Genomic DNA, 140,146 nt, shown 5'->3' with positions numbered 1-140,146 from the left:
TCTGCAGGAAAACCTACACGGGGTCTTAAAAGCCCCATAAAAGTTTGTAGAGGCCCAGCAAGATGAAACGTACCTCTCTCTGATTGAAGGGAAATTAGTCAAGATGTTTCTGTAGGCTCTGGCTTGAGACCCTGGGAGAATAGCAGACTCTGTGGTAAAGGCAGTGGGACTATTTGACAACTTCAGACCTGCCTCCCAGCACATAGGTCTGAAACGCTGGGCGTTCTGATCTGAATTTGTAGATCTCTTTCAGAGGAAAGGGGAGACAGAGTCAGTAGCCTCTGTTGGACAGTTTCCAGTTGGTCTTCCTGTGTCTTCCAGCCCCAGCACAAGCACACTGAGCAGCAGCTCTTTAACAAGTTCAATTGCTGAGGTTTTCTCAGGAAACTAAAGTCTGAAAGGAACTGCCAGTTAGTCTATTACTGTTACTATTTGTAAAGAGAGAAAACCGTATAAATTATATTGCTATGTTGATCACTCCTAAGGCATATGGCCTTAAGGGACCATGAACTTAAATAAAAAGGGTAGTGATTTCATACTTAAAGTATTAAAGAATTAACATACGTGAAATTTAAGAAACAAAACAGAGGAGCATAGGGGAAGGGAGGGAAAAATAAAACAAGATGAAATCAGAGAGGGAGACAAACTGTAAGAGACTCTTAACTAGGAAACAAACAGCATTGCTAGAGGGGAAGGGAGAAGGGGAATGGGATAACTGGGGGCTGGACGTTAAGGAGGGCAGGTGATGTAATGAACATTGGGTGTTATATAAGACTGACGAATCAGTGACCCTTACCTCTGAAACGAATAATACATTCTATGTTAATTAATTGAATTTAAGTAAAAAAAAGAAAAAAGATCCAACATAAAAATAAAAATAAAGAATTAAATTATTTTGAGCAGAGGATTTTCCAATTAGGTAGTTCTCTTAACTTTATTTTATTATATGAATTGTTTTTACCATTTATTTTTGGAGAGCTGCATCATAAACACTGGAATGCTGACTACAAACGAAATTACCCAGTATATTCATAGTTACGTTCAGGGAACCATGGCAAAAGTGGTAGTTTAAAGAGAGACAAGACTTTATTTGCTAGCACCCCAGGGAACTGGTCTGTTTTAATGTATCAATATTAAATTAAAGTTGTACATGAATTTTTTTATATAGAATTAGAAAAATTAGTAGACATCGGTGTTATCAGCAGTAAATGGATCAGCTACAGATTCTGAGGAGCATGACCCACTCTGCTCCCTTACCCTGCATTTTAGGAGACAGTCTGAACTGTGTGCCTGTCCCATAGATCAAGGTTAGTCTTGGCACTCTGCAACAGCCTGATATCCTTCCCTTCCCCCTCTGTGTTCCCATGCCCACTTTTACAGAACTTCATTTTAACTTGTTTCTACGACTTCTTCTTCAAGCGTTCCTTCCTTCGTTCAGCCTTTGACAAATACAGTGTTTCTGCTCTGTGCCAGGTAACCGGGGTTGCTTCCGTGAGCAAAATTAGACCCGGCCGTGGCTCTCGTAGAGCTTCCCATCGAATAGGAGACACAGACATGACGCACAAAGTCAGTGTGTGCATCACCCGAGAGAAGGGAGAGAACATGTCACTTCAGCCCAGAGAGCCAGGAAAGCCTTCCCTGAGAGGGTAACACCTGAGCTGAGATATGAAGTGTGAGCAGGATTGAAATAGCTGAAAGGATGCGGCAGGTGGAGAACATTCAGGAAGAGGAAGCAGCTTGTATAAGGGGGTTAAAGGGAATGTGGCCCACATCTCAAAGGCAACCACCAGCTGGAGGCACAGGGCATGTGGGAGGAGTAGTGTGTGATAGGGGGGAGAGAGAAGACGGAGCAGGGTGGCGGGTGTCACACTCATCAGGGCCATTATGAGACATGGCAGGAACACTTTGGGGACTTTGGTAATTTGAGCTTGAGATACTGTTTTACAAATAAATCTACATTCCGTGACAGGTATAGCAAACATCTTAACTTTTAATATGTATTGGATGGATTTTATTCTTTTTTTTTAAAAGATTTTATTTATTTATTTGTCAGAGTGAGCACAGACAAACAGAGTGGCAGGCAGAGGCAGACGGAGAAGCAGGTTCCCACTGCGCAAGGAGCCTGATGTGGGACTCGATCCCAGGACACTGGGATCATGACCTGAGCCAAAGGCAGCGGCTTAACCAACTGAGCCACCCAGGCGTCCCAGACAGATTTTATTCTTAAAGGAAAACTAGAGAGAAAAATTTTGCCTATTTCTTGAACCCCTTACAGTCTGAAACCATACCACCAAGAATATAGTTAACTCATAACTATATTTTTTTACAGAGAGAGCCGGGCAGCACAAGTTGTGGGGGGGATAGCAGAGGGAGAGAGAGAAGCAGACCCCCCACTGAGCAGAGAGCCCAATGTGGGGCTCACTCCCAGGACCTTGAGGTCATGACCTGAGAAGAAAGCAACCTCTTAACCGACTGAACCACCCATGCTCCCCTCTTTCGTTCTCTTATACTATCTTCCTAATAACCAAGGAAATAACACTGAATAAACTCTTTACCAAACGAATTTTCTTTTCCCATGAACAGGGCTTCCAGTTTCCAAGCGTGATGTCATCCCTCAGTTGGAGGAGCTAGAAAGAGAAGTATCAAAAGCGTCAGGTAAGTGGTAACATAAAACTCAGATGGCCAGTGGGATCAAACGGGTCAAAGCATCTTGGAAGTGCTTGTGGAGGAGCCTCTCCAGATATCACTAGACCTGTGGAAATGTCGCAGTGAAGTCCCTTTCTCCGGCGCTGCACTCCAGCTCTGTGGATGATCATCTTTTATAAATGCATACTTTTTACTTTTTTTTTTTAATTTTTAGAAAATAAATATTTTCCACCCTTTCAAACCAGTTCTTTTTCCCAAATAAGGTAAAATGAAGTCAACGTTTCAGTATTTGTTAATAATATGCTTGGTTGGGACGCCTGGGTGGCTCAGTGGGTTGGGCCTCTGCCTTCAGCTCGGGTCACGGTCCCAGGGTCCTGGGATTGAACCCTGCGTCGGGCTCTCTGCTTTGTGGGGAGCCTGCTTCCTCCTCTCTCTCTCTGCCTGCTTCTCTGCCTACCTGTGATCTCTATCTGTCAAATAAATAAAATCTTTAAAAATAATAATAATAATAGGGGCGCCTGGGTGGCTCAGTGGGTTAAAGCCTCTACCTTCAGCTCAAGTCACGATCCCAGGGTCCTGGGATTGAGCCCCACATCAGGCTCTCTGCTCAGCGGGGAGCCTGCTTCCTCCTCTCTTTCTCTGCCTTCCTCTCTGCCTACTTGTGATCTCTGTCTGTCAAATAAATAAATAAAATATTAAAAAAAAATAATATGCTTGTCTGTTAGGCTCTAAACCAGGCTTTTCATATATGTTATTTTATCTCAAGAGTGTGACTTTTTGTCTCAGATCAATGACTAAAAATCGATCTCTTGACTTTCCCCTTGCCTTCTTCTTTATGTAAGTAGAGGAAGCATAGAATAGTGGTTGAGTGCAAACCTTGGAACCAGTCTAAATGTGTTCAAAGCCAATCTCAACTACTTACGAGCTCTGTGACCTTTAACAAGTGAATTATCCTCTCTGTGACTCAAAGTCCCCAATTATAAAATAGGGATAATGATAGCACTTAAGTCATAGGGTTGCTGTGAAGATCAAATGAAATAATCCAAGAGAAATGCTTAGAATAGTATCTGGCCAAATGCTAAGCAAGTAAGAACTATTGATTAAGTCCTGGCAACTTATTTTGAAAGATATCATGAATTTGACTTGATCATTTCTATCAAAATGGATACTGTCATGGACTGCCTGCTAATTATACTTTCCCTAGTCTTATCCTTGTCTAACTGAAGCAGCATCCCACTGTTAGATTCCCCACTCTGCCAGTTTTGTATTCCTCTGCCTGCTTTCAAGGCTTTTGTTACTTACCTGCCTAACCTTTTCATCTTCTTCATCCTTCAGCTTGAACCCTTAACACCAGACAGGCAGTCTCTTACTTCCCTCCACTTCCTGTGTGTTCTCCATGGACATTTGGGGATTTAATTCCTCCATTCCCCATAGCTGAAAGTCCTGAAAGTCCATTTGCCTTAAACCTGTTTCTACCCATTTGCCCTTTAAAATCCCAGGTACTTCCCTGATTATGGCATGTAGTTGAGAACATTGTATTGCATTGTTTTATTTATGGATATTAAGGAGCATTTAAGCCTGGAAATATTTAAACATTTTTAGCTTTTCTTCCAAAACTCTTACTAGGAAACCTAGGATTTGGGGCAGGTGCCCTGACAGATTGGGAACAAGTCTGAGCATATAGGGATTTGCCCTTCTCCCTACATGCCGCTCTTTTTTTCTGAACTTCGTTCTGTTTAAGTCTTTGAGGTTTGTTAAGTGTGCGGCAGTCAGAGGTGATAAGTTGCTTCTTTTTTTTTTTTTAAGATTATGGGTGCCTGGGCGGCTCAGTCGTCAAGAGTCTGCCTTAGGCTCGGGTCATGATCCCAGGGTTCTGAGATCGAGGTCCACACTGGGTTCCCTGCTTTGTGGGAAGCCTGCTTCTCCTTCTCCCACTCCCCCTGCTTGTGCTCCCTCTCTGTGTGTGTGTGTGTCTGTGTGTGTGTGTCTGTCAAATAAATAAATAAATCTTTAAAAAAAGAAAAAGAAAAGGGATTTATTATTTTTTAAGGATTTATTTATTTATTTATTTGAGAGAGATCACTAGCGGAAGGGGCGGAAGGAGGAGAGAGAATCCCAAGCAGGCTCCATGCTGAGCGCAGAGCCTGACATGGAACTCAGTCTCATGACCCTGAGACTGTGACCTGAGCTGAAATCAAGAAGAGTTGGACACTTAACCAACTGAACCACCCAGACATTCCATTTGCTTCTTAATCACTAAGCTTTGTGATGATGTGAAGTTGCTGATCTGGACCACTTTGTTTCTTTGGTTTTTTTTTTAATTTTTTTTGAAGATTTTATTTATTTATTTTAGAGAGTGCACGCAGCTCGTGTGAGTACACACAAGCAGGGGGAGGAGCAGAGGGGAAGGGGGAAGCAGACTCCCAGCTGAGCAAGGAACCTGATGCGGGACTTAATCCCAGGACCCTGGGATCATGACCTGAGTCGAAGGCAGATGCTCAACCAACTGAGCCACCCAGGTGCCCTGATCTGGACCACTTTAAATGCTAGCTTAGAGAATCCGTGTCTCATCTTGAGACAATGGAACCAACAGAGACTTTTTTTTAAGGTTTTGAAGGTTAGTCTATTAGCAGTGATTGGGAAATCCTGGGATGGGGAAAGACTGGTAGCAACGAGCTCAACTAACATTGATTATTTCAAGGCATGAGGTGTGGCGGCTCCAGTGAGGGGGTAAGAGTGGGCAATCCCCACAAGACTGTCTTTCCCTGTCTCCACTTCACCCGTTTTTAAATCTCATCTGCCATTTCCCCACATGACCTCTTCCTAGTCTTACTCTCACTTATTCTTTCTCATCTCCTCCCCTCCTGGATAGAATAGAATATATTGAGTGCCTGCTCACTCTTTCCCTTTTGGGCAGTTGCACCTCTTTGCCCACTCATCTTTCTTTTCTCAAGTTCTTTCAAAATAGTGAAGCGATTTTTGAGAGCTTTCAAGTTCCTCTGTTCTGTGTAAATGTTTTTCATTTGTTTGTTTTTCATTATTTTCCTACCACAGCAGTTATTTTTCTTTCCTGTGTAGGAAATGATCCATGTGTATTTTTGGGTTTTTTTTGTTTTTTTTTTTTTTCAGACTGAGAGAAAAGACCAGAAGGCAAGGAGCTTACTACAGAACAGAATATTTCTGAGGAAGAATCAGCCCCTGGTGTGTTACTAGAAAGATTTCCAAAGGAAAGTTCCTGTGAATGTGAGGATTCTTTAGAGAGTCAGCAGGAAAACCATGGGAAACATTTAATACAGGAGGCTGTCACTCAGAAGAAATCTTCTGGGGAGAGACGTTACCAGTGTGATGAATTTGGGAAAAGTTTTAGTCAGAGGTCATCTCTTACTCAACAGCAAGGAGGGAGACTACGTAACTGTGATTCATTTAAAAAGAACTTAAAATTCAGATCTAATGAGGCACGAGAAGATTTGTGCCGAGAAGAAACCTTGGAAGTGTAATGATTGTGAGAAAGCCTTTAGTTACTACTCAGCTTTTGTCTTGCATCAGAGAATTCACACAGGAGAAAAGCCCTATGAATGTAACGAATGTGGTAAAGCTTTTAGCCAGAGCATACACCTTACTCTACACCAGAGAATTCATACTGGAGAGAAACCCTACGAATGTCATGAATGTGGGAAAGCCTTCAGTCACCGCTCTGCTCTCATTCGCCACCATATCATCCATACTGGAGAGAAGCCCTATGAGTGCAGTGAATGTGGGAAGGCCTTTAATCAGAGCTCATACCTCACTCAACATCAGCGAATTCATACTGGAGAAAAACCTTACGAGTGTAATGAGTGTGGGAAGGCCTTTAGCCAGAGCACATTCCTTACCCAGCATCAGGTCATTCACACTGGAGAGAAACCCTATAAGTGTAATGAATGTGGGAAGGCCTTTAGTGATCGATCAGGCCTTATTCAGCACCAGAGAACTCATACTGGGGAGAGGCCTTATGAGTGTAATGAGTGTGGGAAAGCCTTTGGCTACTGTTCAGCCCTGACTCAACACCAGAGAACTCACACTGGGGAGAAACCCTATAAATGCAATGATTGTGCCAAAGCCTTCAGCGACCGCTCAGCCCTTATTCGTCATCAGAGAACACACACTGGAGAGAAACCTTACAAGTGTAAGGACTGTGGAAAAGCTTTCAGCCAGAGCTCATCTCTTACAAAGCATCAGAAAACTCACACTGGAGAAAAGCCCTATAAGTGTAAGGAATGTGGAAAAGCCTTCAGCCAGAGTTCATCCCTTTCTCAACATCAGAAAACTCATGCTGGAGGGAAAACCAAAGAATACGGAAAAGCCTTTAGTGAGCATTCAGCCTTTGGCCAGCAAAAGAGAATTCATACTGGATAGAGACCATGTCGATGTGGTACCTTTAGAACATATTTAGCAGACAATTACTAAACGTCATGTGAGGGCTATAAATGAAGTTCAGAGTGTGTCACGCAAAAATATTGAGAAGTCATTGCTAATACATAACGTACTTAGGATGTGAAGGAGGGGTTTGACATTTTTCCAGTGCAGCAGAGGACTTTAAATTTCCTCGGGGAAAGAGAATGATTATTTCCAACACCCTAAGGTGTATGTAAGCTTCCAAATCCTTGGGAGAGAAACAGGGTGTGTGGTGATGCAAAGAAGGCATCTTGTCTGGGCTGGATAGTCTCTTAATGCTAAGGAGACGAAGCTTTAAAGAGATGAGGGCTTCTTTAGGGAAATTGCAGAGGCAGAAATAAGAGATTAAGAATTCACAACAAGTTGGTCCAGGGTTGGGAGTGGCGGTGGAAGGGAAGTGGTCCTCAGGCTTAAGTACAGGGTCACTTAGGAGATAGATGAGAAAGATCGAGAAAAAGAACTGGGGGAATGAACTCAAGAAATGTTGGTTGCGATAACTACCCAAATGAGTGCTCCCAACCAGGGAAAGTATTAGACGCGTTAGTTGGCCAGGTGCAGAGTTTCCACCCCGACACCAAGGAACGTCGGCGTGCCAGTCTGCTGCCGCACTCTTTGTCTCGGAGACCTTGCTTACTGATTCACAGCCCTCTAAGAATCGTACTAACTCCAGAGGTCAAGACTGACAGTCTAGAAAGAGAAGGTACAGAAGGGACCTTTGATGTTTTCAGTCTATTTTAAGCTACCTATTTTAAGCTAAGTTACCTGAGGATGTGCTTATTTATAAAGATTTTACCTCAATCGTATGTAGTTTGTACTTTAGACTCATTCATACCATAGTCACATTAAGTTGTAGACCTGAGCTGACACTGCGTATTGGATTGTGAAATTTGGTAAGACTTTGAAATACCTTTCACCATTTTATTCTCGGGTAGAGGCACAGGACAGCCATATATATATATATTTTTTTTTCATTGAAACTTTGAAGGTTATTGCACATATTTTGAGTATTGTGTTTTTAGTTTTCACAAGTTTGATGATGTGTCTTGATGTGGATTTCTTTGAGTTTATCCTGTTTTCTGAACTTCAGTCTGTAGGTGTATGTGTTTCACGACATTTGGGGCATTTTTTTTTTTTTTTTTTGACATTTGGGGCATTTTTACCCATCATTTCTTTGAACACATTTTCCAGCCCTCACTCCTTCTCTCCTTCCAGGACCCTGATGACACACATGTTAGATCTTTGATTGTAGTCCCACAGGTTCCCAAGGCTCTGTTCTTCTTCTGTTTGTTTTTTTTTTCTTCCCCCCCCCCACCAGAGTACATTTTTACCTCTATGTCCTCAGGCTACCATAACAAAATAATCTAGAATGGGGAGCTCAAACAACAGAAATGAATTTCTCACAGTTTTGGAGGCTGGGAAGTCCAAGATCAAGCTGTCAGCTTTGGCCCCTAGTGAGGGCTCTCTTCCTGGATTGCAAAGGGCCACCTTCTTGCTGTGTCCTCACGAGGCCTTTTTTTGGTGCTTTCATGGGAAAAGAGAGCTCTCTCTCTTCTATTTCCTATAAAGCTGCCAGTCCTATCTGGTTAGGACCCCAGCCTTATGACCTCATTTAACCTTAGTTACCTCTGAGAACCCCTGTGTCCAAATACAATTCACACTGAGAGTTAACACTTCAACATATGAATTTGGGGGGCACACAATTCAGTCCATAGCATTCTGCCCCTGGCTCCCCCAAATTCATGTTCATGCAAAATACATTTCCTCCATCCTAACAACCCCTCAAATCTTAACTCATTCCAACATCAAGTCTGAAATCTTACCTAAATGTCACATAAATCAGATATGGGTGAGGCTTAAGGTATAATTTATCCTGAGGCAAAATTCTTGTTCAGTTGTGAACCTGTGAAACCAGATAAGTTATACGCTTCCAAAATAGGATTGTGGGACAGGCATGTGATAGATATTCTCATTCCAAAAGGGGGAAATAGGAAAGGAGGAAGGAGTAAGAGGTCCCCAGCAAGTCCAAAACCCAGCAAGACAAACTCCATAAAATCTTAGGTCTTGAGAACAATCCTTATTTGGCTTGATGCCCCACCTTCCAGATCCACTGAGACAGTGATCCCACCTTCTGGACCCACTGGCAGCAGTCTCAGCACCAAGTCTCTGCTGGGTAGCCCTGCCTCCAGAACTTTGTTGGCATCTGTGGCAGCTGGCCTGTTGAAACTAAGGTGATGTCCCCACCCTTTGACACAGGAGGCAGCGATGATCCTGAAGTTGACTTGAGTCATTCTTTTTTTTTTTTGAAACATAGAGCATGTTTGTGGCTGAGTAGCTTTATTGTCCAGTCCTGTAGGATCTGAGAGTCTTCCTCCATTTGTCTAGTTTTTCTGTCCCTTGAGTCCCAGCTGGCATGTTTCTGCTGGTACCATCCCGGCTTCTGTGGAGATGGCTGTACGTAATCACACGCATGAGTCACACCCTTGTTCTCTTTTCCAAATGGTTGTTCAGCCACACCCTTAGTGTTCTCTATAGAACAGGCTTTCTCATATTTTGCAATATGGGCGGACAGAATTTTCCAAATCTCTAAGTTCTAGGGTTTGGGGGTTTTGTTTTTGTTTTTGCTTAACAAGTCCTTGGATGTACCTCTCACCTCTTGCATTTTGTTATAAGCAGTAAGGAGGGCCCAAGCTACACCTCCAACACTTTGCTTGGAAATCTGTGTTGAATGTCTACAGTTTCTTTGCTTATAAGTTCTACCTTCCACAAAACACTGGATCTTTACAACAAGGATTGCCTTCCAGTTTCCGGTAACGTGTTCCTCATTTCTGTCTGAGATTTCATCAGAACGGCCTTTAACATCCATATTTAGAGCGTGCACCTCAAAACTCTGCCAACCTCTACCCATTACCCAGTTCCAAAGGTGCTTTCACATCTTTAGGCATCTGTTAGAGCAGCACCCCTTTTGAAGGTGCCAAAATCTGTTAATCTGCTTGGGGGTGCCAAAACAAAATACCATAGACTGGGGGGCTCATATAACAGAAGTTCATTTCTCACCATTCTAGAGGCTGGGAAGGCCAAGATCAAGGTATGCACTGATTGGGTTTCTGGTAAGAGGGTTCTCTTCCTAGCTTGTAGACAGCCACCTCCTTGCTTGTCCTCACGGCTCTTCCTGCCTGCCTGCACATGCGGAGAGAATTCTATCTTACAAGGCTACCAATCCTATCAGCTTAAGACCCCATACTTGCGACCTCATTTAACCTTAATTACCTTCTGCAAACCCTGTCTCTAAATACAGTCACATTGGTTAGGGCTTCAACATGAATTGGTGGTTGGGGGATGGTTGACGCACAATTCCATCCACAGTAATTTCTTTTCTGTTGTTCAGGTTGCGTATTTTCTATTGTTCTATCTTCAACTTCACTAATTCTTTCCTCTGCCCCTTCCCTTCTGATGTTGACTCCATCATTGGGTTTTATTTCATTTCTATTTTTCAGTTCCATTTGATTGTATTCTACTTCTTTACTGAAACTCTTTTCTAAAATCGCGTCAAGCATGTTTGTCCTTGCTCATTGAGGCATTTTATGACGGCTATTTTAAAATCTTTTATCGGGTAATTCTAACATCTGTGTCATTTCAGTGTTGGCATCTGTGGGCTGTCTTATTTGAGTTGAGATTTTCCTTCTGTGTGCGCCGGCAATTTTTAGTTGAAATATGGCCATTTTGAGTTTTATGTTATGAGACTCTGTTTCCTATTTAAAGCTTCTATTTGGGCAGGCCTCTTTGGAGAAAGGGTTGAGGGGTTACTGCTTATTACTGTAAGTTGGTGTTGGAAGTGCAGGCTCATCATTGGCCTCTACTGATACCAGGATAGGCGTCCTCACTACTGCTAGGTAGGGGTGGGAGTTAAAACTCCCTACCAGGCCTCTACTGAGCCCACACCAGCGAGGTAGGGGAGAGACGTCTTGTCTCTGGGTAGCATTGGAAGCCTTCTCCCCCATGGTCTCCATGGGCACTGCCAGGGTGGGATGGGGAAAGAGTTGGTTTGGAAAATTCTGTCCTTACTTGACCTTCTCTGATACCACTGTGATGCAGAGGTGGAGCACTGAGGAACCTTGTTACAGACTGGGGAAGTAGAAGTGTAGGCTCCCCATTTGGTCTCAGCTCTTTGGCTGGAGTAGGATGGGTATTGTCTACAAGTTTTCTGTCTTGCTAGTCCACTTCTTTCCTCATCCTTTATTAAGAAAGAACAGATTTTCTTTTTTTTTTTTTTAAAGATTTTATTTATTTATTTATTTATTTGACAGACAGAGATCACAAGTAGGCAGAGAGGCAGGCAGAGAGAGAGGAGGAAGCAGGCTCCCTGCTGAGCAGAGAGCCCAATGTGGGGCTCGATCCCAGGACCCTGGGATCATGACCTGAGCCGAAGGCAGAGGCTTTAACCCACTGAGCCACCCAGGCGCCCCAAGAACAGATTTTCTTGAGCCATTTTTGTTTGTTTTGGTTTGGTTTGGTTTTTGTCTGTGCCCCTTGGCATTTCTTGGTTGCCAGCTTCTTCAGAATCCAGTCTGGGATAGATGAGGGCAAAGGAAAACCCAAGGGACTCAGTCTGTGTTGTTCTTCAGGTCCTGAGGTCCCCAGCCAGTTTGTATTCTCCCCACCTTTCAGAATCTTAACATCGTTTTATATAGAATGTCCATGGTTTTTAGCTATACTTTGAGAAATAGGGAAAAGCACTCCTACATATTTCCCACGACATCCTTTCATTTGACACCAAAATAGCAGGTCAAGTTGTCAAAGGCTTGTGGCATACAGAGGTATATGCAACTAGTTAGGATTAAGTACCAAGAGGAGTGCTCACTTGTCCCTCCAATATAAGTTGCCAAGTTGGTAGGTAGAAACTACCAGGCTGCAAGCTTCATCTAGCTTTCAAGGAACTATAGTGTTTAAGTTGAGGAAACAACCAGTATTTAATTGTAGATTACAAATTTCAGAAGGAAAGGTAGGTTTGATTAAGTACGTAAACATATGAACTATTGTGTTAGTTTTTTTTATTTATAGCTTTGTTCCAAGAGCACGTAAAAACCACTGGAGAATTGAATTCAGAATTTTGGGGTTTTTTTCCTATTATATATTACATGTATATAGATATCTGTTCATTTAAATTTGATATACAACACAGGATATCCTAGAGAACCAACTAATAAATGAAAATAACTGGGATTTGGGACAAATCACTTCATCCTTTTCAATCTGTTTCCTCATTTATATATTTTTTAAAAATGTAATACCTCCTTCAGAGTGGCTAGATTATGTAGATAATGGATGGAAAGTGATTTGCAAGCTATCAAGTGCTATGTGACTCTTAGGTATCGTTGATATAGTCACTTATGACCTGTTCATCATGTATGTTTTATGATGGTGTAGTCTAATAAAAATGATGAGTATAATGGAATCCTTTTATATTTTTTTTAAAATAAGTTTTCTTGGACAGAAGTAAAATGTGCATCTTTTGAGATGATGGTAAATTATAATGATAGTTGTTTTTTTTTTTAATGATAGATTTTCTAATGTCAAAGAATACTTGCATTCTTGGGATTATCCAGCTTAATGATTTTTCCCACTTCTGGAAGAGTTTGTTAGGGTTTTCCAGAAACACACAACCAATAATATTTTATATATATTATATATATAATAATATTTTATATTTATATATGCATATATATTTATATATATCACTACTTATCACTACTTATTATATATACATATATATATTCTATTGGATAAGTAGTGATATATATTATAAGAAATTGACTCATGCACTTACGTGACCTGTTGTCTACAAGCTGGGGACCCAGGAAAGCTGGAAGTGTCATTCCAACCCAAGTCCAAAGCCAGAGAACCAAAAGCACTGAGGGCGGAAGACCCAACATCTCAGCTCAACAGTCAGGCAGGGAGAGCTAATTCAACCCTGGCCTTTTTGTTCTGTTTAAGCCCATAACATATTGGACATTGCCCACTCACACTGGGGAGGCACTCTGATTTTCTCAGCCCCCAATTCAAATGCTAATCTTTTCTGGGAACACCTTCACGGACACACCCAGAAATAATGTTTAACCAGATATTTGGGCATCCCTGCCGGTCAAACTGATACATAAAATTAACCATCACACTAATGTGTTTTTACCAGTTAGTCTTGTTGTTCTTCTTCTTTTTTTTAAATATTTTATTTATTTGACCGACAGAGATCACAGATAGGCAGAGATGGAGGCAGAGAGAGGGGGGGAAGTGGGTTCCCCACTGAGCAGAGAGCCCAATGCGGGGCTCGATCCCAGGACCCTGGGATCATGACGTGACCCGAAGGCAGAGGCAGAGGCTTAACCCACTGAGCCACCGGGCGCCCCTAGTCTTGTTCTTCTATTTGCCTTTCCCCTCTTCTTTTTTGTTTTCTTTCAGATTGATTAGGTTTTATTTTTTACTTTATAGGTTTGAGATGTATATACTCTGTTTCTATTTAATGGTTATTGTTAACATTTTTAACAAGCTAAATTATATTAAAGCATGTTTAACTGAAACTCTAAAATTAATATCATTGTTCCTACAAAAACATTAAGGACCTTAGAACGTTTTAACTTCACTACTGTATCAGTTATTGCTGTGTAGCAAACCAGGCTAAAAATTTAGTGTTGTTGTTCTTTTTATTTTTTTTTATTTTTTTTTAATTTTTTTTTTTTAAGATTTTATTTATTTGACAGACAGAGATCACAAGTAGGCAGAGAGGCAGGCAGAGAGAGAGGAGGAAGCAGGCTCCCCGCTGAGCAGAGAGTCCCATGCGGGGCTCGATCCTGTTGTTCTTTTTAAAATTTTATTTATTTGAGAGAGAGAGAGGGCATGCAAGTGAGGGGGGAGGGGCAGAGGGAGAGGGAGAAGAAGACACCCTCCATGTGGGGCTCAGGACCCCAGGACCTTGACATCACGACCTGAGCCCAAGTCAGACACTTAATCGTCTGAGGCACCCCTAAAACTGAGTGGTTTTAAACAACAGCTATGTATGATTCCTCATGAACCTACAGGTCAGCTGGATGGTGCTGCTGATGTGATCTCAGCTGGAATGGGTCCTGTGTCTCTTGTCGGGGTGGGTCGCCTGAGGTAGGCTGGCAGAGGACGGCCTTGGATGGAATGGCTCTGTTCTCCTCTCTGCTATTCCAGTGGGCTAGCTCAGACATGCTTCCCTGGCGGCAGTGGCCCAAGAGAATAGAAAAAAGCATCCAAGGCCATTTGAAGCCTCAGCTCTAATCTAGCACACCCAAACTTTCATCACATTCCATTGGCCAACGCAAGTCACAAGGCCAGACTGGATTCACGAGGTGGGAAAGAGACTCCACCTCAGTACTAAAGGAGCTATACAATCACAGCACAGAGGGTGTGGACTCAGGGAGGGGAGAAGAACTGGGTCAGTGTTTCCAACAGATAGACCGCTGCTCCTCCTCCCACCATCTTAAATAGTGTAAGCACTAACATTGTCATCGTTGCGATTCACCCACACGACTGTCCCTTCTTGCTTTGCAGAAGAACTTCCTTCTGGAGACCTATCCTTTCTTTCTGAATGAGATCTTTAAGAAGTTACTCTGGTGAGAATCTGCTGATAGTAAAATGTCAGTGTTTGTTGACTGATGTCTCTATTTTTTATTTATTTTTTTTAAGATTTTACTTATTTATTTGACAGAGATCACAAATAGGCAGAGAGGTAGGTAGAGAGAGAGGCAGAGAGCCTCATGCGGGGCTCGATCCCAGGACCCTGGGATCATGACCCGAGCTGAAGGCAGAGGCTTTAACCCCTCTGAGCCACCCAGGTGCCCCTGATGTCTTTATTTTTGATGTCTATTTTCACCAGGTAAAGAATCCTAGACTGGCTCTTATTTTTCTCTCAGAACTTTAAAGATACTGTTCTACTTTAATCTGGCCTGGTTTCTACTCTAATCTGGCTTGGTGTCTTGTGGTTTCATAATCACGAGTTATGAGTTATAAGCTTAAATGTTATTGACCTTCCTCTGTGGGAATACTGAAAAATGTCTGGTGGGGTGTTTCTCCAGAGAATTGAATAAATCCATTTTGTCGACTGAGATTTCCTGGACCATGAAGAAAATATTAGCTCAAATGCCAAGCCCTCCTGGTATAGGTCTGTGATTATGATTTCCGAGAGGAAGATCACCCAACCCCAACTTCCATTACCAAGTTTGGGGGTTGCTCATGTAAATGTCCCTGTGAACTCCCCTTTTTGGTGGTTGGATTTATTTTCTGCCTCCTTTACACAAAGTGTCTCAGTCACATGTGGTGTCCTAGATCTAACTCACCACCAGGCTCTGGGCCAAGTCCTTGCTTCCCAGCCTCCAGTGGGTCTTGAATCCCCAAATTCCAGGTGGTTAGGATTAGCATGCAAGGCAGAAAATTTCTGGTCTTTTGTCCTTAAAAATGGCTGTATTTTAGGGGTGCTTGGTGTCTCAGTCAAGCGTCCAACTCTTGGTTTCAGTTCAGGTCCTGATCTCAGGGTGGTGAGATCGGACCCCACACTCAGCCCAGAGTCGGCCTGAGGATTCTCTCCCTCTCTTTCTGCACCTCTCACTCTCTCTCAAATTAAATAAATAAATAAATAAATAAATAAATAAATAAATGTGAAAAGAAAAGAAATGGCAGGATTTTATTAACCTAATGAATTTTACAATGAAACAACAGCAGGAAGGAAGCTGAAGATCCTCCCTCCTTTCCTCCCTTTCTTCTCCTCCTTTTTCTTTTCCTTCTACCACATTTGCTTTGTCTGTGTATGTTTTTCCTCTCTGAACTATTTGAAACTAAATTGCCTACACTGTGGCATTTCGTCCTGACTTCATATGTTTTGTAAGAATATGTGTCAGTTTGCATTTTGTATGAGCAAGTACATTCTCCCAAACAGAAGCACAAAGCCATCATTCAACTCAAGAAGTGTAATGTTTATTCAATAATATTATCTAACAGAGAGCCAGTTACTTATCCCAAAATGTCATTTACAGCCCCACTGCCCAGTTTCCAATCAATGACAGCACATTACAATGTTTGTCCTGCCTCTTTAGTCTTCTTCAGTCTAGAATGGTCTTTCGACCTCTCTAGTCTTTCATGCCATTAACATTTCGAGAAGTCCGGGCCAGTTGCTTTGTGAAATGTCCCGCAGTCCGTATTTTTGGATTACTTTCTCACGATTAGATTCAGATTAAGCATTTTTGGCAAGAAATCTACGTAGATGTTGTGTATCCTCAAGTCACAAGACTCAAGATGCCTGTTCCTCCTGTTATTCTTAATGCTATATTTGATTACATTTTTAGGTGTGGTCCAAATTCCTTCATTGTAATTAATAATCTCTCCTTTGGGACTTAATAAGTAAGTCCCTATGGATACTTTGTTTCCCAGCAACAACCTTCCCCCAGTGTTTTTGGACTCACTGACGATCCCTCCCTGAATCAATGATTAGTGCTTAGAGAATCGTATTTTTCTAACTCTATCATTCCTTCTACATTGAGTAGTTGGCATCCTTACAAAAAGAACAGCTTTCCATCACCACGTCCCACACTGTTTTTGTAATATCACTGTGGGTTCATTAATTTCTTTTTCAAATTTTATTTTAATTGAGGGTAAACATTCCTAACGTGTATAAATCTTCAGTATACAGCTTGATGAACTTTTACATAAGCATCAACCCACGTAATCACCAACAAATTTTAGGTCAGGATACAGAACATTTCCATTATTCCTGAAGGCTCCCCCTTGCCTCTTTCCAGTCAATCTACCCCACCCCACCTCATCTTCCCAGCCTCTCACCTTCCTGTCCCCCAAAGTAATTACTGTTTTGGGTTCTACTATCCTGGACTAGTTTTATCTATTTTTGATCACCATTAAAAAATCATATAGTATTAGGCCACCTTGGTGGTTCAGTTGGTTAAGTGTCTGACTCTTGGTTTTGGCTCAGGTCTGATCTCAAGGTCATGAGATCAAGCCCCATGTTGGGTCTCGTGCTCAGCGTGGAGTCTGCTTGAGTGTCCCTCTCCCTCTTCCTCTGCCCTTTCCCGCCTTTGCGTATGCTCGCTCTTGCTCTCTCTCTCACTGAAATAAATACATAAATCTTTTTTAAAAATCATATAGTATGTACTTTTTTGGTATCTGGCTTCCTCACTCCACATTTTGTGTAATTCAACCATCTTGCATGTGTTTTGTTCTTTTTCACTGATGGTGTAGTATTCCGTTGTATGACTATGTGGCCGTTTGTTTATCCATCCTACTGTTGGTGGATATTTGAGTTGTTTCCAGTTTGGGGCTATTACGAGTATAACTGTTACACACATTCCTGGTAGACATATGTTTTTCTCTTGGATATATATGTTTAGGAGTAGAATTCCTGGGTCATGCAACCTGGAAATGTTTAATTTTAGAAGATAATGTCAAACGGTTTCCAAAGGATTTTAGCAATTAACAATACCCCTATCAGCAAAGTATGAGAGTTCCAGTTTTTCAACACTTTGTAACTTTAGATTTTAACTGCCTGGTTAGTAATCTCTCACAGTGGTTTTAATTTTCATTTTTCTAATAACTAATGATATTGATCACTCTTTTGAATGCTAAAAGGACATTTAGATATCTAATTTTTTAAAAAGATTTTATTTATTTATTTGACAGAGAGATCACAAGTAGGCAGAGAGGCAGGCAGAGAGAGAGGGGGAAGCAGGCTCCCTGCTGAGCAGAGAGCCCAATGCGGGGGCTCCATCCCAGGATCCTGAGATCATGACCAGAGCTGAAGGCCAAGGCTTAACACACTGAGCCACCCAGGTGCCCCGATATCTACTTTTTTAAAATGGCTAGGCAAGTCTTTTGTCCATTTAAAAGAATTTTTTGATTCATTTGTGGGAATTTTTGATATGTTCTTGACACGAGTCCTTTGTTAGATATCTATATTGAGAGTCTTATCTCCCATTATTTTGTTAGAACAAAATGGAGAAAGTGGGAGTCCTTCATGCTGGCCCCTCTATCCTTTGAGTATACACCCCATCTTTTTTTTTTTTTTAAGAGAAAGAGAGAGCACTTGTACACACGTGACGGGAGGGAGGGGCAGAAGAACAGGGAGACAGAGAATCCTAAGCAGTCTGGGCGCTGAGCCAGACAAGGGCCTCCAACCCACAGCCCCGAGGCCATGACATGAGCTGAAATCAAGAGTTGCACGCTTGATGGACCGAGCCTCCCAGCTGCCCCTGGCTCACCTAATGCTGACATAATAGTTCATATGAAGGCTTCTTCTCCTTGTTTTGCCACTCAGGTAGAATTGGACTTCTCCAAACTTTAGAAATAAAAGGAATACTGCAGGCAGGAAGGCAAAAATTCTACCACCATATTGGAAAACGATTTGGCAGTTTCTTATAAAGGTAAACATACACCTACCCATTGACCCAGAAACCTGACTCTTGAATATCTGCCCAAGAGGTAACTTTGTTTATGAAAAAAGTCACACAGAATGTTCCTAGTACATAGTACTACTCTTGGACACAGCCCAGATGTCCCTCAGCAGCTTAGCAGAAAGACAAATTATGGCATATTCACACAATGGACTATCCCTCCGCAATAAACAAAATGAGCTCCTGATACACGGATGAATTTCAAAAACCACACGTGGAGTGAAAGAAGTCAGAACACTACAGTACACACTACATGATTCTGTTTACATGAAACTCTAAAAAAGATAAAACTGGTCTCAAGTGACAGAAATTAGAAGAGTCACTGCCTGGGGAGGGACACAGGGATATGTTCTAGGGTGACGACAATGCTCCTTATGGTACAGATTACACAAGTGTTATCTGTCTGTTAAAATGGTATGGTTAAGACATATGTGTGCAACGCATATAAAATTGTCTCAAATGTGTGACTCATGTCTCTTGGATTTAAAAAGAAAAAGGAATGGAAGGAAATACTAACTGCCTGGCAAAGACTTAGAGTTAGCTGAGCAGATCGCATTAATTAAACTTCAGAGGAACACTCTGTGAAAGGAGGGAGCAGGAAAGCTGGGCTGAGTTGTGAGAGCTGTCCAGGAGCTCCGCCTTCTGCTCATTGCTTTGAGAGATTTATTGGTCTTTTAAGAACTGCCCTGCAGAGTGCCTGGGTGGCTCAGTTGGTTAAGCGACTGCCTTCGGCTCAGGTCATGATCCTGGAGTCCCGTATCAGGCTCCCAGCTCCATGGGGAGTCTACTCCGTCTGATCTTCTCCCCTCTCATGGTATCTCTCATTCTCTCAAATAAATAAATGAAATCTTAAAAAAAAAAAAAAAAAGAAAGAAAGAAAAAAGAAAAAAGAGGAAGAAAAAGAACTGCCCTGCAGTTCTCTTAGGCTTCACCAGGTGGCAGTGTTGCACCATCCTCCAGGTGCCTAAGAGGAGTCTGATCGCTAGAGACACCCCCGCTCTCTCCCCAGCTACTAAAGAGAACCCATTTCCTTATGTTATCATCATAATCCACTTTTAAACAGATGATATTACTCATCTCGATTACCTATTTAATTCACCAGGCTCGGCTGAAAACGAGTTTTATCTTTTTCCAAAAACTAGCGTCTAGAGCGCAAATGTGATCCCACCGAAGGTATTGGAGAGAACATACTTAAGGCCTGCTCAAAGGGGGGTGAAGAGGAGCTCCCCGCCCCATACTGGCTGACTTGTGACGTAGTCCCCTTGGAGGAGTCCGGAAAGTCTGCATGATTTCCCTCCAAAGCTTCCTCCTTCGTGGGGCCCTGCCACCATGATTCTCAATGTATGAATGAGCCCCAGGTTCCACTGGTAATTACCATTTGTTGGTAACGGTAATTACCATTTGTTGAGCCTTTGCCATGTGGCAGTAACTATCCTAAGTGCTGAATATTTATCATATCATTTCCTCTGTGGGAAGTAGGGACTATTAACACACCGATTTCCTAGTGAAGAAACAGATTAAAAGGTATTCTTAGGTCACCTCGGTGGCTCGGTTGGTTGGGTGTCTGCCTTCGGCTCTGGTCATGATCTCAGGGTCTTAGGATCAAGGCCCACGGCAGGCTCCCTGCTCAGCAGGGAGTCTGCTGCTCCCTCTCCCTCTGCCTGCTGCTCCGCCTGCTTGTGCTTTCTCTCTCTGTGTGTCACATAAATGAATAAAATCTTAAAAAAAAAAAAACGGATAAAAAGGTGTTCTCTGATGTCCCAGGGCTAGTGCAAATGGCGCTGGGCATGACTCTGGTAGGGGATGCCAGGGCGTTAACTGGATTCAGACTCATCTGGTCTAGTGGCTGAGTAAAACCATAGGAGATAGGTTTTGGCTGACATTTCCAGGATGGTATTTTCCAGGATGGTATTTTGCTTTTCTTCTCTTCAAAACTCCGGAATGACTTCACTCTGGGAGCATTTGGACTCCGTGTTCCCTGCCTGGTCCCCAGTTTGGTCTAGGTCCTTGCTTCCAGCTTCTTCCCTTAGCCTTGTGGGTCTCGGTACATCCCATGGATTTGCTGACATTTGGCCCAGAAACTTCGACAGGTCTGCTTCAAAAGAGAGGCTGGTCTCATTAGAAGCCTTGTCTATGGAGAAACAACAAGAAAAAGGATTTTATTTTCTTGTCATCGCTTAGCACATCTTTGTACCCTGGTCCTTTCAATAGCTCCTACTGATTTAGGCTTGCTCCTTTTTAAGCAAAGAGTCGGAGAAATAGTCTTCTATTCACCCGTGGTTCCAACACAGTAGTGGCTACATCATGGGCTCTCCGGGAAGGTTTGCAGATTGAATGGTCTTTTGAATTCTTGGCAAAATTCACCTGAAATTATTTTTACCTCTAATTTCAGTTTGCCTCATTAGGCGGGATGTCCTGTTCTCTGCTGGACTAATTGTTTTGGAAAGATGCACTTTGCCCAAGGACAACTTCAAGTCGCATTCAGATCCTTTCTGTTTCCGGAAGTACTCCTTTGTCCAGGGTTTCTAATAAGGACTCCAAATTATAAATCTTTGTTTCAGCTTTACACACACACACACACACACACACACCCCCATATACACAGGGTTTTAATATTTCCTTTCCCTTTCAATAAACACATTTCCTCAGTTCCAACAGGCTGCTGTAGCCGACACCTGGACAGGATGGGGAGCCCACACACTGGCTTGTCTCCCAGTCTTTCCAGACCTAGAAAGCTGTGGCCACAGAAATGGCCAGAGGCCTCAGGATGGGGAAGCAGATCATGATCTTCGGTGGGGAGATGGCTCTGACCTTGGCTTATCAGATGGGAAGAAGGTGCCCTGGGGAAGGTGTCGACGGAGTCTTTGGTACCCCCAAAAAAGAGCCTGCCCTGAACTCTTCCAGGGATGTAGTCCTACTTCTCAGAAACCCAAGTCTAGCCGAGAAGCGAACAGAAACAGTTACACTCCCAGAGGAGAGGTGTGGCTGTGGAGACAGCTCCTCAGGCCTCTGACCCCCGCCTGGCCTGAGGGCTCTCAGGAAGGCCCCCCTGGGTGACGCAGGGGGAGGCTTACCTGCAGAGAGCCACAGGAGGACACTGGGGTCCAGACATAGCACGTTCAGTGGCAGAGAGATAGAAGCACTACAGACTGGCCTGTTGGGGCAGAGCGGCCTTCGCGGTGGCTGTGCTTGGGGATGGAGGGGTGTGGCAGATGTCGCTGGTGAGAACAGGTGGCTGTGGGAGGGTTGGCCCCACGCGAAGATGCTGGAAGGGGCCTGGTCCACATGGTGGCTGTATTTAGATAGGAGGGTTTAAGCTAGGTTTCAGGAACTGAGTAACTACAGATCTCAGGGCCTAATCCAACAAGGAGTTATTTTTCCCTCAGGTCCATGTGCGGTGCTGGCCGGGGTTTGCGTGTATGTGGGGTGGGGAGGAGGAGGGGTGCTGGGTTTGGCAGCTCTGCTGACACCCAGGGATCCAGGCTGAGGGAGGCATCACCATCCTGTAAGGTCCCCACCCCGCTGTGCAGCTTCAGCTGCCCCACGCCGGGAAGAGAGTCCTGGGACCCCACACCGGCTTTTGCTCTGCTTTACTGGGGGGACCTTGGGGAGCATCCCACTTTCCCTCCACTGACAGCCTGTTCAGCAGGATTCTCCCAACCCCACTGCAAGGGATGCCAGGAAGACAGTCTTCCTCAGGCTGGGATGAACATCAAACACTGCCTTTGCCCTCGCAGGCAGCCCACGCTGGGGACAGGACTTCGTTAGGGGGCAGGGATAGCCCTGATGTATTTTAAGTAGGGGAGTGTGATGACCGGGGGGCTCGCCTGGGGGCCACCACGTTCACAGGGGACCGGCAGTCCACTGCCTTCGGCTGCTGTGGAGCTGCGGGCAGGCCCGGGGCTGCTGCGGGATCTCAAGCATTTTTTGCCAGAGAGAGTCAGAAGAGGGGATTCCGGCTATGCCAGACCCGGAGCAGAAACCACTACCCTCTGCAAGTTTCCAGGGTGCTCTGGGCTGCCTGACATCTGGACAACAAGAGCTATTTGAGCCTTCTTGTCAGAACTTCAGTCTGGAGAAATGTGGAGTCCTGGAGTCTGGACCCTGGAAGGCTGGGATCCTGCTGCTTCAGCTTCTGGAGTTCCTCCTTCCCGCCCTTGAAGGCTTGCCTGCCCAGACTTGCTTGCATTCACCTGCCTCGGGCCTCGGTATCTGCACTCACCTGGGTCTCCCCTGTGACTCTCATTCCTGCTGCGCCCAGCCCAAGGCCGCCCCTTGCTGAACTGCACCCGCCCGCTTGCCACCTCACTGCCTCCTGCTAACTTCGAAGTAAGTCTGTACCCGGACTCCGCACTCCCTGCCTGGTCGCCGATTTGGTCTAGGCCCTTGGTTCCAGCTTCTTCCCTTCGCCTTCCCCTCCTGCTCCTCCTGCTGACGCCCATAGCCCCCCAGTGCAGGCATGCTTCCTTCTGAAGGGACCAGCCTGCATTTGAACCTGGTGGCTTCCTCACCCTGGTGTACGCCTGGCCTGGCCTGGCCAATGAGGGGACTCTGCTTTCTAGATGGCAGGAATTTATCCTACGGGGTCTCCCCGCTGGGCAATGGGATGCACCCTCGTTGCCCCCCTCCATCCTAGCCTTGATGTTTTCAGTCTCTTCGGTTTCATCCTCTGACCCTCTGTGGATAATTTCTTCAGTCCTCTATAATTTGGTCTTAGAATACTTCCGCTCCTTTGGGGCTAGGAGAGTAGAACACACATGTATGGGGCTGTGACAGGTAACACATTTTCCTGCAGGTTAAAGGTAAAGAGCCGTCCCTCCTGACCTGTGCTCTGAGAAAAAAGGAATCTGTAGTCAAATGCGCTTGGGATAGCCAAGGGGGGCAGTGACAGCTGGATCCATCCAATGTCCCACTCCCATTCTTTCTAAGCCACAAAACACTGGCCTTATTTCAGGCAGCAGAGCCCCCTGCCCCCTGCTTCCCCAGAAAGCATGCTTCCCAGCCTCCCTGGAGTTCGGTGCGGCCTTATGATCAATCTCTGGGCAATGAAATGTACATTCAAGGTCTGGGAGTGACTTCTGGGAAGGCTGCTTAGAGGAAGGTGCCCCAGCCGGAAGGATTATCAACCCTTCCTGGCCATCTCCAGCCTGGAATGTGAACGTGATGGCTGGATCTCCAGCTGCCATCTGTTCCATGAAGCGATCCCAAGGTTAGAAACAGAGAAGGAGACTGTGTTATTGTTGCTTCATGGATCTGCCAGGTTAGCGCCGAACGGCCAGCCTCCAGTCTCATTTCATGAGAGAACGCCCACGGTTAGGTTGGATTTTCTGACCTACTCAGCTGAACCTAATCCTAACAGATACACCTGACATAGAAAAAAAAATTAACTAGCAAATTAAAGACAGTGGGAAGTTCTACTGAAAAGATAGCTCTTACAGGCAGAATTCCCAGGATGTCCCCTGAAGATTCTTAATCCTTGGCTGTGAGTCAGACGGTATTCTAGGAGTTGCTGTGATGGGACTTTGCATTTGTAATTAAGGTTATTCATCATCTGGCTTTCAGATAGAGAGTCAATCCAGGAACCTCCAGGTGGGCCCGCTGTGAGTCCCTAATCACAGGCTAAGGAGCAGAAGAGGCCCCGAAAGAGCGGAGAGTCGAGGTGGAAGAGACCAGAGGAAAGCAACACAGAGGGGCATCAGAGGGATTCCAAGTGTGAAAAGGACTGGATGCACAGTTGCTGGCTGAAGGGTGGAGGATCCCATTCCAGGGAGCTGAGAGCCACTTCTAAGAGCCGAGGGCGGCCCCCAGCTAGCTGACAGCCAACAAGGAAACGAGAACCTAGATAGCACTGCTCCCTATCTGCTCTGGTTAGAAGTCCATGTTCCCCTGTCATTTGCAATGAAAAGGCACAGCTGCGGACGTTCAGTCTTTCGAAGGCACCGTTCCATTGTCAGCCGTTTTAGATATCACTGCTCTGACGTGCTGTGCACCCGGAAGCCGTCTCCCTCTCGCCGCTGCACTGAGCCACCCTGGGACGCCGCTGGAGGCAACGCTCCTCTACCCAATATTTGCACATCACTGCGGCTCTCTCCTTGCTTCCCTGGAATTCCTCCTCCCCTTGCCAGTGCATTTCGAAGGCACAGCTGCAATGTCCTCTCTGTTTGGTGGCATGGCTCTACTCCCTCTGCATTTCAGTGGCACAACTCTGCCTCCATCACCTTCTTGATTTCGAAGTCCTTCCTTCACTGCTGCCTTGGAAGAACAGAAGCAAGGTGGGAACCTTACTGTTCTGGTCATTGACTTCCTCTGTTTTCCTGCCAACTCGTTAGCCCGTCCCTGAGTGCTTGTTGTGGCCTCATTAGGGACCCACAGATCCCCAGAGGCTGCCCAGACCCAGTCAGGGAGTTTTCAACATCTTCAAACATTCTGGAAACAGGCGTGAGTCCCCCAAGCCCAGCTACTCACAACTAACCGAAGGCTTCCCAAAAGGTGCCTCTGGGGCTTTTCTGGGACCCCGCTCTCTCCCTGTGACCCACTCCTTCCTGTCCCTTATACCCCGAGAACAGCCGAGGGACCCAGCTCTCTTTCTATACCTCCTTCTCATGCACAGCAGCCCCCAGACCTGTATTGGTCTGGTCCCCCAAAGCCTGGAACAGAGGCACCTGCCTATTGTGGGTAGGAAAGGAAGGGGTGGGGATGGCCACAGGCAGGAAGGGAATCCTGACGCCCTATTCCAGGCCCCTGCAGGAAACCTGAGGAGTGTGTGAGGTGGGGGTGCCCCTCCCCTTTGGGATAATGTCTGCTTTCCTGGAGGGGGGCCGGGTCTACCCATGGCATTGGCTCTCGGTCCACCTGGCCCATCAGAGCTCGAAAAACCTGCCAATACCAGAAACCTGCCCTAGAGAGTCACACTGAGTGGGGAGCAGACCGGGCATCTGTGGGTGGTTGTGTGGGCAGCTGAATTAGGACTCCCCCAACTGCCAGTGGTGTGGGAGGCCGTCATCTCTGCTCTTGCCCTGTTGTCCATACTGGCTGAGCAGCAAATTTTGTCTCAAACGACAGTTCCCTTACAGTCCCCGAAAGACCTATTCTCCAGACTGAAGGTTTAACAGAAGAGATGGTCTCCTGTGGGAACGAGTAGTTTTGCCATGGTCCCCATTCCTCGAAAGCTGACTTTTCTTTGGGTCAGGATATGTCCTTCAGAAGCCCCTCCCACAGTTTTATGATGCTTCCCTGTGTCTTAGGGACAGAGAATGGTGTGTAACTCACCCCTGGGGACGTCCCGCCTAGGGGAGCATGTCTACATTTAATGTTTTGGCCTACCTGTGTTTTGATAGCAGTATTTGTGTGTTGGATAAATGCACTATGTGACATGAGATTCAACCTTCTCTAATGAGATGGGGGTAAGGTGGCTTCCTTATTACAGGTCATCCAGAGAGCAGAGACCTTCCCTTCTAAAGAAGCCCAGAAAAGCAACTGTCCAGTTCCTTCCTGTGTCTGGTGTCCTGCCTCCTGGGGAGATGCCACTGGGGGATTACTGAGGGGCCTGCTGTGGGGTGCAGGGGTGCCTATGACATCCTGAGTGTCAGGTGTTCCTATGTCTCTCCTGACCTAGGGGGACCCCCGACACATTCAGTCCCACCCTCATTCTACCAGCTATGAGAGAAAGGGAAACAGAGACCCTCTGTTGGGAGCAGAGCCCCGAGAAGGCTGATCTGGGCTCATCTTGTCCTTCAGTGACCGTGACCCAGTCTTGGCGGCCAGGTCTGTGGAGGTTCAGGGAATGTGGGGAGGGGTGGGGGGAAGTGGTGGGAGGAGAAAGGCAGTCCAGGTCCCTTGGCAGCTTTTAGTATGAAAGACCAGAAGATGATGGGGGCTTTTTCCTGCCGTTCCTGTCCCACTTCTTGACCCTTGGTGGTCCTGTCCTGGACTCAGGCAGGTTCTCGGGGCTCGGTGTTCTGGCCCTGCCTCACCTGGTCGTGGCTGTCCAGGGAGGTCGTGGCTGTCCTTCAAGTTCCACAGCAGGGCCAAGCAGCCTAGGACAATATCACTGGGCCTCTGCAGGGGTATCTCTGACCTCTCAGGCTGCCTAGCATTACAAAGGTAGCTTAGGCATCTGGCCTCATTATTGACTCCTGCTAACTTGTGGTCAGCTGCTCTCTGATGGTCTTTTTGTCTCCACAAACTGTTATGAATCTAGGAATCTGTTTGTGAATTGGACATAACATTTCTCCTGCTTCCATTTCATGCTGCAAGCTTAAAGTCACCATTCCAGTGGCTCAAGATTCTTTCGAATCCTCATTCCATCATTGGGATCGTGCACCTTGCCTCCTGGTTTTGCATAGTCGACGTTGAGCAAGAGGAACAAGTTGTGACTGAGAGCAGCCAACACACCACCTGAAACCCCTCCCGGAGACTTGACTTTGTGTATTGACCCTCTGTGATCCCACGCACCTCAGTCTCCCGGTTGTGGGTGGGTGGGCTTGTCTTTCCGGCCTAGTTCCCCTCTTCCAGACTCGCAGTCGTGAGGACCCTCTGCTGCCCTGTCTTGTGTCCTTCCAGAGCTATCTTAAGGGGTCTATGGGTAGAGCCACTTTTTCCAAGCTGTAGTGTAACTCTCTCTACTTCAGGCCTTTGCCATCGAGCTCCTAGGCCTTGGCGCAGGACGTGCCCATGAGGAGACTCAGGGCCCAGACAGAGCTCCTGAGAGTCGGGCCGATGGTGCTGTCATAAGCACCCAGGAGGAGGAAATGGACACATGGCTCCTCCAAAGAGGGAACATCAGTAACCTCCCCTCACAGCGAATGTGGTGACGGGAAGAGCCGGAGCCACAGAAGATCTTATAATAGCGCCAGCAGCTCATCCCCAACATGTGTCTGTTGCTTTCTAAGTCGGGCTCTACAGGGGGCATGGCCTGCTCCTCTGATGCTCCTGGACCATACGAGGCCCCACTTTGCCCCAAAGTTCTGCAAACCAGACTCTGTCTTCTCAAAGGGCCATGACTATGAGTGTCCCCATGTAGAGGAGGGAACAGATGTCCTTGTCACATGTGGCCTAGGCTTTGACCTTGGAGAGCAGGGGTAGCCCAGGAGGCTGTGGGTAATGAGGAAGAGGATGCCAGGGAGCCTTGAGGAGGTCTGGCTCAAGCCAGAAGATGCTGTCCTCCTAACTGACACAGAGACAAAGAAGTTGGGGGAACAGGATGACCCTCTGGTCTCAAGGGGATGGACCTGGCCATGAGTGTACAGCCTACTCAGGGGGCCTGGCCTGGAAAGACTGAAACCTTCAACTGACCCGAATCCTTCCTACAGCAAATCCTTCTGGATGATCTATCCACTATTGGGTTGCTTCCTTTAGCAGACCAGAGCGCAGCCATGTTCATGTGCCTGGGCCCCTGTCTTCCTGACTATGACTACTCCCGACAAGGTTGCCTGTCCCAGCATACCTGCTGCCCCTGGGCTGAGCCCAAGCAGCTATGTTGGAAGCTACCCCTGGCCTGCGGCAGTTACCATAGAGATGTTAGAGCACTTTGCTGAAGCCCCCACATGCTTCCTGTGGCCTCTCTTTGGGCTGTACCCCATCCTTAATGCTTGGCAAAGCTCATGAAGAAGTTCCCAGGGACATGCCACTCACCAAACAGCCTCCTCCCTTTCCCATACCACCCCACCCCTCTTTGCCTGCTTCACTCACCACCTCATGCACAGAATTTCAGCTTGGGGAACTCTCCCATCTCTCCCTCCCTCCCTCCCTCCCTCCCTCCCTTCCTTCCTTCCTTTCTTTTTTAATTTTTATTTTGTGTCAGCTCCATGCCCAAAGTGGGGCTCGAACTGACGACCCTGAGATCAAGAGTCACACGCTCTACCAGCTGAGCTGGCCAGATGCCCCATCTAGCATCTATTCTTGAAGCACATTCCCTCAAAGACTCTGGCTGAGAGAGAATGTTTTTTCTTTAAATGTTTTGAAATCTGCTTTCTAGTCTAGGGAAATTTTTATGGAGAATGCTTTATGTGCCAGGTTCTGTGCTTGGGGCTGGAGAGATGGGAGGGTGAATAAAATACTCTATGTGAGGAGGACTCATGACCAAGAAATATGGACCAGCCTCAAGGGACTGCCACCTGAGCCTGGGGGAGGGATCTGGGAGCTTCCCAGAGAGGATGCCCATTGAGCCAAGTCTTGAAGGATGAACAGAAATGGGGTGAAAGCAAAGGGTGGGGTACAGCAGGGGACCATGTGGACAGGGGCAGGATGGAGTGGGTACAAGATGAGAGCAGAACCCTGTGGGAACTGCCAGGCGAGTTGAGGGCTCTGGTGGTGCTTGGGAAGACAAATTAAGGAATTCACTCTCATCCTGAGACTGGAGGAGTCTCTGGAGGGTTTGAAGCTGAAGAGTCACATGGCCCTGTCTGCATTTTCAATGGTCTATTCTGGAGAAATGCTCAGGAGGTAGCCTTGGAAGGATACAGTTGAGTGGCTGGATTCAAGAACAAGGGACGAAGAGTCAGGGGTGGTTTTATGGTGGGGTACGTGGTGGTGGAAATTCTCCAGAATATTTCCATGAAGTTACACCTCCTTCCATTCTTGTGGAATTCTTACCAAAAGCTTTTCAGAATGATACACACTAGGAGGCATACCTGTTTGGTGGTTTCTTGGAATGAGGTTCTGCTCCCAAGACTATGGCTGCCATCTTCTGGATATTGCCTCCCGCTCAGAAGTCCTCACACAGCCACCAGCCTGTCACCATACCATGTAAGTCTGTCCCTGTGGGCTTGACCAGGGTGGCCTGGGGGATACTGCCTCACGCTGGCGCCATGAGTCTCTTTGTGCCACGATTCAAAATGTGGCTCACAGTGCTGTGGGCTCTGGGGACAGTAGACCTGGGAGAACAGGTAGACTCAGATTGGCAGGACATCCCTCTTTGTCCTGTTGGATGTAGACAAGGTCTGCAGAGGGTCCTGGACAGCGCACAGTAGGGAGAAGCCTCAGCCCTGACAGACCGTCTGAGACAGAGCAGCGGGCACTCGATGGGCTTCCTGTTCCAGGCTCTGAGCTCTCGTAATGCCCAGCCCCATCTTTCAGGCGTGGAGTCCTCAAATGTCTTGTTTCTCTATAATAAATTCTCACTTTTCAGATCCTTTAGCAACTTAACAGTGTCTCTGATTCTTGTCATCAAAATCATGTTGACTAAGCAAATGTTGTACTCCATCTTCAATCGTCTGTCCCCTTGGGTTGGTTTATAACCCATTCCTGGGACATAGCATGGACACCTGAGGCCAGAAAGAACAGGGCATACCAGCTGTTTCCTTGAGAATGTTGAGACATGCCCTTCCCTCTATTTCCAGCAGGTGGCGCCTAAGGCAGCTGGCAGGCCACACCTGGTGTCCTTCCGACCTGTTTCCTGAAGGGCAGAGCCCCTCTCCTTACCCTGGTCTCCTCCTCCACACTCCCCACACTGACCTCAGGACTGTGGGGTTTGGGGACCATCAAACTTCTGAAAACTGTGAGTCGGGAATGAGAAAGTGGCCCCAGGAAGTATACCCAAGGTAACAAGAGACAGCTGCTTCCAGATCAACCAAAGAATTTCCACATAGGGCAGAGAGTACCAGGGGGTTGCAGTAAGAAGGGACAGGCAGGTGTGCCAGAAAGGTGTGACTAAAAGGAGGGAGTGGGACAGGACCATGCTTGAACCCCTTTCCATCCTTCTAGAAGCCCAGCAGCCCCATGTCCTTGGAGGCTGAGGCAGGGGCATCCCTGATGCCAAAGGGGCCTAGCCCACCCAGACCCAACACAGCCCGTTGTTCTGTTCTCCTCAATCCCAGCCCAAAGAAATTCAATTACAGCAGCAGGTTCATGGCCCCGGCCTGGTGCCCGGGCTGGCCAGGTGGGGCTGGGGTAAGGGGACAAGCCTGAGGCTGACCAGCCAGTCTGATGATAGATTGTTCCATCAGGATCCTGCTCAGGAGAAGATTCCTGGCCTCTTCACTGACTCAGGAAATTCCCTTCTTCAGAGCCTCACTTTGTCCACCTGTCAAACTGGCAAATTCAGTATCTTTATCGACCCCTCCTGCCCCTTAGGCTAAAAAAAGAGCTGGGATGTTTTGTTTCTTCTTGGGGAAATCTTACCTTCAAAGTACAGTGCTTTTATCATAGACACTTATGAAAACAATAGCAGGAGCAACTCACGGCTTAATGACAATAGTTGGGAAGAGACAAAGGGTGGGAGGCTGCACAGGGTGGGGGCAGAGCTGGACGTTTCCCACAGACCTAAGCACTTCCCATCTCCTGGGAAACTGAGGCCTTCGCTCCCCCACCACTTCTCTGAGTCGGGGAATACCAAAAAACCCCTAAACGGCGGACTTCACTGCCCCACAGGGATTATAGCCAGCTAGGAAAGGCCGATTTCTGGAGGCAGTGCTCACGTTGTGGGGAGGAGGAGAGGAGAGAGCAGACCAGCCCTTCCCCTTGGCAGGCTCCAGGGGCCCATGGTTCCCCAGCGCAGGTGCTGGGCTCAGGTGAACAGGATGGGGGTGGGGGGACACAGCCCGCCTTTAGCTGTCCCGCACAGTCTCAGGGCAGAGTGGTCAGGAGCCCCCCTCCACTGACTGGAGTTGGGCCTCCCAGGGCAGTGCTGGTCCTGGACCCTCCCTGGACCCCAGGAGCCAGCACCCCCGGCCCCTCCATTGCAGCCCCGATCCTCATCTCTGAGTCACCCTTTGATGAGGTTCTGTTTCCTGTCTGCACCCCGTTATTAACTGGACTATTCCTTCTCTGACTGTACTCCTGTCCCGGCACAGAGGATACAGTGGGGGCAGCCATAGGAGGGATCGGGCTGCAGGCTCAGCCCTGACTCAAATTTAAGTTACTTCTTTAGGGCTCACCCCACCCCCCAGGAGCAGCTGGGAATCTCCATGCCCCTCCCCCACCCCTGCCAAGCGGGCAGAGCCTAAGGGTCACAGACCTAGGGGTCACTCCCTCCAGGGATCCCTGTGGAAAATGTGGCTGCTGTGGAAACCGACAAACTTCTGATCCTTCTGTGAACACAAGTAACACATTTTATTGCACAGAGATTAGCAAGTAGAGAGGAGCAGGTTAGAATATAAAAAGGCCATGATTCTACCCAAGACGGTCAGTATTTTATGCCTCCAGTCCACGTGCTGTGCCATAAGCAGCTGTTTGCCCTTAAAGTATTGAGTATCTTTCAAGTCAAGAGAGCAATTGCCACATCATTTTCTCTACAGACTGCCCTGGGTATCTGGCGGGATGCTCATTTCACCATTTCCTTAGTGGTGGTGGCAGCCATTGGGATAGTTTCCGTATCAGGAATAATGCTGCCAGAAACATCCCCCAACCATTTAGCAATACTTCCTCACAACCCGCTCAGCCCGGGGCACCCTCTGGGTGTCGGGCAAACAGCCACTGACAAAGCAGAGACCTGTGGAGACAGATCTCCCGTCCTATCCTTGATGAGTTCCTTCAGTTGATGACGGGATGGGGCACTGCTGGGCCAGAACGCACACCTTTGCCGGGATTCACCCTCCGGAGGGTTGTACCTGTCCCAGTGGCTCCTCTGAGAGCCCCCTTGGGTGAAGCCTGGTGGCCTCTCTGCTCCAGATTGGATCCCGACAGGTGCAGGCATGACCCGAGGGACAGAGCCGGCCCCAGAGGAAGCTGGGGGAGGAGCCCGGTTCCTGGGTCTGGGCTGCCTGCCACCCCTTGGGCCAGGGCTGCACTGGGTGGCTGTTTTCCCAGCCCCAGATTGGGCTGTTGGGTCTGGGTATGGAATATAATATTTGCACCTGGGCCACTCTAAGCAATCCAGAGCTACTGAGGTGTCTTCCCTACCCAGCTCGGAGGCGCCCCTGCCAGGAGGATCTGCGGAGGGGAGAGGGAGCCCGGGCTCCCACCCCAGGCCGCGGAAGGCGGGTCCAGGCCAGGCCCTGCCCCCCTACCCCAGGCCTCCGCCCCTGCCCTTCCAGCGCAGCGGGCTGGCGCCCAGGTAGCTCAGGAGCCCAAACCTGTCGGGCCGGTTTTGAGAGCCGCGGGGACGCAGGCTGGTGAAGGATGCACGGCCTTCCCCGCGCTCTGTCCGCACGCCCGGCCGCCTGAGCCCTGTCCTGCCTGCCCCGCAGCCCCCCGGACGACCCCATGACGCGCGCGCCCGGCCTCCTGGCGACCCTGCTGGGGCTGGGGCTGGGGCTGGGGCTGGGGCTGGGGCTGGGGCTGAGCCCGCTGGGGGCGGGGGCCGCGGAATGCGGGTCCCTCAGCAGCGCACAGCGCCTGGCGTTCGCCCCGGCGGCCAGGGTCCACTGGCTGGCCCCTCGCGTCCGCCCGCCGGGGGCCCTGAACCCCCTGTACGGCACGGTGCGCCGCTTCCTGTCCGTGGTGCAGCTCAACCCTTTCCCCGCCGGTGAGTGCGCCCCTCCCTCGGGTGGGCCTCCCAGCTAGTGGTCCCCACTCCACGGCGGGCTCCCCACCCCACGGCGGGGCTGCCTGCCCTGTCAGCAGGCACCTGGAGCGCAGGGTCCCTGGCCTTCCCCAACCCCCGGCGTCCTTCCCAGAAGACCCCGGGGCCCAGGGGCATCCCATGGAGACCTTCCTGCGTGACCTTGGGCAAGCCCTTTTCCCTCTCTGAGCGTCAGTTTGTCTGCCTTCAAGTGGAAAAACTTGCATTAGAAGTTCTCACAGACCTGGCTGAGATTTTCCCTGGGTCTGGTGGTGCTGAGGGGTGGGAGGGCCAGGAGTGGTTACAGCCCTGTCCCTCCCAGCCTGTCCCCTGCCTCTTGAGGGAAAGGACCACTAGGCCCTCTGCTTTTCACCAGACTGGCAGCTTCTCCACTGCAGGGCTTAGCTGTGGGGTCCCGGAGGAGGTGTCCACCATGCCTCCCCTCAGCCACTCCCTCCCCTGGCAGCACTGAGGCCTGGGCGGGATGGCCCAGGGCTTCTCCTAGAGTGTCATGGTGGTGGGAGGAGCCCTTCCAGAGACCCCCAACTCTCCCTGGCAGTGGGCGTGGGCACAAGGGTGGGCAGGGGCTGTCCTCAAAAACCCCCTCCCCAGCTTGACTCTTTCCTTAGAGTTGGTAAAGACCTTGCTGAATGAGCCAGCCTCGGTGAAGGTGGATGAGGTGAGCCCTGGGGGCGGGGCGGGGGGGGGGGAAGTTCAGGGGTGAGCATGAGGGGTTTCCTCAGCTCAGCCCATGTTGCTGGGTGTCCCCCAGGGTGGGATCCCAGGCATCTCTTCCCCCTTCTTTTAGCACTGCACTTGGCAGACCTAATTTCAAACCACAGCTCTCTGCACTTAACGGGCCCTGGGTTTTTCAGGGAACAAACACAGATTTTGGTTTCCTGGTTTAGAGCTGGTAAATCACAAGGACACTGTGCACCTTGCATGGGTTCTAGGAGATGTGTGCAAAGTACCCACTGTGTGTTCATCCCCTCCCCTTCTGGGGATGTTCTGTGGCATTGGGCAAAAGGGGTCAGGACAGCCCCTCATGCCTGCCGCCTGGCCCAGGTGGTGCGGTATGAGGTGGGCTATGTGGTGTGTGCGGTGATCGCCGGCCTCTACCTGCTGGCGGTGCCCATTGCTGGCCTGTGTTTCTGCTGCTGCCGCCGGCGCTGTGGGGGCCGAGTGAAGACGGAGCACAAGGCCACGGCCTGCGAGCGAGGCACCCTCATGGCCTTCCTGCTGCTGACCACCCTCGTGCTACTGTGAGAGGCGCTCGGGCCAGGCGGGAGGTGTGGGCTGAGGCCCAGGGTGCCTGCGGGCATCCAGCAAGCCCCTGTGTCCTCCCCCATCCCTGCAGGACTGGTGTGGTCTGTGCCTTTGTCACCAACCAGCACATGCATGAGCAGATGGGCCCAAGTGTGGAGGCTGTGCCTGAGATTCTGCTCAGCCTCCGGGGCCTGGTCTCCGATGTCCCTCGGGTAAGTACTGAGTGACCCCTCGCCCCGGCAAGCCCGCATGAGCACCAGCCCCAGGCAAGACAGAATAGAGCGGGGACCTGCGGATTAGAAAGGACTCCCCATTCAATGAGCCCCCTGACTGCCCCCTGCTGGAGAGTGGCTGTAATACATGAACGCACCCTGGGCATCTTCAGGATGACCACACTGCTGTGTGGTGCATCCCTGGAGAGAGCTGGGGAAGGGACGAGAGTGGGGGGGATGTCAGGTGACAAGGGGAGAGTGGTCTCATGACCCTGTGTTTGCCTAGGAGCTGCAGGCTGTGGCACAGCAGTTCTCCCTTCCCCAGAAGCAAGTCTTGGAGGAACTGGATGGTGAGGGATACAGCCGGCTGACAGATGGGCCAGCCCGTGGATCCCCCTGCTGTGGCTTGTCTTGGGGGTGCCCTCTCATCTCCTCATCCTGGGCTCCACCTGGCCACACCCTCGAAGAGGCAGGGATGGGGCCCAGTTAGGGAGTACAGTCATCGCTGTGCAGGACCTAGAAGCCAGCGACTCTGCAGAGCCCAGTGTGGGGCCTGGGGAGGCTGGACTGATGGGTGAAGAGGGTTCCTAGGCTCCTGGGGGCCAGGCCTGCAGACCATGCTGTGCTCTCCAGGGGTCGGCATGAACATTGGGAGCACTATCCACACCCAGCTCAAGAGCACTGTGTATGAAATGCTGGCCTCAGTGAGCAGCCTGGGCCAGGGTGAGTGGGACCAGAGGCGGGGGTGGGGGTGGCATCGCTTGAGGGCAGGCCCCACCTTCACCCAGGCCAGGATCCCATTTGCCTCCGCAGCAGGCCCCTCCCGTGACTTCCTCATGGCTTTATCTAGGATCCTTAGCCTGGCTTCCCGTGCCCTTAGGGCCGTCTCCCTTCTAACCACAGAGGTTCCTGACCCACCTTCCTGGGGATGGGGAAAGGGGAAGGGGTTCTATCTCCCACAAGGCCTTCTGAGGTCGTGGGGTCCAGAAGGGGGTCCCTCAGCCCTGCAGGTCTCTGTGGATCACCTCCAAGCCCTGAACAGCACGTTGGTGGAGCTGTGGAAGGGACAGCAGGGCCTGGAGCCCTCCGTCCAGGAATGCCGCAAGCGCCTCCTCGGCCTGCTGGAGGAGCCCAGCTGCCAGGGCTGCACCGAGGCCCAGAACCGAGCCCGTGCCCTGCAGCTGGGAGCTGACTTCCACCAGGTGAGGGCCTCCTGAACGGAAGAGAGCTGCTCTGCCTGCTACCCTGGGAATCCCTGGGTGTTTCCTGAGGCAGACTCCGGATCCCCTTCCTCAGGCAGCTCCTTCCCTCCCCACACAGCAAGGGTTCATGATTTGGTCATCCCGGCAGTGGGGCGAGAGAGTTTTCCTGGGCCATGTGCTGTGCGCAGGCTTCCTGTATTTTAGCTCCCTGAGTTCTCCTTGCCCCCTAGTGAGATGGTCCCTGTTTTGCATGTGAGGACATTGAGGGTTCCTCTCATCCTCCCTCTGGGTTCCCCCTTAGGCCTCTCCATGGACTTTGTCATACCACCCCTTCTCCCCATTTCAGGTGTCCCCCATGGACGATGTCCTGCATCGGCTGAAGGGCGTCCCAGAGGCCAACTTCTCCAGCATGGTCCAGGGGGTGAGTGCCTGTCCATTCTACCCGACTTCCCCATCACCTAGTAGCTCACAATTGAGGGGGCCTCATTTTCCCCCTTTGGGGTGGGAACTCAGGTGAATCTAAGACTTGGGTCAAACCAGGGCCTTCCCTACCACAGGGCTCCCTGGGCTAGGGGCTCATGATGAGGATTCTTGAGTGTGTGCAGTCTGGTGGGGGAGGCAGCCCCGGAAGCCAGAAGGAAGAGGTGGGCTCCTTGAGATGGTGGGGACTGGGGTGGCCAGGGAGCAAGGATGCGAGCAAAGCCCTGGAGGTGCAGCCTCGGTGCAGATAGGCTGTGGGGGAGGGTGCGGCATGAGTCAGCACCTGTGACCCGGGGCCTGGAAAATGCCAGAGTTGGGGAAATGGTGAGTCACCTGTGCTGGGTGGCTGGAGCTAAAGGTCCGGGAGGAAGGGATTGGGGGAGCTGAGAAGGAGGGGTAGGTTGGAGCCGGACTTCAGGGAGCGAGGCCTGGCATCATGTGCAGGATGGGTGAAGGAGAAGACAATAGCGGGGAGAGACAGGAGGGGTCCCCCAGGAGCAGTGTTTTGGGGAGCTGAGTCAGGCAGGGCTGAGGAAGCAGAGAAGAAGCCATCTACCAAGAGAACAAAGGGCCTGTTTCCTGATTCCCTGAGCTGAGTGCTGAAAGGGGTTCCCTCCCCCGGGCCTGGTGCTATCAGGGGTCCCTCAAGCTGGGACTGTGGGTGGACAGCAGGAGGCACAGCCACCTTTTGTCCCGGCAGGAGAACAGCACATTCAATGCCCTCCCGCTCCTGGCGGCCTTGCAGATGGCCGATGTGGTCAAAGGTGAGGACTTGTCCGGGGCCTGCTGCTTCCACCAGAGGGGCCTATGGAGAGGAGGTGGGGTGGGGTGAGGGGGGCAGGGGTGGAGGGATAAGGCTGTCCTCCATCTGGGCCTGGGCAGAGAGTGGGCCCTCTCTGGGGGTCTCAGATGTTCTTCCGGCCCATCCGTCTCCTCCCTGGGCTCCTGGGTGCCTTCCCCCTCCCATAAGTCTCTGCTGCTTGGGGCAGAGCTGAAGAAGGTGGTGGCCCAGAAGCCTGAAGGGCTGAAGACACTGGCCGAAGAGTTCCCAGGGTGGGAGGCAGCTGCTCGCTGGAGCCAGGCATTGGAGGAGGTGGAACAGAGAAGCCGCCCCTACCTGCAGGAAGTGCAGAGATACGAGAAACACAGGTGCCCAGGAACCCATGGGCTTCGGGGTGGGACAGGCAGCCTAGCGTCACAGCCACACTGGGCCCGATTTCCAGCCCTCATCAACCAACCCCAGGCTATACTGAGCATCTGCCCCCATTTCAGCCAAGACTCCTTACTCCTTGGGCTTCTGTCTCCACCTTGGCTATGGGCCCTTGGGACGTGAGCCTGGGGACCCCACAGGGGCTGTGGGCATCCCCCCAGCCACTAGATCCTATGCCACCCCATCCTGGTGCCTCCCTTCTCAGTGACACCCCATCCTCTCTGTGGCAGGTGGATTTGGGGCTATGTGTTGTGCTCCGGAGTCCTGTTTGTGGTGGTCTGTAACCTGTTGGGCCTCAACCTGGGCATCTGGGGGCTGTCTGCCAGGGAGGACCCCAGCCACTCGGAAGCCAAGGGCGAGGCTGGAGCCCGCCTCCTCCTGATGTAAGATGGGCTGGGGGCAGGGTAAGAGTCTCTTCCACTGGGCCAGCCGGACTCCTCTCATGCCCATGGACAGCTTCTGGTGTGACTACAGGAGAACGTCCTGGGAGTCGAGATGCTGAGCTCTACTTCCGGCTCTGGCACCAACTCACTGGGTGACTCTGGGCCAATTACTAACCCGTCTGGGCCCCCACGTCCTCATCTGTGTGAAAGGGTTAGACTAGAGCAGGAGTGGCAGATAAGAAGCACCTCCCCCTTTCATGCCATTGACAATTATCGTAATCAGTGGGTACTCTTTCCCACTGAGCCAGACGGGGCCTCAGAATCCTTCTTAACCCAGCATCTAGATAGCACTTCCAGTAGGAGGCAGCAGCAGAGCTAGACTCTTTTTGCCCTCTCTGCACTAGATGGTTAAATCTGGGGCTGCCTCATTCAGTTGTGCAGGCTGGCCACTGCATCATGGTGCCTGCCCCAAGGGGTGAGTGGAGGCTGAAATCTAGCCCTTGTTCTATTCTCCGAGCCTCAGACCCTGGCTTGGGGCTGTGCCTGTCCCACAGAGAAGCCCTACAGATCAGCAGCACTGGTCCCATTCAGCCCCCTACGTTGTGGCCCCTACTGTGCCAGGTGACTCTGTTGAGGGCTGAGCTCTGGAGCCGGTCACCTGCATGTGCCCGAGGCTCAGAGGCCGGCCATCCTTTCTCGTCGAGCAAAGCAGCTAGGCTGCCAGGGCCAGCCAGGGTGTCAGTGAGAGGTGGGAATGGGGGGCAGGGGAGGGGGGACAACCAGCAGTTCTGACTTCTCCCCTCTGGCCCTAGGAAGCAGAGTCCTCAAAGGGCTCTGTCCTGGGGCCAACAGACCCCAGGCCACCCCCGCCATGTGATGGGACAGAGGGTGTGTGGTCGAGGGTAGCCGGCCTCCTCTTTCCCACCTCAGCCCCATCCCTCTGCCTTCCCCAGAGGTGTGGGTTTCAGCTTCCTCATCGCTGCTCCCCTCATCCTCCTTGTCTTTGCCACCTTCCTGGTGGGTGGCAACGTGCAGACGCTGGTGTGTCAGAGCTGGGAGAGCAAGGAGCTCTACAAGGTGACCCTGCCTGTCCTGTTCTGGGGCCCTGAGGGAGGTGGAGGGGACTGGGCTCTAGGGAAGCTGGGGTGGCCTTGCCCTCAGCCTGCTCAGGGCCCTTTTCTCTTTGCCTCGTTTCCAGTTTGCAGACACCCCAGGGAACTTGCCCCCGTCCATGAACTTGTCTCAGCTTCTTGGCCTGAAGAAGAACATCAGTATCCTCCTGGCCTATCAGTGAGTGGGAAGCCTTGGCTGGGGACAGGGTGTGGGAAGCAGCTGAGGTAGGGGATGTCGGTCCCCTCCCTGCTGTCCTTTTCTCCCATCTTCGGTGTCCGTTATTTCTCCCCAGTCACTGCAAGGAAGGGGCTGCGCTCTGGAGTGTCCTGCAGCTCAATGACTCCTATGACCTGGAGAAACACCTGAATATCAGCCAGGTGAGGGAACCTTCTAGAAGGCTGTGGGGATCCCTCCTGCAGAATCCTCCCTCCTCTGGCCTTGCCTCCTTGGTGGGACGATCTTACTGAACCTGAGAAGTCTGCAAGAGTGTTGGAGACACCTTGGGGCAGAGGCCCCAGGGCCGAGCTCAGGGCCTGGCCCAGGGCGAGAGCCCAGGATGGTTTCTAGGGTGTGTGGGAAGGTGGGTGAGTGCCTGGAGGCACAGCTCCAAGCGCTGCTCCAGAAAGAACTGAACACACCTGAGGTTGTAGCAGGAAGGGCTGGTGACAGTGAGTGACGGGGCTGAGGTGTGCGTGTCCTGACTGAGGATAGGCATTGGTTAGGATGCTGCCATGGTAGTAGGGTAGTTGGGGCTGGGGGGGTGACAGTGAAAATGATGGTGATCAAGTTGTGAGTCCCTAGGGGAGATCTCACCAGAGGCCCTCTGCTGAGCTCCCACAGCCATAAACGTGGGCCAGGGAAAGCTGTTTTATAGTGGTGGCCTGGGAAAGTCTGCATGCTGTCCGCTAGCCAGATATGTGCGGGCAGAGAGCCAGGTCTTGGTGGGGGTGGGTTGGAGTGGAGGCAGGTGAGAAGCAGAGGCCTCCTGGGAAACTGTCTAGGGCTGGAAATATCCAAGATGGGGGCCCTGGATAACCAGGGGGAGAACCCTGAGGGCCTGGTGACTCTGACCCCCGGAGAGCAGCTCTGGGGTCCTGGCTCAGCAACTGGCCATGCCCTCACGCTGTCCTCCCCCACCCCTCTCAGTACACTGCCAAGCTGCAGCAGGAGTTGCAGAACCTCAAAGTAGACATGAAGAATCTGGACCTGCTGAGCCCAGCCGCCCACCGGGACCTGGAAGCCCTGCAGAGCAGTGGGCTCGAGAAAATCCACTATTCCAGCTTCCTTGTTCAGGTCAGCAGGGAGCCCCTCAGGCCAGACCCTGGCAGACAGAGGGGCTCGCCGAGGAGCTGGGCTGACAGGTGGTGTCTTGTGTCATCACAGCCCTCTACATTCCCTCCACTTTTCTACATGTCCCTAGGGGCTGGAGGGTCTCTTCCTGTGGGGGGTTATCTGCACACTGTGTGCCTCCAGCCTGTCTGGGTGCCCTGGTCTGGGCTAGGCAGGAATGAACTGGCTCCCACCCTACAGCATGTGTCGCTGTTCCTGGTCCTGAACCCACTGCTGTGGTGAATGCTGATGGGAAGTGGCCTCTTCATTGGGTTATACCAGAGGGCGCCTCATTGGTTTGTTTTGTTTTGTTTTTTTCTATCCTAACAGAAAATTCCTGATATATTTCACAGTTTCAGGTCAAACCCACGGTGACCCCTGTGTCACAATAGATTTAGCTGGTAAGGGGTACTTCTGAATAGACTGGGAATTTTTTTTTTAAATTAATTAATTAATTAATTAATTTGACAGACAGAGATCACATGTAGGCAGAGAGGCAGGCAGAGAGAGAGAGAGGAAGCAGGCTCCCTGCGGAGCAGAGAGCCTGATGCGGGGCTCGATCCCAGGACCCTGGGATCATGACCTGAGCCGAAGGCAGAGGCTTTAACCCACTAAGCCACCCAGGCACCCCTAGACTGAGAATTTGAGGGCTGGGGGAGCCACAGTGCATTCCCTCTTGGCCTCTCCTGTCTGTCTCCAGATCCAGAAGCCCGTGGTGAACACCAACATGGAGATGCTGGCGCAGGAGCTGGAGGAACTGGCCCGGACCCAAGTGAGAAGGGACCAGGGGCCCCACTGGGCAGGCAGGGGTCAGAGAGAAGCCTGGGAGGTGGGAGAGGTTGGGTGGCTTGGACTGGGGAGGGGCATGAAGGCAAAGGCAGGGGATGGGGGTGTGGTTCCCATCAGGAAGCACTGAGGCCCTGGGTCCCCTGGACGGGCTTAAGAGTTTTGGAGTATCAGTTCTGACTCAAGCTCTACCTCCAGTGGACTGTGTGGCCAAGGGTCATTCAGCGTCTTCAGGCCTCAGTTTCTTCATCTGTAAAGTGGACATTCCTCTACCTCAGACCAGATGAAGTAACTGTCTAATGTCACAAAGTGGAGCAGGGGTTTCTAAGTGCACACTGCTTAGGGAGCCTGCTGGGACAGGCATGAGGACAGTGCTATGGACTAGGTGTTGTGATAGTTATCCTGGAGAAGCTTAAACTCCACTAGAAAAAAATATAACATTTTGCATTTATAAATATTTAGAGCTTAAATTGACTCCACACCAAGCACACATGATGGGTAGAGTGAGGAGTATTTCCTGTTTTAGGAGATGCCATCTCTGTGTGTGTGTGGCCACCTCCGTGTGGTGGGCTTAGAGGCACCTAGTAAGCTAGCAGTGGACCTAGAACTCGGGATTAGTGCCTCCAAACCTGGATTGGGGCCAGGAGCTTAAAGAGGCCTTGGTTTTCTGCCCTGAGCCCAGCACCTTTCACATCTTCTCAGTATGTCTGACTGAACAGCTGAGTAAAGAATATGTTGGCAGAAGCTGGCGTGTCCCATGCCATTCTCATCTCTGTCTCCCCTCAGGGCAGTTCCATGCTAGGACAGCAGCTGCAGCAGGAGGCCCAACAGCTCCAAAATCTCTATCGGGAGAAGGTCCTCCCCCAGGAGAGCCTCGTGGTAAGTTTGGAGGCGCAGGGAGCCTGGAACCTGGGGAAGAGGAGAGGCGGGGAGGGGTAAAAGAGGAGGGAGGGGCAGAAACCTTTCTTCTCTATGCATCCCTTCCCTTAACCAGCCCTGCCCTCTCCCCCATAGGCCAAGCTCAACATCACGGTCAGGGCCCTGGCATCTGAAGCCCCAAATCTCCAGGTGGCTGTTGGGGATGGGAAGGGTGGGGTGGAGCCGGTGGGCTGCAGAGGGGCCCTGCTGGTTTGGGATCTCATCTACTCCGCCGAGTCCCCATGGAGGTTGATGATAGGGAGTGGGAAGAAATGGGGGGGGATAGATAGATCCTTAAAGACCACCATCTTTGGCCTCTGTGTCTTAGGCCCTAACACCCCCATCCCAAGGTGAGTATGTGTGAGACGTTGAATTAATGAATGGGTGAATGAACGCTTGGCTGCTCCGTGACTGAGCAGGCGCTGAGCCAAGCCCTCTCCTTCCCCCAGATGGAGACCTCTGGGGTCTTGGACAAGGTCACTTACCTAAAAGGAGAGCTGCCTACCTGGGCCACCAGTATCTTGAGGAATGTGAGTGGGACATGGCACAGGGGCCGGGGGCGGCCACATAGTCAGAGATGGACTGAGCTACTAATGCACATGGAGCTTCTGCCCAGGCTTCTTCTCTCCCCTGTCCCCTCACCATGGCTCCCAGGAAAGCCAGCTCAGCCTGTCCTGCTGGTGCTGGGCATGGGTGGTGGTGGCGGCTGGCTCCTGGGACCCCTCCCAGCCATGGGCTCCTCTCTCTCCTGCAGGAAAGTGAGTGTTTCCTGACCCGGGAAGTGGATTATTTCTCCCAGTACGTGGCCTGGGTAAGAGAGGAGGTGAGTCGGGGGCCAGGCCCTCCTGGCCTCAAGCAGGCTCCCGGTGCCACCAGCTCTTCACACTGTTGCATCCTTCCTCTGTCCCCTAGAGCCCCTGGGGTGCCCTAGGCCTTCAGCATTGAACCCAAACTCTGCACCAGGCTTCCGCACTCCTGCTTCCTGGTGGGGCTCTGCTTACTCAACCTCGGCCACAGCCCTTCTCTGGGGCCTGAGTGTGAGCTGGGCCGGCCGTGGCTCTCTAGAACCTTGCCCCCATGCCCTTCCTCACGTGGACCCCTGGCCCAGCTCTCCAATCGGCCCGCCTCCTGCCATGGCCTCTGTAAACCGTCCAGGACCCACACGGGGCGGGTGCGGTCGTGCTGAGCCCCGAGTGTGCATGTGTATCGGCATATGTGGGTGGTGCGTGGGTGTGGGCATGCACACCACAAGCGGGGCCTCTCCAGTGAGGGTGTGAACCTAAAGAAAAGTCCTGGGCACACAGTAGGGGCTTAATACAGGCTGGTGAATGGGATGGAAAAAGCAGGAGCAGAGCGATGACCCCAGCATGTCCTCCTCTCTGTGTCCCTGCATCCATGTGTCTGTGCACAGCTGTGAGCAGGCTCCCTGCTGGTTCCCTGGACTTATCTCTGTCCGGTCACCCTCTTCTCTGACTGTGGGGTGTATGCCCGGGCGTCTGAGTGTCTCTCCATGTGCCTGCTTCCTGTTGACACCACAGGTGACTCAGCGCATTGCCACATGCCAGCCTCTCTCTGGAGCCCTGGACAATAGCCGTGTGATCCTGTGTGACATGATGGCCGACCCCTGGGTGAGCGCCTTCAGCTCCTCAGGTCTAATGGATGCGGAGACCCCCAAGACAGCATGAGCAGGGCCTGAGGGGAAGCAGGAGCCCTGCCTCCAGGCCTGCCCACCGGACCTTCCGCTCAGCTCTGAGAATGCGTCCCTGTGCCCCTCACTGAGTCAGCAGGAGGCTTCGGGGTGGGAAGAAGTTGCTGCCTTGCCGCAGAGAGCTGACCACACATCCTCTGTTCTAGAATGCCTTCTGGTTCTGCCTGGCATGGTGCACCTTCTTCTTGATCCCCAGCATCATCTTTGCCGTCAAGACCTCCAAACACTTCCATCCCATTTGGAAATGCCTCAGGTGAGGAGGTGGCCAGGACTGAGGGGGACAGCAGGGGTCCGGGAAGGAGTCCTTCTAGTCGCTGGGTACTGACCCCCTCCCACACCCCCTCCTGAGACTTCCCTTGTAGAGGAGGCCCAGGCCTAGCTCGAAGGAGTCACACACTCTGAGCAACTCTGGGGCCAGAAAGTTCTTTTGTATGTCTGTCCCATAGCCTTCTTGTTGCAACACATCCTGCCATGCACAGCTTTTTGGAACTCTTCCTACCCCTGGAGAGTTTCTGCACTGGGAAGATCAGGGCTCTGGGCTTGTCCCTGTGTCGGGGCCGAGGGTCCAGGCCTGGGAGGTCACTGGCTTTCTTTTTGCGACGTTCCAGCTCCACCAGCTCGGAGGAGACTCAGCTCTTCCACATCCCCCGGGTCACCTCCCTGAAGCTGTAGGACCCCAGTGGGTGAGTGTCCCCACCCACTTCGTTCCTCGGCACCGGGAGTGGAAAGTAGGAAGGGAAGGAAGGGCTTGGGATCTGGGGTCTGTAGGGCCCAAGAGGGCAGGAGCGTTCTGGGACTTGGTGGGTCTGGCCCGGTGGTGGATCTGGCCCACCTGGCCTGAGCCCTGCCTTCCCCGCCTTCCCCTCACCCGCCCCGTTCTTCCTCCAGAACAGGGGTATTTGCTGGCTGCTAGGTGATGCCTGGGGCTGCCTGCCTTCCTCCTCCTTTGACTTGCCCTGGACCCGAGGACTTCCGTTGCTTTTGCCTAGAGCCCAGACGGGCATCAGGCCTGGATTAGCCTTCAGCTCCAGTTCCCTGACCCCATGTTGTCTCTTTTCCACCCTCTTCTGCTGATGAACCCCTTTTTTCATTCTCAAAAGCACGTTTGACTTTGGTTGAGCTACAAGAGCCGATGGGTTCTTGCAGGTATCGATCCCTTATCCTCCTTGCTGAAACTCATTAGCTCCAGGAGGAGCCTGTTTTCTACCTGTTGGAACCCCTTCCTCGTGGGTGGATGAGACAGAGGCCCTGCCCAACCCCATTCTGTCACTATCTGCCTATCACCCCCCACTCCTCCAAGCTCCTGTCCCATTTCATCCTCTGACCTGCCCACCTGTCCCAGCTTCACTCTGCCCCAGCCCTTATGTCCCCCCCCAGGGAAACTATTTTCCCTGCTTTGACCCCTTTCTACCTTATCCGACTACCTTGCTGGTACCCAGGGACTTGTCCTGCCCAACTAAGCCAATCAGGTAAAACCACCAAGCAGGCCAGGGGCCACTAGGGCTCTGCCTCATGGCCCTCGAGCCCTCCACTGCCCAGGTACCTGGACCCTCCACAGGCCCTGGCCTGGATTTCTGGCCACCTTGTGGGGTGAGGGAGGCCTGTCTGAAGGCTGAGCCCCTTGCCCGCATCCTGGGTTGGAAATAGTGCTTTGTCCTACAGCTCTTCTCTGAGCACTGGCTCCCTAGGAAGGGACCTGGGACAAAGGCCAGAGTGGGGGTGGTCACCCCTGGTTCCCCGGAAGGTAGCCTCTTTGACAACCCCCACCCAGCTTTTCCAGGAGAGATCTGGTGGCCACAACTGGATTCTGTACCGTGCCCCTTCCTCTTTCTATCCTGCGCATGAGGCCTAGTCCATCCTGTGCCCTCTCTGAATGCTGGATGCTGAGTTCCAGAAACAGGGAAAAGGTGGAGGAGAGAGAAGAGATGGACAAAACCTTAGATCCATTAAAGTGTTCTCACTTCCTAAGCCTCGGCCTTGGATCTCTGACATGAGCTCAGGCTAGGGCCCTATATGCAGTTGGTGTTTAATGAGTTTTTTTTTGGTGAGGAGAATCCAAGGCTTCCTCTGGCCATGGACATCCAGGATTAACCCAGCAATCAGCAGATGGAGAGTGGGACCCACTCTGAGAGCAGGCAGGCCTGGCTACACATTCTGGCTTTAATGCTTGAAAGCTAGGACACCTTGGACATGTTCTGTGTGTTTCCTAGACCTTAGTCTCTCCATTGGAGAGAATAGTTATGACTGTCTTCTAGGGCTATGAAAAATGTGACATTGCATGGAAAGCCCTTGGCAGGAGCCTGGCACAAAACAAATCCTCAGATGCTGCTATTTTTTTTTTTTTTTTCTGCCACAACTACTCTGGGCCACGGGCTGGGCTGGGTCTTGACAGGTACAGGCTCTTGACAGAGGAGGGAGATGGGTCCCTGTTCAAAGGTGTGAAGCCCTTTAAGATTAGAGTCTGCTGAGTTTCAGGGGGTGTCTATGTTGCATTGCATTTTACAAGCCAGCAACAGATTTGCTACTAGAAATTAGGATGGTGTGTACGCAACCTACTGTCACTGTTCCAAGCACGCTCCAACCAGGCATCCTTGAATGAAGCACAACTGTTTTTTGTTTTTTGTTTTTTGTTTTTTTGCTTTTCCCAAAGCTTTTTTGGCTTGTTTCTCATCTGTTGCCCTATGCAGGGGAACTGTGGCGCCTGCATGTTAAGAATGAAATTGATGGGATAAAAGTTGAGAAAACAATTACAAAATAATTTCCAGTTCTCCACCTTATCCTTTCTCTATGTGAACATAGCACACATGGTTACTTTAAAATTTAATGACCTCCTAATATGGAACCTCTTTGAGTCTATTTCTTGTGTCTGTTGTTTATCTTGGTTTTTGTTGTTTTTGCCTTGTCTCCTCACGTACTTGGTGTGATTTTTGATTGAATGCCACATATTCCATCTGAAAACCTATAGAAATAATCTGAGGCTTGGGATGAAGGTATCTACCATCTCGAGGGTATGTTTACATCTGGTGGATGGCTTGGGATCCAGAAAACTGGGATTGTTTTTTTGTTTTTTGTTTTTTTTTTTTAAGATTTTATTTATTTATTTGACAGAGATCACAAGTAGGCAGAGAGGCAGGCAGAGGGAGAGAGGGAAGCAGGCTTCCTGCTGAGCAGAGAGCCCAATGCGGGGCTCAATCCCAGTACCCTCGGATCATGACCTGAGGTGAAGGCAGGGGCTTTAACCCACTGAGCCACCCAGGTGCCCCAAACTGGGATTGTTTTAATCTAGTTTCAGGACTGAGATGATCGGCAGTCCCTTGCAATGCTGGTCTGTTTCCAGTTCATTTGTATTCTGGGGGTGAATTCCTCTGCTGTCCCAACCCAAAGCATGAAAGATGCCCCTCCTCTTGGTGGGCCCCATTTTTACCTCTAACAGCTCTCTGCTCAGCACCTTTGTAATGTCTTCTGGCATCAGCGGACCTCCCAGGGAGAAAGTAGCCCCAAATATCACGCACATATCCCTGAGTTTCCTTCTTTTCCCAGATCTTGGCCCTTTGATTCCTTACTCCCTTGTTTACTCTCTGATACCTCCAATCAAACTTAAAAATATATATTTTGAGTAGCTTTTAAGTTGTCCTTAGTTGGGAATTTAGGTCAAATTACCTAGTTCACTGTGATCAGAAGTAGCTGTTCTGCAAAAATAACTGATTCCACCCCTCCACCCACCCATGACTTGGGTGGGAAAGGCTGTCATTGAATCTAAGATCCAAGACCTTCACCCAGCCAAAGGAACACTGACTGTTGAAAGGAGCTTGGTTTGGAGAGTATCACTGTAGGCCCTGGTATCTGGGGATGCGGGTGGCATTCCGCAGGTGAGAGAGAGAGAAAAATAGCCACAGAGAAAAATATATTACATATTTTCCCAGTTTTAAAATGCTGGAATCCTAAAATGCTCATCTTATTTAATGTGTGAAACAAAGCCCCTTTGTGGTCACATTCTCATGTGTTCTCATGACATTCCCTGAAGGCGGTGGGGCTTTTCATGCTTGTTTGACTCTTGAGCAAATGAAGCTTTTGGGGGTAGAGTCAAGGTCTCCCAAGCTGAAGCCCAGCCAGGCTTTGGATTCAGGTCCCCTGGTCCTGGTGACTCCGGAGGTTTCCTTCTGGGCACGCTGCCAGTTTCCATTCCCCAGGGCTGTGTGGGAGGGAGGCCCTGTCTCCAAGGAGATTTGATCCAAGTGTCCTTGTTGTCCCTGTGGCAGCAGGGATGACAGATTGAAGGCCCTGGGACATGCCAGATGCTCCAGCCTGGCCATCCCGAGCAAAGGCCCCGTGGGCCATGATTGCCAGATTCTGCCAAAGAAACGCCACATGGGCTGGGCTGTCTGAGGTCCCAGGTGGGTGGCCAGGGCAGTTCCAGCTGGCTTCAGTGTGCAGAGGAAGGGCTGCATGGGAAGGGGCCCACTCAGGCCACCCGAGGGGACAAAGACAGTTAACATTTGTTGGTTCTGGGAATGAACCAGGAAGTGTGCTAAGCACTTCCCGTGAATTGTCTCAGATGCAAGCACTGTTCCCCTATCTATAGTTGAGAAAACTAAGGCCCAGAGATGGGATACGAGCTGAGTAGAAGGGGAGCTGAGTAGAAGGGGCACAGTGTACCCAGAACCATTAACCGATGATGGTTGCATTTCCGGTGGTATCTCTGGGGTCAGCCTGTGGTTCCAGCTCTGGGTGTCATGGACAGTGTCCCTCTTTTCCAGCCTCCTAGAGTCAGGATCTCCACTTTGCTCTCCCAGTGCCCTATCTCCCCAGGCCTAAACCCCGGGGTTTGAACTGGGAGTTGTGGCCAGCCTGGTTCATATCCCCCCATGTCCTGTTGGATCGAAGCCTCTTCCCCAGGGGCCCCCAGTCCTTCCTTGCCCTTCCTGGATGGGCCACTCCTGGAACAGTGAGCACTCCCCCATCTTACAAATGCTGCCCAGATACTGCAGCACCCCGGGGAAGGAAGGGGGGCCGTGTGCTGAGAGCTGACCTCTGCCCACGAGTGATGCAGGATTTAGGTGGCTTGAACCCTTACCACACTGAGGATACACACAGAGGCAGGTGTTGAAGTTAGAGGAGGGAGATTCTGAGGTGAGCAGAACCCAAGGGGAGAGCTGGGACGCCCATCCTTGCAGCCCCGAAGGAAGGAGGCTTCAGAGAGCTTCATGGTGTCCCCTGCAGTTTGAGAAATGGGGTGGACTCATGTCTCACCTCTATCTGCACACTCGAGAGAGAGTGCACACTTGAGAGGTTGGCTGCTGTGTGGCAGAGCCAAGGAAGGGGCTGCTGGCCCACACAAGGGAGCGTGTGAGGGGATCAGGTGGGCTCTCAGGCTGGGTCCCAGGAGGCTGCCTGAAGCATGAACAGACCCACAGTGAGAGGCTGGAGCTGCCACACGGAGTCCAGGCTCCTTGGTGCCCTGAGGCCCCTGTGAAACAGCCCAGTCAGAGGGGGTGGCCAGGCAGGCCCTGGAGACCCGTGGAGGGGCCTGTGGGAGCGAGAGGTGTAGCTTGAAGCCTCCCACACCAGAGCGAAGGTGCAGGGCAGCTCCGGTCCAAGGGTCCTACAGGCTGCACCCCACCAGGCACCCTGTGTTCAAGGTGAAGGGGTGGAGAACCGTCGTGTGCCCTCACCAAGAAGCTCCCCAGGCCTGTCCAGTGTCTGTCCCTCCACCTGAAGGCAGGCAGAAGAGATTCAAGCATCAGTAGGTGACACAACATGATAGTGACTTTCCAATCCCATAGCTGTGCTGCTCCAGCATCATGGTGACATCCCCGAGGGCTGTGGCAAGCAGAGGAAGGCTGTTTGGGGCCCACAGGTTTCTTGAGCTCTTGTGAGGAGGGGACCCCACATGACCTCTCCACCCAGAGGGGACTCCCTCACAGGCAGAGGCTCTTGGGGCAAGGACCCAAACCCGGAAATCGTATTGAGGATCTCTCTCCCCGCACCGCTCCCCGCCCTGCACCACTTGGACAGGGGCAAGCAGAGCTAGGGCCCCAAAAAAAGACCCAGGAAAAAAAGAGACTGGGGGCTCCATGGAGCCAGGTTTGGAGTACCTGAGGATGAGGAATTTGAACTTGGGCCTGGAGTGGAGAGGATAGTGAGCAACAATGGCAGAAGGTCCAGAAGACCCAAGACTCGTGAGTGGGGGTGGCGTGCACCCCTCACCAAGGAGGGATGAGAGGACAGCCCCCAGGCAGCTGAACGCGCTCACCACTGCCTCCTCTCAGATGTTGTTCATACAAGGAAACAGCCTTCTTTCAGGCTTGAAAGGATCCCTTCCTCTCCCCCTTCCAAACTCCCCCAACCTGGGGCTCTCCCTCCTGTCCCCCAGTGTGAGGAAAACCGCAGCTGAAACCCATCAGGCTGAAGCGTGTGTAGCCCACAAGGTGAGGTTATTTTGCAGCCTTTCCTAACTTTTTTGGGTCTGATACACTGCCAAAGAGTATCTGGAAACTCCCAGACTCCCTCTCGGGGAAAGTTTGCTGATGCCCACAGGCCCACACCATTGTCAGGGCCTCTCAGCCCCACTGAGGCCCATGTCGGGAGTCCTGCTCCTGGTCTCCTCTCCCTCCCCTCCCTCCTGCCCTTTCTCCTTCCAGAATCCCCTAAGGGCCCAGTGAGAGGGCCAGACTGGGAGTGACTGGGGCTCTGGAAAAGCCCTGAGGGTATGGGGTCTAGAAAGTGGTAGGAAGGAGTCTGTAGTGGGGCAAGGATCACAGCAGGGGAATAATACTCCAAAGGAGGGTCATATGAGGGACATCTCATTGGTGGCACCTCCGGTGGCTGGTCTCCAAGGCCCATGGGACGTGGGACCTGGCAGGGAAGGGCAGCTGGCCTATTTTGTCACAGCTCAAAGCTCCTCCCCTCGGAAGAAAGCATCCTGAGTACTGCAAATTCAGGGGGTGTCCCAAGTATCAGGGGGGCGATTCTGCAGAGGGTGGCGCTGGTCTGGGGAGTCGCTTCTTTGGGATGCAGCCTCCTCACACCACACCCGGAGTCAGGACATCCTGGAGGTGTGGTGGGCGTTTCCTAGCTGACTACTGAACTTGTGAGGTAGGGTGGGATCTTATCCACATGGTCCCTACGGGATTAAAGGGCCAGGCTTTACTTTCGTTACTTTCTGGACCATGACGCTGGGCAAATCCTTTAAACTTTTTGGGTTTCACTTTCATCATCTGCAAAGTGAGATCATGACCCTTTCCTCCCAGGGCTGCTGTGAAGACAGAATGCTCTGCAAGACCCTGCTTGTGGGAGCTTGCTAAGAGCAAAGGTGGCCAGTGTGCAAGGACTTGGCCCCAGAAGCTTGGCCTCTGACCAACAGCTTCTCACCCTTCTTCCAGAGCTCCCAGGGTGAGGTCCAGCCTGTCCAGAAGGATAGGACCCTCCCGGGCTGTCTCCTGCCCTGGAAACAGTTCTCCTTGCCTCAGTGGGTGCACAACTCCGGACTATTTTCTTCCCCTGAGGATCTGAAAATTGGAGCTCATTGGCTGGCTCAAAAAAAAAAGAAAGGGAGGGGGTGCAAATTCTCTCGTGCATGATGCAAAGGAGGGGGGTGTCTCAGGCTCTGTTTCCATGGAAACCACTGGCACAGGCTGGCTCCTCGGGGTGCAGAAAAGGGAAACTTGGCGGAGGCTTTGGGCACCTGGCTCCTGGGTGGTTTCCCAGGGCTGAGCAAATGGTTAGGAGTCTGGCCTCCCAAGGGGCAGGAAGGATCTCCCTCCCAAACTCAGGGGCCCTCACCCCTTTCCTCCAGCACCACCATCCACCAGGAGATCTGGCAAGGTCCCTCAGCCTCCCTAATGTGATCCCAACCTCAGACCCAAGTGGGGACAGATAACAGGCCTTGGAGGGCCTGGGTGCCTTAGGGGTGTACGGAGCACAGGAGGGTTCCCCCCTGTAAGGCCCCATGTCAAAGGAAGGCAGTTGAGGGTGGGGGGACAGATGAAGCAGTTGGAAGGACCCCTGTGTGTGACCCAAGTAATGTGGCAGCTTCACCTTTCCTGCAGTGAGCTCCCATCAGTGAGGCCATTTCCCACCCAGAGACCCAGAATGATGTCCCCAGAAAGGCTGCCCAGCACCAGCGGTGGCCAGAAGATGTGTGCAGGGCAGCCGGAAGGACACCAGGAAGACCCCAGGCTTAGGAGGATCCCAGATCCTTCTTTGCAGCCCATCATGACTGAGCCAGCCTGAGGTTGTCTGTGGGGGCAGCAGGGAGGGGAGGGGCTGGCCTGTTCTGGAACTGCCTCAGGGGAGGCTCTCCAGGCTCCCCCGCCCCACCCACCCCTCTGAATTCCTCATTGATCAGAGCTCTCCTCCCCGCAGTGGAAGCTCTCTGCACCCACCACTCCACCCTCCTGTGACCGAGGTAGGAGAGCAGAGAGTGTGCATGTTAGAGGAAGAGACAGACAGCGGGGGAGGCAGAGAGAGCCGCCAGCTCAGCAGCGGGAGCAGAGGGCAGAGCCAAGAGCCGGGCAAAGGGGCTTCAACAGGCTCAGAGGGAAGGATTAGGAACCCTTAATACCCAGAGTGGGACAGAGAGCCTGCGAAGGGGACCGAGAATCCGCTGGAGAGGCGTGGGGAGGGAGAGAGGGAGGGAGGGGGCGGGAGAGAGGGAAAGAGACAGGGAGGGAGGGAGAGGGCTTGAAAGAGGCAGGAGGCAGAGCAGAAGGGGTGGAGCGGGTAGAAGCAGGCGGGGCGGGAGGGGTGGGCAGGGGGCGGGCGAGGAGCCGCCCGTGTAACAATTACGTGTGGGTCCAAGCAAACATGAGGCAGCTGCCAGCCGGCCGGGCAGTCCTGTTCTCAGCTGCAAGGAGGGGAGGCCGGCAACAGTTTCCTTCAGCGCCCAGGATGCATCGGGCGAAGGTAGGGGCCGGCGGGGCTGGGGGCTTGCCCAGGGGTGGGGAGCCAGGGCTTCTGAGGGTGGCCCCGGACCAGGGAGCCCTGTTGTGCTTCCTCCTTTGATCTCAAGCGCTGTCATCCCCTGTAGGGTCACTTTTGAAAAAGTAAGTGTTGGGGTGTCCTGTCTGGGAGGCTGGACGTCTGGGGGCCCTCTCTGGACCTGTTAGGTGTTAGGTGTTTGTGGGATAGAAGGTGGTCGGAGGAGGAGTTTAGAGTCAGGCATGTGGCTGGTGCAGTTCTGTCCGGTCTCTGGGGCAAGTGCCAGAGTAACTGACCCTGACCCTGACCCTGACCCTGACCCTGAGACCGGGCCCACAGCCCGTAGAGGTGTGGGAAGGCTGAGTGCTGGGAGTGGGTGCCTTAGGCTTGAAAGCTGGGCAATGAGTGTTTCTTTTAATCATTCAGGAGATTAACACACCACTTCCCAAAGGGCTCTGAACCCCTGAACAAGGATGCATACTCCTAGTTCCCACTCCGCTGGGTGGCTGGGAGGTTGGAGAGAGAGAAGGCAAAGGAAAATGCCTGGGACAGAGTTCATGAAATAGTAACAGGCTGTTGGGAAGGCTGAAGACTAAGTGAAGAACGAGGGAGAGGAAAGAAAATAAGCCGGTTCCCAGACTACAGCTCACAGGGAATCCGTCCTGATGCCTTGCAAGCCTCTCACGTGTTTGGGATAGTCTTGTTTGGGAAGGAAGAAGCAGCATCAGGTTAGATCTGGTGGCTCATAACAGAACTCCCCAGCTAACAGTGGTTTGAAGGAGTTGGTTGTGTTTCTGTCTCATGCAGAGGTCTGGAGGGAAGACACAGAAGGCTGGCACGGGGTCCCCTTGGTCAGCAGGGGCTCAGGCTCCATCTGTCTCATTGGCTCCCATTCTTGAGGTTACCTTAAAGTCCAGCATGGCTGCTGGAGCTCCAGCCAGCACATGTAGGCAGCAGGAAGTTGAAAGAGGAATGGGCAAAAACCAAAAACAAACCTCAGATAAAATCAAGGTCTCGTGAGTAAGGAAGAATAGATATAGGGCTGTCATCCTTCAGTCTCCCCCTACCTTCAACCCCCCTCCCGCCCCACCAAAGGTGGATTCCTGCTTCTCTCTCACGCTCAAGGACAAGCAGCCCAGAGTCAGCTTGCTTCCAGAGTCTGGTGGTTCCAGGCCACACTTCAGCAGAGCCTGGGTGACCCCTGCCCTGTCTGGTCCATCTCCCAGGGGTGCCTGGAGGATTAGTAGAGGGGATGGCATGAAACACTTTCAGCCTGGTGATGGGGCCCACTGAAAGGTGCGTTCTCTCCTGCCACCTCCAGTCTCCCCAGCAACCTCCAGGGCAGAAAAAGAGAAACCGTGTGCTTGGTTCCAGGCGTCCGTGCATGTGCTCGCTTCACACGCCCACCCCAGCCAGCATGGATCCTGGGCACCCGCTCACACGCGTGTGAGCAGGCCCTTCATGAGCATGCCCGGTGACTGTGCCCACAGCTGACAGCACACACACAGAGGTAGGCGCTTCCAAACCCGGGCTGCGCATGGCTGCACACAGCCCTATCTATAGACCCACCAGGAGACAAGGCTCCTTCCTCTGCTCCGCTGACCCTAACTGCCAGGAGGTCACTCCCTGCCCCCACCTGGTGAGCGGAGTGTGTGGCTTGAGTCCCGCAGGTGTATCTGGCTCTTTCCTTGGCCACTGTGATCCCATACATGCCCTCTGTACCCCTGCGACTTTCTCCTGGGCCCCAGTGGATCTCACTGTGCCTTAAGCCTGCTGGTGGCCTTCTTGGGGCTGGCCCGGCCAGAGACTGGAGCAAGTCCCACACCTTCTGGTGCTGGGCCAGGTAGGGACGGTGGTCCTAAGGAAGCTGCCACTGGGTCCCTCACCAAGGTCAGCAGGGGGATTGGGGGAAAAAATCCTCTCTAGGGGCAGTAAGGACTGCAGTTGAGAAAACAGGATGGCCCAGCTCGTGTGTCCTCAGCTGCCTGTCGGTCATGGTCAGCAGCTGCCCCCAGTGACACCCCATGGGTGTTCAGTCCCTCGGCCTCTCCGTGCACTACCCAGTCCTTTATGGATCCTTGGGACATCCCAGGAGGGTGGGCATACCACCTCCCCTTCTACAGACACTGAGGCTCAGAGAAGGAAGCAGCGTAACTTAGCTTGAACTCGGGGAGCTCCTAGGGAAGAGAAACAAACAGAATCACGGGTCTCCTGGGGGCAGACACAAGCTACCATCCTAGGTCTTTGGGGAGTGATGTCTTCATGGTCCAGCGCATGAACTGGGAACCTCTGTACCTGCATTACCACCCTGGACCCCCAGGGCAGCCCCTGAGATACCTTTGGTACTATATCCCACTCTACAGATGAGGAAACGGAGGTCTGCCTTAAATTGCAAGCTACGAAGTAGTACAGATAGAATCTGAACCTTGTTCCATTTACTCCAAAGCCCAGTTCCCTAGGGCTTGGTGGGGGGCTGGGGAGCTCCTGGGAGAGAGTGGCTTGCTTATCACCCGGCAGCTGGGAAAGTGCCCTATCCCAGCTGGAGGCTAGCTTCAGGGTTTTGTGGCCCCGTTGTTCCTCCTGAAACCTTTAGTGAGAGCATAGTAACCAGACCCCATCCCTGGCCATGTCCCCTGGTTTAGCCATATCACCTCGAGCCAGCCACACATCCCTTTCCGGGTAGTAGATCCAGGGCCGCAAAGGAAAGGACCCCCATCTTTTGAATTCAGGATCCCTTTTCTTATCAAAATCCTTCCCGAGAGTGGGAGGTGCTCTGCCGGATTCCAGCTGGCTCTCTCCGCCCCACTCCGAGGCATCTCTCGTGACGCCCAGGAGCAGCTGCGGAGCCCTGAATGTGGCCTCTGTGAGGGAGAAGGGCAACCTTGGTTTCCAAGGCAAAGAGAGAAGAGGAGAGAGAACTTGGCAAGTCTTCCTTAGCTGGTCTTCCAGATGAGGGGGTGGGGGGAGCAGGAAGGAAACGGGACAGGAAGGAGGGCACAGTGGGCAATCAGTCCCTGTGCGCTGTGCCCTCACCCCAGCTCCCTGTTCCCAGCTGACTGATGTTTCCCTTGAACAGGTGCATCTGTCAGCTGTGATCAGCCTACGTCCTAGAATGCCACAGAACAGCCACGTGACAGGGACAGAACCAAGGGGACTCACAGGCACCAGAGTGGGAGAGGGGGAGCTAAGCTGAACTTTGGCAGGACAGCCCAGAGGGGGCCTGTCCTACCTCCCAGTTGGCCCAGCCTCGTGCCTCTCGTCTCTGTCCCGCCTCCCACCTCAGGTCTCTGTCCTGAGCCCCACAGCCACAGGTCTATGCGGTGCTCAGCTAGGCAAAGCAGGCGACGGCCTTCACAGGCCGCATCTCCAGTTCTGTGCCCACAGCCACCCAGCCCCATCTCTGACACGCGTCTCCAGGCCAAGCAAGAGGTAAACCCGAAGCCACCTGCTGCGAGTGCCATGCCCCTATGCCCAGCCTACCCTGTCTCTGGTTCAAGATCCCCTCTCAAGATGGACTTTCTGAGCAGTGACCCCCAGAGAGCCAGCTTCTACCCCCAGCTCCACCCAGCTGACCCTGCGAGCTTGGGCAGGTCCATCCCTTCTCTGAGCTTCAGTCTCCCCACGTGGGCCTTAGATACGCTCATAACCTTGGTTGGGCCCTCACCCGAGGCCTGTGCCTTGTGCTGGCTGGCGGGGGCCAGGAGTAGAGGCAGGGGACACTGTCGAAAGTGCCAGGAGGCAGATCCGTGGGCATATATATGCCCACTGGCTTGTCACGGAGCCCCATCTGCACATCTGATATCGGAGGGCTCCAGCCACGAGAGGGTAGTGGCCTGGGGTTGGGGGTAACACGGCTGTATCTTGTCAGCTGTTAGCCTGGCTATGCATCAGGAGGACCTAGGCTCAGTCCCACCTCCTTCATGCATTAGCTGTGTGTCCTTGGGCAGGTTACTTAGCTCCTCTGTGCCACTGTCTCCTCATTTTCCTGGGGGAAATATCATCCTCCTCCTAGATAAATGAGGTCCCATATCAGCCTACTCAGTCCAGCCAGGGCATAGAGCAAGAGCTCCATAAATGGTTGGAGGGTCAATGTCACTATTTTCTGATTACTGAGTAGAGCCTGGGAAGGGCATGCCGACAGGAGAATGTTCTCTACGCGCATGCTGAGCACCCCTCCCCCAGGTTAATGAGACACCTGCATTGCCTGGGCAGCAAGGGCCAGGTGGGGAGCTTGTGTCCTAGCCCAGGTGGCAGCCGTCAGAGGCAGGGCAGCAATGACCCAGTCCTCCCCTCCCCTGCTCCAACGCGTGCGTGCTCGTGCAAGTGTTGGCAGGAACTTAGGCCCAGCTCCCGCCTCAGTAGGCGAGCTGCCCGGCCTGCATCTGTAGGTGCCCAGGGGTGGGTGGAAAATCGAGGCTCCCCCAAGCCTCCCCACCCCAAATCCTCGGGGCCTGCACGACACGACGCCCACCGCCACTTCCTGCCATCTGTCCCAAGTGATGGAAATAGAGCGAGCAAGGAGGAGTGGTTGCTCAGGGAGCCAGCCTGAACTGCCAGTCTCCAGGACAGGGCTGGGGCTGGGGGGCAGGCGGCCCCACATCTGAGCGGCTCTGGCTCTTCCTGTTCCCAGCTGGTCCAGACTCTGGCCCTGAGGCAGCCCTCCTAGGAGGGGCCGGGGAGGGGAGGGAGACTGAGAACCCGAGACCCCTTCCTCCCACAGATAAGGCCTAGAACTTCCCACTGGTTGGCATGAGCCCTCCAAACCTTAGTGGCACTTTCAGATCTACCGACAGCTTAACAAAAATAGAGCAGAGCGGGCCCCACCGAATCAGATAATGAGGCCCTGCAGGCAGCCAGATGTGGGGGAAGCTCCCAGGTGATTCTGATACCCAACAGCCCAGCAGAGCGAGTTGGCTGGCTGTCTCTCTGGAAATCACAGGACAGTCGATTGGCCCCGCCACTTGCGTTGGTTAGGCAGAATTTGCTCTCCACCAGAAGGATGGGGATTAGGGATAATCGGGCTCCTACTGGGGTTTTGTATGCCACGGCACTTAACCTTTCCCAGGGTCCTATAAAGGAATATTAGTCTCCCTCTTTTACAGATGAAGACTAAGGGTGGTCTAGTACTTTGTCCAGGGCTGTCCAGCCAAGGTGATGGTCTGGCTGACTGCAGACCTCTTACCACTGTACCTGGTAGAGGGAAATAACATTAACCTGCCTGAAATCCCCCCTTACTGGCTAAGTGTGTCTCATGAGCCGCACCTGGTGGGTCCTGATGGTGGTCCTTATGCAACCATTCACGATATTTCTCATCCATAAATATAAATATTTGGGAAAAATTAGCTCTAACTTTTGCATATGCATTTACTCAAGTGACATTACTCTGAGGAAGGGAGCCTAGGTGTTGAACCTGGGTTTGCCAGGACCCTCCATGGCCTCCAGCCATGCACCCCAACCCCCAATAGGCTGCCACAGGCCCACAGGTAACCTCTGCCAAGCCTTCTTTGGGCTTCGATGTGGGGGTTCTCTGGAGGCCAGAGGATGAGAACCACAGAGACAGAAGTGGCTGACCGAAGGTCTCGCCTCAGGGCACCCCTACGGCTTGACATGATGGGTCCTCACCAGGTGATGCTTTGCCCACTGAGCATGGGCAGTGAGCAGGGCAGCAGCTGGCCTTTCAAGGGGCTTCAGGGGGTGGGGACTCACGAGGTGGGGTGTCCGGGTCCAGGTCCTGGGAGTTTGTTTGAGATAATTGGGCTGACGGTGTTCCTGGTGGAGAGTCCAGACCTTGCCCTGGGGCAGCTGGAAGGCATGAGGGGTTGTCCTGCTCCCTCCGTCTCTGTGGTGACAGGTGTCACAGTTACTGGGGAGTCCCCTCGATCCCCCCCACTACTACCCACATCCACAGCAGATCCCCCCCCACACTAATATCTCCACCATCCTTCCCACTGCCTGGGCCTCTCTCAGCACCCCCACTTCCTTCCCTGGATTTGCTCAGCCCCCCCAAGTCTGTCTCCTGCCTCCTTGTCCTCCACCCTTCCTCTGCAACCCACTGGGCCACCTTTCTGAAACGAGTCTGACCGACCCTAGCTGGGACTTGAGAAGGACAGAGAAGGTGGGGTCAATGTATGCCCTGGCAGGAGGAGACTGCCCCAAACCATCCACCCGGCTGGTCTGAGAACCATCTAGAACAGTGTTAGCCAATAGAAGTGTAGTGTGAGCCACAGGTGTCATGTTAAATGATAGGGAGTCACGTTAAATAAAGTTTTCTTTTTTTAAAGTGAGGGTTTTTTTGGATCATATATTTTATTTAACCCAGTGTTAAGTATTATCGTTTCAATACGTAAGCAATATAGTTATTAATAAGCTATTTTCCATTCTTCCAAGTAAGGCTTTGAATCCATGTCTGTTTGCACTGATGGCACATCTCAGTTTGGACTAGCCCCATTTCAAGTGCTCAATAGTCACCTGCAGCCAGGGGCCCCTGTCTGGGACAGCGCAGACCCAAGGGCTCAGTGCAGCTGCATTGAGCAGGCCCCTAGGTCTGTTGGTCCTCTGCCTCTGACTTTGCTTCATCTGGCACAATCTGTATGATTTTTATTTTTTTTATTATTTTTTATTTTTTTATTTTTATTTTTTCTTTAAACTTACTCGCATTTTAAATTTTTTTAATTAACATATAATGTATTATTTGTCCCGGGGGTACAGGTCTGTGAATCAACAGGCTGACACATTTCACAGCACTCACCATAGCACATACCCTCCGCAACGCCCATAACCCAGCCACCCTCTCCCTACCCATTCCCACCCCCCCACCAGCGAACCTCAGTTTGTTTCCTGAGATTAAGAGTCTCTTATGGTTTGTCTCCCTCCCGATCCCATCTTGATTCATTTTTTCCTTCCCTACCCCTCACAGCACCCCCTCCCTGCCTCTCAAATTGTTCATATCAGAGAGATCATACGATAATTGTTTTTCTCTGATTGACTTATTTCACTCAGCATAATACCCTCCAGGTCCATCCATATCGTTGCAAATGGCAAGATTTCATTTCTTTTGATGGCTGCATAGTATTCCACTATATAGATATACCACATCTTCTTTATCCATTTCATATTTTAAATTTTAATAAATGCACTGAAAGAGGAGTCTTTAAATCATTATTGTAAATGGAAAGAGGGGAGCCATTGATGAAGGGGATGGTTAACAGTATGGATGCCTTGCAAGCAGAAACCACCAGGACACACCTAAAGGTAGACTCTTCCTTGACCCCGAGTGCTAGAGAACACACAGCATGGGGAACTGAGCAAGCTTGGTCAGAGGGTGTGAGGAAGAATCTCTTCCGGGACTCGGGCTTCAGCTGGCTGATTTGGAGGAGGTTCTGAGGAAACTTAGTAGGTCGTTGTGAACATCAAATAGGACAGCATCTCCACATGCCTCACCTGGTGCCTGGCCCATAACAGGTGGGTCTCTAGCTTGGTGTCCTCTCTGTCCCTCCCCTGCTCCTCACAGACTTGGACTTGGAAGTGAGCTAAGATTCACCCCACCCCACTCCCCCCACAACCCATCTGGCCAGACAGGAGCTCTGGGTTATCAGGGAACGACCCTGCCCACCCACAGCCCCTGCTCTTCGGGGAACCTGTGAGCCTCAGAGAAGGCTATAGGTCCCCAGTGCCAGCCAAGGGCCATTGCCGGGACATGGCCCAAAAGGGCCACTTGTGCCAGATGTGCCAAAGGGGACTCTGTCACCCAACTCTGGCCACCCCTTGAGGCCCACAGAGGATGGAGGGAGGGCTCCAGCTGCTGTGGAAATGATGCCAGGATAAAGCAGGAGTGGGAGGAGAGAAATTCTCAACTGAATTATGAAGAGCATCAGGGGACTTTCATCTAGTCATCTGTGAATATTTCTTGAGGTTTATGAGTGTGCGTGTATATCTAATAGCCTTTTTTGTTTGTGCGACAGTATTTTTATTTGAGACTTTACTGAGATCATTGTGGAATCACGTGTGGCTGTGAGAATTAATATAGAGAGACCATGGAGGGAAGCTGCAGGTGGTAGTGGTTGGGGGGGGCAGCGGAGAGAAGGTTCGAGAACCCGCCTGGAATGTGTGAGGAGCAGCAAGGTGAGCTCTGGGCGCAGGCCAACCGGGGGTGGGGAAGGGGTGGGCAGTGCTGCCTGTCCGGCAGGGCTCCACTGACTGGGACTTTGTAGGCAGGACAAAGGCACTGGGGTTTTACTTGGACTGTGGTGGAAGGCACGGGGTGCTTAGCCGGGAAGGGGGTGGCTTTCATTCGAGCTGGAGTTTCCTCACAGATGCAGCTCTCCTCAATTTTGTCCTCTTAAAAAAGAGACATTTTGGGGTGAGGGGGCTGGTCACCTCTCAGGGCTCCCTCCCTCCCATGCCTGAGAGCTTCCAAATCAGGAGCAGGGTGCCCCGAGTGGGCCACTAACATTTTCTGACAGCCCAGGCAGACCCTCTCCTAGACAGACCAGTGTCAACCATTCCTGAGGATGACCTGCGGTCACTCATCCCTCCTGACTCCCCTCCTGGCCGTTGTGTGGCCGTACCCTGTCTCAGCCACTATGGGTCCCTCCTCTCCTCCGTAAGGACCCCTCACCCACCTCACAGGGGGTCACTGTCCTAGGCCCTACCTGCGGGGCTCCTGGGGCTCCTGCCCCTCGTACCCCCAACTCCCTGTGTCAGGGAGAACACACACACTGGGTCTCGTCAGCCCAGGAGAATAGGAGGACATGGTTTGGGGCTAACTCTGACGTGGCTGGGGGCTCAGGAACCCCTCCCCAACTTCTGAGGCCTCTCCGAGGTCCTGGCCCCAGGAAGGCCGAACAGCACAGCCTGTGACCAGCACCTCCTGAACCCTGGAACCAGGAGACCACAAGGACAGAGAGGCCCTGGCATGCCCCCCCCCCCAGACTTCTCCTGGACTTAGTTTCCTCCTCTTTAAAATGGGGGTGGTGTTGCGGACCCTGTGGGATTGTCTTGAGAGTGAGACCTCCTTGAGGCCCAGGGTAAAAGGCACACACAGAGCTCTCCACCCTGCCTGTGGGTCTTGCCAGCCCTCCCTGGAGAACAGAACCCTGGCTCCCTGGCCGGGTCTCTCACGCTTTAGTCCAGTCTGCAAGACAGAATCCCCATGACTAGCCTTGGGCTCCACAAGAGGACAGTCCCTGCCAGCCAACACCAGCACCATCCTGGGATAGGCAGGGACCCAACAGATGGCTCCTGAGGCCCACGGCAGTTTTTCCTTCTGGCATTCTCCACTAACCCCAGCTTCAGGGCCTACAGCAAAGAATCATGAAGTGATGAAGCCCCAGTTGTCCATCAACCCCCTCCCCGTCCCCCCTCGCTTCCTGGACTGAAATAAAGACCTTACTCATTGAGGCCACTTCTGTCCTGAATAAGATCATTAATAGTGGAGAAGGTGCCTCTCTAATTAAGCAGGGGTAGGACCTGTGTGTACGTGTGCGTGTGCAAGTACGTGTGTGTCTGTGCATACGGGGGCCCTCCCTCAGCCTTCCTGGTACCCCGAGACCCCTGGGCACCCCTGCTCACCCCTTCTTTATGCCCCACCAGGATGGGGGGGTGCTCGCTCTTGCTGCAGCTCTGGGCACCGCTGACCTGCCTCGTTGCCAGGGTGAGCCTTCGAGGAGGGAAGGAATGTGGGGGTGGTGTTGAGCGTGTGTGTCGGGGAGGCAGCTTGGAGGGTGATGGCTATAGAGAGGGTGTGCCCAACTGGGAAGGCCCCAGAAATCAGGGTAAGGGGTATGGATGTCACCCTGTCTAGGTGGCCATTTCACCAAAAGCTGACCAGGCAGGCAACAGACTGTCCAGTCCTAACCAGGAATGAGCCTCAGGGAGCCATGTGCCAACCCAGGACCTGGAAGCTTCTCCCGCCTCATTGGTGTCTGCAGGGTGCAGCTGTCCAGCTTCCCCTCACCCAAGCATTTGTACCAACTCCTCGGTTCAGGGGACCTTGTAGGGCTTTCCTTACTCCTCATGCTCAGAAAAGCCTGTACCCAAGATATGAGAGAGCCTGAAAGTCCAGATGCTTCCTTGCTGGCTCCTCTGTAGCCAGGGAGGAGGCACAGGACCCAAGCAGGGACCTGGAGCTAGGGACCCCACTGAGAAGAACCCCCAGAGCAGCCTGGAGGCTGCTCCAGGTCCCGGGGACAGCAGGGCCATGAGGCCCATGGGGGTCCCAGGCCCAGTGCCCCAGGAGGGAAGCGGGAGCCACAGGGGCTGGGGTGCTTGGCCACGGCAGGGGGTTCTCGCTGGCCTCTTCTGGGGGGTGACTGTGACTGAGGGCCTGCTGTCCCTTGGCTCGCTCTTTGCTCCGGCTTATCCTCCCAGCCTGGCTCTCTGTCCTTTCTGGCGAGGCTGGGGCTGGCCTGGGACCCCTGTGGCTGATTCCTTTCCTGTTGTCATCAGCCCGGGTCAGTCTCTGCTTCTTGCGCCCGAGAGCGGACCCATACAGGGGCTCTGTTTGGGGCCCCGGGTCTGCAGCACTTGCCCAACTGCTTGTCTGTTCATTGGCTTTGGGGACGACGCAGAGTTAGCACACATGGAACCTCACGACCCTGGAAGGATATCCCCAACTCACCACCCTGGTGGCCATTGTCCTGGCCAACCAACCCGACCTCTCAGGACTGGTGCCCACGCAGGGGGGTGCTCCCTCCTGCAACTGGAGCTCAGGCCATGTGTCCTGGGTAGAGGGACCCTGGGGACAAGACTCGGGGGCGGGTAAAAGGTGACCCTGCCCTGGAGATTGGGGTCGGCCTGGAGGTCCTCTCTGAATGGGGGCTCAGGGCTGCTCTGCCTGTCCCTGCTGCAGGAAGTGATGAAGGTGTCAGATGGCAGCCTCCTGGGAGACCCCGGGCGTACACCGCTGAGCAAGAAGGAGGGCGTCAAGTGGCAGCGGCCACGGCTCACCCGCCAGGCCCTGATGCGGTGCTGCCTGGTCAAGTGGATCCTGTCCAGTGCCGCCCCCCAGGGCTCAGGTAGGGGTGGCGGGGGGCTGGGCAGAGGGCAGGGGTGGGCATGGGGCATCTGATCTGAGCTCTCCTCTCTCTGAGGGCTCAGAGACCAACTGGGGACCCCAGCCCAGGCCGAACCACCTCTGCTCTGTTGGCAGAGTATGTTTTCATTCATTCATGTAAGCAAGGCCACTGCACTCAAGGCAGGACCTGCAGAGGGTAGGGACAGAGGATTGGAACCACGCTGAGGTGTCCCACCTCGGTTGCTGGATAGAGGGAGGTGTTCGAGTCCGACAGGCCCGGCTGGCTCTGTCTACCGTCTGAGGGTCACCTGGGGCAGTTCACGTGTCCTTCCTAAGTCCTCTGTGAAAAGGACGGGCAGCAGTGCATGCCAAGGCCCAGAGAGGAGACAGCCCCGGCCCTCGCCCTGCCTCAGTTCTACCTAGTGCACCCCAGGGCCTGTGCTGGCTGCTCACCTCGGGCAGCACCGGGGATGGGGGTGGGTGGGTGTCGTTCCTGAGGGGTCTTAGCTCTGCGCTTGTTCTCGGTGATATTTGATGTCTGCCATGTGTGACAGAGCAAGGGACACACAGGTCGCTTCCTGCAGCCCCTGAACTCTCACATGCACATGCCACACAGTCATACCTGTGTACACCTACCGATACACCTGTGCCTCCACCACACACAAATGTGCACACCCACCCACCACGCCCATGTGGGTACACACCCAGGCGCACCCACTTCTCACACCCTCGTGCACACATACCCACGTGTGTCTGATCACATACATGAGGTGCACAGGAGAGCCTTCCTCTTTGCTTTGAAGGAAAAGGGCAGACCTGGGCCCTGACACTCAGGGCCCAGGTCTGTTGTTGTCTTAGACACTCTGCACAATTTCCAGGGAGTCTTGGTCCCTCTGGCAGGAGAACGGGCATAAATCATGGCCCTGGTCTCCCAGGCCTGATGCAGGGAAGAGGAGAGGGGATGGCCCTAGGGGCCCTGCATCAGCAAAGCAGCCGGTGGCCACCTGTGTTGAGTGGTTGAGTGGTCAAACCCCCTCTGGGGTGCTCCCAGCGCCATTCCAGCCCCTCCCCTCTGCCACCCCCCAGAGCCCCTGTCCGTCTGTGCTGTTGGCTGACGTTTGCTCCTGACCCTTCCCTTCTGTGCCGAGGCCTCTCGCGGAAACACTGCTGCGCGGGAATGCATGTGCAGGGTCCGTGCGCGCTCCTCGGGGTGAGGATGGGGGAATGGATTTTGCATGTGGCGGAAATGTGAGGGCACTAAAAGTTCATGCAAATAGCTTTCCTTGGAGGCTGGCCTCTGGACAGGGCTGTTTGTTCCACAGCAGGGTAAACGCACCGCCATCTGCTGTCCAGATAGAAACCAAGAGCAGAGGTGAGCCCCAGCGGTGTGTGTGATGGGGTCCGGTCTGCTGCTGCCTGTTCCGCTTGGGGCTCCAATACCCCACTGGTCTTGGCCCCCAGGCTTTTATTTATTTATTTATTTCTGAAAGCTGGCTCCTCACCCAGCATGGGGCTTGAACTCATGACCCCAAGATCAAGAATCACACATGACCGAGAGCCAGGCACTACCTCTGGGCTTTTCTGGGCAGCAGCCCAAGAGCATCACCTCAGTGTCCCTCTCTGTCTCACCCTCCCCGATCCTCTCCGCCCAGCACCCCCAACCCCAGGCTTCTCTCCCGCTGGGCCCCGTCTCCAGCTTCCTACTCGAGGCAACTTTTGGCTGCTTCAGGACTGGGCTGAAGGGTGACGGGCTACCTCCTGGCTGAGGCTTTTTGCACCCCCGGGTGTGGGTGGGCATCAAGGAAAGCAAGCTGGGGGCCTAGATTATTGTGTTCAGGGTCATAAGGAGGGGGCCCTGAGGGGCCCATATATCCCACCTTGAGCTCGGGGGGGTTCCTGGAGGTCAGGAACCGAGGCTGAGCTGTCAGGATGTGTTTGCTGGAGACTTGTCATAGCCCAGAGCTGTGGGGGCAGGAGCGGGGGTGGATGGAACAGGGCCCAGGACACCTTCCACGGCTCAGGCCCAGCCCAGTGCATTGCCCCGCATAGACACATCCCCCAGATGCCATGCCAGGCCCTGAGAGGCTATGTGGCGTGTGGAAAAGCAAGATTCTATTTCATTGTATAGGGTATGCCCTGTAGATCACTCTGTTTTATTAGAGTCAACAGAAGCTCAGGGAGGTCACATGACACAGCAGGTCACAGGGTATTAGGGGCAGAGTAAGGGCTCTGACTGGGAGCTTTTCCACGGGTTCTGGGCGGGGCGCCTACCCCGATGTGTGTCTTCAATGTCTTTCTCTCGGGGAACCTCCGGGATCTCTGGAGGCAGCAGCCACTCTCACAGACTAAGGAACTGAGATCCGAGCGCACCCCTGGTCTCCATAGGGCCCAGCTCCCAGACCCTGCCTCCTTAGTCCAAAGACATACTCTGTGTGCCCCTCTGGGATGGAATGGCTGGTGTGGTCACACTGAGGGCTTGGCATGCACAGGAAATGCTAGTGTGCCCAGATGAGGTGCTCCTCCTTCAGGAAACTTCCTGGGCTCTGGGTGCAGAGAACAATCAGTGCCTTCAGTGTCTCTCAGTCCCTGAGTTCAGTGAGGCCCCGTTGCAGTGTCTGGAGTGCCGGTGCCTGTGGAAGGCAGGCACAAGGCCGAGACACTACACCCTTGTTGTCAGGGGTTTTTCCATTCAGATGAAGCAGGTCAGAGAGACAGATTTCTGGGACGGCTTGGGGGAAGAAGCCAAGGCCAGGAAAGCACATGGATGTCCCTGAGGCTGAGGCGGCCTTGTCATCAGGGGCCGGGATTCAAGGGTGCGATGGCTGGACCAGCTGCTGCTGTGCCTGGGGGTCCCTCCTGGGCTGTGAAGGCCCCCACATGGAACTGGGAGCTGGCTGGCTGCAGTGGCCTCTGAGATGGGCCCAAGAGCAGGGAGTACAGGGGAGCCCAGGGAAAACGCTCTAACCCCAGCACCCCACCCAGGAGGAGTGCCCAGCCTTGGCGGGAGACTGTCCCTCACTAGCCCTGGGGGGCCTGTCCTCAGTGACCCAGAGGCTGGGATGCTGACCTGCTCTGCATGTCTCCCCAGCTTCCAAAAGTCCTTCCTGTCAGGATACCAGAACATCTCTCCAAGAGCCTGGCTAAGCTACCAACAGGGTAGACTGCTTCTCAAGTCTGGCTCCCCAGGAGGACAGAGAGACTGGGTTTCTTCAACTATAAAACTGTCATCAGGGGCGCCTGGGTGGCTCAGTCGTTAAGCATCTGCCATGATCCCAGGGTCCTGGGATCAAACCCCCGCATCAGGCTCCCTGCTCTGTGGGAAGCCTTCTTCTCCCTCTCCCACTCCCCTAGCTTGTGTTCCCTCTCTCGCTGTGTCTCTCTCTGTCAGATAAATAAAATCTTAAAAAAGAAGAGAAAGAAAAAAAGAAAGTCACCGTGTCCCTTGGGTTTTGGGTCTGTCACTCTGCTACATCTGAATAGTCTCGTGGCCTGTGCTGGGGCCTAGTCCGCAGTAGGCTCTTCCACTGTCCCACAAGGCCAGCTGCTTCTGAGCGTGGGCAACAGGGTAAGGTCAGCAGGCCTTGCCAACGCTGGCCCTTGGCCACACTTCTTGGTTGTCAGAGGAGTCGCTCAGGCAGCAGCAATGGGACCCTGTGGTGGGAGCTGGTGTTGGCAGGAGCAGGGAGCAGGGAGGAAGTCCATACGCAGATTGAGGGTCAGTTTTGGGGAAGATAAGCGGTGGTCCCTGCCGGGATGAGGGGTGCAATGGAGCTGACCTGACAACTGGTGGCTGGCTTGTCACCCTGCCAGCAAGCTGTGTACTTAAACATCAGTCTGGGGACAAGAAGTTCCCATAGGGACCCATAGGCCGTCTTAGACCACGTGGCACTCTGCTGGGGAACAGTGCCAGGCAGCAAGGAGTACAGCCTGCCCGGCCATCTTGTCTACCTGACCCCTGGGCTCTTTCTCAGCCCTGCTGCACTCTGGACAACAGTCACCCCTCCTCCTCTCTCTTCTCCTCCCCCTCCCTGACCCTTGAACAGATGGTTCGCAACCATCCACGAGTGAGTGGAGATCCGTACCCCAGGCCATCTGTTCTTCCAGGAAGTATGGGCGAGCAGATGTATCGGTCACTCTGTCCCCCAGGAAGGCTCCCCTTCTCCATCGTCCTTCTCTGCTGAAGGGGTCACCGTGTCAACCTAGAGTCCGTGATGGCATTTATTGCTGCTCTGTCTATAAATGACATGGGAATGCTCTTCCTCTTCAGATGGCCCTAGAGACTACCCATGGGGTCGCAGGTATGGGTTGAGGGGGAGCTGGTGCAGCAGTTGCCGTGGGGACGTGAGTCTCTTGCTATGTTCTTACCTGAGCCTTCCAGACCCTCTGTGCCTACACTTGGACATCGCCTATGCACCTGCTGATAGAATGATAGAATGCTGCACACACATGTCTAGGCCTTTAGAGCCGAGGGAGAGGTTGATACTCAGTGCCTGATGGGCAGCAGAGGTTGGCTCCATGAGAGCTCAGTAGCGAGCCACTAGCTCCATGTCAAAAGAAAAGATCTTTGCCAAAGAAAGATGGCTTTACTCCAAACCCAGGGAGACCATGGAATGTTCCTCCTGGGGACGGCCATTGGCCTGTAGACATGCTGCCTTGCCTGGAACGCAATGGGTGCTCGTGAATGTGCAGGGTCACAAGGCCCAAGGGGCAGAACTGCTGGTCTGTGGCCTGATGTGCTGCCTAGCCCTTGCTTGCTCTCAGGAAAGCAAACGGTTTCAAGCAGCACGCTTCACAGCGGTGTACAGGAAGGCCCAGCCAAAGCTTACTTCCTTTTACCAGTTGGGAGTGCAAGGTGCAACAGTTCGTCTTTCACTTTGGAGGGAATATTTTGACTTGGCTGTACTTGTGTATAACAGAAACCCCAAATAACAGCGGCTTAATTTAGACAAAGATATGAGAAATCTGGGCTAAGCAGTGGCTGGCACCAGGTTAGCAGCTTGGAGATGTCAGAATCAATGTCTCTGGGGTTTTGAGTTTTTTTGAGGAGGGGGGCGGTTGCCCTTTTCCTCACAGCCCCAAAGTAATTGCTTTGGTTCCAGCCATCACGGCTTCATTCTAGGCAAAGGGAAGGAAGAAAGGGTAGTGCCTTGATCAGGAAAGCAACACTCTCATGGAAATCTCTGGAAGATTTCTTCCTGTATTTCACTGGCCAGAACTGAGCCACCTTGACGGCAAGGAAGGTGGGGGACTGTTGGTTTTTTGTTGTTGTTGTTTTGGTTTTTTTTAAAGATTTTATTTATTTATTTGACAGACAGATCATAAATAGGCAGAGAGGGAGGCAGAGAGAGAGAGAGGAGGAAGCAGGCTCCCTGCTGAGCGGAGAGCCCGATGAGGGGTTCGATCCCAGGACCCTGAGATAATGACCTGAGCCGAAGGCAGAGGCTTTAACCCACTGAGCCACCTAGGCGCCCCAGAATGTTGGTTTTTAAAAGCTGGTTATATTTCTGCCTCCAAGAGAATCTGAATTCCGTAGGTGAAAAAGCAGAGGAGAATGAATACTGATGTGGCATTCTAGGCCACACGGACTTTATGAGGTTGTTTTGATGACAGAATGTGCTGGTGGCCAGAAGGACCTTAGCCAACTGCCTGGCCCATGCTAGGTTCCCAGTAAGTGTAGGGGGTGGAGGGGATGGCCAGAAGTTTCTGCTCCAGTCATCCACTCGTTTTCCTCTACCCTCCTCATCAGAGGGACCCCTTTTCCTCTCCCCATTCTCTGCTCTATAGAGACACCAGCAGTGCTGTGATTTGGTGTCAATGAGCAGAGACCAGAGGTCAAGAAGTAGCCAAAGGTCAGGACCCTACCCATCCCCCAGCTCTACGCAGGGCCACTGGCTCCTGAGCATCCCAGGCAGAAGGCTGGGTGAGAGCAGGCTGCTCCTTTTCTGGCCACGGAGAAACCCTGGGTCATGGGTGAGGCCCACTGCAGTGAGATCACACTCTCACCCGAATATCACACCAGCGGCACCTCCTCTATTGGTGCTGGGAGCTCTGGAGCAATGCCCACCTCCCCCACCCCCTTCCCAGTCCAGGAAGCTGCAGCAGCCCTCCTGCTTCCAGGAAGAGTCAGCTCCAGGGTCCTGGGGAGCCAGAGCAGGCACAAGGTGAAGGGGCTGGCCTGAGGGTAGGAGTAAGGGCTGCTTGAGGACGTCCACCCTGGCAAGGGGCTGGCCATCTCCTGGATGCTCTGGGTTGAGGGCTGGGTGGCAGGTGGTCCTGGGGAAGGCTGAGAGAACAGGAGGCAGAGACGGAGGACAGAGGAAGGAAGAGGGAAGTGCAGGCCAGAGAGGCCAAGACCCTGAGGATCAGGGTTAAGATCAAGAGGAGAGACAGGCCAGAGAGGGGAGAGAGAATTCCAGAAGGAAGGCTCTGAGTGTCAGGTTGGGGAGAGGCAGGCAGAGGAAGGACGGAGCAGGCTGGGGGTGGCCTGCACTGTGGCTGGTCAGGCCGAGCTGAGGGCTGGAGCTAGGGCCCCCAGGATGGGGCCTGGCCCAGGGGTGGCAGGGCGTGGGGAGACCCCAGGCCCAGCCCGGGGGGCTGCTCTAAGGCTTCAGGAATGCCACCACGGCTGCAAGAAGCACCTGGGAGACATCATCAGCTTCTTCTTCCGCTTCATCTCTGGGAACCTGGCTCGAGGTGAGGGCTGCTTTGACAGGACCGGTCAAGGGAGCAGAAGAAGAAGGTTTGGGACTCAGGACTGCTGAGCCTGCCTTGTAGGGGGTTGGGGGAATTAGAGGGGGTGGGGACCCCAAGAGCAGAACTGGAAGGAACCCCCTGGCTCTGGGCCCTGCCCTTCGACCGCAGGCAATGAGTGCCAAGCCAGGCTCCCATACTCTTGGGAGTATGGGAGGGAGCAGATGTGGGAGGGGGTTTCCTTCTCCCTGAGTGCAGACTCGGGCTCAGCCGGGGCCAGGAGGGAGCAGGAGGCTCCAGGGCCAGCCCACCTGTCTTGCCCACACTGACTCCAGTGCCCCGGCCTCTCCCCTTCCCAGAGTCCCTTTCTTGTTCCCCCAAATAGAGGTGTGACTTCTGTAGTGAGGATGAAAGAAATTGCTTGATCAGTAACAGCCGTCTTTTAAAATCTGTACAACCAACCAACCTGGAATTTCGGCAGGGACACCATGGGGCCATCAGGCTCAGGCCTGGGGAGGAGCCCCATGTGGGAGTGACAGCAGAACAGGCCAGGTCCCGCTCCTGCTCTGTCTCCTTTGCCCCTCACCAGAATGGGTGTTCTGGGGCCAAGCAGGACCAAGACCCCGCATCAGCTGTGGGGACCAGGAGGCCGGCACAAGGAGAGGGCCTCCTGCGTGTGTCAGGAGCTCCAGACACTGAAAGGAGAGACCCTCAACAGCTCGGGGCTTCTGGTCCTTTTGTCTTTCCCTGTTATTAGAAGGATATGAGGGGAATTTGGCTGAAGTAATCACATGATTCTCTAAAGAGATATCAAATGAAATCCCTGACACATAAACATGAATCAGTGTAGACATGTGATGTATTGGTTTTTTAGCCAAAGATAAAAAATGCTTCTGTTGCCCAAAGATGCTCATAGACCCTGAGGGACGATGTGCCCACACTGAGTGGGGCTGGGCTGAAAAACCTGGCCTCTTGTCCCCTCTCTGGGGGGTGGGGGCCTTGTCCCCTGCTCTGATTCCTTGCTCTCGCACAAAGCCTGGTACACCAAATCCTTGTCAAATTAATGAATAATATTTAAAGAATAAAAACACAAAACTGAGCATATAACCAATCCTATCAATCATCTCAAAATCGGTCAGATAATAATGATTTCAAAGCATTTTTCAATCAAATGATTGAAAAGCAGTAACAGATCTCTAAATATAAGACAGGATTCTGATATAAGGAAGGTTTGCAGAGGGAGATCAGATGGAGGTCTGAGTCTAAAGCAGGGGTGGCAACCTCAGGGGTCTTTAAGGGAGGGGGACCCAGTGTGGCTGCCAGAAGTGGGGGGCCCAGGGTCACAAGCCAGCTTTTCAAAGGCAGTGGAAGCTCTCTCTCTGCTCGTGATACCCCTTACCCTTGCCTCCCAGCTGCTGACCTTCCCCATCTGAGACAGCCATTGTGGGGGTGGGGGGGATGGAACTTTGCAGACCGTGGGCCACTCCTCAGGGAGGGGAGACACCTGGGGGTTAGGCTTAGTGGCAGAGGGATGAGCCTGGAGTTACCAAGCCTCCGGCATGTCCCCACGTGCTGCTTCTACTAGTTGCTCCTGCTTGTTCCTGCTGGCTGGTGATCAGGAGTGCCTCTTCTGCCCCTGCTCGGCCTGGGCTCTTCATCTGTCCCGGGGGATGGATATGTGTCATGGTCCCTACTCCACGGGCTGCTTAGAGAGTCAGCAAGACCCCTCGCTTACTGAGTTTCCCTGAATGGGAGTCTTTATCGTCCAGTAATCTCATGCACCTTTTTCAAGCCTTTTTACATGCTTGATGGGCTTGCAGACTCATGGGAGCTTTTTCTCACTCCCTCTGTGTGTCTCTGTGTCTCCATCTGTCTTGCAAGGAGGAAGGAGGCTGCAGGTCTGTGTCACCTAAGGGTGCAACCTGCCTCCCTCGGCTTCAGTTTCCTCATCTGACAAAAAACAAACAAAAAAACAACCAACCAAAAAAAAAAAAAAAAAAAAGGACAAAGAGTTGACCTTGTTGGCCTACTTGTGAGCTCCTTCCAGCTCTGGATGCTGGTTCTGGGCATCACAGTAAGGCGGGGGGATGGGGTGCAGGGAGCAAGGAGCCGGAGAGCAGGCTGGTGTCTGCTCTCAGACCAAAAGACATGATGCTTGAACACAATGGCTGGACAGTCACATGTGGGACAAGCCGGGGGAGGGGCAATTCCTTGTCACCTCTGACTCTTTCCGTCTTCCCTGCGGGATTGCTCTTCCCTGTCCTTGGGGGAATTCTGTGCAGGTCCCGTGGGTGTCTTTCAGGGGTTCGTGCATCCTTAGGGAATCCTGCCTGGCCCAGATCAGAGTTCTAGACCCTCATCCACTTCAGGAGCTCCCTCCTGCTGGCTTGTCTCAGGCCGGAGTGTGGGCAAGGTCCTAGGCATCTCTAATCCTTGTCCCTTGTTCACCTTGCTTCCCACCTGGTTCTGGTGGCCAGGCCAATGCCAGCTCCCTTCCTTTGCTCACGATGCCCCTTGACCCCATCTCCCAACTGTTGAGATTCCCCCTCTCCAGGCAGCACGAGGAGGAACAGTGAAGGTGGATTCCCCCAGCTCTCTTCCACAGGGTCTGAGGGGCTCTGGGGAAATGCACGCTCTGCCTCCAGGACCATCACTGGGTGGGTGTCCAGTTCCCACCCCTCACCCTGGCTGTCTTGGCCATTGTAACCATGGCCTTCACTTGACCTCCTCCCGGTGTGGGTCAGACCCACCTGGCCCCAGACACAGGCCCAGACCCCAAAGGCTTCCTAGAAGGACCTCAGTTAGACAGAGGACTAGAGCCCTTTGGTGTAGGAGGAGGGAAGACAAGTGCACCAACTAACCTTTCCAAAGATGTTCCCTTTCTCCGCCTCACCAACCTTTTCCTTCTCTGCCCCCTGGCGGGGTGAGGAAGGATGAGTCATAAGACCGGTTTCCTAGGCCCTCTGTATGACCTCCGGAGCTGGTCTCTGCTGCTGGGCCAAAGCCACATTTAACACCTGGATGTGAGACATGGAGTCCACATCAAGATGGGGAGAGCCTTGTCTTCTGAGCCCCTGGCCTCACCAGGAAGCAGGCACCCAGGCCCCTAGGGCTCCCAGGGACACCGCATGGGGCAGAGGTGGGAAAGGGCCAGGAGCCAGGGAAGAGGGCTGGAGATTGAGATTGAGGCCTCAAAGCCTAGAGGTTCCAGACAAAGCTGGGCACAGCTGGCTTGCATTGTCAAAGCATCATTCTCTCTGTGTTAAAAATATCGTTCTTCCACAAATAGACAGTGAGTGTGTGTCAAGGTTCTATTGAAGTACTTAATAAGGAAACCAGCAGAATGACAAAGCTGATTCAAAAGAGAAAGAAACACAGGGATTTTTAGAGCAGGTGGAAATAAAAGGGACACAGAGCTATGACCTCTCAGTTAGATTGAAACTAAGAAAGATCCAGGGCAGTCAGACAGCCACCTGCAGGGCTATCTTCTCTGCCAAAGAAAAGAGGAAATCATGGCCTCTTAACAGTTTTATAGGCTTGTGAAATGTCTGGGACCTCATCCCATGTACATCCCACTTCTGCTCCCCTGGAGAGTCCGAGGCTCTGGGTAGGCATTGGACAATGCCCTAGCGGGACTGAGAGGCTGGGCAATGCCCAGCTGGCTTTGTTCCCACACTTTTTGAACAGAAGACCATCTCTGGCGCTTACAGCTGGTAAAAGGTAAACTAAGGCACATTAAGAATTTCAAGTTTATTTAAGCACACATCAATTCAAACAGGGCAGCGCTCACCCAAAAGTGGTGAGGATCGTTCCATAGACAGGAGCTAGGGGAAGGGTCCTATAAGGCAGGTGCCAAAGCAAAGCAAGGAAATATTTGATTGGCGGTGGCTGATGTGGTTGCCTTATTTGGGAAAGCCTGGTTGGCTGCTCATGATGGGTTGTTCTTAAATTTCCTGGGGTTTGGGCTCGGTTGCATAGAGCTAAGGCATTAGAGCCATCACAAGAGCCCAGTGGGCTCCTTGTTTCATCTCTTAAACAATCCCCCCCCCTTCCGGTCATCTTTCATACGTGAGGGATTAACTGGCCACTTGTTATTACGGCCACTCTCCGTCACCCTCAGGGTCAGTTCTGATCTTGTCGGGAATCACAGGTTATGACGTCAGGCTACGGAAGGATCACTTTTGCTGTTCATCTCATTGTTCATCTTGTTTCTGCTCATCCGAGCATAGTGAGACCATCTGATGTACTTCTGATGGTTGTGAGCATCTATTTCAGACCCTGGAGAGAACACAGTGCACCAGGGAGATCACCGCGATGACTCTCAGGAGGATGATAATGACAAGAGATTGAAGTGTGCTCCTTCCCCAGGGCACCCACGAGCCCAATCAGTTGGTGTCCAGTAAATCAAAGAACGTGTCTGAAGAGGCATCATCCTATTTAGCTAAGTGGCTTGCTGGTTAATTTCTCATATGTGAATTTCTGCTGTACCAGTGGCCTTATCCAGGTACAGCAGGAGGTAAATGCTACGGCAGACTCCTCCTTGCTCAGACAACAAGTAATCCAGAGCAATTTTATTATCTAAAACCATTTTACCAGCTTAAAATAATGGCTGTGCCCAAGAGGCATTTTTTGGGGTGGCATATTTCGCTACCCTTTATACCCTGCCTTTGAAACCCCTCCAAGAAGTTTCACAATCTAGGATTTGAACTGGTAGGTTGTGCCATCCCACTGAACACATCCCTTAGTCCCGAGAATTGGTCAGCTCAGTAAAATAGCTGTGTCTTACTTCAGGTGGCAGTACCCAGGGGGGTTCCCAAACCTAGGCCTAGATGGTGCAAGCAATCAGGTATTTAATAAAAGCATTTCCATGGAAACAAAAGGAAAGCCAAGGTTAATGGTTAGAGCAGACTATAAATGGGTTTCTGAGCTCAGAGGGAAGCCAGTCAAGAAGATGTCTCCATGTTGGCCTCCTAGAGGTAGGGCTTAAAGCCACTTTTATAGTTTGGATGTCTCTAGTGGTGTCAGGGGTGTTACGGAGAACTTTCTGAGCGATAGGCACAAAGCTTACCCACCCATGAGCTGTTGTGCTGATTTCTCTAAAGTTTATTATATAGTTGTCTGGCATTAGTTGGCAGGGCTTTGGGAAAAGAAAAGTGTTTGTTCTTAATGAGTCCAAGTCAGAGGAAGAAAATTAGAAACGTTAGTTTGGAAAGCTGTAGCCAGATATCAGGGAAAAACTGGAAGAAGTTAGGATCCAAGCCAGTTTACAGGTAGAAAACAAACCTCAAAGACAATGAATGGGACTGGAATCTAATAGCCCCAAGGGTTTGTGATAGTTTTCTACAGAAGTTATAATTTTACAGAAACTAAATTTGCAGAAACAAAATTTCTTTCTCTACAATTACCCCAATTTCTAGCAAAGATAATAAGATTAATGTATTTGCAGAGTAAGTTGTCTCATTAAACTTGGCCTGATTATTTATATAAGAATGCCAAGAACAGTGATTTTAAGTATATCCTTAAATATAATATTCCAGTTAAAGTTTGGTCATATCTAAGGGGCTTTAGTGGATCTATAAAGTCATTCCTGGTTCATTAGATTTTTTTTAAAGCCTCTTTAGTCTAAGAAGTCAAGCCAAAGACTTGCCCAGTTGTGCCCTATTACAAGGAGAAGAGATTCTTATTGAACTTACATTGTCATAAAACCTACATTGTCATAAAAAATAAGACTAGCCAATAAGAGTTTCTGGATTTTGGAGGGATCAGGCAGAGAGGAAGAAAAGATAATATATTATTATTATTATTATATGTTATTATATATCACATATAATAATATATATTCTAATTTTGTTTACAAAAGAATACTTAACCAAATTGCTGTATTATAGATAACTTTAAAAAAATAAAGGAAAAGAAGCATTTTTTAAATCCAGAAAACAAAATGCTGAAGACCCAGAGTAATAAAACCTATGATTATCCTCACCAATCCATGCAGTCCCACGTCATTAATTATTTTTTTAGAGACTTATTTATTTATTTGAGAGAGAGAGAGAGAGAGAGAGCAGGAGGAGGGGCAGAGGGAAAGAATCTCAAGCAGATACCGCCCGCCCCCAAGCACAGAGGCTGACTAGGGGCTCAGATCCCATGATGGAGACCATGACCTGAGCCAAAACCAAGAGTCTGGGTGGATGCTGAATGACTGAGCCACCCAGGTGCCCCTCGTGTCATGAGTTCTTGACCCTCAGGTTTCCCATAGAGTTTCGTGGTATCGTCTTACAGTTATCAGAAACCTCTCCCTGTCTGAATTCTTTCCCTGAATCTCTTTGAAGAGGAAGGCTTTCTGCAAAAGCAGTAGAGGAAAACAATAACTGTGTATAAATATCAGAAGACGTAAAAGTGGCCACGGATTAAGATCCGATGAGAGTTCATTATCATGCAGTTAACAAAGGGTTTTTATTATGTCGGTGACATCCTTTTTTTTTTTTAAGATTTTATTTATTTATTTGACAGAGAGAAAGAGATCACAAGTAGGCAGAGAAGCAGGCAGAGAGAGAGGGGGGAATCAGGCTTCCTGCTGAGCAGAGAGCCCGATGTAGGGCTCTATCCCAGGACCCTGAGACCATGACCTGATCTGAAGGCAGAGGCTTAACCCTCTGAGCCACCCAGGCACCCCAACATCCATTTTAAGATAATTACCAGAATTACGATTGATAACATGATACCAGGACATATGAGATCTCTAGGAATTTCATAGAATTTCTGTAACACTTAACATCAATAACACGTATCCGTACAAATATAACTTAAGAGAAGGGTTAGCATCATTCTTATTTGACAATTCTTTCCATGTAATTTAATGTATCAAAGAAGCTTTAGTGAGCTTTATGGCTCTTTTATAAGGAGTGAGAACTAATCTGCTGAGATGTTCCAGAGCCCTCAGGAGAATTCCAAGGTAGTCTAAGACCAAAAAGACTTCACTTAGAATTTGATTATGGGAAGTTTATACAAAATATCAAAAGGTTTGAACAGTTGATTAAATATGATCTTGGTAATCTATTCAACCAAAGTGATAAAGACTTCTAAGGCAAACAAGGTTTTAAACAAAAAAAACCACGCACACAAAACCTTAGCTTTTTTTTCTTTTTAATTGTGTTGTTAGTCACCATACAGTACATCGTTAGTTTTTGATGCAGTGTTCTGTGATTCATTGTTTGCGTATAACACCCAGTGCTCCATGCAGTCCGTGCGTGCCCTCCTTAATACCCAGCACCCGGCTCACCCATCCCCCACCCCCTTTCCTTCTAAAACCCTCCAGTTTGTTTCCCAGAGTCCATAGTCTCTCATGGTTCGTCTCCCACTCCCGATTCCTTCCCCTTCATTTTTCCTTTCACCTAATGTCCTCCCTGCTATTCCTTATGTTCCACAAATAAGTGAAACAATAAACCTTAGCTCTTTTAATAGAAAAGACTCCCTTCTCCCAGTTAAACAAAAACCTGGTAAAAAAAACATGAAGCACAAGAAATTGCTTTGGTAAAACACAATCTTTGCTTTCCAGGTGGATTATCTAAAGATGAAGGAAAACCTTACATAGTCTCTGATCAAGCACAGCCCAACCATCCAAGAATACTTGTTCTTTTAACAAACGAAAGGGAATTACATTTTATTTTTGCCTAGGCATACTATTGATATTAGAGCTTATTTTTTAAAACCCTTCTTAGGGGCATCTGGGTGGCTCATTCTGTTAAGTGGCTGCCTTCGGCTCAGGTCCTGATCTCAGGGTCCCCCATATTGGGCTCCCTGCTCGCTGGGGATCCTGCTTCTCCCTCTCTCTGCCACTCCCCCTGCTTGTGCTCTCTCTCTCTCTCTCTCTGTTAAATAAATAAATAAAATCTTTTTAAAAAATAATAAAACCCTTCTATAAAATCCCTTCAGTCTTAATCAGCTGGACCACATAAGATTTTCCCCCTCTCTCTCTCCTCTCACTTTCCAGATTCCATTTAGTTTTTGCCCTTTATTCTCCTCGTTCTCATTCTGAAACAACCAGTACTGTCCCGTAGGGCAAAATAACTCCATTTTCCCTTAACAAAAATGCATTTCCTTATTTTATGTCTTTTCTTACTGAAAATACCTCCTACTCTCCTTGTGCGCAGAGTTGTCTCTCTCATTATTTCTAGCGATTTTGATTACATATATCAGGTAGATTTTTTAACCCTTGGAAACCCTGATTTCTACTGACACTAAGGAGTGCACAGTTGTGGACTGTTACACCAGCGTTCTATAGATTGGCAAACTTATTAATATGTTTCATAATTTCTAAGAGCATACTCTTCCTCATAGGAAATTTTTCCACATGGCACAAAACAGAAGTCTCTTTAGTTGGTTTGTATTAAGAAGCCAAAGTCAGGGGTGCCTGAGTGGCTCAGTCAGTTAAGCAGCAGCCTTTGGCTGAGGTCATGATCCCAGGGTCCTGGGATCGAGCCCCTCATCAGGCTCCCAGCTCAAGGAGCTCCCTGCTCCCTCCCTCTACTGTCACTCCCCCTGCTCTTGCTTTCTTTCTTTTCCTCTGTGTCAGATAAATAAATAAAATCTTAAAAAAAAAAAAAACAGCAAAGATAGATAAACCTAGGTTCAGTAATGAATGCTCAGTATTTTATCTTATCTGGAAACTGTTGGGAAAAGCAGTCTGACACTACACAGTCTTGGATGGCTACTCCACCCCCTAAGAAAGGGCCTCAGGCCCAGAACACTTCCTTCTTCCTTACCAAGAGGTAAAAAGCTCACACAGCCTTCAATGGGCTTATCCCCTTTTGTGATCATAGCCCTCCTTGTTTACCTTTCTGAGTATTCTTTTGTCTCTGCTTATAGTGGGTGCAGCATGGGGTACGTGGACAAGCCAGGGTTCTACCTGTCCTCTGCAGGGAGGGGCAAGGTTTGTCCATTGCAGCAGGAGAGGGGTGGTCCCAGGTCAGGTGCCCCGCGTCAGCCACCAGGAGACACCTGCTAGCCACGGGGGCTGAAGCCCACTGTGGAAGCCGATCTTGCTCTGTCTCTCGTCTATGCAGCTGAAGTGTTGTTCCATCCAATGCGTGGCTGATGTTTGTTTTCACTGGCAACTCTGATGCTACGATGCCGTGGACAGAAGGGTTTAGAGCCCTCTAAGCGGGACTGGTAACCGGTGCTCTATGCCCTCCTTTGGGGGGGGGGATGGGTAAAAAGGGTAGGTGGGCTTTGAATTGCTTCAAGAGCTGCATTTCTGTTCTTGTAAATTTGTAAGACAAATTGGATTGCAGTCTGAAGGCTGTCAAGGGGATGGACCCAGCCAGCTGGCCACATTATGTTCAGTTCTCTTCTTTGTATCAGGGAGAAGGTTTCCAGCTAAGACGGAACTCAAAGGATTCCTACATTCTAGTTTTAGAGCTGTCTTTGGAATGTTTTAATACATTGTTTCACAAAGGCTTCAGGTTGTTGTCCTTCCCTTTTAGCTTAGAAGGCCTTTAAAAAGTTCCTGTCAGGTTCTGAATATAGGTCTCCAATTTCACCAACTCTGTCCCTAGAAGTCCTCTTAAAAAATCCTTTCAAATGTCTTATCATCAAGTTCGAGTTGGGACAAAGAGTCAATATTCCTGGCAGTGTTAAGTCTTTAAAAGGGACTCTTTTGATTAACGTAGTCTTAGAAGCTTCTGCATACCAATCAAATATGCATCCCACTGTTTGGGGGGAAATTTAGGACCCTTTTTTCTCTAGGGCATTTAGAGATGGATAAGTTTATTTAGGTTAAAAGTTCCCACTGTGGCCATCATGATTCAAGATCATTTTTGGTAAGCTTAACCCACTTGTTCAGACAAATTTGGGTCTGTGCCCATGATTTTCATGCATAGAGTCCTAAATGGAGGAGTCCTAGACTTTCTGGACTTGAAACAACCTGTTTTCTCCCTCCTTCCCTTAAAACAAAATTGTACTTCACTGAGGCCTCACCCTGGGCTCAGTCCTGTTTCAGTCAGAACCGGTCTGGTTTAAGTTGGAGAGCTCATAATGTTTAGGTTGGACGCAGTCTGGTAAAATAAATGCTTAAATGAAGTTGGAGAGCTTGTAATGCAAAAGCTGCAATGCTCAGTTACCTGCGAGGGGCTTACCCTTGACCTTCATTTAGGCGCAGGGAGGAAGCAGAGAGCACAACGGGCTCCACAGGTACCGATGCCTCATTGCTTGCTGCTCCCAGGGCCCATCAGGGTCTCCTTTGGATTCCACTTCTGACACCAGAGCTGTTAAAAGGTAAACTGAGGCACTCTACAGTTGTCAAGCTTATGTGAGCATACATCGATCTGAATCTAGTAGTGCCAAACCAAAGGCGGTAGGGAGAACTGCACCCATGGGACCTGGGGAGGCAAGGCAGGGACATGATTTGATTGACCCTAGCTTAACCCACTGCCTTATTCGGGAAAACCTCGTTGGCTGTTTGTGATTGGTTGTTCTTAAGTTTTATTTTGTCAGATTCAAGTTCCTTGACTTTGGCTTAGGTTTGGGTTTGCTTCCATTGGCTCCCAAGGCCTTGGAGCCATCCCAGTCTAATGGCTTTCTTGTTTGAATACTTTCACGTAGATTCACTTGAAGCAAATTGCGTCTAATCTCTCTGTCTCTTCATTTGTAAAAGGATTGTAAGAATAACGAGGTCATGAAGAAGGTTGTCCAATGCACATGAAAATCTTGCACCTGTGAGGTGGGCTTTTACCGTCTCCATTTGGCTACCACATGGGCTCCAGTACTGCTTGGCTGTGTACTGGTGTGTAACTTTGGGCAAGTGATTTGGTCTCTTTGAACCTGTTTGCTCATCCAATGAGCAGGTAGAGCCGGTAAAGGGCTATGACAAGGTTACCCCTTATAGTTTCAATAGCAGTGCTGAGATAATGGGGACTTACTGTGTGACTCATGGCTGGAACCCCTCCCCCACCCTTTCTGGGTCTCGGTTTCCTTATCTGGGAAGCAAGAGCTGGAGAGGGCAATTTGCAAGGGCAAGGACCAACTGTAAACCTTGTGATTTTCCCCCAACTCTTGAACCAGACACAGGGACCTGGGAGCTTGGGGTGCATTTTGGGGTCCTGGATTCTGCGCAAGGACTGCCTTTAGAACCACTGCCCCCTCCTGCCTTTTCCTGGCTTTTCCCTGGATGTCCTCTCCCAGTCCTGAAAGACTCTGTGCCCTTCCACCACTCAGAGAGCCTCCCAAACCTCTCCCCAGGGCCTTGCTAAGGAAGTGAAGTTCATTAAAAGCCAACTGTGAGTAGCCTGATGCTCATTCTTAGGCTTGTGTGGGGAGGATTCCCTAGACAGATACAATGGCCTGCCCAAGTCCTTGCCTCTGCCTGCCCGGCCTCCCCCATTGCCTGCCTCCAAATGGTCAGATCAGAATGGGTAGGAGAGGGATGGCTGGGGATGCACAGGGAGGGTCAGTGGAAAGGGCGCTGACTGGAAAGGTGGGCCAGGGGAGCCCCTCTGGAAAGCTGAGTGGTAGTCACCTGCCCAGATAGAGGGACCCCATGGGCCCCATCATCACCTTTCTGTGCCAGAACTCTTTCCCAGCATGGTGTGTGTGTGATGCCCCTGAAGCTGTAGGGCCCGAGTCCCCGTCCTCTTGGGTGGAGGGGGTTTGGGGGATATTTGGGATTGGGGGGGAAGAAAAATAAGAATAGCTTCCAGATGCTCCAGGATGGGAGGAAATAATGTTTGTGCTGGCCTGGAGCTGCTCAGGGAAAACAGAACCTTGGGGACTGAGCAAATGGGGCTCCTGAGCAGACACTCACAAGCTGGAGAGCCTGCTGGATAGGCCTGGCCACCCACTTCCCGCCTTCCTTCCCCTCCCTCCTTTGCCCTGCTGCCAAAGGGTCTGTCTTGGCAGGTATTTCCCAATAAGTCCACCAGGGGGCAGCAGGAACCAACACGTCTGCTACACTGAACTCTTTTTTTTTAAATACGGTCTTTTTTTTTTTTTTTAAGATTTTATTTATTTATTTGACAGAGAGAGATCACAAGTAGACGGAGAGGCAGGCAGAGAGAGAGAGCTGAGCAAAGAGCCCGATGCGGGACTCGATTCCAGGACCCTGAGATCATGACCTGAGACGAAGGCAGAGGCCTTAACCCACTGAGCCACCCAGGTGCCCCCACACTGAACCTTTTTAAGTGGAAATCACCCGCTCTGAGTTCTCCTGATACCAGCCCTTCCCGCTTCCCCTCCTGCCTCCACATCCTCTCACCTTTGGAGCAGAGGGACACAGGGATCTGGAGTTCCTGGGCTTCCATCTCCCTTCCATGACACATCTTAGCTCCTGATGTCCTGAGCTAGGCCCAGGACAAGCTGGGACCCTCTCTCCAACATGCCTCCCCTCCCCTCCGCTACCCATGATGTGCCTGCCCCAGGGGCCAGGACTCACTGTGCCTTCAGGTGGCAATGGTTCCTTCTTGTATCACCCCCAGAAACCTCAGGAATGTGGGGCGAATCCCAGTTGTTACATAGGAGGGCCTTCTTTAGCCATCCTCCTGGGTGTGGGTGAGGGGACAGGTGCAGACGGGGGCCATGTCCACACCCTGGGCTTGTGCCTGACCTGGGGTAGCAGGCTATCTGTAGCGATCTAACACAAATGCTTCCCAAGATAGACAGACCAGGCTCCCGACCACTAGTCTGTAGCCTGGTACAGGTTTCCCTAGTGAAATGAGGAGAGACGGGGCTAAGCTGACAGTCAGTAAATTAACTGCATTCCCTTTCTGGTCGTTCACATCTTCATTGCCTTTTGAAAGAATGCTGAAGAGAGGGGCGCCTGGGTGGCTCAGTAGGTTGAAGCCTCTGCCTTTGGCTTAGGTCATGGTCTCAGGGTCCTGGGATTGAGCCCCGCATCGGGCTCTCTGCTCAGCGGGGAACCTGCTTCCTCCTCTCTCTCTGCCTGCCTCTCTGCCTACTTGTAATCTCTTTCTATCAAATAAATAAATAAAATCTTTTAAAAAAATGCTGAAGAGAGATGGGAGTTAAGATTTTTAAGTTTTTTTTTATGCCCTTGCAAAATAAAAGATGAAATTTTTATGCCCTCTTCCAAATATGGGGGAAAACATGAGAAGTATATAAAACCCTGACTGAGGCTGGCTGGAAGAAAGGGGGCTCCAGTGGTGGGACTGGTAGGCAGAGGCCAGGGACAAGGTGGCGAGGGCAGATGTCTTGGCTGGGACCTACAGAGAACATTCTCCCCACTGCCCTTCAGAGCAAGGTGCAGCCCTGATGTAGTTCACAGGCCTGGGGTCCCCACTCTGGTGACCAAGAGCTGGTCCCTAGAGGGAGGGACAAGCTGAAGATTGGACCTGAGCGGTGACCTGAATCCTGATGCCAGAGCAGGGAGTGTTAGACAACACAGTCCTCAGAATAGTGCAACCCAGAGCAGGTGAATGAGTGAGGGAGTGAGCAGAAGGAAGAAAGGAGCAACCAAGGAAATGATTGTTCAGTACTGACCCACATAGTCCAGCAGGAGGGAAGAAGCCTCATACCACCTCTAAGTTTTCAAAAAGAAAGCCACAGCGAATGGAAGGGTTAGCAGAAACCAGTAAGTCATGAGCAGCCTGGGATCTAAGCTGGGTGATTGCATGTGGAGGGTCCCCAGACAGGTGGGAGGCTCGTGGTTCCCAGGCCACCGTCATGCTGTGGCCCCCAAGCAGAGAGGCTGCCCCAAGTGGGGAGCAAGGAGCCTGGGGGTGGGTGCAGGTCAGGCCGATGAAAAGGGCCGGGAGCCTTGGGCTGGAGCGTGCAGGAATAGGAAGGACAGACTCCCCCCACTCCTTCTCCTGTCCCCTGAGCCAGTAACCCCAGCAGAGAGTGCCAGAGGGTGGTCCTCATTACTGCTCATTCCTCACTTCCTTTCCTCATGCCCGCCTCTCCCACCCGAGGTCTCTCCCAGGAGGTGGCCCCCGCAGAGCGCGCTCCACTCAGCAAGCAGCCAGAGGCGGCTTTGCGAACTTAAGTAAGTCATTGTCCTGCCAAAACCCTTCAGTGGTTTCCCTCGAACCTTAAATAAATTCAGGGCCCTCTTCTTCCTCTGCAGGATGTTAGCGCACGCCGTCCGCTCTGCCCGGAGCATGGCACTGGGGGCCTTTCTCCCCCTTCGGGTCTTGGTTCAAATGTCACCTCCTCAGAGGACTGGTGCTATCAGATCACAGTGCCAGTACATACCGGGTGCCAGACCGAATGGCATTTGGCAAAGACCACTCTCAGCGTTGGGGATTCAGCCGGACTGTCCACTAGGCCTTGAGCTTCCCTGTGTAGATGGAGCCAGCAAGACTGGGAGGCTGACCATTTAGTTCAGGTCTAGGGATCAGCTCTCCCAGCATTACCGGCCACCCCAGGATCCCAGGATCCCCTTGCATTTAGGGATCCCAATCCAATGGCTCTGAGGTGACATGCAGGCTCCCTGCTTGCTCTTCCAGGAAAGCCATGTGGTTCTACCCAGGATGCCTGGAGGCAGGGCATGGTTTCTATTTGTTGCCAGTTTGCAAAGAGGCTTCTGAGTACTGGCTGCAGCCAGGGCAAGGGGCTGCAGGGGAGGAGACAGAACTGCATACTCCCTGGGTCCTCAGCCATCCTTATACTGATCCTGCTAGGTGGGCATCACCATCAACTCCACCTCCTGGGAGGACCTGAGGCTTAGGGAAAATCTTGTCCATCTGTCTGTCCATCCATCCATCCATCCATCTATCCATCCAATCAATACATACCCACAAAGCACCTACTGAGCCTGGCACAGGCTGGGAGGGAGGAGGAGCTGGGAGACCTTCCCTTCTGCCCTCCCCTCCCTTTCAATGCCCTGGCTCAGCCCTCCCTGCAAACACACCTGGGAACCCGCCATGGTTGGACTTCAGGACCAGGCTTGAGCTGGCTGTATTTGGGGGACCTGCTGCTGGCCTGTGCTGGACAAACCTGGAGCTCCAAGAGCCCTGCACCTTCTGGAAGAATGGGAGCACAAGCGAGGCTCTTATTCTTGGCACACCCTGCCCCCCAGGGAGATTTCAAAGTCACCCACCTCCCCATCTTCCCTGAGCCTGGGAGAATGAATCAAATACGATGGCAGATGCCACCCGCCCCCACCCCAACCCCCAGTCGCCTTCATCTTAGACCTGCTGAGAACTCAAGGCTCAAATGGGGAAACTGAGGCCTGGGAGGGAAATGGGAACTGTCCAAGGTCACATAGATCTGGGAACTCTCAGGTCAGTGCTCTTTTCTCTACTCCTCCCAGTTCCCTTATCTTCAGTGTCTCAGCTTGAGAAGCATGAGAGGCCCAGAGAGAGAGAGGCTGAGGGCTCCATCCCAGTACTTGGAGAAGGGCGGTAGAATACACCGCGGACACCTGAGCCATTTCCAAGTGCTGAACGCACAAGGGATGTAGTTGAGTCGAGTCTGTGGGGAGGCTGGAAGCCACGGTGTGCTGGCGCGTGCTTGTGTGTGTGTGAGTGTGCGCACACGCTCGCCATCCACACGTCCTCTACGATCGGGGCGGGGGGGGGGGGCTTTGAGACTTAACCTGTGCATTGGGGAAGACACCAGGTGCTGTTCTTAAAGAAACAAGCAGATCCTTAGAGACTGGCCAACTGACTCCTGGGAGAGCCTGGCCTGTGCAGGTGCCCCCAGAGCCGGGCTCTCAGGGTGGAGGGGCCGTTGGCAGAGGTGAAACAGAAGCAGCATTCTCTTTTGGCCGTGGTCTTGGCCAGTACTTAGATGTGTCCTCAGGCATGTAGGCTGCTGGCGGGTGGCCAAGCTACCTCTTGGGGGTGGGGGTGCCACGGAGGAGGAGGAAAGGGCAGAGAGTGGGTCTCAGCATAGCCCAGAGGTTTCTAGAAAGGGTAGGAGGGGTCTGGACTGTAGTCCTGGCTCTGCTACTTACCAGCTGTGTGACCTAGGGCAAGTCACTTGACCTCTCTGAGCCTCAATGTCCTTATCTGTAAAATGAGGAGTGGTAATAGAACTTTCTGCTCTGGGCTTCGGCAAGGATTGAGTAAGCTACAGCGGTGACTCGGGAATGCCCAGCACATGATGAGTACGTCGTAAACGCGCCGGCTCCTGGCTCAAGGCTGAGCCTCAGAGTGGCTCCGCAACAGCCCTGTCATACTCAGATGACCGACAATGAGAGCACCCAACTTCTGAGACTTAACCTCATCCTGTACGGCAACTAAGAGTCCAGGGTAAGATAGGGGCCCCTGGCATTTGCTCCCATGTGGTCCTGAGCCAGCAGGACTGGCATCTGCCGCATGTCAGCCCCCCTGGGGTCACACCGGGAGCGCTCGCGTGCCCTGAGGTAGGCTTCAGCAGCCCATTTTACAGATGAGTGCTGTGGTTCATGGAGGTCAAGACACCTGCCCAGAGTGACCAAGCCAGGAGAGCCCAGCTGTGTCCGACTCCCGGACCCATGCCCTTAGGGAGCCTCCGCCCCAGGGGACCGGGGGAGGAGCTTGGAGTTGCAGCCCTCTGGTGGGCCTGCGGCGGGGTGGTCTGCCGGGCAGGGACCCCTGTGTTAAGTGCGTGGCTGGCGCCCATATTCACAGTTAAGCCGAGTAAATATTTACAGCCATTATGGCAATTGATTGCCTTCGATCCTGTGTGCCGCTGTGAGAACCCTGCTTACTCATGCTTTCTTAAAAACAGCCTCTTCTCTCACACGTCTTTAATAATTCAGCTTCTAATTGTCTCCAAACGCAAGTCCGAAAATGCCAGCTCAGGGCCTTTGTCCCTGGGCTGGTGCATCTCCTTTCCTCCCTACCGGGGGTGGCAGAGGGGCTCACCCCTTTCCTGCAGCAGACGCAGGCCTCCAGGCTGTGCCTGTGACCACTTCCGGGAGAGCCTCCGGCCTGCTGGGTGCCGGTTGCCCCACCTCTGGCTGCTAAAAGCGGCAGTGACCAAGAGAGCTTTGGAGTAATTGAGTTTCAGGGCTGAGAGGGGAGGAGGGAGGAAGAAGGAGGCTGGAGGGGGAAGGTGTGGCTACTGCTCCCCAGGGAGCCCTGGGAAGCTAAAGAATAGGGAAGGCAGGGGTGGGGACCTGGGGGCAGCTTGAGGTGGCAGGACAGGCCAATTCTGTATGGGTCTCTGGATACACTTGAGACCAGAAACGGCCCCTGTCCTGGGCTGGGGGAGGGGGTGGGGCCTGACCAATGTTTAGCGGGTCCTGGGAGCCAGGTCTCCAGTGCTGGGCTTCTGGGCTGGTATGCAGGGAGTCTGGGGGAGTGGAGTGTCCTGGGGCTGTCCCCCTGGCAGGGTGATGGGGATACTAATAGCACCATTCTGAGCTTATCTTCCCTTCTTCCATCAGGCCCAGTCAGGGGACATGGGTTCTAGGGAAGAGCTGCCTAGCCCTCCCCCTAAACAGAATGTCTGCCCCGTGAAATCCTCATGGCCATGAAGGTCAGACCCCATGAGACAGACACCGTGGCAGGTACAGCAAGGAGGAGACCAAGCTGTGATGGCCCAACCTGGCCCAGCGGCCACTTCTGTAGAGGGACTCTGGGCCAGAGCACCAGGGCTGTGGCTCCCAGTCCCTGTGAAGTCCCTGGGCTCATGTGGGATCCCTGTAAACCTCTGAGACTACTCTGCCCTCCGGCTCCGACTCTGGCTCCAGCTCCAGCTCCAGCTCCAGCTCCAGCTCCGGCTCCAGCTCCAGGCCTGGCCACTCAGCTGTGCATTCACTCAACAAGCTAGCAATCTTGTCTGCCAGGTGCTGTTCCCGGCCCTGGGGACATAGCCGGGATCTAAGATCAAAATCCCTCTAGTTTATAGGCTATAAAATGAGATTGATATATAAATTATATATTTGAAAGTAATAGGGCTCCAGAAATTACACAGAATGGGAAGTGGGGTGAAGGACCCAGGGAAGGGCTTGGAGGGAATGTGTGACATTTGAGCAAAGACATGGGGGGGTGGGGTTTGAGAAGAACCTAAGGGAAACTTTTCAGGCAGAGGGACAGCACAGGCCAGAGCCAGGCATGTCTGGGGAACCGGGAGATGCTCAGAGAGGTCACGGGCACGGCAGCTGGAGAGCGTCTTTGTGAAGCCCGCTTCGGGAGGCTTCAGCTGGTGGTAAGGAGTGAGGTGGAGCCCAGGGATATGAACAGAGTGGTGTGGGGAGCCTAGGAGCTGCCTCCTGGTCTGAGCCAGCCCTCCTGCTGCTGCTGCTGCTGTGAGAAGGAAAATAAGCCACAGCGGCCAGGCAGGTGGCAGGGTCCTTGTGGCCATCAGGCTGGGGCAAGGTGCAGGTGACAGAGACGGTGAGAAGCAGGCTGGTCCTGGAAGCATTTGAAGGTGGAGCTGAAAGGATTTGCTGACAGATGAGTGGGAGGGTGTAAGAGAAAGAGAGGAGGCTGAAGATAATGGTGAGGTCAAGGTTTTTGTCCTGAGCATCGGGACCTCTGAACCATTGTTCATAGTGGTGGGAAACAGAGGAGCAGACCTGGTGTGGGCGAGGGTGGCGGGTGGTGGAGGGGGTTCCTTAGCTGTAGCATGTTAATTTTGAGGCATCTAAGGACATCCTAGTAGAAGTGTTGAGGAAGCAGTTGGTAGTTGGGATATGAGGTATTTGGGGACTGAAGGGAGAAAATTGGGAGTCATTGGCACATACACAGGATTGAAAACCAAAGGACTGGACAGAAGTGGTCTAGGGCCAAACCAGGCGCACACACACATGGAAAGGTCTCTGGTTCCTATGCCCATCCCCTGAGCTTGGCCCTGGTGTCTACAGAAGGTCTCTATGGTTTATTCTATTCAGAAAAGCACTTATCCATGTTCCAGAAATTGACCTTGATCTAGTTCTAACCATTGGTTGGGATAAAGGCTTCCAGTTCTCCATGCTTCTTGATCTAGATGTGGGACCTGGACATTGCTGGGCCAGCCAGAGCAGGAGCACCCGCTGGCCAGGGCAGGCATCTGCCCCATCTGGGCCAGTGAGAGCCCTTTCCAGATTCTTTGACAGTGAATGGCCTTGTATCCAGAGATACAGTGACACAGAAGCCTGGCAGCTTCTAGTAGCCAAGAATAGAGCTATGTAGAAGAAGCCATTTGGGTGTGAGAGGTGGAGAACTGTCTGAGCCCACGCTTCTGGCCTTTCTTGTCCCTTTCTCTTCCTGTGGTTTGGTTTAGGGGCAGATAAATCCCTTTGCCTGAGCCAGTTCAATCAAGGGAGCCCAAATCTCAGTAGTCAGCTGTAGAGAAGAGGCTGGGACAGGGGTGCTGGGGAGGTTCGGAACTCAAGGGAAACACTGATTCCCCTAAGCCCTGGAAAGGCTCCCCCAAATCAGGCCTACGAGGGGCACGGGATGCACAAGTGGTTACGGAGGCCAGCACCGGATGCAGTGCTGAGAGGGGTCAGTACTGACTGAGATCAGTACCGTTGGTGATCTGATGATACTGAGTCCATTGTTTAAACAGACAGATAAGGCGTGTGTTGGTTCACTTGGGTTCCCAACAAAGGTTTGACTGTTGCTTTCCTGGTTTGTTGATTTCTTCCACTAAAGATCTCAGGGAAACAATGGGTATATGGAGGAGGTTCATACAGCGGTCAAGGTGGCTGGTTTGGGGTTTGGGGTGCAGGGCCTCTCCCTTCCCATTGTATTCTGGGTACAGGCCTCTCCAAGGTCCCCGTTCAGTACCCAGCAGCATCCATACCAGAGGACAAACTAGACCAGGCACCACCGTGGAGCAGGGTCCAGCGGGCATCACCCCTCAGGGCCCGGCACACCCCAGGGCTTGGCGAATGTCACCTTCCCACTTACCGCACGCCTGAGCGAGAAGGTAGCCACGAGAACTAAGCTCCCGCAGGCGCTCTCCTTCCGTCAGGCGAGGGAGACCAGGCCATATGATCACAGCCCACACATGTGCTTCCAGCTCTCCCAGGAAGGGCAGAAGGGATAACCAGAAGAGAATGAGGAAGGGGTTGCCTAAGGTGAGCCAGAAATCGTGAGGAGTCCGCAAAAGGCAGAAGGCAGGTGGGATCACACTGAAGGAGGAAATTGGGGAAAGCAGAGCGCGAAGGTGCGGAGAACATGCCACGGCTTTCAGACCTGGGTGGGTGGCCACAGAGGGCAGAAGGGGTGCGGAAGGAGAAGCTTCTGGCGGAGACACCCACCCTCTCCGCCGACCCCTTGTCTTCGCACACAGGTGCCCACCTGAGATCAGAACTAAGGTTGGGCATGAGGACCTAAGAAGCCGAGCAGTGCTGGGGGAGACTGGCTGTGCTCAAGAGCACAGGGAGCCTGGTCCCAGAAGAGGAGTGGTGGGTACACCCTACCACCGGCCACCCCACCTTGCCTCAACCTCCCTGCGGGGACAGAGTCCCAGGCGCTTGACATTGCAGACGTGGACGGCTGCCCGAGAGCCCCCAACATTTGAAGAAACCCAACCACATCAAAGAGAAGCATTAAGCTCAAGTGAAATGAAAAAGCAACCCCCAAATCGACAGAGTTACTAAGACAAACAAAAGCAGAAGAACAGAATAAATATCGGAGATTTTCTCAGAGATTTAAGAGGACATCATTTGCCTACAGAAGAGTCTCGGAAGTGAAGGGTGGGATTGCCGATCGCCCGCAGGTCACAGATGGGTGCAGTAGCCGAATGGTTGCCCTAAGAAACAAATTAATGAGCTTGACTCTGTAACCTAGAATTTCTATCAAATTATATATACCGAAAAAGATGAAAATATGACAAAGAATTGCGTCATGGGGCAATTTTGCAGTTTCTACTTGCTCCTAAAAGGAGTAAGCAAGGGGCATGTGGGTGGCTCAGTGGGTTAAGCCTCTGCCTTCGGTTCAGGTCATGATCTCAGGATTCTGGGATCGAGTCCCACATCAGGCTCCTTGCTCAGCAGGGAATCTGCTTCCCCTGCTCCCGCCTGCTTGTGATTTCTGTCTGTCAAATAAATAAAATCTTAAAAAAAAAAAAAAAGGAGTAAGCAGGTATGGAGAGAACAGAGAGGAGAAATGCACGTTCATAGAAACACTGTGGGAGTCATTTCATTTCCTCTCCCAGCAGTGCATCGAGGAGCTGCGGGGAGACTGAAGTGACTTCTCCGGGACCCCGCAGCGACTCAGAGGATCTTCTCCCGGTTCAGCCTCACCCCAGAGCCCGGGACCACGCTAACGGAGACTTGCTGACTGACATGCTGGAACAGCGTTTCTCCAGGTGTGGCCCGCGGAACGGTAGCATATGTCATGTGATCAAGATCCTGGAGTCAACTACGTTTGAGAAGTGCTAATCAGATGAAGCTAAACAAATTTTGTCTTTGTGACCTTTGGGAAGACTTTTTGCACCACCACCCCCCGGGCCTCGACTTTCCTCTCTGTTCAGTGGGAATCGTAACGACATCCCGGGCTATCTTTCAGGTTTTTAGAGGCTCAAAGGAAACAAGGCATGTCACGTTGCACGTATGATTGTGCAAATATGGAATATCCTGGCTCGTGTGAGTCCCGTCACGAAGTCCTCTGTGTCCTCGTGCTTCAGGCTTCGACGGGCAGCTGTACAGACCCAGCTTCTCATACATCATTGGGAAATTTGCCCCCCAGAGTCTGCTCTTTTGGTAAAAATGTTTGTGCTGAGAGGAGCCCCGTGTGTCTGTCCTTGAGCCCCGGCCCTCAGGTCAAGTCCAGGGTGGCTGGGCTCCATCTATCATGCTACCAGCAGCAGTGGGGCTGCGTATGGTCCTCCCACCCCTCTGGCTGCAGCCCCATGTCTTTTAGAAGTTCGGCACCGGGGGATGAGGGCTGAGGAAGGAGCCTTGACCAAGGAGTTGAGAGACCTGGGCTCTTGTCCCCACTATGCCACTGTGTGACTTCACAGCCCCTGGCTGGGCCTCACTTGTCTCATCTGCGAAATGGGAGGAAATCACTGCAGGCTTTCCCACCCACCCCTAACCAGATCAGGCAGCAGCTAGAGAGGTTATAAGGAAAAGAGCACAGGGAGGGGAGAAGAGGGAACAAATGTCTTGTTTCCCTTGGAATAAAGCCTAGTCTGAACCCTCACCTTGACTTCTTGGCTCTTGCCTGGCCCTGCTTCTGCCCCATGCTCTTACGGCCCCTTCAACTGGCTCCCCTTTTGTCCCCACCCAGTCACCACCTGCTCACTCCTGGTCACACTATTTTCATGGAGCTTCATAGTCAAATCCTCTTCCCATTCCTCTTTGTCTTCAGAGCTGGGCTTGGAAGGGTTCCAGCTCCCCCTGGGAAACCGGTTCTGGGTCTTGGGTTTGGGATGGAGCTCTTCACAGTACGGCTCCCGCTGCCATTGGTGGCCTGCCCCATTATAGCTGTCTCATGGTCTGCCTCCCTCTGTGGAACATATGCTCCTTGAAGCCAGCAGCCACATGTGACACGTTTAATGCTGAATCTTCCAGGCACAGAGTAGGTGCTCAGTAAAATATTTGTTGAATGAGCCTCTGCCTCCTTCTAACTCTGAAATCTTATATCTGTCTAGATTGAAGGAACATTCAAAAACCTCCTCTGGGGAGTGCCTGGGTGGCTCAGTGGGTTAAGCTGCTGCCTTCAGCTCAGGTCATGATCCCAGGGTCCTGGGATCAAGCCCCGCATTGGGCTCTCTGCTTGGCGGGGAGCCTGCTTCCCTTCCTCTCTCTGCCTGCCTCTCTGCCTACTTGTGATCTCTCTCTCTCTCTGTGTCAAATAAATAAAATCTTAAAAAAAAACAAAAAACAAAAAAACCTCCTCTGGGTCTAGCTAACAGACTCCTCTGGCCCTGACCCCTCTCCCACGATGGCCATACAAGCCCTCTGAGAAGGGTAGTGTTGGAGTGTTGCTAGGGACCTCCTTGGAGCAAGTGCTCAGGTTAGAACCCCATGCTTCTGGAGCGCAGTAAGAGGGGTGCTGTGTCAGGATGAAACAACGTTATGCACGGGAGAGCCTGGGAGAAGGTCTGGCCCATAGTTAGCTCTTGGTAAATGTAGCTGCTATAATTATTAGTCCCCCGTTCCCTCCCCTCGCTGAGCTCAGAGAGAAGTGTGGACTGGCTGAGACTTCCCAGCCTGTGGGAAGGAGGCAAGGGTGAATCGCAGATCTGGGATTTTCAACCCGCAGCCCAGGGCTCTGGCTTCTCTCCTGCTGCTTCCCATCTCAGACCCCAAGGTTTGGATTCCCAGGCCATTCATCTGCATCTGGCTGACACAGGGCATCAGGAATCAGCACACACCTCCCTGAGCTGCCGAGGCCACAAGAGCTGAGACGCCAGCACCAGGCATCTTGGGTGGAAATTCCCCAAGACACCCTTGGGCCCTCAGCTTGAGTACAAAGAAATGCTTATGTCCAGACTTCTTCACAGATCAGCAGCAAGGATGGGACTTCAGAGCACTTAGCATCAGTGTCATAAAACATGAGGATTGATGACCCCGTGTGACTGGGGCGAATGCCAAGGAAAACAAGCAGACTTGGAGTTGGCCAATGATGCTTCTTGTGTACAATTTGTGTGAAGGGCCCCAGCCTAGATTCAGCAGGGTGTTAAAATGACATGATACTAGTCAACATATGCACATAGAGCCCTCCCACATGCTTGGGGATACCTGATTTTCATGACAGTGTAAGGGGGTGGGCCACAGGCTAAGGAATGTTCCCCCCACTTTGGAGATGAGGAAGCCAAGGCCCAGGGAGGTGAGAAAAGCAATGTATCTTAGGTCACAGAACCTTCGATCTCCTGATTCCCCATTACCCAATCCTCTTGCCAACACAGAGAAGTGGAAAAGCTAAGTTCAGCTGAGAAAAATTAATTTACCCAAAGAAACATGGTGGACATTGTGCAAACTCTAAGTGTCTGCATGAAGTTGCTGAGAAGAGCTGTATTTGGCCTTATCCAGTCCTGTCATTCTGGGCTGGTTGGTTCCTCTACACTGGACCTGTATAAGTGTAAGAAAAGATGTAGGAAGAGATTGGAAGTCCTCCAGATGAGAAAGGGAATGGGAATCTTCTATCACAGGGACCTAAGGAGTAGGATGAGGGTCTCTGAGGACAAGGTGGCTTCAAGTGTCCCTCTTTCCATTACCTGTTCAGTATTCCTAGATTCTTATAAATCCTTGGGACAATACATGGGGATTTGGATATGCCCTGGGTGCAGGTAGAGACATGAAGAGAGATCCTCTTTTCCTGACAATGTGTAATCAAAGGTCATTGGGCAATCAAAAGAGAGTTTTCCATAAGTAGGTAGTAAGGGGTCTATGACTATGACTACTATGACTCCATCTTGTGACAACTGGAGACATGTCCACATGTCAACAGCTCAGTTCTCTCATGCCTTCCAAGTCTGTCCAGACCACAAGAACCATGGGGAAAAAGGTTTGTTAAATTAAGGAACATGAAGTTCCTTTCCTTCCAGAGACCACTGGCCCTGTTTCTCGGATTCTCAAGATGCTGAGAGATCCCATGGCTCCTGTTAGGGGCAAAAACTTATTCCCAGAGGCTGATTCTGACATGAGAAACTCCATCTCTTTTGTACTTCTAATGGAATGTGTCTACTGATGACAAATTCTCTGTTTTTGTTTAACTCAGAGTGTCTCAATTTGCCCTTCATTTTTGAAAGACATTTTTGCTGGGTATAGGATTATAGGTTGGCTGGTTATTTCTCTTTGAGCACTTTGAAAAAATGTTATTCCATTGTATTTTGGCTTCTGTGGTCTTTGTCACAAAGTCTACCATCATTTGTATTATGTCCCTGAATGTCTTTTTACTCTGGGTGTCTTTGAGATTTTTCTCTTTACCTTTAATTTTCAGCAGTTTGACCATGATCCTAGCTATGATTTTCTTTGTATTTATCCCATTTTGGATTTGTTGAGCTCATTGAAAATCTGATTTGATATCTTTCATCTGTTTTGGAAATTTTTCTGCCATTACATCTTCAAATTCTGATTCTGTCTCTTGCTCTCTCTGCTTCTTCTGGGACTCCAATTACAGTTGTTGGGCTTTCTAATTCTGTTTCTTACTCTGTTTCTGCTTCTTCTGGAACTCCAATTACACATTTGTTGGGCTTATTTACTTTGTCCCACATTTTCCTTATATTCTTTTCTGTTTTTTTTTTCTCTAACATTCAATTGTAGTTCATTCACATTTATTGTAATTAATGATGTGGTTGGATTTCCATCTGTCATTTTGCTACTTTTTTTCTATTTGTCTCTTTTTTGTTCTCTGTTCCTCCTTTACTGCCATTTATTGTGTTAAACATATATTTTATACCATTTCAATTCCTCTATTTTTAACACCACATCATTTTGACTTACTTGCTTAGTGGATCTTTTAGGATTATAATATACATTTTAATTATAACAATTTACTTCAGAGTAATATTAATATAGTAAAATATAAAAACTTTCCTCCAGTATTCTACTGCTTTCCAGCTAATTCCATTATTTCTGAGAAGACAGCTATTAATCATATCATTCCCAGCTTGTGATGTGTCATTTTTCTCTTGCTGCTTTCAAGATTTTCTTTGTATTTCAACTGTTTGACTGTGATGTATATGAAGGGGGATATCTTCATGATTATCATTTTTTGAGGTTTTTGAGCTTCCTAGATCTAGAGATTAATTTTTTTTTATCAAATTTGGGGATTTGGGCTATTATTTCTTCAAATGTTTTCTTTGCTTTTCTCTCACTCTCCTCTGTTCTTCTGGGACTGTCATCAGATTCATATTGGTTTATTTATTTATTTATTTATTTATAAAAGATTTTATTCATTTACTTGAAAGAAAACATAAAAGTAAATGAAAATTCTGAAGATGAAAAGTGAAATAACTGAAATTTTAAAATTCATTAGAAGGACTCAACAGCAGATGTGAGCTAGCAGAAAAAAGAATCAGTAACTTTGAAGATTAGTAGAAATTATCCAATCTGAAGAACAAAGAGAAAAAACGTAGAAGAAAGGTGAAATGACTCTCAGATATCTGTAGGCCAATATTAAATATACCAACATAAGGGCTCCTGGGGTGGCTCAGTCGGTTAAGTGTCTGCCTTTGGCCCAGGTCATGATCCCAGGGTCCTGGGATAGAGCCCCACGTTGAGCTCGTGCTTGGTGGTGGGAGTCTGCTTCTCCCTCTCCCTCTGCTTATGGCTCCCCCTGCTTGTGTGTTGAGATCTTTAATACTCACAGCTTCTACTGACCTTTTGTTTTTTTCTTAAGCATGAGTCACATTTTCATGTTTCTTGGCATGTCTGCAATTTTTAATTGAACACTAGGTCAGGGCCACGAGCAACTTTATGTGGTAGATGGTGTCTGCTTCTTCTGCGGGTCACCTGTGTTGTCAGGGCTGGAGGCAGTGAGAGACAGATGTGGGTTCATTTGTTCTCACTTTTTCTCACTTTGTATCCAGGCTTTTCCTCTATATTCTAGTCCAGTTGACCCAAATACAGCAACTTCAGGCATATGTAGGGACAATAGCCTTCCATGGACTTCTTATTCAGCTCCCCCAATTGAGTCAGGTCTCATCTTATAGTAAACCCTTTATTCTCTCTATCACTCTCTGTTCTATAGCTATATTCTCTATCAGTCATAGTGGTTCTGCTTCCCTGATCAACCCTAGTGATGCAAATTTCCAATTCGCTGTTAAAATTTAAGCTTCATCTTTTCATTTGTTTTGTCCATTTCTTTTTTTTTAATTTTGGAAACATGTTATAGTTTTTTTGAAGTCCTCATCTGCTAATTCCAAAATCTCCATCATATCTGTATGTTTCTATTAAGTTCATGATCAGCCACTTTTCCTTCTTCACATGCATAATACTTTTTAACCTCATGCTGATTGATGTGCTTGTTATGCATGTGAATGGTATGTTGTAGGGGTTCTGGGTTAGCTCCTCTCCCTTGAATTTTGTTTTGTCAGGCAATTAACGTTCTGGCAAACCACACTCATCCTGTGAAAGCTTGGATTTAGGCTTGTTAAAGTATATCTGTTTCAGCTTTTTTCTTATGTATAGAGTGTAGCTCTTCTTCTAAGTCATTGTCTTAATCCTAAAGTGTAGCCTTCCTGGGACCTCAACAGAAAGCCCAGGTTGTTCCCGAGTGAACTGGCTGGGCTCGACCTTCAATATTTCCTCAGAGTTGTATGACTCGTGAAATCTCCGTTCAGCTTTTAGTTCCCTCAGCCACTATTCTCTGCGAGCCCTCCTGGAGTCTCTCCCTGCTCATGAACAGCCTGACAATTGACCAAGGACCCAAGGGATATTTTTGTAGATTTTGGGGGCTCTTCCTTCTCTGTGCCTCCCTCATTTCCAAATACCTGCCCTCTCAAATCAGGGCCACCTTAACCATCCTGAAGTCTGATCTCTATTTCCTCCATCCAGTGTGACCACCAGTGCTAGGATGTTTTGCTGCCCAGCATTTTGAAAATATGGTCAGGAATAAATAAGAAATGAAAGTGGGGATCATTTAATGTGATTCTCATGGATCATTGTCCTATATTAATTGATGTCCAGTGCCTACATATAATTGTTTTACATGTTTTGTACAGATTTTATAGTTATTTCCATTGGTAAGGTAAGTTTGATGTCAGCTACTTCATCATAATTAGAATTTTCCTTTTCTGCACTCAACAAGGCTGAGAGAGGTAATGCCATTTGTATAGTTAAAAACACAGATGTGTTCAAACTCACCTGTGTTCTTGCTTGGTCTCTGCATGTCAACAGGATATACAATGAATCCTTTCTCTGTGATAATAACAGAAGCTTTAGCCCCTATTGAATACCTCACATGGGTGAAAGTCACTGTTCTAAGTGCTTTGCATGTGCTAATTTATTTTACCCTCACACTTACTCTGTGACAGGTATTATCATTCCCATTTATAGTTGTAGAAACTGAGTCTTGTTGAGGCTTGTTACTTGCCCAGGGTCCCATGGCTAATAAGTGGAAAGGCCAGGATTTGAATCCAGGCACTCTGTCTTCAAAGCCTGCACTATTAACCAATATCCCACACTGTCATTTAAAAACAATCTTAAGATTAAAAAAAAAAAAAGTTTTGTTATATAGGCACTTGTGTGGCACAGTCAGTTAAGCATCCAACTCTTGGTTTTGGCTCAGGTCATGATCTCAGGCTTATGGGATCAAGCCCCATATTGGGCTTCATGCTCAGCATGGAGTCTGCTTCAGATTCTCTCTCCCTCTCCCTCTATCCCTTCTGCTCGTGCACACACATACTCTCTCTCTTTCTCTAAAATAAATCTTCAAAAAAATTTGTTATGAGTTATGAGAAAATCACTGTAGGAGCAGAGCCTTAAATATAGCTTTTCCTCCCAGGAATATGCATTTGGAATATGTAGAATCTGTCGGCTTCCTTCATTTTTCTCAATGAAGTTCCCTCCTTTCCAGTCTTTCTGCCTCTACCTGGGTGCAGGCAACCTTCAACTTTCACCCAAACTTTTCCCTGTCCTCATCATGGGCTTCTCTGCCTCCAGGCTTGTTCTTGAAGTAGCAGGGCCAGAGAGGAAAGGCAGGAAGCTAAGCAGAGGAATGCTGGTGAGGACTGGGGCCAAGAAAACCAGCACAACCACTGAGCTGGAAGGTGGAGGAACCTATAGGTGGTGAGGAGAGCAGCAGAACAAACAGTTGGAGCCCTTAGTTGGGGTTTGAACAATTAGAAGAAAGCTCCCAGGCAAAAGACTGGCAACCGGCAAGGAGCAGGCAGATATCAGGCAAGACAAGAGCCCCAAAGAGCCATTGTGGTCAGCACAGGAAGTGGATGGGTAGGTAGAGGTTGTGAGGCACATGACCCATCTCTCTGTGACACTGCCTTCACAGTACATTCAAACAACAGCTTTGCCTCTTACATGGTGAGCACTTGGTATACATCTCTTAAGCTTCAGTTTCTCCTCAGCTTCATGGCACAAAAACCTAAGTAATGGTGACACAAATGAGACCAGGGTTTAGTTTTCTCAAGCAAAGACAAATCCAGAGGTAGGTAGTTGTTAGGTTTAGTTCAGCAACTCAAGCCATCACAATTCAGGAACCTATGTCCTTCTCTCATGGCTCCAGGTATAACCATCATAATCCATTCCACAAAGGATTGGAGAGAAATGACAAAAAAGGTAGATTCCATGGAGCCTCTCCCACTCCATTTAAGGTGGTTTCCAAGGAGCCCCACCCAGTGGCTTCTGCTTATATCTCATTGGCCTAAACTGTGTCATATGGCCATCTCTAGCCACAAAGAAAGCTGGGAAAAGTAGTTTCTCTGCAGAGGACATTGTTGCCCCCAACAAAATTAAGGTTCTGTTAGAGAGAAAGAAGGAAAGAACAAATCCCAAGTCTATGCAACCAAAAATCTCTGCCACAGGGGTACATGATGTTATTTCCTCCATAATTAGGGTCGACATGAAGATGAAACCAGGTAACTTTGTAAAGCATCTAGCAGATACCTGGCTCAGACAATAGCAGTGTATATTCTCAAACTCAAGGAGCTCTTCTAATAGCCCATCTAAGGAAAATCCCCATGAGAAACTGACTCTGTAGAACGCTCACCAGGACCATCCAGAGTTAGGGCTCAATAAATATTTGAGGCATTGACTTGTCTAAGTCCCATCCAAGGAGAGAGCATCAGCAGAGGCTGGTGAGACACAGTCTGAAGCCTTTTTAAAGCCCTGTGTTGGAGGAAGTGGACTCTCTTTACTTGGTCCTTGGACCTAGATACTCTAAGAGAGGGGTATGAATGCAAAAACTGTAGCTTGTCTGCTCCAATCTACTCCTTACTTCATCCCTCTTTAGATAGCTGTGGTTCTAGCCCCAGGATCAGGTGTCTCCCTTCCCCCTTCTGCTACAAGTAGAACTGGGTCTTCTTCCTCACCCTGGGGGTGGTCCTGATTGATCTGAGCCATCATGTTTGCATTAATTAGGTTAGATCAGGTGTTGTAGCAATGAGACTCTCATAGCTCAGTGGCCTAAGGACAAAGTTTATTTCTGTCTCCTGTGACCATCCTGAAGTGAGTGCTCAGGTTGGTGAGGGGCTCTACTCCATGCAAACATTCAGGGCCCCAGTGATTTCCACCTTGTGGCTCTGCCAACTCTTCGCTATCCAAAATTTGGAACTGAATTCAGATAATTTTCTAAGATACCTTTCACTCATGAGTTCTCATACTTCTTATCCAAAACTCAGGACTCTCATAGATTTGGATGTGACATTACGCTACTCATGACCTGAGCTTACCAAAATAACTCTCACATCTGAATTAAGAAAACATGTGGATTTGGATAGTGAGGATTCTTGGGCTACCCAGGCTGCAGTGGAAGGAGAAAGCTTAACTAGCTACCTTAGTTCTGTTCTCTGGGTCCACCACCTTGCCCCTTGTCCTCCACAGTCCCAGCCTTGTCCTCCATTCCCTGTCCATTTCCCTCTGGGCCACATTTGAAGTAGGCATTGGGAAGCATGTCCTCCTCTGGAGCCATAGAGTTTTCCAAGTTTTCTGCTAGTGCAAGTTGGGAAGGTCAAGAGTTGTGGATCTTGATTACTCACAGGCTTTTGGGGCCAGACTTCTGACTTCTACCACAGTATTATTCCCTCAAAGACTTGGTCATTTTCTGGTCCATTTTATTCCAGTCAGTTCTGTGTTCAGTAACCACTATCAACGTTCTTTTCTGAATATAGTTCTCCTATAGTTGCTTTATTTCTTGGCTTCCTTCTTCTACCCATTTCTGTCTCTCACTTGAGGCCATCTTTGTTTGGCTGATAAATCTGAAAAGACCTTTGAAAAACATTTTCTGCAACAATCTTATTTCTACTGCTTGGTCCAAGTGTTTGCTTTGCTAACATTGTGAAGCCTTCGGTACCTTGTGTCTCTCTCTTCCTTTCTTCCTCTATTTTCAAAATAGCGAGCTCTCCCCTTATTATATCTTTTTCTTTAAGAGATTTTTTAAAGTTTATTTCTTTCTCCTTTAACATATCAGGGTGAATGTTCTAGCTTGGTGGGTGGTTCTGTTCCATGCATGTCATTCAGGGACCAAAGTCCCTTCTATCTTGTGGCTCCACACCCTCCTCCTCTTCCAGACATGTAAGGATCTGCATGACTGAGGCTGGTCATTGACATGTCTGGGTTCCTGCCAGTAAGAAAAAGAGAAGAGAGAATGATGAGGCTACTCATTCATTGACTTAAGGCCTCCATCCCCAAAGGAGTACCCATCTCTTCTACTGTTATGAACTTACTCATATGGCCACAACTAATTGCAAAGGGGTCTGGGAAATGCTGTCACCACTGGGCAACCATGTGCCCAATTAAGGCTTTTTTACTTTAGAAGAAAGTAGAGGAGAATGAGTTTTGGTGTAGAGCCAGGAGTCTCTCCTATAGTGCTGGTCTCATTCCTCTTGCCAACAACAGATTTAGGCATGGCATGTGAAATAATTCCAGTCAAGAAACACTAAGAAGTGTTCATGGGAAGCTTAATGGGTAAATTTTTTTTCACTATTAAAAAAAGACATAGCAAGAGATGATCCCATCTTTCCCAGGACATTGTCACATCAATATGTGATGTCTGGAACTAGGCATCCATCTTGTGTCATGAGAGGAGCAGGTTGTGGGTAAGGTTAATGCCTTGAGGCTGGAGATGTAGGTAGATACATGAACCCAGGTTCTTAATGATACCCCCAGATCTGAGCTGATTATCCCTGGAGCCACCCTCGTGCTGGACTTGTGTGTGTGACATGGTGCATTTCCTAACAGTTTAAGTTAAAGGAATGGAGAATTTCTGTTACCTGTAGCCACAAACCTCCCACATTTCATCTGAGGTTGGGCCAGAGCAGAGACTGTGTGGATGGGTTCTCTGTGGTCCCCAGATGTCTGTCTGATTGGAAGATTTGGGCAATACCATAAGGTAAAGTAGACCCCTTTGGTGTCACTTGGTGTTTCTGGCTCTGAGGAAGTGGGCATCTCCAGGAACAGGGTCCCTCATGCCTGACTTGGGAGGCTTTCACTTTCATCAGCTTGTCAGATTCTTATAGCTCACTGTTTGACAAGCATGTCACCAAGTGACTCCATTTTACAAAAAGGAAAGGGAAGCTCGGAGAAGTGGTGTGCCTTGGCCAACTCTGCCAATAGATTAGGGTTGGAACTAGGGACTTGGCCCTGGTTCTCTTGGACTCCCAGTCTGGTGCTCTTGCTAGTGATACCAGAACAGCCTCTGCTGAACTAATTAGAGGAATATCATCATCTGATATCCCATTAATTATTTTATAAATACACTGAGGCAGGCACTAATTATACATTCAGGAAGCTTACCATCTGGTGGCAGAACAGAAACAAATCAATGAATACATAAATAGCTAAACTCACATTACAAAGAGGGAAGGGGATGGGGGGCATAGCAGAGCAGGGACTAATAAGGGGAGCAGGTCAGGGAAGATACTCTGCAGAAGTGATATTTAAGTTGAGACCCAAAAGACAAGTAGGCACTAATTAGTTGGGTGAAATGGAAGAGGAGGAGGAGGAGGAAGAACATTCATGGCTCAGAGAAGAGCATGCTCAGAGATCTGGAGAATCTTGGGCCCATTCAGGTAGCTGCAGGTGTGGCTGGGGTCATTTGAGCAAGGGAGAGGAGGAAGGCTCTTACCATGCTGGTGTAGAGGGGCATGACAGGATTAAATTGAAATCATAGGCTGTGGAGCTGGAATGTTTGGGTTCAAATTCTGATGCTGTGTATTAGGTGTGTGCTCTTAAGCAAAGAATTAACCACTCTGTGCTTCAACGTCTTCCTCTTATCAAGTCCCTACCTTATTGGGATCTATGAGAAATGAAGAGTGGTGTTGAAGTGCCTGGTGCATGGTGAGTGCTTAGTAAATGTCAGCTGCTCTGATGGGCCATAATTAGGATTTTGGTCTTTGTTCTATGAGTAATGAGGGTTGCATTGATTAAGACCCTTTTGGTTGCAAGGAGCAGCAACCCAACTCACATTGGCTTAAGCAACAATAGAGAGATTTATTGGCTGACATAACTGAAAGATACAGGTTTAGGTGTGCCATCAGGCACAGCTGGATCAAGGCATAGAACTTTGTCAATTGGCTATTTTCTTTTATTCTGTTTTCCCAAGAAATAACTTCCTTCTCCAGCTTCCTGTTCCCACATGGTGGCAGAATGGCCATTTAGCTGCCACAGTGAATAAGAGTGCCCCTCCTGTTTGTCCCAGGGCCACTCATGGAGGTCTCTCACTGAGTCCCAGCAGGTACCCACCCCTGAATAAATCACTATGGCAGTGGAGGGGTGGTGTGCAGTGGGAAAAGAGGAATTGGTGTTGGTTGATCAGTTATATTGCCAAAGCTGCAAAATCACAAGGCTGGCAGGGACGGGGGTTCTACAAAGGAAATTGGGAGGGCTGTCACCAAATCAGAGAGAAGAATGTCAAGCAGGCAAACACAACCAGTGTTGAGTCAGACAGCCACTAGAAGTTTTAAGCAAGGGAAAAACAGGATCTTACGTCCATCTTGAGATGACCACTCTGGTTGCTGAAAGAGGGAGAGACAGGAGGAGGATGGAATGGAGATGGGGAGAGTTGCTGGCAGCTGACAGCAGGAGTCCAGGAAAAAGGGACAGTGGCATGGCCAAGCTCATGGCAGTGGAGCCAAGATGGTGACAAAGAGGCACAGTGCTGGAGTTTGTTGGTAGACTGGGCAGGAGTGGGACAGGAAGATTCCAGGCTAAGCCAGGGTTTTGGTTCTGAGCAGCTAAGATTGAGCTTGAAGGAGGAGCAGGTTTGGGAGAAGGAGGGGCAGGTTTGGGAGAAGCCTGACAGGCTAGCTCTGAACATACCGCATGTAAGAAGCCTTGGAACATCCATGGGGAGGAGTCCTAGAGGCATTTCTTTGGGATGTGGAATTCCACTTGTGGACATTCTTGTTTGGTTCCTAGGAAGTATGAGAAAGAGAAATAAACTGAATAATGACTGTTTTGCCTAGTAGATTGCACTAGAACCAAAGGGGGCCTGCCCTCTGGGAGAGTTGAGACAGGAGCCACTTGCTGAGCTGTTTGCTGGGCATGGGTCCCTCAAACAGCATGTGCGTAGCCCAGTCCCTGCCTTAAAAGTCAAAAGACCTTTTAAAATCCTTGGGCAACTACGTGGTCAGTAGGCTGAGGCACCCAATTAATGTTTGGTCAAACAGACAGGTCCCAACCCACAAGAGCTGATAGCACAGCTGTGGTGAGAGAGGAGAAGCACGGGGTGACATGGGAGATGTCCGGGCAGACAGCCAAAACACGGTGCAGAATGGCCCGGCCCAGGCAGCAGAGGCCATGGCAGTTCTGAGGAGAAGGGGGTTGGTATAGGGCTGGCATAATCTGGGAAGGCTTCCTGGAGGCAGAACTGGACTGGTAGCAGTCTTCCAGGCACAGGAAGACCATGACATCAGGTGTGGGATGCCAGGCTAAGTTCAGGGTGTGCCCTAGACCACCCCAAAACAGCTGGAGGTCCAAAAATTTTCTAAACCAGGACATCAAGGCCTCCAAGACCCTCCCAGAGATCTTGAAGTCTTCCAAGAGAGGGCCTGGGACTCCCCAGCCCTCTACTATCACTCCGGGTAGAGCGAGCTGCTACACATTGTGCCCTGTCTTTCCCTACTTCCGTGGCAGTCTTCAGCACCCTGAAGGGCAGGGATTTCTCTGTCTGTGCCCCTCCCCCAAGACAGGGAGCTGGCAGGGATCACTGTCAACAGCCAGCATGCTCCTTGCCACAGGAGGCACTTGGGGGATGTTGGGGAGGGCACAGCTGAGAGCTAGGGAAGGGAGCTACAGCCAGCTGGGAAAGGCCTGGCCTGGGACTTCATGGGTGTGGGGAGGATGTATAAGGTCTGGGGGCTTGTCTGCCAGCTTCCCTGTCTAGGTCCCATGGAAGCAGGGAGCGTGATGGGGCCATCAGCCCAGCCTCAGTGGACCTGGTTGGCCCCAGGGCTGGCAGGCCCCAAGATCCTGAGTGAGCGGGGGAGTCAGCTTCCCATCCATTAGGCCCCTGGCCCAGGCAGCTAATGCCGAGCGGACATTCTGCTCTCATCCCTGGTATCCACTTAGGCATCGTTAATATTTTACGCCGCAGAGCCAGGGGATCAATGTCTCATTTATAGCTCAGTGTTTATGAGCAGTCATTGAAGTTTTCCCAGGGAAGATGCTCAGGAGCATCAGGGGAAACTGAGGCAGGAGAGCAGGGGTGGACCAGCTTCAGGAGGACCCTCAGCATGGCTTCTTTTGCTTGCTCGGTTCTCTATCTGCCCCCCTCCCCCCATCTATCTCTCATCTGGCACCCTGAACACACCCAGCTCCAAGAATACATCATAAGAGGCCATCAGAGCCCATGACACAGGCCAACCCTCGTCTCCCTGGATCTTTTACAAGCCCCTGGAAAGGTGGGCTTGTCATCCCCATTTTAGGAAACAGGCTTAATGTATTCTTAACCAGACCATTGACTGAGGACTGGTGGCAACGGGCTGGGACACAGGCTAGATTTTACTCAGCGTGTAAGTGTGTAAATTATGAGAGTCTTGAGCTTTTCTAAACTTACACACTTTAGCAACTCATGTTCTCTGGCTATCATTAGCGTCTCTGCTTAGAGTTCTTGGTCAGTGGAGACTCACCGCATCCCACTAAATGCAATTGAAAGCTGTGCATTTACAGTTCTTTAAAAATATCTCCAATAACTCAGACTTTTAACCAGGTGTGTTAAACACTGAGGTTGAACTGCACCAGCCAGAAGAAACCCAGCAGCCTCTCTCCCACCTGTTTCCCCTGGAAACAGTGTGGTAGGCTGGCCCAGCATCTGCTCTGGAATCCAGAAGGCCTGGGCTGCCCCTTGTTCCTTCCCCGGCCCAACCTCTAGGCCTCGGTTTTCTTAACTGTAAAATGGGGACGAGAAATGCCCACTGGGGCAGCCCTTACGGATTACGAGTAAACCTAAAGGCTCGGTTCCTGTACCAGCTCCAGAAGGGCCCTGGTCCACGCATGCTGCTGTTTCCCGCCCCACCCAGGCACCGAGTTTTGTGCCTGGGGTGCAGTACACGTTCAGTATTGGCTGAACGAATGACCCAGTGGGTAGCAGAGACTCATACATGGAAGCTACTATTGTTCAGACCCTACGTCCAAACAGGCGTGGAACGGGGCTGGATTTCTCCCTCCACTAAGGCAAATGGAGAACTTCTAAAGATCTTGGGAGTTGGAAGCAGCCCGAGCCTTCTCCCGCTCTAAGCCCGGGGCTGGCGAGAACCCCCGCAGAACGCAATGCCCGCGGGAGGGCAGCAGAGAGCCACGGCTCGGGCCCTCAAGTCCGGGAGTTCGGGGACTTGGAGGATCCCCGGCTCCGCCCTGCCACGCCCCCTTCTCTCCCGGTCCTTTCCTATCTGGTACCTCCAGGCTGGAAGAGAGTGATTCACAAACGAAGTAGCGCTCCTGTGCACTGCCCGCGCGTTGGACTTGACATCCGTTTAGCTCTTTCCCACAGCCGGAAAGGCAGGCGGGCACCAGCCCCTCTGTATGGAGGAGGAATCGGCAAGTCCGTGACTCGACCAAGGTCACGCAGCAAAATCAGGAGTGGAACTCAGTTCCGTAGTCTCTAATGCCAAAGCCCACACTCCCTCCAAAAACCTGGAGCCCACGTGGGTTTCCGGAACTGGATAACTTTGGATACCAACTTTTTCACTTCCAGTGGGGGCTAGACCAAGGCCAAGTTCAGTCTCGAGCCGAGACCTGGTGGTGTGGGAAATACCGCGGGGTGAGAGGGCTTTCCCGATTCTCCGAAGGCCGGCTCTGCCTTGGCGGGCGGGGCAGGGAGCGGCTGTGGCAGGCTCCGCACCCCTCGGCAAGGAGTACGGATCCCCGAGTCCTCGCAGAGAGCGATGCTGCGGCTCCCTTCCCCTCCGGTCCCCGGCCCCTTCCCCAGCCACTCAGCCCCCACCCCGCACAGGCAGTTGGGTGAAACCACCGACCGCTTGGTCTCGGTGGGGTTGGCGGGGGGTGGTGGCCGCGCGCCAGGCTCCGTTTGAGGGCTGGGCCGCACGGGGCGGGGCCACCTCCCTCCGCCCCTTCCCGGGCTCGCGCGGGCGGGAGGGGGGCGGCCGCAGGGGACGCCTCCCCGGGTGGTCGCCGCGCCTAGGCCAATGAGCGCGCGGGTAGCGGCGATGAAGGCTGGGGCGGCCGGGAGCGCCCGGGACCCCCGCCGCCGCCGCCGCCGCGCCCCTGTGCCCCGGCGCCCTTGGGGCTGGAGACAGGGCGAAAGAGGCGCGGCGCCCGCGCCGGCCATGGAGGCGTCTCTGACCCGCGCAGGCCGCCCGAGCTGCGCTCCGCGCCGCCGCCGCCGCCGCCGCGCCTCGAAGTTTGCCGGCTGACTCGGAAAGTTGCGCTCGGGCTCTGCCGCCGCGCGGCGTCTAACCTCCGGGCCTGCCTCGTTCGCCACCGCAGCCTCCCTCCGCGGGTCCTGGACCCAGTCTACACCCGCAGCCCCGCCTGCCGGGGGATGTGAGCCGCGGCCTCCCCAAGAGGCCGGGCGGGCTGCACCGGCCCGGGCGCCTCCCGAGGCACGCGCGGGCGAGGGGCACGCCCCGGCCCCGGGCAGCTCGGGTCGCCATGGGCATCCAGGGCATGGAGCTGTGCGCCATGGCCGTGGTGGTGCTGCTATTCATCGCCGTCCTCAAGCAGTTCGGCATCCTGGAGCCCATGTCCATGGAAGGTAACGCGTGGCCGTCCGCTCCTCTGCCGGGGCCAGCAGTGTTAGGGGAGGGAGCAGCAGCGGAGCGCAGTCTGCGGACCCGGCCAGTGCGGCCCTTGGGCGCCCAGCGCTCAGCGGCACTGGCCGCTTGAGCTGCCGCCCCCTCCGGACTCCAAAGGGCTGGCCTGGGACTGAGGGGATGGAGAGGCCTGGGGCTCCGAGGAGCCTCAGAGGGGTTGGAGCTGCGGTGTTTGGGGTGGGCGTGAGCGAAATGCCTGGTGACACCCTGAGCCATCCTAGGCCTGCCAGTCCGAACTGCCCCGAGTGAGCACAGCCTGATCCGGCCTCCCGTTGACGGGAGGTGGCTCAGGGTGAAGATGACTGGAAGGATCCCCAGCCTAGGGTACTTGATAGTGGCAAGTAATGAGACCTCAGCCACATCTTGGGGCTTCCCCTTTTGCCTCGACTCCCATCCCTAGGCATGGCTCAGGCCCACGGGATCAGTAACCAAATCCTGAGGCGCCACATTTCTGTCCCAGTACAATATTAACCGAGGAGATAGACCTACCCTTCAATCAAACAGTGGACAGCCTCCCTGGGACCCCTGAGAGGTGTCCTCCGAGCTGCTCCCCAACCTTCCATACCTCCTTGAGACTTCTGGGCAGGTTAGGAGGAGGAGCCCCTCTAGGGCACACCCATTCTGAAGGGGACCTTGACCTCCCAGGGCTGTAACTTCCCCTCCTCCCTGTTGGAAGAGGCATTTGCAGCCCCATGCCTCTGTACTGCAGGGAAGGGGGCCAGCCTGTCCTGTTCTTGTTACCTGTGCTCCCTTGCTGTCCTCTCGGGGGAGGATGGACATCTTCCTGCCGCAGCACTCTGCTGACCTTGCCAGGCTCCGGCTCTTGGAACTGAAACCCAGAGGTCCAGGCAGGCAAGGAAGGCAGACTTTGTATTTGCTTCTGAACTGCGTGGCAGCCCCTCCAGCCTCAAACCCCTACAAAGGGACAGGAAGGGGCACAGGGCCTGGAAGCAAGGCCCTTCCTCCATTTTGCCTTCAGAACCTCAAGCTGACTCTTTACCTGAAGTCCATGGCTATGTGCCCCTAAGAAGCCGTCAGGCTCCATCACACCTTTCCTAGGCAAGTCCATGGGGCCCAGAGAGAAGAGATGTGATCAAGGTGTTTCTGAGAGATGCCACCATAAGCTTTAAATTTTATGTGAAGAGGAAAATTGCCCAAGCTGGGCCTGCACTTGTCTGGATGCTGAGCCCGGTTAGGGAATCTATGACAGGGGATTTAGTGGGAAATGCATTTGCTTGGGATGCGGGGAGGGAGCATCCTGCACTGCTGTAGCCCTGAGGACCTTTGCCTCCTGCAGGGCATGGGGCTGTCCCACATGCCCTGTCCTTTGCCATCTGGAGTCTGGGGAGGGTGTGCGGGGTGTTGGTGCTTAGGCAAACCATGCCCCCCCACCCCCCACATTGATCTTCCCTGTTTCCAGGACCCTCCTGGGCCGCCAAGGAGCCAGGAGCACCAGTGGTCTCATTCTGCTTGGTTCTGCAGAACCTTCCGAACTGAGCCCAAGCCCCTCCCAAGTCTGGGCCTGTGAAATTTGTCTTTGTGACTTTTAAGGAAATGGGATTTCTTTACAAGGTGGATAGTGTGCACTGGACTACAGAGGCTTTCTTCAGCCTACTAAAAAACTCACTTCAGGTTCTAGTGAGTTTCCCTTTCCTGCTACAGTTGCCCATTCATGCCCCTTAGGAGTTGCGATGCATTGAGGCAGTGGGAGAAGTGTGGACCCAGTGTCACCCAGGTCTTTGCTGGGGTCCTGTCACCCACACGTGCTGGCTGTAAAGCTCCCTTAACCTTTCCTGGCCTCAGTTTTGTTACCTGTAAAGTGGGCTGTAGCAGACATGTAACTAACTAGCCACTGGGGCTTTAAGGCCTCCAGCACCGTTCTTGGCATGTAATAAACGCGCAAACTTTGTGGACCATTCGCATCACCAACAATTAGCAATGGAGTGATGACTCGTAGTAACAGGACTGATTCATGGTTGGAAACATTCTTTCACTCAGACAGGCCTCCCCTCCTGCCTCAGAGGGAGGGACTTCTAAGTTCCACATGTTGCCTGTTGTTGGGGATGCTGTCCTTTAAGTGTCTGGAAGAGTCTGAGGGACTATCAGATGGGCTGTCAGGAGCCCAGCCTGGATGGGAGCAGGCACCAAGGGAAGAGGGCTGGCGCCTGGCTCCCTTCAAGCGTGCTTGCATCCGCTTGTGTGTCTCTTGTCTTCCCTGAGCCTCCGTAGTTCCCATCCGTGAGCCGCCAGAGTTATGATGCCCCTGGGATTGTCAGGAACTAATGGATCTGGGTTCTAGGGATGCAGCCTTCTAGAAGTAGATGCAGATCATAAAAAGCCCTTAGTCTGCCCCGGGTCTCCTGTCCCTCTCTGCCTCCAGATGACCCTGTGTGGAAATCCTGGCCAGGTTCCGCCACTAGCTTACCAGGTGACTTTGGTACATTTAACATTCTTGAGCCTGAATCTCCTCAGCTATAGAATGAGGATAAAAGCTTATATCCCCCTATGCATTTCACAGAGGTGTGGTCAACTAAAGCACTTTGGAAAAGTGAAAAGCAGAACTCAAGGCTAAGGGGCTCACAGGGTGGGGCACAGCGTCAAAAAGTGACCATGGGCCAGATATTCTCAGTGCTCGGTTTGCAAGCCCTGACACCACATACCTTTTTGTCCACCACATCTGGGCCTAGGACTTGACTTTGGTCACTGCCTCTTATCTCGAGTCGGATTTCCTGGATTTCCTAGATTCTGGATGAGTAACTCTCAACGGAGGGCAGTTTTGCTCTCTCATGGACATTTGGTAATGTCTGGGGACATTTTTGACTATCATAGTTGGGGAGAGGGGGCTACTGGCATCTTGCAGGTAGAGGGCAAACATCTGGCAATGAACGGCGACAGCTTCCAAAAGAAAGAATGATCAGGCCCAAATGTCCGTAGGGAGGCTGAGAAACCTGGTTCTGGAAGGAGCCCTTGGGGTGAGGTATCCAGGGGCTGGGACGGCTGCTTTTCAAGCCTATCTCAGTCACTGACATGCTGTCATTAACTTGGGCCAGTCACTCCTCTTACCTGAGCTCTGTTTCCTCGTCTATATTGGGGTATTGGATTGGAGGCCCATCTCCCCTGGGAACTTTCCTTCACCCCTCTGGCTCCCCCGCCCCTTTGGGTTGTGTTATGATGCCGTTCTAAGATTTTTTGTGTCCCCATCCCCACCCCATATGGACTTTCCGAGAGGGTCAGCGACTGTGTCTATATACTTGTGGCCCCAGAGTGTGCTCAGCACTGCTTGGCAAACAGCAGGCTTTGAGGAAGTGTAAATTACATGCCATCATTGGCACACACTTATTGGGCACCCTTTGTATGCCAGGTATGTGAAGCTACCAGGAGCACAAGTAATGTAGGGTCTTGGCCCTCCTTTTAGGACACCCCTGGGCAGATGTCCTCTGAGGGGAGGACCCCTCTGGCTGGAGTGGGGACAGAGAAGCTGAATTGTGACAGTGGGGGTAGAGGTGGGTGAAGAGATAGAGGCGTGAAGGGGAGAATGGGGAGTACCCAGAGGGAGGGATGTACGCCCTGACCCGCCACCCCTGCTCTTCCCTCCTTGAGGTGGCCCCTCCTCTCTTTGTGTGTATCATGATTTTGTCCTCCACAGCAGCAGGCCCATCCTAGAGATGAGGGAGCTGAGGCTTGGGGAGGGTAAGTCACCTAACTGTGGCTCAGGTGGGTGGCTCCTGTAAGGCAGGGAGGTTGCCTAGAGCCTGAAGCCTGATGCTGCTCTACGATGGGAGATTTGGTCCAAACCCGCTCCCTCCCCAAGTCAGTGCCTTACTTGTTGCATAGCTGGTGGTTTCAAAGTGTCTTAGCTATGGAATCTCCAACCAAGTCTTACTTGGAAGCCCAGTCCCCGCGACAAGCAGAAGATGCGTTGCTGGCATTCGCAGGGGAGTCTTGCTCCACAGTGGTCCCCGGGGCTCCTCGGAGGGTCCTCTGGGTCTAGGAGTCCCCTGACCATCAGGGGCTGTCCACACTGGCTGGCTCCAATCCCTCTTGCCTCGCCGGTAGGCCAAAAATGGCCCTCACCCAGGACCTAGTGCATCTTTGCTCAGTGAATTAAAGATTTGTCGCCACCTTTTCCGAGCCCCTGCAGGTGGGTCCTGCCCAGAGGAGGCTGTGTGGCATGGGGTCTGCTCCCTGGGAGGAGAGCCCCGTTGGAGATTTGTCAGCTTGCTGTATAACACGGGGACCTCCCGCTTTACAACGACAACTTTTTTTTAAGAACAATTTTTTTTAAGATTTTATTTATTTATTTGACAGAGAGAGAGATAACAAGTAGGCAGAGAAGGGGGGGCAGACCCCCTGCTGAGCAGAGAGCCCAACTCAGGATCCTGGGATCATGACCTGCGCTGAAGGCAGAGGCTTTAACCCACTGAGCCACCCAGGCACCCTTAGAACAAATTTTTTAAAGCCTCATGCTTTTCCTCCTTTCACAAAATGTTTATTTGATGGAGAGGTTCAATCTTGGTTGCTGAGCCCCTTGTTATCAGTGGGCAGGGGTGAGTAGTGTCCAGGACCGGTCTCCTGGGGTCCAGGAAAAGGGCTGCGCCCAGGGAGAGGTGGAAGGGAAAGGGAAGAAGCAGGTTGACTTCACCGTCTGGCAGAGCACGGCTCCTCGGTGTTCTAAGGAAAACCGTAGCAAATGGCTATTTAGATCCATTAGTTGTCAATTCTGCCTGTAATTGCAGCAGGTGGGTGTGAGGCCATTGGCAGCTTCTAAGAGATCTGGTAGTGTCTCCGCCCAATCAAACCGGAGGGATGAATCCTTGGATTTCTCTCGTTGATGAGCCTGGAGAAATCTCCAGTGTCCCCTGAGAGCATGTGGTGTGCCCAGGATCCAGCCGGACGCTGTAGGAGTCAAGGTGAAGCCAGGTCCCCTGCCCCCCAGACACCTCCAGACAGTTCTATGACCTTTCCTTGGTGCATATGTCTGAAGAGGGGGTGAAAGTGGGTGGGGGGGTGGGAGTGGAGATGAGGGGGTGAGATCTCTCTTCCTCTTCTTACAAGGCCACCTGTCCTACTAGATACCATCTTACCTTAATTACCTCCAAAGCTGTATCTCCAAATAGAGTCACATTGGCTTAGGGCTTCAACATGTGAATTTTGGGGAGACCCAGCTCTGGTTCATAGCACCGGTAAACAGAAATATGCACCTGGCAGGGAGGCATAGCCAAATGGAAGAAAGTAGAACAGAGATGGGGGATACATAGGAATGGTGGGGGCAGCACCTGTGAGAAGGTGACATTTGAGGAGACAAAGGAGGTGTGACTTCCGAGGGAAAAGCAGTGTCCTGTAGAGGGAGTTTGCCTGGTGGGCTTGCAGGGCACAGGGGGCCGGAATGGCTGAAGCAGTGGGAGTAAAGGGAGAGACGGGGAGATGAGGTCAGAGCCGAGCTGGGGAGGGGCAGCAGTGGCAGTGGCGGTGGTGTGCGTTCATTGGTGATTTACTGGTTATTTTTATATTCAGAGCTTAGGGGAGGTTGTTGAACAGAGGAATACACAGGATATGTTTCCAGCAGCTTCCTCCAGCACTGTTTGAAAACTAGACCTACAGGACCCAGGGCAGAAGCCGAGCTTCAGGCCTGGAGAGACGCTGGAGACTTGGACCCGAGGAGGGACGCGGAAGTGGGAGAAGGGGTCAGAGGCGGGAGTTGAGGGTTAGAGCTGGCCGGCTATGCCTGTGGGTTGAGCGCTGGGAGGAAGGTCTACGCCCAGAGTTTTGGCCGAAGCACCCAACAGGACAGAGTTGCCATCCCGGGAGCTGGGGAAGGCTGTGGGTAGAACAGTTTGGGGAGGAAGATCAGGAGCTCCGTTTGGAAAAGCTCCATTTGAGAACCACCTAGACATCCGAGTGCAGATGGCAAGCAGACAAGTGAGTCTGGAGCCTCGGGAGAAGGTAGTCCGCAGTCCCCAGCTGAGTCTTGACTTTCAAAGTAGCTTTCAGACTTTGCTGATTTCATGAGTGTCACATTTTTCCTTGCTGTTCTCAGGTGCATTTTCCATACTAATGATTTTGAACACCTCTTCGTGTACCCCTCAGCTTTTTCAGTTTGCTCACCTCTGACTTGCCCATGGATGTCCTTTGGCCATTTCTTTTGGGACCGCTGTCCTTTTCCTTTCTTCCAAGCGTCCTATTTTGTCCAGACCAGAGGTGTGTTCTCGCTCTCTTTTTCTCTTGATCTGGGTACTCTAATTACTTCTTTAAAAAGACATTTTATTTTTTTATTTAAAAAATTTTATTTATTTGAGAGAGAGAGAGAGAGAGCAGGTGCAGAGGGAGAGAACCTCAGCCGACTCCGTGCTAGGTGCAGAGCCCCACCTGGGGTTCGATCTTAGGATCCCAAGACACAACCCAAGCCTAAATCAAGAGTCTCATGTTCAAATGACTGAGCCACCCAGGCACCCCTCTAATTACTTTTAAGCATTTTAATTAACTTCTAGCAAATTCAAATATATATTTGATCTGTGCATTAAATAGAATAATAAATGTCAGTGAACTGATCCTCCCCACCCCCAGAACTAGAACATCACTAGCCTGCCTCTCTCTGAGCTTCTCCTCTCTCCCACGCTGCAGAACTTACCACCGGCCAGGTTTGCACTTGTCATTCCTGGATTTTTGTTCTTATTTACCATTTTATTTCTTGGGTATCCCTACAAATAGTTTGGTTATTCTTGGTTTTGAATTTTGTAACAAATATGTGTTACCATCCGTTCGCCGCTGTACGACGTTTCATGCAGTGGATAGCCCACCACAGTCTGTTTATCTGCTCTGTTGTCAGGCTCGTGGTTGATTCAAGCTACTGTTATTGTAGAGAGTTGGGGTGTCTGCTCTTCTGCCTATGTCCTGGCCATTGTTTCTTTAGCACACAGTTCCTGGGATAGGGTTACCAGGCTCTAGGGTATGCAAATATGTGCAACATTAGCATGGAAATGCAAATACTTCCCCACGGTGCATGCCTGTACCAGTATGCACACTCACTAGGATGCTTAAAAATTACTGTGGACCTCCCTTCTCTCCCTAGCCAGCACTTAACCTTGGTCAACCTTCTCCCCCCCACCTTTTTTTTTTAAGATTTTATTTATTTATTTGACAGAGAGAGAGAGCACAAGTAGGGGGAGCAGCAGGCAGAGGAAGAAGCAGTCTCCCTGCTGAGCAAGAAGCCTGATGCAGGACTCTCTCCCAGGACCCCAGGGTCATGAGTGAGCCAAAGGCAGACACTTAACCGACTGAGCCACCCGGGTGCCGCAACCTGATTGCATTTTATTATTTCCTGCCCATCTGGCTGTTGTGTTCTTAATGTAATTTGCCTTTTCCTGTTTAATAGTGAGGTTGAGCCATCTTTCCCATATTTATTCATCTTTCCAGTTTCCTTTTTTGATGATTACCTCATCTAGATATTCTTCTTTTGACCGTTTTAAACACTGTCTTCTCCCCTTCTGCTGAGTGTCTTGAAATGACCATGGTGCTCTTTTTTTTTAACAGAAGTCTTTAAGTGTGATGTAATCAAATTCATCCATTTTTTTTTCCTTTATGGTTTGAACTTTTGAAGTTTTAAGAAATCTTTCCCCACCCTTAGGTTAGCAAGATTCTTTCACATTTTAACTCTATAGCTTACCTTTCATACTTGGGTCTTTAGTTCATCTGGAACCCACTTTTGCATGTGGTGTGGGAAGGGGATCCAGATTTCCGTGCTGAGCCAGTTTTCCTAAAACCACCTACTAAACAATCTGACCATTGCACAAATCTTCTGTGACGTTCCTGCTCTACTTCAGTCTCTTTTTGTGCTTTTGGTGTGTTTGTCTGTTCTTGCACTAATCACACCACTTTTATTACAGTGACTGTGCAAATGTGTTAGTATTTAATGGGAAAAATCCTCTCTGTACTCTTCTTTCTAGATTTTTGTTCCTCCATATGCATTTCAGAGTGATTTTATCAAGGTCCTCAAAAAGCCCAACTGGATTTTTAATGGGATTGTGTTGAATTTGTGTGTTACTTTGGGAAGAGATGACATCTTTATATTATGTGGTCCTCTTTTTTTTTAAGTTTTTTTTTAATTTAATTGACAGACTGAGATCACAAGTAGGCAGAGAGGCAGGCAGAGAGAGAGGAGGAAGCAGGCTCCTCGCTGAGCGGAGAGCCTGATGTGGGGCTCGATCCCAGAACCGTGGGATCATGACCTGAGCCGAAGGCAGAGGCTTTAACCCACTGAGCCACCCAGGCACCCCTATGTGGTCCTATCTTAAATGGAATGTCTCATTTATTCAGATTACCTTGCTATATAGAAGTCCTTTGAGTTTTGGCTAATACTTAAATAGTTTGAGTTTTTATTGCAATCATGAATGTTATATTTTAAATTATATTTTCTAGGTGGTTATTACTGGTGTGGAAAATTGCTATTGATTTTTGTAAATTAATCTTACATCTGGCAACCTTACTAAACTCTCATGATATTGATTCTTTTGGTCCCTGTTGGGACCAAATATCTACAAGAATGTTAGTTTTATCCTATACTTCCCAATTCGTGTATTATTTCTTTCTTTCTTGAAATTTCCTTAGAGCAACGGCAAGATATCAATTAGTGGTGCTTGTGGCCAACCTTGGCTTGTCCCAAATCTTAAAGGGAATGTGTCTGAGCCCTTGCCATTCAACCTGATATTGTCTGTAAATAAATATATAACTTGCAAATATAAGTTACATCAAGTTAAGAAAGTTCCCTTCAGTCCTAGTCTGCTTCAAGTTTTTGTTTGATTATAAATAGATGTGGATGTTTATCAAATGCCTTTTCTGTATTAAGGTTTTCATATGATTTTCCTTCCATATTACAGATAAAACCTTGATCGTGGTGTATTTTTTTTAGTACAGTTGGATTCAGTTGGCTAACATTTTGTTTAAGGTTGTATCTATATTCAAGAGTGAAATGGGCATGTAATTTACTTTTTGTTTGCTTTCCCAGCTTTACGGAGATATAACTGACATATAACAGTGTATGGGGCACCAGGTGGCTCAGTTTGTTGAGCGTCCAACTCTTGATTTCAGCTTAGGTCATGATCTCAGGTCCTGAGATAAGGCCCACATCAGGCTCTGTGCTGAGCCTGCAATCCGCTTACCATTCTCTCCCTCTGCTACTCCCCCTGCTCGTGTTCTCTCTCTCTCTTTCAAATAAATAAATAAAAGCTTAAAAAAAAAAAACCAACCCCCCCAAAATTATATAAATGTATGAAGTGACTACTATAATAAGGTTAATTAATGCATCCATCATCTCACATAATTACCCTTTTGTTGCGGGGGGGTCAGTGAGAACATTTAAGATCCATTATTTTAGCAACTTGCAAGTATACAGCACACAACGCAGTATTCTTAACTGTGGTCAACATGCTGTACATAGACCCCCTTGACTTACTCATTTTATAACCGGAAGTTTGTACCCTGTGACCAACATCTCATTTCTCCCACCCCCTGCCCTGGCAACCACCAGCCTACTCTCTGTGTAAGTTTGGCTTTTTTTAGATTCCCCATGTAAGTGAGATCATACCGTATCTGTCTTTCTATGCCTGACAGATTTCACTTAGCATAATGCCATCAAGGTCCATCCGTGGTGTCACTGTAAATTTCATTCTTGTATGGCCCTTTTATGGTTTAGGAGTCAAGATGACAGTACTGAAAACTGGACTAGCAATATGGTGATCACTGGTCATTCTCTGAAAAGCAGCTTGTGTGGACTGGTGGGGTCAATGTCCCATAGGCGTAAGTTCAAGGGAGACTAGGAGAGGAAGTAAAGATAGTGAGTTAAAGAAGAGGAGAAGAAAGAAATAGCTGGAGGGGAGGGGAGGGCTGAGGAAGGAATAGCAACAGGTGTGGGGTTTTTGTTTTCTTTTTTGACCCTTAGGGGCAGAGGATTATTCATCTTCTTTAGTTTATGGGACACTTTTTTTTTTTTATCAGTCTTGACCCGTTTAAACCCCTCTCTTACTTTATTTTTTCCCTTTTATCCCTCCATTTCTACTCCCTTCTACTCCTATAGGCAATTACTCTAGTTTCTGTTTCTTTTGTTTCTAATCTACATACAAAGAGTTCCCCTTTTTAGTGTCCAGTTCTATGAATTTGGGCAAATGTATAGTAATGTAAGCACCGGCACAGTCAAGGTAGAGAACAGTTCCATCACACGAAAAATTCTTTCCTGCTGCCTTTTCTGTCATCAGCACATCCCCTGTGTCCCAACCCCTTGCAGCCACGGTGAGAGAGGTTGTCTTTCCCTATGATTTGTGCAATTCTGTCTTTTTCCAGAACGTCATTTAAGTGGAGTCCTCCATTGCATAGTCCGGATTTGTTCACTTAGCTAGCGCATCTGAGGTCCATCCCCGTTGCTACGTGTATCAATTGTTCGGTCATTTTTACTGCTGACTGGTATTCTGCCGGCTCGCTGTTTGCCCATTCACTGGTTGAAGGACATGCGGGTTATTTCCTGCCTTGGGTGATTGTAAATGAAGTTGCTCTAAACATTTGCAGAAACAGTATTGCGTAACTCTGATAGGTTTCATTTCAGATGGGTAAAATTACCCAGGAGTAGGAATTCTGGGTCACATGGTAAGTATATGTTTATGAGAAACTGCCACGCTGATTTCTAGATGGGCAGTACCATTTTCCTTCCCACCAGCCACGCATAATGGTTCCAGTTACTCCGGATCCTCCCAGCCCTTGGTATTGTCAATATTTGTTAGATAAGTGATTCTGAGAGGTGTGTAGTAGCATTTCCTTGAAGGTTTAGGTTGTATTTCCACAATTGCAGTGGTGGTAAACACCTTTTTATATGCTTATTTGACACCTGTTTGTCCTCTAGGTCAAGGTCTGACCAAGTTTTTGCCCACTTACTAATTTGAGTTGTTTTCTTACTATTGAGTTTTGAGAGTTCTTCATATAATTTAGATATCCTTTGTCAGATATGTGATTTGCAAATATTTCCTTCCAGTCTGTAGTTTACCTTTTTATCTCTCATATCTCTTGCAGAGTGAAAGTTTTAATTGTTATTAAAAAGTACAGTTTACCCAAAAAGAAAATAAAAAGTGCAACTTAGCAATTTTTCTTTTATGGATCATGCTTTTGGTGTGTCTAAGAACTCTTTGCTTAAACCCAGCCATAAGTTTCTTCCTGTGTGTGTGTGTTTTCCTAGAAGTTTTGTATTTTTATGTCTTATGTTTAAATCTGTGCTCCAATTTGAGTGAATTTTTGTATAAGATGTAAGGCTCACACACCATGGATATACGTACCACACATATGTGTTCCTCGCCTGTGGCTCGCTTATTGGGTTTCCTAATAACTTTATTGGTTTTTCCTCTATGTTTGTCTATTTTCTGTTTTTGCTGATTTTCACTCTTTTATATTATCTCCTTTCTTCTAATAACTTTGAACTTAATTTGCTTTCTTTCTGGATTCTGAAAAGCTTAGATCTAGAAGTTTATATCATTGACTCTATACCTATCTTCCTTTCTAATAAAGTAACTTAAAGCTATAAATTTCCCTCTAAATGTAGCTTTGCCTGCAACCAGAAAATTTTGGTATGCTGTGGTTTTATTATCATTCAATGCAAAATATTTCAAGACTGTCCTTGTGACTTTCCTTCTCTGACTTATGGGTATGGTAGAAGTATGTGTTTTATTTCCAAGCATTTGGGATTTTTTTTATCTATCTTGTTTTTTGAGATTTTGATACCATTGTGGTCAGAGTTTCACTCTATAGTCCAGCATCTGATACATGTTGGGAACCACAAAACGTGTATTCTATAGTTGTTGGGGGTAGGGGTCTATAAATATTAATTTGATCAAATTGGTTGATAGTGTTTTTCAAATCTTTTGTTTCTTTACTTGTACCATTTACTGGGAAAGCATGTTAAGATCTTCAACTGTAACTGTGGTTTATCTGTTTCTCCCTTTAGTTTTGAATGTTTTTTTGCTTCAGTTGTTTTAAAGTTGTCATTAGGTATATGTATATGTTTCGTATTGCTCTGTCTTCTTGACGATTTAATCCTTATAGCATTATAAAATATTCCTCTTTGTCTCTAGTCATAACCGTTGTCTTGAGGTCTCCTTTTTCTACTAGTAATATAGCCACACCAGGTTTCTTATCTATTCTACTCTTCTAATTTACACCTGCATGCACATTTTACATTAAATCTGTGATTTAAGGGTATCCTTTTGTAAGTAGCATATAGTTGGGTCTCTTGCTTTTTCATCCACTCTGAAATGTCTGCCTCTTAGTTGAAGTAGGCAATTGATTTTTAACCTCCATTATGATGCTATGTGTCCCTTTAATCCACTGCACAGTTCTCCCTGGCGTGCACCCTCCATGTTGTGCCCCCCAATCCTGCCTGTGATGCACCCCTGAGATGCCTCCAACTCCCCCATCAAAAATATTATTGCTATGAACATCCTGTACAGTCCCCTTAGCTGGCTAAGATTCTATCTGAGATGTTTACCCAGAGTAGAGTGGCTGGCTTGCAAGGTTTGCCTATACTTCATTTGATGAAGGATTGCCAGATTTAAAAGTATGTCCTCATGGTGGTGGGAATGACCCAGAAGGGAGAGCAAAAAGAAGATGAGGAAAACGGAAAGAGTGGGAAGGCTTGCTGCAGTCCCATGCTGGAGACAGTGGGGTTGGGACCCACTATGCAGGTGGAGGGGTTTGCCTTGGCCAGCAACCGGGACAGTTCGTTCCCAGAGAAAGAGGGAAAGCAGGTGATATTTGGGCCAATACAGGTAGATGGGTAGACATGGGGGTGGGAGCTTGGAGAAATTTTCTTCCGGGGCTTCTGTTTTCTCAATGATATAGGAAGCAACCTGACAAGGGAGGGGGAAGGAGGCACTGGGAATTTAAAGAGAAGAAAGGTATGAAAGCGCTGTCTTGGAGATCAGGAACATGCGTGGACCAAGGCAACAGAGCCTGATTGCCAGGCCTTTGCAGGGCACGTGGCCCTGAGCAAGAGCCAGCAGGACTTGTAGGAGAGGCCCGGGTGCTGGGCAGCCCAGCACAGGGCTCAGTGTGTTCCGGTTAGCAGTGCTGCCCCCTTGGTGCTGCACTCGCCTCTGTGGGCACGAGGTGGTTGGTGCAGGGTGGCTCATAGCCCTTCCTGTGCAGTGGGAGCCAGCAAGCAGCCGTGAGATAATCACACAGTCACTGTTGTGCGGGACGCCAGGGGAGGCTAGGGGTGGTGGCAGTGCATTGGGGATTGTAGTGCCCGTTTCAGTGGGAAGTTCTGTAATTATGTGAGCCTGCTGTTAGCAAGGCTCTCAGTGCTGTTTTGTTGATAGCTCGATTTTGTGTTGTAGAAGTGATGCATGCTGTACCAAAAGAAATGAGAAAAATGTAAAAAAAAAATCATAAATAAGAAAGTAAAGATCACCTGAAATTGACCTCGCCCCTCCCTGCAAATATAACCATGGTTAATTAACATTTAGATGTGTTATTATTAAAGGAAAGGTCTTGTCTTGTCCCTGCCCTATGGGCCTATGCAAATGGGACTGACACCCCCACACCAAATGCAGCCAAGCAGCAGCATGTTAGGCTGGTTGGGCCAAGAGCGGTGACCTCCCATTCCTGGGGGTAATCAGGGAGGCCAGCGTGGAGGAGGTGGTCCAGGAACTGGATCTCGAAGGCTGAGGTCCATTGAGCTTCTCTTGCTGTCCTTTTTTCTCCCATGTCCCTTTGTTCAGTAGCTCTCTAGGATAAGACCAGCTCTCAGCCCCCACCCTACATGTGGCTGAGAGGGTAAGACACTCTAGATGAGGCAAGTGGAAGGGGCCTACTCTGCATGAGGAGCAAAACAGCAGAGCAGCCATAAGGAACAACTCCTCTGAGTGTGTGTCATTCCATCATAGCCACTCCATTTGTGTAGTGCATAGCCTGCGGGGACGTACATGGTACCTCCACCCCTACTTTAGCACATGGCCTAGTTCCCACACTGGAGCTAGAGGAGGAGCAGGGGCACTTGTTCCACCCACCCTGGGTCTGTGTCCCCTTCCAGATAGCAGCGACAGTGAGCTGGAGCTGTCCACAGTGCGCCACCAGCCAGAGGGATTGGACCAGCTGCAGGCACAGACCAAGTTCACCAAGAAGGAGCTGCAGTCCCTCTACAGGGGCTTCAAGAACGTGAGTGCTACCCATGCCTCCGGGACAGGCCCTGACCCACCTAGTCCTCCTGTCCCAGCTCCAGGAAGGAGGGATCCTGACCCAAAGAGACCTTCTAGAAACTTATCCATGGCTCAGCAAATATCCCAGGGGCCTTTATGGGTCTTAAGTTTTGTGGGAGAGCTGTCTGGGGTTGGTCAGGTCCCCAAATCAGTATTCTGAAGGCACCATCCTCCTTTCTGTGTGTTCCCAGTGCTGACACGGGGAAGGAGCATACGGTGAGACTTACCACTTACCGCTCCTGCATTACCCTGCCCCAAGGCCAGACTTTCCCCAGCTCAGGGGCTCAGTAGCACCCAGCAGTATCTCAGGCAGCAGTATCCCCGGAGGGAGGAGAGAGGCCAGGCCCTGTGCAGTCTGGTGTGGGGCTGGGGATGGCTGAGGTCACTAAAGGGTGACTTCCTGCTGCAGGAGTGTCCCACAGGCCTGGTGGATGAAGACACCTTCAAACTCATTTACTCCCAGTTCTTCCCTCAGGGAGGTGAGTCTGAGGCCAGGCCCCCTGGCTCTTGCCCAAATGCCCACATCCCCCTTGTGGCAGCTCTATAAACAGTGGCTGTCACTTTTACGGGGAGGGGATCCTTGCTTCTACCCTTTGCCTGCCAGAGGCCTGGTGCTGCCTCTGTCCTGGTGGAAGGGTGGGGAACTCCAACTCTGGAGGCAGCTGGAACCGGCCACGGCCACCACGGGGCTGCCTGGGTGGGAGCCTCGACACACCCCAGCGCTCACCCTTGCTCTCCCCAGATGCCACCACTTACGCACACTTCCTCTTCAACGCCTTCGACGCTGATGGGAATGGGGCCATCCGCTTTGAGGTAGGTCCCCGATGACCTCCCACATCCCTGCCCCTGCAGCCCTCCGGGGTGGATCTTCCTGCCCTGAGGCCTCTCTCAGGCCTTCCAGTGGCCAGGCACGATCCTGGGTGTGAATGGTCCCATATGTCCTTCAGAGAAGGAGCAGACTGTGCTGGGCTGGCCCTGGCCCTAACTGTGAAGCTGGGGCAATGGGATGTGGCCTTCTGACTCCCACTCCTCTTCTCACTCAGCCTTCTCTTCCATTCTATCCCACCAAGCCAAGAGACCTGCAAAGGCACACTGAGGCCGTAGGAACCCAGTGTGAAATTGCATTTGAAAAGGGGGCACACACTCAGGGGTCTATGCTCCCGGCAGGATTTCAGGCCCCCAGCTCCAGAATTTAGCCCTTTGTTCCAAGGCAGGTGAGGCAGCCTGAGTGGGCGTGGTGAGTGAGGCGTGATGTGCCCGCCTCTGACGCCTGCCCACTCCCCACCCCTCCCCGGGCCTTGCCTCTGCAGGGCCTGCGAGCAGGCTGGCCCCGCTGTGGGCTCCACCTTGGCTGGCCACATGGGACCACTTGAGAGAGGCCCCGTCTGTGGAGCCCAGGCTCCTAAAAATAGCCACAGGCGAAAAGCTGAAACCTCTTTGGAGAGGAGAACCTTGCTGAGAGCCCCGCCTGATCGATAACCACCCTGCTCGGCTTCCAGGGCCAAGGGCAGCTGACAGGAAAGCAGAGGAGGGAGCTGGCCGGGCTCAGGAAGCCCCTGGACGCAAAAGCCCCTGGGTGTAATAATAACCCGTCGGTAATGCCTCTTGGTTGATTTTTGTGCTGCGGCCAGCCTGCACACTGACGGCGCGGGGGAGGGGGACGGCGAGGCCACAGCCTTGTCCTGTGACCACAGGGGACTCGCCCGCCCCCAGGCTGCAGGCTCAGGGCTAGTGCCTGTGTGAGTCCAGTGTCGTCATCTGTCCTGTCTTCAATGATACCCGCTCGTGGCAAAAACCCAAGCACTGCAAAGGTTGACAGGAAAAACTGATGTCCTGCCCTGTGACCAGGCTCTTGTGTATCCTTGAGGGGACAGCTAAGATTTCCAGAACTGAAGGGTGGGGAGGACTCGTGTGATGGACCCAACCAGGGCTCTGTGAGAGAGTTTTTCTTGTTCAGAAATCAGCTGACAGCTCACCAGGGTCCTGGTGCGTGTTGGGTGTCAGGAAGGTCTTGGTCACCCACCCCCGCCGTGGTCTTTGCTCTCCTCCCCTGAGGGAGGGGCCTGGTGGGCCCTTTCAGGCAGTAGATGGTAGGTCTTTGTGGGGTGTGCTGTCAGTGGCTGAGTTGGGGGCACTGGTACCGAAGGCCCTCTGCCAGGCGCCTTCTTAGAAGGTCAGGCATCTCTGGCATCATCCAGGACCTTCCAAGGGCTTCCGTGGGCTTCTTTGCCACGGGGTCAGCTCCTCTGGTTCCATAATGTGCATGTTTATCTTGAGGACCATCTTGATTTCAGCATTCTGCTCTAGGAAAGCCTTTTCAGAAAGAGAGGAGGTGATGTGTGTCCTTGGGGATCTTCCAGTTGGCAGGGCCCAATCCTGGGTGCCCTATGGGTTGGGGTCCCTGTGGCAGGAAGCACTCTGAGGGGTGGGGGTGGCCCTTGGCCCACCTGAGATGGACTCTTCTTTTGTGCCCCTAAAACAGAAAGTCAGGTCCGCTTCTGGATATTTATAATGACCCCAGTCCTTGTTGTATATTCTTGAGAGACAAGACACATGTTAATTAAAGTGTATCGATATGGTAAAATACCGTAACTTCCCTACCCTCACTGAAAAGAGCACCAGAAAACAGAACAGCACCCAAGCCAACCTCATCTTTGCCAAGCGGGAGCAGCGGTCCCACGTCCCGCCCCAGGGTCGGCTAGCTTCACGGTTCCTCTTGGGTCCTCTGGGATCTCCCCACAGGAGAGAGCCTGGTCTTGGCCTCCCCAGCACAGGCCCAGGCCATGTGCCTGCAGATCGATGCCCCAGAACCCTCCATGGCATCCAGGGCCTTTCTCATTCAACCCACTCGTCTTGCCAGCACACTGCTGCTGTTTCAGAGTTGGGGCTGGTTGTGTGTCTGGAGGAAGGGGCGGCCGCCTCTCCCTGAGCTCCTTCTGCAGGAACCCCCTCCCGGTGTCATTCACTGGCCAAACCCCACGCGGGGGCAGTAACTAGAGAGAACGTGCAGGCTATCATCACACCCTCTGCCTCCCTGCTCTGGCTGAGCTCCTGCTCTGAACTCTCCTGGAGACCCCTCGTGTGCACTCAGGGGCTTCTCGGTGTGGGAGTGGAGGCCTGTGTCACCGTGCCATGGCAGGGCCCCTCAGGCTCTCCGGGCTCTGTCTCGGGGACACGACAGCAGATCAAGGGCTGTGGAGGCAAGAGACGTTGTTTGCCTTGGAGTTAGGGGGTTACAGCTGGTGGCAGTCCCACATGAAACTGTGCTGTGCAGGTCTGGACGTTTAGGACTACCAAGTCCTCGGACGTTTGCTGGCAAGACATGGGGTACTCTGTGGGTTTTGGAGGAAGGTCCAAGTGGCCTCGCAGGGGACATTCCCACTCGTCTCTGGCTTAGTACTATCACCACTGATCTACCTGCACACTTAGGGACACAGAATGGAGACATTTCCTCAGATGGGTGTGACTGACTCTGAGGGCTGTGAGGTGGCAGGCAGGCCTGGGTCTGGGAAGACAAGATGGCAGCATTAGTGGGGAGGAATAGTGGTACTGGCACCCCCCCACACACACACCGTGGCTCACATGAGAAGGGAAGCCCTATGTGTGCCTTCACCATCCCCTGCATCCTCAAAATGGGACTCCACACCTTTGCGTCCCATTGGGGAAGCCTGTCAGATCCCAGAGACGTGATTTTGGGGACATGGTACCTCTTCACTAACTCATGCAAGAGCTTCAGTGATGATTCCCCAAACTGAGGCGGGTAGGAACCATCACCTGTTTCTCCTTTAACATTTTCTTCACTGACACATGCACAATGGACTTTACGAGCCCAATAGAGTGACAGGGTGTACTTTGAAAGAGCAGCCGTGAGGCGCCCACCCACACACCTGAGGAGGCCGCCACCTTCCACTGTAGCCCATTGCCACCGTTTGCCTCTGTGTCCCCGGTAGCACCTGTGTCCCCAGTGGCTGCCCAGTTCTAGACTACTGGCCCTCCACTGTGGGGGGCAAGGAGCTGGGTCTCCCATGGGCGTACACACCCTTCCCACATACCCTGGCTTTCCAGAACGATAGGATTCAGGTGAGACAAGGACTGTGGTTTGCTCTGATGGCGTGAACTGATTACATTTTCCTTCCCCGCACACATTCTTACTTTGCTGCCAGTTAACAGTGGTCCTGTTTGTGATCTGTGACCAGTGATCTTATCATTAATTCAACCCCAGGCCTTTCTCCGGTCATCCGGATGGGCATCTCCCTGGGGACGCTCCTCAGCCTCTTTCCTCCTGGGGTTGGGTCCCCTGGTTCCAGAATTCCGCATCTTCCTCTTCCTTGCTTTATTCTCCCTTTTCAGGGGTACAGCTCTGAGCAGCTTCCTATGAAAGAGTAACATGGGAGGTAACTTTTGAGGCTTTAGATGTCTGGAAGCCTCTTCATTGCGTTCCAAAGCTGCAGTGGGAAGTTGCCCTCCCTCCCTGTGGCGGTGGCCACACTTCGACGGCTTCTTACCAGAGGCAAAGCGTGCCATACGGGACCTGATTTTGTTTGTTCTGTTTGGTTGTGTTTTTCTCTCTGGAAGCTTGTAGGATCCTCTTTTTGCAGCCGGTGCCTGCAGGCCACACGGCGGGACTTTCCCGGTGGGCCGTTTCTGTGCACTATGCTTGGCCTCGGCAGGACCAGGATGCTCCCAGCCTTCCATTCTGGGAAGTCCTTCCTTGCTTCTCTGGCCTGCTTTCCTCCATCTCCTCCAACTCTCCCAGGAATTCCTGGTGCACGAGTGGTGGTACCTCCGGAGTGGACCTCTCATTGCCCTCTTTTCTCTTTTCCAGATTTTTCCTTTTCACATGACTTTATGGAAGATTCCACATGCTCTTCCAAACCTCTTCTGAGTCTGTCATTTTGCTTTCTTATTTTTAATTCCCAAGAGCTCCTTCTTATTCTCAATTACTCCCCTTTTGTAGCAACCTATTCTTATTTTTGGGGGGTGACAGATGTCTAATCTCTACTTATACTCATTTTTCTTAAGTTTTTTTCCTCCTGGAATAAGTTTTGTTTTTTCCAGGTTGCTTTCCTATTTCCCTTAGCCTTTCCCAGGTACAGGCCCCCTCAGATACGTAAAATCTGATGTTCGAGGGGCAGCCCAACCCCTTAGTGCACAGCCCGGCCCCCTGCAGTTTGTCTGTCGTCCTCTACTCCCTGTTCCAGGACAGCCCGGCTCTGCTCCCTTCTTTCAGAAGAACCTGGGAGGGCCCCATGGGGCAGGACGTCTCACCCTGCAAGCCTTCCAGAAACTGGAAGAAAGGGCTTGCTTTCCACCAACTGTGAGAGCAGTTGGAGTTTTCCCACAGAAGCCGCTGGAACACTCATGAAACAGTATAATAAATTATCTGCACACCTCAGAAATGATTGCCCCACACGGGCATGCCGTGACCCCAGAGCTGAGCTCTGTTAGTTTAGCTTTTAAGCTGTAAGTTCTCAAGCACCTTGACCTGCAGATCCTTGGTGAACTAAAAGTGGAGCACCCCCTTTATTAAAAGAGCACCGTGGGTCTTCTCTGCCTGTACTCATGCATTAAATGGGTCTAAGACACCACGTATTTGAATATCTGTACTTGAGAAGATCAGGACCAGCCACCATGCCATCTCCACCACACACGCGCGCGCACACATACTCATGCGTGCACACGCACACCTTCACGCACACACACATGCACACTCACACATTTGCGCAAACACACTCATGCAAACACGCATGCACATGCGCACTCACACACGCATACACGTGCGCGCGCACACACAAACACGCATACATGCACACACTCACGCATACACTCATACTATTGACCTAACAGACACCTGCCTGCGCTGTAAGGAAGACTCCTCACCTACAGGGGTGTGAGGCCACACAGCAAAGTGGAAATGAAGTCTGGGCATGGGGCTGTCACTCTGCACCCTCCCTTCCCTCCATAGGACTTTGTGGTCGGCCTCTCCATCCTCCTGCGAGGAACAGTCCACGAGAAGCTCAAGTGGGCCTTTAATCTCTACGACATCAACAAGGACGGCTACATCACCAAAGAGGTACAGGGCGGTGGGGGTCCCTCTCCCTTGTTGCTGGCACCACACACCCAGTCTCTCTCCGCTGCTCCCCTGCCTCCCCGTTGGCCCTGTCTCCCTTTTCTGTTCAGACCTTTCCTGTTCAGAGACGTGGCTCTGGGCTCTGCCCTGGTGGGGACAGCAGCCAGGGGACTCTCCTCCTCTCCAGGCTCTTGGTCCTGGATGCCTGGGTGCAGGGGGCATGGGGCTTGGTCTGTGCCCTTCCCCACGCAGCTCGGTCTAGTTCGACAAAGATTCTCAGGTCATTCTTTCCTCACAGGGAAATCCTGAGGGAGACACAGTGGAGAAGCTGGGGATAGATGGTGGGAGGAGCTGGCCTTGGCTCCGCCCAGTCAGGGGGGCAGTGTGGCTCTTTCAGGCAGGTGGGGGTCTTCGCCATACTGGCCTATAGTCTGGTTTTGTTCAGCCCAAACATTTTCTTGTATATGAAAGAGTTGCTACAGTTTCAGATTTTGGAGATGGCACATTAAAATCTAGCTCCAGCTTCTGGAGAGTCAGAGGCTCGCGCTGGGTACACTAGATGGGGGTGAGCCCATCTCCGTCCAGCTGGGGCTCCCCTCCTGCTCCCTCCCTCCTTAGAGGCAGCCTCTCCCCTTGGGCCCTGGTATGTCCCTACATCCTCGCAGCTGGGCTCATGCCAGCCGCCCCGGCCCCCCTCCAGGAGATGCTGGCCATTATGAAGTCCATCTATGACATGATGGGCCGCCACACATACCCTGTCCTGCGGGAGGACGCACCCCTGGAGCACGTGGAGAGGTTCTTCCAGGTGAGAGCTCTAGCCCCGGACCCTGAGAAGAAGGGTGGATGGGGGAGGGATGGGCTCCCCCTCTTAGGACAACACTGGGCAGGCCACTCCCCCTCTCTGAGCCCACCTCTCCCCACGAGGAGGTTAACCTTGCATCCCCCACCGGGCTGGTTGTCAGGATCCCAGGGAGCAAATAAAAACATCACCTCCACTCCCCAACCCACTGAGCCTCCTCTTGGGGCACGCGAGGGCCTGTGGATTCCGGGGCAGTTGACACCCCAAGCCAGTGTTCTAGTGCCTTCCAAGAGCTCTCCCAGCCCCTGCAGAAAAACCATGCAGGAGGAGTGGGGTTTGGGTGACCTTGCTCTGTGTCCACGGGGATGAAAGGGGCTGAAGTTTCCACCTCCCATCTGCTGGCAGCCTGTGCTGTGCCTCCATTGCTCTGTCCGCCCTGGCTGCCCGCCGGGAAGTTGAGGGGGTCAGAGGGGCGTGGGGACGCACTGTGGGAAGTGTAAGCCCAAGAAGGCTGCTGGGAAGTGGCTGGGTGTGGGGAGCAGACAGGGGAGGTGCTGGAGAGGACAGCTACGACATGGAGGTAGCGGGGGAGGGCCCTTCATGTGGCCCGGATCCAGCATAGAAGACAGAGGGGACAGGTTGGGATGGAGGGGACCCACAGACTAACTGAGGCCTTGGCTTGGGTTACAGAAAATGGACCGGAATCAGGATGGGGTGGTGACCATTGATGAGTTCTTGGAGACCTGTCAGAAGGTAGGTGGCATCAGGAGTCGAGGACACCCAGGGTCCTGCCCCTGCCGGCCCGAGCCCCTCCCGACCTCTAGACTTCATGTTGCCACTTTGGTCTGAGCCCATCCCTTGGCCACCCACTCCTTCCAGCCCACAGCCCACGGGCTCACCATCCCTCAGACTGACCTGTAGGGCCTCATATCAGAGGGGCAGACGCAGACCAACAGTTCGGTTGGGCCCCTGGGCCCGCAGCACGGGATCACGCTGTAAGAAAGGTGCCTGGAGCCTCCCCTGGTCTTGCTGTTGACCTTCCTCTTCAGAGCACCCTTGGGGGCCATGACACGTGCCTCCCCGTCTCACTCCCAGAGCGGCCTCTCAGGGGTCTCTGGCCTCCCCCTGAGTGCAGCCGAGGAAATCTGTCTGTCCGCAGGTCAGCAGCCTCCGGAGGTGCTCGTAGTCGGGCTCCGGGGCTGAAGAGAGGCTGGGCCCAACCAGCTACCCCTGACCCCAGGGAGACAGACAGACCAGTCACTGCGGGCTTCCGAGTCCCTGGAAGGAATCTGCTCAGGGTAGGATCAGTGTGGGCATGGCCCGCGCCACCCACCCGGGGTCTGACCGGGCCCCTCCTCTCTCCACACAGGATGAGAACATCATGAGCTCCATGCAGCTGTTTGAGAACGTCATCTAGGCCGTGGCGATGGGGATGGGTTCTTGAGTGGCCAGTGCCACCTCTGCCCCCAAACAAATCTCAGTCCTGCCGGGAGCAGCTTCCATGAAAAACTTTTTTTCTAATATATTTGCAAAAAGTGAACAGTCTGCTCTAGACACACATACATAGAGCCTATTCCTCTGGGCTGGGAGAGGGGGTGCCGAGGTCAGGGAGGGGCTGAGTCTGGCTGGCTGGGAGCCGGATCCAGGTGACGAGAGCCGTACCACCTGGGGCCAGCCCCTGTCCAGGCCAGTGCAGTGGGGCTGCCCCCAGAGTGGGCACTGAGCGAGCCATGTCTGCAGGCTGCTGGCTGCGAGGTACTGTCTGGAAAGTGCTCAAGGTCCCCTACAGAAGAGGGTCCAGTCTCCAAAAGGCCCCTCTCTTATGAGTCCCCTTGCCCCTCCCTCCCATCACCCTTCTTTCCCACCCCACACCGGCCAGGTTGTGGGGGCTACTCTGGCCTTTTTGTCCCCCAGCCACTCCCCTGCCCACCGACTACACTCCCAGAATTCTCGTCACCGCAGGACGCTTGCCCAGCAGTAGGGTCAAGAGAGTTGGGACGGGGAAAGAGGTAAGAATGGAGACGGCCTGCTGTTTTCTGGAAACACTTCCCTGGGGTCCCAGGATGCCTGTCACTCCACTGGCAAGCTCCAGCGGTAAGAGGCCACTGGACTGTCTTATCTCCATCCTGGGAAGGGGGCCTCTCAAGCTCAGGGATTAGGTTTCTTGGTGGAGAATATTAGGGGAACTGTCTGCCAAGTCCACTGCAGTGGAGGAAGCCTTCCCTTGCCCCAGTCCAAGCCCAGTGGGGATGAAGTGGGTGGGGCTGCCCATACCCCTCTGGCACTAGAGTGTTCAACCCCAAGGTCATGAACAGGTCCTAAGAAGAGGTCACAAGGATCAGGGACTGGCAGCCAGGGAGCATAGGTGGCAGAGCAGGCCTGAGAAGGAGCTTCTCCCTCCTTTCTTGTCTGTTCTTGTGTCCCTTGGCCCCCAGCTTGAATGAGCCCCCCACTACCACTTCCTGGTTAGGGTCCTAATGCGATGTGTCCAGCCCTCTCTACACAGGCTCCCCCAAGCCCATACAGAAAGCACAAACACCCAGAGCCGCTCAGGCTGCAGCCCACAGAGGGAGCCAAGGACACTCTGGTTTTCCAAGATCAGGCTCTCCTGGTGGGCTGAGGCCAGGGTCATGGTGGCCCCAATCAGGTAGCTCTGGAGAAGAAGCATGGGGGTCCATTCTGTGCCTCAGAGCCCTGCGGCCTCAAAGCCCATCCCCATTCCAGCCCGGCTCACCAACATTCAAAAGCACAAATCGTAGGGACTGTCCTTGTCTGCATTCTTCTCTGGGGATGGAGGCTCCTGTCAGCCTGAAGGCAGAGCCAAGAGTGAGGGCTGAGGGGCCTGAGGCCGAGTGGGAGGTCAACAGAAACTTCCAGGAAAGAGAGAGGCTGCTCTCCTCCGCCCAGGCCTCCCCAAGAAGGAACCCAGCCCTTTCTGAGGAACATTCCCATACAATACATTCCACCGGCTGCCACCTTCTCTCTGCTCAGGCCTGGCCCAGGGGTGTGAGCAGGGCCCTCAAAGGAAAGTGGAATGGTGGACGCCATGGAGATTGGCCTGGTTTGGTCACGGGGACCCCTTGGCACCTACACACACAGGTGGTCCTCTCCCTCGGAGTTGTATTGACACCCCATCTCCAGTCTGACTGAAATGGGGGGGTCTTCCCTCCTCCAGGAGGGCATCAGCTTTCCCTGGCTCAGGGATCTTCTCCCCCTCTGCCCACCTCCAGCCCTCCCAGCTGGCATAGCTGTGCTTCTAAGGGGCCCAGGCCATAGGAGAGGGTCACCACCATGCCCCTGCCCCTCTTGGCCTGGGGCCAGACTGGAAACACGTCCAAGCAGGAGGGGTCTGTCTCCCACGCTGGGATGCGGACTGGCCGCATGTCTGCATGGCAGAAGCATCTCCCTGGGGTGCAGCCTGGGAGGGTGGTTCCTGTTCTCAGCGCCCACCAATATTCAGTCCTGTATATTTTAATAAAATAAACTTGGCAAAGAAGAGGGACTCTTGTTGGCTTTATCCCAACTCTGGATTTCAGTCCATCCCCTCCCATCCCTGCTGCTAATTAGCCATGGCTCTTGCCCAGGGCTGTGCTGGTAAATGTTTGACATTCCCTGAAGTGTAGCACTTGCCAGTGTCCACGCTCGCTGGCTCACCAGATTTCAGGCTCCCGCTGTGCCTGTACAAGAAGCTCCAGCCACCGGAACCTCTGCAGAGCCCATGGGACGGGCTGCCTTCTTGAGGTGCCATTTGTATTCCCTCCCAGATCCTTTTTCTTTTCCAATTCCAAGAAGTCGTTCCTGCCATGTCCCCTTGGCTGGAGGGTGCAGGTGACAGAGCAGCAGAATCTGCCTGAAGATAGCTTCCTCTCCTGGCTTTATTTTCAAAAGAGTAAACTCAGTGAGAATGATGCCAGGGGAGGGGCAAGAAATGAAAACGTGGCGTGGAGGAGTGGAAGGGCTTTCCCCAACTCAAGGATGGGGAGGAGGGAGGTTCTCGGGGATCTGCAAGTGCTTTAAGGACCAGCCCCCATGCTATGTGACATCACCTCCACAGTGAACACAGAGCCAAGCCTCCATGAGTCACCAGGTTTGGCTGATGGGCATCTCAGCAGTAGTTGGGAGGACAGGTGACAGGAACCCACTTCCACCACCACACACACCAAAAGGCCCCAGGGCCTTGGCACAATCCAGGTAAGGAAGCCCTGACCTTGCTGTCTAGGATGGGATATCCTGCATTTGCCATGGGCTGCCCACCATGGTGAGCATGTTCACTCTGGTCATGGCCTAAAGGGACGCTGGGTTAAAAGATCTTAGGACCTCCCGGTCATTGAAGAATGGAGCCAAGCAGGTGGCTTGAGGCTGGGTGTAAGCACTGACTCACTTCATGATGGTCTACTGAGCTAAGAGTGGGGAAAGCCCAGCCAGCCAGCCAGCCAGCCTCCCTCCATCTATCCATCATCCATCTTCCCTCCATCCATCCTCCTTACATCCATCTATGCATCCAAGCATCCATCATCCATCCTCCCTCCATCCATCCATCATTAGTCCTCCATCCATCCATCCATCACCCATCCTCCCTCCATCCACCATCCATCCTCCCTCCATCTATCCATCATCCATCCATCATCCATCCTCCTTCCATCCATCCTTGCATCCATGCATCCATCATCCATCCATTTATACCTCTGTTTTCTATTGATTCACTAAGAACCTTCCTGACCTGGATACTCAGTGCAGAGGTGGTGACCAGGGTATGACTTCTGTGTGGCTGGTGGCACTGACGGGTCCAAAGGAGCCCTGGGTTCAGGGACAGGAGACTTAGTCCTGACCTGGGCTATAAAACTTACGTGGCCTTGGACAAGTCCCATCCTCTCTTGCTCCCTGGGTGTTGGTGTAGAAGAAAGGGAGAGAACACTTTCCAACTCATTTTTTAAAGAGTGGTTTTACCAGTATTTTTAAACAACCAGTCATGGGTAGGATAAGAAGGAAAAATTAGAGAACATTCTCAACCATAAAACAAGGATGTAAATAATCAGAATATCAGTAGACTCATTCCAACAATGTATGTATTATATCATGACAGATTTGGGTTTATCCCAGAAGAGCAAGGTTTGCCATTTAAAAATATAGACACTTCAGTTTCCAATAACATGGAGTGTCTAGGTAACTGGATTATGCCTTCCACGGAAAACAACTAAAAATCTAGGATAAAATAACTTCTTAGAAAAATCATTGAACTGACCAAAAGGTAAAGTATTCTTGGACCAGGAACTGAGTGGATATGGAAATTCAGAGATGTAAGCAGAGCCCTGAAAGGACTTTTTGAAACAGGTGGGCTTGGCTGAGTTTGGTTTAACATCCTTTAAAAGCCCAAGGTATAAGAGATCAAGGCCAGGATCCACCCAGGTGAGAAATCTATCATGAAATCCTCCACAGAACTGGGGCCCCAGTTACACCCTTGGGGCTAATGAGCATGAACTAGAAGCAAACCCAGTTGTTCCCACCTTCTCTCCAAAGAGGCTGTAAGAAAATTTGACTATCTCAACCCCCCAATAAAACTGGGAAAACTCACCCCTAAAATTAGGAAGCATGAGGGGCTCCTGGGTGTCTCAGTCAATTGAACATCCAACTCTTGATTTTGGTTCAGGTCGTGATCTTGGGGTCCTGGGATTGAGCTCACCAGGGAGTCTGCTTGAGATTCTCTCTTTCCCTCTGCCCCCACCCTGTGTGTATACATGCTCTCTCTAAAATAAATAAATCTTCAAAAATATTGGGAAGCATGAGCTAAACTTTATGTGAGTTTGCAGCCCAAATTCACACAGAAAATATGATTGAAAATTTAATTCATAATCTGTGTAAAGTTGAAGGAAAATGAGCAGATTCAGTCAACAACAACTAAGTATTCAAAGAAACAAGACACCGTAAGTGAGGTTTAGTAGAAACAACAGCCTGCATCAACAGACCCAGAGGGCTTCCAATAATGGAATTATCATACACAACTATAAAAGATTCTATTTAATATGTTTATAGAAATAAAAGGCACACTTGAAAAGTGTGTATGTAGAAAAGACCATATTGGATGTCTAAGCAAATCTGAAAAAAGAGTTAACTTCTTGGGGAGATATATATGTTGTGTGTGTGTGTACACACACATATGTGCATATATACACGTGTACACATATGTATGTGTACATACATATACGTGTGTGTACATATATGTACACATGTGTTGTATATTTATATATATTTATACTAAATTTAAAACTCAAGGAATGGGTTTAGCAGTAAATCAGACTCGGCTAACAAAAGAATCAGCCACTTGGAAATCTAAATCTAAAGAAATTATTCAAATTGTAACTCTGACAAATAAATAGAAATGTTATAGAGGTAAACAAAGATAGAAAATAGAGCAGGAAAAGTAAACCTTAAATCTCAATGGAGTCCCTAAGAGAAAGAAAGAAAGAAAGAAAGAAAGAAACAAACAAACAAACAAACAAATGAGCAGGGGATGGCCAAGAAGTTCCAGACTCGACTAACACTGTTTTCATCATGGTTCTCCCAGCAGAGGGCGACGGGTGTGAAGGAATTGGCTCACGTGATTGTGGGGACTGACAAGTCTGAAATATGCAGAGCAGGGCTGCAGGCTGGAAACTCAGGCAAGAGTTGAAGCTACAATCCTGAGTTCAAAATTCACAGAGCCCACCAGCAGGGCAGAAGCTGCGGCAAAATTTCTGTGGTAGTCCTGAGGTAGACTCCTTTTTCCAGGAAACCTAAGTTTTTGCTCTTAAGGCCTTCAACTGATGGAATAGGTCACCCACATTCTGGTGTGTAACCTGCTTTACATAAAGTCTACTGATTCAAACTAGTAATGGTAAGCACATCACAAGAAACTTCACAGTGACATTTAGGCTAGTGTTATGCACCACAGTTTAGACAAAGCTTGAGGGTCGCCTGGACACAGAAGATGAATCATTACAGAAACCAATACACTGATTTAAGAAATTCAAACAAGCCCCAAGCAGTCTGAATAAAAGAAGAGCGTCAGCTAAGACACAGAATACTGAACCCACAGAACTCCAAAGACAAAGATCACCAAGCCAGCCAGAGAGGAAAGCACAACAGACTGACAGATGACATCTCATTGGTAACAATGGCGCTAAATTAAGACAGTGGATTGTCTTAAGTTTGTTCAAAAGAGCTGCCAAACTGGAATTTTAGACTGCGCACCATGAAAATGTTTTCAAACAAACATCACTTGAGAGAGTTTGCCATCAATAGACACTAAAGAAAATTCTGAGAGATTTACTTCATCTCCCCTAGCTACAAGGTCTGAGGTGCAAGAAGCATGAAGAGCCCAGAGAGGGGGAAATATTATTCCTTAGGAAAGTCTATTCCTTAGCTCTAGGCACTGGTTCTAAGGGAAGCTTCTCACAGAAATCTCCTCTCCACCCTGCCTGTGTCCTTACACATCCCCATAGCCTCCGGACATGCTATACCTCCAAGGCCCTATGACATTTAAGGCAAAAAGCCCATGCTTTGGTTCTGGAATTTTCTGTTTCATCCTAAGCACATCAGTTTACCTTGCTGAGCCTCAGTTTCCACACTGGAAAATAAGCAGAAAAATAATCATTATGACAATTAAATATGAATATTTACTAGCCTCTTGATAAATATGAACATCCTTCCTCCTTACCCCACGAAGTTTTCATGTATTTTTCCCTTTCTATAGAAGGGTGTCTCATATCAATAAGCCACCAGAAAAAGGACAGATGTTTTTAAAGGAGTTTCCAGGTGTTGGAAATAAACCTGTGATGGTTCCCAGTTTCCCTGGTAACTTCCAAAGCCTATCTGGGGATAAGGTGGCTAAGGAGGAGCAATCCATGCCAGTCAGGCCACATCCAACAGCCTGCTGTCCATGTGCCCCATGCTCTTGTCACCAATCACTGCATGGCCATGCTGACATGCCCCAGACAGGAGAAAGGACCCAGAGCAAGCAAAGGTTCCTGCTGTGGCCAGGTTTGTCTCATTCACTCTTATGGGCCTACCCAGGAGGCCCCACCTCATTACCTTTTTTGCAGGGAAGGGGGAAAGTGAGGCTGTGAGACACTGGTAAGGAGCCCATAGCCCTTCCCCTTCCCTGTGTTCTGCTGCACAGCTTTCTAGAGCAATGGCCCGCCTACAATTTAGAAGATGCGTGGCTTCTCTTCTCCTCCCCGACATGGAGGTTTTATTGGAGATGCCATTTGCTTGTGCTTACAGGGGCTGTGCTCCCTGTTGACCACCGGGGGGTGACTGTACCACAAACGGGCCTCCGCACAGATTTCCTGCCCTCAGGTTCCTGGAGGAAACTATTTGGGAGGGAAGTTACGTGTCATTTCCCTCACAGCCCAAAGACATTTTCATATTTCCACCTCATTCTCCATGTGGTTTTTCTTCAGAAAATGGACTTGATCAGGATTAATAATTCCACAAGAGCCTACCAGTCTGGGTGCTGGGAGAGAGGACAGGCTGTCAGTCCCTGTTTTATGAACCAGGACACACATAACTACTCATCAGACTGCATAACTGTTACCACACAGAACTGATTTAATTCCAGCCCATAGCAAGGATGTTAACATTTGGGTTCCCCAGTGAACTTTGCCCATGAGGCTTTTGAAAATCCTGGAAAAGGCTTGAAAAACCCAATGACACCCTTTAGGGTCTAAAAGCCAGACAGGAGACAGTAGTTTGTCGCAGAAACATCTGGGCTGTTGGAGACCCTTATGGGAAGGAGCTGTGTGTAGAGCAGGCTTCAGACAGCTGAGAGTGTGATCCTGACAGAAGCAAACTTTGAAACAACCACACCTTCCCTTTGCAACCATTTGTGGGGGCTGAGACCCTTTTGCAATCTCTCCACACTCTTCTGTCGCTAACCTTTGCTCCGTGCCCCAGGTCCCTCAGTAACAGCAACACTGTCCTTCAAGTTGGCTGCTGCCTCAGAGGCTCCCAAAGTTGCAGAGCTGTTTGCCTTCTGTGAGCTTCTAGTCATTGTGTGTCTGCTTTGGGTGGTTTTCTGCCTCCTCCTTCACACCAGGCGGTAACACTCCAGTCAGTAGTCCTCTTCCCTGCCCCTGCCAAGTTCCAAATTCCCTGGTCTTCACTAAGGAAGGCACGATTCTACATTTACTAGATACCTTCCCACACACCAGGTGTGGGCTTCAACGTGAGGAGACCACCGTGGATAAGCCACAGTCTTTGCCTTTGGGAAATTCAAGTCCTGTGGGGACCCAGGAGGCCAAAAGTCCAAGGCAGGGATTCAGACCATGAGGGAAATTACCATGAGGCACATGCGGGGCCGGGGGCGGGGGGGAGGGGTGGTCTCAGGGGAAAAAAAGCTCATCAGTGAGAATTGCTGGAGGACCTGGACTTCCCACAGAATTGTGAGTAAAATAAGAGGAAAGAGTGAGGTTCCTCAAAGTGAGGAACTGAGGAACCCACCTCAGTATAAGAGACGTCCATTTGGAATGGCTGGGAGCCTTTTTTCCCTGGTCTGTCCTGTCTTCCCGACCCATTCCAGACAGAAGCTGTGCAGCAGAGTCAGTAAGGCCTTGAGAGCTAGTGTGAGGCCCTCCTCAAGCCAGGTTTTCTATCATTCTGGACCTAGTTCCTTGCTCTTTGCATAGCCCATTAACCTTCTCCATCCCAGACAAGCTCCCAAGGCCATGGATACCGCTGCCAGCCCAAAGCCAGTACTGGGAACCCCTTCCTGCCCCCTTGCCCACTCACATGAGCCCTAATCTGTCAGGTTAGGGGAATACCAGAGGCCAGTCACCCCTGGTTTCACATGGGCCAGTATAATCACATGGACTTCGTCTCAACTAGCTTTTTAAGAACGTGCAGAATCTAGCTGCCTGCGAAGTGAGTTCTGCAGGGTTCAGAGATGAGAGAAGAGAGTGGGATATAGGTAGGGTCCAATCTGCACAGAGAATAATGCTTGTAGGGGAGACCTACAGAGACAGCATGGCCAGGAGTAACTCGTTCCTACGCAGGGAGGGCCAAGATGATGGGATCTGTAAGAAATCCTCTATTTATTGTACCCACACCCCTGTCCATTCATGCAAGAAATCTCACACATCTTGAAAAGGAAAATACAGGTTTAATGAGACCTGCCTGAGCTGAGAGGTCCCAGGGAAGAGGCAGTGTAATGAGAGCAGCCTGACAGGAAGTCCAGGTGTGGCCCTGGAAGGGAATCAGGCTCTTCCTGAACAGGGGCCCGAAAGCAGCCTTCTCTTGGGTGCTGGTGGCACCAGTTAAGGGTCCGTCCAACCCATAAACCTCGCTCTGACAGCTGTCCTGACTGCCAAGTACCATCGGCCTTAGAACAGGACTCCCCAGCTGCTGCGTACTTTTTTGTTTTGTCTATTCTTCCAGCAGGAAACCCCAGCTTCCCTCTAACTCACCTGTCTTTGCTCTCGCTCCTTATTCTGGACAAAGGGCTCCCTCTGTTCAGCTCTCTAGCTGGCTTTGAACATTACCGAACCCTCCTGTGAATTCAGGATCTCCGTCTACCCCATCCCTTTGCCCAAGATGGCCCTCCATTCTCTTAGCAACGAAAGGCATTCAGAAACTTCACTCTCGCTGACGTCCCTGGGCACCATGGGGACGAGGAAGGTCACCAGCCTCCCGCCTTGCGGGCCTCCTTCCTCTTCTAGCAGTCTCTCCCCGGGAGGCTTCCTCCACTCCCCATCAGGGAAGCCTTGGCCGCCATGTCACCTCCAAGCCGAACAAGGCCATGCCTTTTCCTGCCAGTGACTGGTTGAGGGGCGGGCACCCCACTCGGTTACAGCCAATGAGGTCCAGGGAGACATGTGCTGGGCATGCTGGGAAGACGCTGCTGCCTTTCTCGGAAAAGCCGGGGTGTGTGGGTGTCCTAGCTGTTCCTGCGGCTCTGTCACAGGAGAGTGACGGGGAGTGGGGGAATGAAGTTCGTGCAGAAGATGGTCTGACTGAGAAAGAAAGCAAGGTCCGAGGAAGGCAAGTGGGGGCCGGGGGGGTGGCCCTTGAGCTCAAAATCAAAGTGTACCTTAAGCAAGTCCCCTCCCAATCTTTGCACTCTTCATTTATGAGCCACTAATAGGATTC

At 51.2% G+C, this 140,146-nt stretch overlaps 3 protein-coding genes across 8 annotated transcripts in view; all 3 read left to right on the top strand.

Annotated features, from left to right (window-relative positions):
• Positions 1-7,883, top strand: part of LOC116858925 (zinc finger protein 135-like) — a 9,680-nt gene extending 1,797 nt beyond the window's left edge. The window contains exons 1-2 of one of the 4 annotated variants that reach the window (XM_032843878.1): positions 2,621-2,655; positions 5,776-7,883. In XM_032843878.1, coding sequence (XP_032699769.1) covers positions 6,097-7,041 — 945 coding nt within the window. In that variant the 5' untranslated portion in view covers positions 2,621-2,655; positions 5,776-6,096 and the 3' untranslated portion in view covers positions 7,042-7,883. Of the gene's footprint in view, positions 1-2,583; positions 2,656-5,633; positions 5,655-5,775 lie in introns of those variants that run through there. The other 3 variants (XM_032843879.1, XR_004381045.1, XM_032843877.1) reach the window with 3 other exon arrangements.
• A 24,690-nt stretch (positions 7,884-32,573) lies between these two features.
• Positions 32,574-44,812, top strand: PROM2 (prominin 2). Its single transcript, XM_032843882.1, has 24 exons — positions 32,574-32,952; positions 33,618-33,667; positions 34,054-34,250; positions 34,346-34,466; positions 34,753-34,816; positions 35,100-35,189; positions 35,469-35,668; positions 36,015-36,089; positions 36,849-36,912; positions 37,138-37,297; positions 37,589-37,741; positions 38,695-38,818; positions 38,940-39,031; positions 39,147-39,231; positions 40,001-40,147; positions 40,884-40,955; positions 41,756-41,848; positions 41,984-42,037; positions 42,337-42,417; positions 42,642-42,710; positions 43,426-43,515; positions 43,742-43,848; positions 44,204-44,278; positions 44,484-44,812. Exons 1-23 carry the CDS (start codon positions 32,691-32,693, stop codon positions 44,265-44,267), a joined length of 2,514 nt encoding a protein of 837 aa, XP_032699773.1. The 5' UTR covers positions 32,574-32,690; the 3' UTR covers positions 44,268-44,278; positions 44,484-44,812.
• Positions 44,813-51,923: 7,111 nt separating this feature from the next.
• On the top strand, positions 51,924-132,521 carry KCNIP3 (potassium voltage-gated channel interacting protein 3). 3 transcript variants are annotated; one of them, XM_032843866.1, is made up of 9 exons: positions 51,924-52,002; positions 63,364-63,529; positions 121,991-122,115; positions 122,566-122,635; positions 122,899-122,969; positions 128,122-128,229; positions 128,927-129,031; positions 129,716-129,778; positions 130,395-132,521. In XM_032843866.1, exons 2-9 carry the CDS (start codon positions 63,370-63,372, stop codon positions 130,440-130,442), a joined length of 750 nt encoding a protein of 249 aa, XP_032699757.1. In that variant the 5' UTR covers positions 51,924-52,002; positions 63,364-63,369; the 3' UTR covers positions 130,443-132,521. The 3 variants fall into 3 exon arrangements, with proteins under 3 accessions (XP_032699757.1, XP_032699756.1, XP_032699758.1); XM_032843865.1 differs by lacking the exon at positions 51,924-52,002 and adding an exon at positions 52,348-52,499; XM_032843867.1 differs by lacking the exons at positions 51,924-52,002; positions 63,364-63,529 and adding an exon at positions 107,702-107,870.
• The last annotated feature ends 7,625 nt before the right edge of the window (positions 132,522-140,146 follow it).

This window comes from Lontra canadensis, unplaced genomic scaffold, assembly GCF_010015895.1.
Source record: "Lontra canadensis isolate GAN:19392208 unplaced genomic scaffold, GSC_riverotter_1.0 scaffold144, whole genome shotgun sequence".
NCBI classification, from domain to species: Eukaryota; Metazoa; Chordata; class Mammalia; order Carnivora; family Mustelidae; genus Lontra; species Lontra canadensis.
This window is presented reverse-complemented; position numbering and strand designations above follow the sequence as displayed.

What these genes read in the sequence shown, in the direction of transcription:
- PROM2 (XM_032843882.1), top strand. Translation starts at nt 32,691, where the DNA reads ATGACGCGCGCGCCCGGCCTCCTGGCGACCCTGCTGGGGCTGGGGCTG. An exon ending in TGGTCTCCGATGTCCCTCGG is followed by an intron (nt 34,467 to 34,752) that starts GTAAGTACTGAG and finishes GTGTTTGCCTAG; the next exon opens with GAGCTGCAGGCTGTGGCACA. An exon ending in ATTCCAGCTTCCTTGTTCAG is followed by an intron (nt 40,148 to 40,883) that starts GTCAGCAGGGAG and finishes GTCTGTCTCCAG; the next exon opens with ATCCAGAAGCCCGTGGTGAA.
- KCNIP3 (XM_032843865.1), top strand. Translation starts at nt 52,401, where the DNA reads ATGAGGCAGCTGCCAGCCGGCCGGGCAGTCCTGTTCTCAGCTGCAAGG. An exon ending in ACGGCTACATCACCAAAGAG is followed by an intron (nt 128,230 to 128,926) that starts GTACAGGGCGGT and finishes GCCCCCCTCCAG; the next exon opens with GAGATGCTGGCCATTATGAA. An exon ending in TCTTGGAGACCTGTCAGAAG is followed by an intron (nt 129,779 to 130,394) that starts GTAGGTGGCATC and finishes CTCTCCACACAG; the next exon opens with GATGAGAACATCATGAGCTC.